Raw genomic sequence first — 144,179 nt, 5'->3', positions numbered from 1 at the left:
TTGTTAAAGGCCTTTTCAGCCAATGGCATGGAAATAGACAATTTTTCTGTCTCTTGCTGCTTGCTTTCCTCTATTGTTCTGTCACAATGGAGAACTGTGAATGTCAATTGAGTCTGCTTTGGAGCCTAGCTACTGTCCTCCTCCTCCTCCTCCTCCTCCTTCTGAGGAGAGATCAGGGACAGTAAATCACAGACCAGTGCCAGACAGAAAATTCTCCATCCCCCACCCGCAACACACACACACAAATTCTCATACAATTGATAGAACTTTGCAGTCCTTGGTGCTCTCTGAGCTTGTTTGCTTGCTTGCAGACATTTCATTACCCAACTAGGTAACATCATCAGCGCTCTGATGACATTACCTAGTCAGGTAGGCACCAATGATGTTACTTAGGTAATGAAACATCTGTAAGCAAACAACCAAGCTGAGACAGCACCAAGGACTCCACAGTTCAACCCTGAGCTACATACATTCTCTTCTATTGGAATTTGATAGAATTCTTCCAAAGGACAAGAAAATCTTGGAGAAATGCTCGTGAGTGGAATGTGGCGTTCTTATCCTTGGATAATCAAGGTACATGTGTGATTGCCCTGGGAAAGCTATCAAGAGTGAACTGCATCTCTTTGGACTTTTTCATTAGAACAGCTGCTGTCACTACTAAGAAAAAGGCCAGCTTCTGATTAATTCTTCCCCTCAAGATATTCAGAATCATCATCTGTCCAATTTCACAGCTACACATTTCAAAATGCTGTTTGTGCTCATCTCTGTTACAGATATAGCTCCACCACTGGCCTGCTATATACTGAGGAATTTTATGCTCTGCCTTTCCTCAGCTGTGTTGTAGCAAACAAGGCCTTGCTCCCAAGTAGATCAGCTAATCTTAAGAGCCCAACTTCATAGCCTAGGATTTCTGACTTTGAAACCTCAAGTGTCTGTATTCTTGGGATCTCTGATCCTCCATATGAAGGTTACTTAATGCCTCCTTTTTCAGGGAAGCCGAACTATCAATCTCCCATAAGTAGGTTGCATCCTCAAAGAACAATTGGTATATGTGGCTTGTGGCTGTTTTAGATATTATTAGGCAGAGGAAACAAATATTTCAAAGAGAACATCTGTCAGCCCTTCGAAACAGACTAGACTTGAACACCAAAGTCATGAATACTAAAACTACTAGGGAGGGTCAAGTCTGAGACATTTTCTCAAACTCCATTCTTACTTTGGGCTCAGATTTCTCTTATCTGACCGTTGCCTTGGCTGCGGCCCTTCCTCTGTTTCCTCAAGCCCATTACAACATCCCACCTGCTCCTAAAATTTTGGGATGTTTCCTTCTGATATTCTGAGTCCCCTAAACTAGCCTCCTGAGTCATGTAGATGATACTATCTTATTGTCAATGTTGATGCAAGATTCAACTGCTTGTATATTTGGCTTTTATATGCAGACTGTACATGGTAATGATGAAGAATTTTAATTACATGCCAAGCACAGTCCTTCCATGAAAGTCTTGACCTCTCTTGCTGACAACATTCTCCTGCAGAGGTTGGAGGAATGTGCAGGAGGATTAGTTATGTTGACTTTGTATTAATCAATAGGGAAGAGGAAGTGGTAGTAGTTACCATGCAATCCTGGAGTTCTTAAGGGAAACCAAAAGTGAGTGTAATCAATCATTTTTGCGGGACTTCGAAAAAGTGGATTTTAATAAATTCAAAGCAAAGAATTTAGGATCCTGTGGCAGAAGAATCCAATAGGAAAAGGAACTGAAGATGGATGGGACTTGCTAAAGAAGCAGATACCAGAAGTTCAATTGACTACAATTCCAATGAGGGGGAAAAAAGGTAGAAAAAAGTGTATTTTTTGTGCCAGTGTCCTCTTTTTGTAAAAACAAAAAGGACACATATAAGAATGCAAGAGGAACAGATCACGAAGGGAGAGTATAGATTGATAACCAAAAGTTTAGAGCTATTGTCAGAAAAGCAAAATCTCAGAATGGGCTGAGGTTAGCAAAGAATGCTAAAAATTAAAAAAAAAGCAGTTTTTAGACACATTCAAAACATAAGGAATACAGTCAGCTGTTCAAAGAAAAAGGCGAAATACTAACAGATAATAACGAAAACATAGAACTATTTATTCCTTATTTTCCTTTAGTATTCTCTAACAAAAAAAGTATGCATTTCACAAGGTCATTGTAAAAATAAGATTGAAACTTGGGAATGAACTGAAACACAGTCAGGGAATACTTCTTTACTTTGAATGGGTTTAGGTCCAGATAAAATGAAAGGAAATCGCTGATGGCCTGGCTGAATACTTATACATTATCTCTGAGAAATCCTGAAGGACTGGTAAAGTACCAGGTGCCTAGAAGAAAACAAATGTCCCTATCTTCAAAAAAGAGAAAAGTTCACGCAAACAACAGAGTTGGCAGTCTGATAGTGATACCCAAGAAGACAGTAGAGAAAAAGATAAAGACGTTGATCTGTAATTTCTGTACATTCAGTTTGGTAATTAGCCAGAAGTCAGCATTGATTTCTCAGTAATAAATCTTGCTTTTAACTTCCTCAATAGATTGTGGGAGTGCTATGGGCATAATATATCTTGATTTCAGGAAAGCATTTGACGAAGTATTCCATGATATGCTGATTAGCATGCTAGTTAAGTGTACAGTGAATGACATGGCAATGCAGGGAATACACAATTTGTCTCAAAATCGTAATTGCACTCTTCTCTAAAATATTTTTATTATCTGGATGAACAAGTGGAGAAAATATATTTGAAGATGACCCAAAATTGAGTGGGACGGCTAATATTCTAGAAGACAGAAATAAAATTGACAACAATTTTGACAAGTTGTCAAAATAGGCTGAAAGTAACGTAATAAAATTTAAGAGATATGGAAACACCTTCACTTAGGAAATATAAATCATGCATAAGATGGGAGGTAACTTGCTTGGCAGTTGTACTTGTCACAAAGATCCTGAAATCATAGTTGACTGTAAACTGGATATGAGCTAGAAATGTGATGTGGCTGCTAAAAAGGCAAATACAATTTTAAGCTGAATCAAACACAATACAATTTTCAGGACATTGGGAAGGAATAATTATACTCTGCTCTGCTTTGTTCAGAAACCACAGCTAAGCACTGGGAACTACATCTTAAAGATTCAGGGAAATTAGACAATCCGGAGAAGACCAACAAAAGGTTGATTGAGGGACTAGAGACTAAGTCCTGTGAAAAGACCTTGAAGGAGCTGAATGCGTGTAGCCTTATGAAAAGATGACTGAGAGGAGAGATGACAGTACTCTTTTAATATCTGAAAGGCTGTCACATAGAATGTCAAGAACAGTCTCTCACACCCATTCCAAAGTTCAGGACACAAAATGTTAAAATTACAGAAAGGCAAATTCTGATTGAATATTTGAAAAAAAACAATAACATCCTTACAGTAAGAGCAGTTTGACTATAGAACCATTTACCCAAAGAGGTGGTTGTTCCCCTTCATCAAATGTGTTCAAGTGGAGACACACAGTCATTTGGGTGGGGAGGACTGGAATGTTTTAATTCAGTGTTTTTCAAACTTGGCAAACTTAAGGTGTGTGGACTTCAACTCCCAGAATCCCCCAGCCAGCATTAAAGCACTGCTTTAATTTGAATCCTTGCAAAGAGCAGAGACTCCAAAATGGAGATTCAGGTTCTAGTCTGCCCCAGCCATGGAAACTCAAAGAGTAATTTTGGGCCAGTCACTCTCTCTCAGCCCAAACCACATCACAGGGCTCTTGTTATAGGGAAAACTAGGAGGAAGCAGTGCCATGGATGCCACCTTGAACTGCTGAAAGACAGGATATAAATCTAATCAATTCATCCATCCAATAAGATACCTTAAACATGCCCAGCCTTTTCATCTTGGTTATCAAAAAGCCATCCCCTCCACACAGGCTCCTATTTCATGAGAATTCACCTTGCTTTTGGACCTCATATAGTGTACATGAGGAATTTACAAGCCTTTAAGCACAGGGTGGCACAAGAAAACTATTGGAAAAGAGTACAGAGACAAAGAGCAAATAAGGCAACTTTGTTACCTTAGTGACATTTCTGGAAAAAGGTGATATCCAGTCATTAATAATTCTATTCTACACAAACTTAACTGGAGATAATTCTTTAATTTTGTTGGAGTAAATGGTTAAATAAGCTATTTGGGCAGTGCAAAGCATATGTAAAAAGTCATTTTCTTCAAACAATCACAGTGGTTGAAATAGAACATGAGATGTTCCCCATACCCCCACCTCAAATTTCCTGGCTTTGGCAATAATAAATTTTCCTCCCATAATTATATCATCCATGAAAAAGTAGACTGAATGATGATTTAAATTTGCTTCTTCTTCTGTATCTACTAACTGAACTGGGGAAAGAGTGCAGACAGCAACATTTTCAAAAACACTTGAACAATGAATAGCTGCAAAAGTTGTCCCATATCTCTAGCTTAAGCTTGTCCATTCTCTTGTAGGATTGGGCTGGTTCTACAAATATTTGTAATTTAGAGAGAACAGCTATGGTTTCAAAAAAACAATGTAATATATTAAAACATGATAAAAAGGAAAACACCAATAGCTACCTTTGGAAAAAATGTGATTAAGAAAAAATCTGTTTTTCATGCCAGAGAGAGAGAGAGAGAATGAGAGAGAGAAATCGATCATATTACTTATATAGAAGCCTGTTTTCTGCTGATATGAATTGCCAGGGTATAACCACATTTCAGATCCAATTTAGGAATTAGATTTAACAGCGTATGTTTCCTTTTGAGATCTGTGAGGATTTTGTTTCTTAACACTCAGTGAATTATGTTTAGTTAACCCCCTATCAAGGCTGGTATTATTAATTTTAGCTGGGGTAAAATTTATTTTTCTATAAGAATATAGTTTTTAAAAATTCAGAAGTTATAAATTGCATCAAACTAGAGTGTTCCTAAAACACTGGTCTGTTCTTTAGAAAGATCCTCAAATCACAGGAAAAGAACAGCACGCTATTCTGTTTGGATGTTGGAATGTTATTTCTTCAATCTATCAGATTTAATAATCAAGTTTATTCATCTCATGAGGTGGTAATTTTCTTCCAAGTGCAATTATATTACACAGCAGGCTTGCTGATTATGCAGACACAGAAAAATAATTCATCAGGAAATTACAAAAGAATTAATCATCAACAACTTGTATAGTGAAAATCACTGTATGTTGCAGTTTTGTTCAACTATTTCATATCTCCATTCTTACCAAACCTTAATGGGGAACATACGCCAACAAATAAAAAACAGACAATCCATAACTAAGTTTACATTTTTAATTGTGCTTGTAAGATGAAATAGTTAAAACTTTTAAATGATGCTGTAGAATATATCGTCAGTAAACATGATTTTCAAGGGTTGCAAGATTAGAAACCTAAAAAAGAAAAGAATGCATTATTACTGGTTCATAATATTACTGTGATAGTAAATACAAAGTTAACTGCCATATAATATTTCCTGTAATATTTACTACTTATAGCCTGATGAATATGCTTCAGTGACAAGAACTATCAGGTTAGTTCTGAATAATGCAATAATTATTTTAACCTAAAAGAACAAGCAGACTAATCAACATTAAAGATATTGCTTTACCCTTTAATACCAACAGAGCAATCTTATATGCCACTATTTCAGAATAAGTCCTCATTAACAAAATGTGCTTATTCCAGATTAGTATTATAGCACTGCAATTCTACAGCTATTTAACTAGGAGTAAGCTCCATGGAACTCAGTGGAACTGACTTTTAAATAAATAGAATATAAATAAATATATAGGAAATTTCTATCTTTATTAAGGATTACATTTAGTAAATTTTATCTAGATCATTTTACCAGTATGTGTTAAATATGTATGGTAGGAATACAGATCTGAGCTGCAAAAATTCAGTTGACCAGAACATAGCAATAAATAGTTTTCCACACTCTTTGCTGCCTTCTAGTGATAACTGGGACTTTTGAAGCCAGATCTGGCAGGCCTAGTATACGAGAAAATATAAAATCAAACTTTTATATTATACCTTTATAAGAACAGACAGCAAGATGTTTCAAATAGTTCCTTCAATCATAATCATAATCATAGATATCCAATTGTTCATTTTCTGGATAGTAGCCCATCATTTGTTTCCTTGCATCTTGTTTTTCATCATTTTCTTTTGTATCTAAAAATTATATGCATGTTATTCAAATAGTAAAGCAAATTCTATTCATTTCTATGGCAAGAAACTGTTTCTCCTATGTGAACGAACAATACAATTGTGAAATGGTTCATTGTTAGTTAAAATGTATCAATGTTTTACATTTATCAATAAGAATATAAAGCAGAATATGCCACAACACAATGCCTCTCAGTAAAAATGCATCATGATTTCATGAAATAGCACTGCTAATAAACATCCAACACAATCTACTGGATGTACACAGAACTTTGAGATTTTTTTTTACGATCTTTTATGACTGACTGTAGGTGTTATTACACCCATTTCAGAAGTACTTATTTGAATATTATAGAATACTATGGGGGGGTAAGTGGAAAGAACTGTTGAGAGTATTTAATAGACAGTAATAGATTATCAATATGTTTTCAACATCTAGACTTAGGAATATTCACTATTGCAAGAAAATCAGGCCTAGAGGAAACAAAACCACCCAGAGAAAAACATGAATTAAATATATGCATCCTATACTGCACACATACTCTGTAACATTTATTTATCCAATAATCTCAGATCCTGTGCCCTTCCTCCAAGAAAGTTAATGGTTTGTATGTGAATTATCCCATATTAACCCTTAAACTTATGGTGTAGATAACTTGGATTAGGAAATATTTCCAGGTTCAAAATCATCAACAAAATTAATGTTTCAAGCAGAATGATCAGGCTTTGTAACAGTGAGCCTGCCACCAGAAATGTCAACTGCCTGCCTGATTCTCTCTTAAATGTCTAATACTGCCTACTTCCTGTTTCGGTATTATGAGATTCCTGCCCCTGCTCTGATTACTAGCTATTGTTAACAGACAGAGGGAAAAACACTTTATGGCTACCAAGGCCATTGGCTGAGCTGAAGTGTGTGTCATGGCAGAAGATAACTCAACACACACACAAACACACACAATTTTCAGTGGAAACCCACTGTATTTTTTAAGGCCTGCCTACACATAGGACTTCATGACTACACAAAAAATTAAGCCTGGACTTCTCTCTCCAATTTTCTAGATCAACTGTCAAAATAGCTTTAGATGGAACATTTTAATACAGTTCTGCATGATTTCATTATCACTGACTTACATGTAGCAGAAATCTTTCTGACTGCAGTCTCTTACTTCATTTCCTACAAACCTTCTAGCAAGATCAGCAAATGAGGCAGAATCCTACAACTGACAGCTCATCCATGATAAAACTACTTCATTCCCAGGCTCTCATTTCCATATTTTGCTGAGTATCTCAGTGCTCCCATACAGGCAAACATGTGATATCATAATTAAATACATTGTTACCACACACAGAGAAAGAACATACAACCCCTCAAAGACAGCACTAATTTCTAGTACCAATTTATGCTTACAAATTGACATTCTGATTTCTGAATAGGGTTTCCTGATAGCTAAGTCCTGCAATTTTAGAATTAAGGGCTTGTTGTGCAGTAAGTAGGCACCTTTTGGATACATTTGCACAATAACCAAGATATAATAAAGTTCTCTTTGTAAAAACTGCAGAAACCCTCATGCTATAGATTGCACAGAATAGAAAATGAAATGAAATCAATTAACAACCCTGATCCAGCATACCAAAGTCTTAAAGCTGCATAAAAGAAGGCATTTGCCTTTCAAGACAAATGGGATTTCACACATTATCACTTCCCTGGAAATGGCATGCCCATTAATTGCTGAATATTTGCAGCCTGAGGGAAACCTGAAATGTTTCTACAATATGGCAATGGAAATAAAAACAGGATATTCTAATCAGTAGTGTTAGGCAATTTTATTGAAACAGTGTTCTACTACATCTGCAATATAAATGAAATAATAATCCTCAAGACTTAGTATCTATAATTACACCTTTTCAACAAGAAAAGTAATTGAGAGTACAAAGCATTTTTCTCATTACATTTATGATACTCAGTTATCTACCTAAACCTAATCAACCAAGAAATGAAACCTTATGTGAAAGGAAGAGTGAATAGGCTGTTGTTGTTACTATATGAATTTTAACGTAAAGGCCTGAATTTCATAAAATTAACTTTAGGGTATTTTGGTATCTCTGCCTATGTGTAGAGACCTAATAAAGAAACATTTTAAAGAATGGATTAAAGAAGAAAAAGAATGTTAGAAGACTTCATATGGTAGGTAGGAAAAACATGCATATGTACATGAAACTGCTAAGTTTATTTTACTTTCATCCAACTAAATATATTAGACTGCAAATAGGAAAGTTAGATATATTTCAATAAATATGCTGTCAGATAAGTTATTACTGTTGCCAGTAACCTAGAAATAGGCAATATTAACAGTCTCATTAAGTTTGATCAAATAAACTAATGATTTTACAATTAACACAACTATAAAAGAAATTCTTCCCAAGGGCAGAGTAATATTCAAAATAGAAATAATGCAAAGTAAGCATTATAGTTCAGTGGTACTTGCTAACTTCATGAACTTGATATGCAAATCAAATCTCTTATTTCTTATTGAAGAAAATAAAACATAAAATAAACATTTAAAAATACATAATGAAAAGGGAAAGAATTGAGAAGAAGAAATGAAACTTCCGAGGTGGATATTCAACCATATGCAAAATTTCTATCCAGAACAAACACTCCTGCATTAAATTCTATGGTTAAAAGCTATGCACTTGTAAAAGCTATGTTTTCTCAACATCTACCATTTCTCAGGTCAGTCTATCAATCTTTTGCAGTCAGAAATCTGCAGCAGCATATTCATGATGCTAATTATTGAATTTAGTTTAAGCACTAAGATATTTATATCTCTTTCTTTAAAAAAAGGGAACACTATCTAGCCTCTCCAATGACAAAAAACAATTTGAATAGCCATGATAGAAACAAAGATAATAAGCCTCAAAAAAGAATGAAACAGCTGATGTAAGCTGTTTGATGCAATTATCACCATCTCTTAAAATACAACAAATTATCTCTTCTTCCCATATCCCATCTCTTATCTAGAAACAAAGACATATCATTTCAGTCCTGATTGACTAGGTTACATTATTGGAAAAGAATTCAGAAGAAATAACAAACAATACTGTCTGAAACAAGAGACTTGTTCATAAATGCATGTCCATTTGAAAAAGAAAGTTCAAAAGCTATTCTCCTTGGCTTTAGGGCAGAGTGAAGGTTGAACCCCTGCTGGATGGGGTTTTTGGTTATATGTTGCTTTGGGGGTGTAACTTTTTTCTATCTTTTTTCTACTTTTTAATTGTAAGAACTGTCTCATACTTCATTTTTTAATAGTAATTTCATTAAAAGTTACAATTAAAAAGACAAAAACTAATACAAAATAAAAGGATAAAAATTAGAAGGTACAGAAAAGAAAAAATAGAAAGAAAAAGAAAAGAAATATATAAAGAAATGACTTCCCCCTTGATCACAAGTATAAACAATTTTAACAACTTATCACCATCTCTTAATATACAACAAATTATCTCTTCTTCCCATATCCCATCTCTTATCTAGAAACAAAGACACATCATTTCAGTCCTGATCAGCAAAAATCCATTAAGGGTTATCAGAGAGAACAACAAATCTATTTTAATCTTGATCAAACAAACCAACTTTATTTAACAATCTTGATCTTTAGTCCCTTGAATCAATGTCCTAGAACTTGATTTCATTTTTTCTTTGTACCTTCTCACAAAATTCTTCAAACCATTAACAAGCCTCTTTCACAAATGCAATGGTTGACACTGATTTGAAAGTGGATTTAAAAATGACAGGCTACAAGAAGGACAAGGAAAAAGATGTTGAACTGGACATGAAAAAGAAACCAGCTGATGTCTTAATAATTTAAAGGGATATACAAACACCAAACCAAGAGAGTGACCTGGAAAATTTTCCTATATGGGATTTACAAAAGAGGCTTGTTAAAATTTTGAAGAATTTTGTTAGAAGGGAGAAAGAAAAAAATGAAAAGGTATCAAGTTCTATGACGTTATTTGGAGGGACTAAAGATCAAGATTGTTAGAAGTAAAAGGAAGGAATATAAAGTTGGTCTATTTTTCTATTTTTTCTCTTTTTTTTTCTTTGCTGCACCTTCTATTTTTTATTTTTATTCTTTATTTTTTAGTTCATATTAGTTTCTATTGTACATAAAATTATTATATAAAAAAGAAAACATTGCTAACATCAAAACTGCAGGAGTTGATGAAATACAGCAAAACTGTTTAAAATCTTATGAGATTATGCAGTTAAAGTGATACATGTGGATTTTAAGGAGGTACAGAAAACACAGCAGCAGCCAAGGGACTGGAAAGCATTTATTTACACTCCAGTACTAAAAAAAGAAGTGCTAAAGAATGTTCTAATGGCAATTGAACTGATACCACATTATAGCATGGTAATGCTCAAGATTTTACAATCCAAACTTTAACAATACGTAGAGCAAGAACTGTGACATGTATAAGCTAGATTCAGAAGAGGCAGGGCCACCCAAAATCACAATGCTAATTATCCAGTGGAAAATGGAAAATGCAAGAGCTCCAAAAAGGTGTCTATTTTTGTTTCTTGGCTTTTGACTGCATAGACCACAACTAATTATGGACAGCTCTGGGTAGGGATAATGCCTGCATGAATTAAAATAATGTTCTTACTATATATGGGTCAGATCATATATGATCTTAATTTTTTTAAAATCTATGTGATCATGATATTCATAAAACTTGATAAAGAATAAGATAGATATCAGCCACACAGGGATCCAGATTACTGTAAAGATTATGCTTCTTAATGACCACCACTGCATCATAATATTTCAATATATTGGGTTTTTTTATTTAAAAATATCACAGTGTATTTAGATATGTGCTCTCAAACACATACATACATAAGATGCGAGAGAGAGAAAGGGAAACCCTTTAAAAATTTAAACACCAAAATCAGGTTATCATGATTTAAAAAGCAAAAGGATACAGTCCTTAATGTATAATATTCAAAAGGCTACAGTCCTTTGTGTGTAATAGTCAAAATTGATTGGAAGCCCTGCTATGCTAGCAAAACCTGAAATACGTTGGTATAAGGCTATATCCATGCAACATTTCCAGATATGCTAGTGAAACAATCCGTTAATGAAAATGTATTAGAGCCATTGCCAAATGGGAAGGTGTTGTGCTTAGGATGTACAAGGATGCCCTCTCTCTACCTCCTTAAAGCCTTCTTAATTCAAACACATATATTCCTGAACCACACAATTACCATGTGAGCCCATGAAAAGGTGTGGCTCCTTTAAAGAGCTGCAGGTATAAAGGAAGTACCTGTAGCAGATCTAAAAAACCTTCATCTGCTTGAGGTTCAAATTCTGTACAGTTCTACTTAGATCTTTAACATGTACTTCCTGATACAAACTTCCAGAATGGACTTTCAACAACTGAGGGCGCCAGGGCACAGGTATGCATGGGTAAGGAGAACACTATAATATAGACGATAATTGCTGCAACTGTTTTCTGTTTCTTCTGCAGTAACAGAAAACATATTCTGTTAGAGTCTGAACCCAAACACTGCATTTTGGAAGTTCTGTCAAGCCATTTCAGGATGGCCACAATTCAGCTGAACAGTTTGGATATTTTGTCTATCAGAAACACTGGTATTCCGAATGAGCACCTTGGCCTGCAAAAATCTCAACAACCACTAGACAGCAGCAATGAGAGACAGAAATGCTAACTCTCTTCCCAACTAATGGTTGCTCAGATTTTTACAACTCAAATCTGCTAGCATTGCCCTATCCTTCCTTGAACTCTGAGCAGCATGTTCCCTTGAGGTGTAAATATTTTAACTGAAAGGAATGCGAGGCAAAAATGTGAAGTTCTGTGTTTTTGATCTCTTGCAGACAGTGGAATGGGAGGAGGTAGAGGAATCTTTCTCTCTCTTTCTAACTAAAAACACCACCTGCCCATGACATCAAATCAAAACTGAAACTAAAACAAGTAAACTAAAATAAATGGGGTTGAGGTGGTGGAGGTTGCCTCAGAGGCAGGCAAGCAAGCAACCAGGTACTTACCGCCAGTCACTACCACTTGAGCAGAAGCCCCAGTCCAGTGCTGAATCCAATGGTCCCTCGCAGCACTTTCTTCTCTGTGTAGCTTATTCTCCAATCAATCTCCAGGGTCAGTTCCAGAATGGCTCCCTCACAAATGCCTACTGCCTTGCTCCAAAACTCAACTCAGATCGCCCCCCCTCCCAGCCAGCCTATGTCAACAGTAGGAGGAACATGAACAGTCCCTCCTACTATGGCCTAGACAGGAGAAGAAGTAGGGCAACTTCCAATCACAGCAGCTAAAGCAGAAGACTTGCAACTCTTGTAGCCAGAACTGCATTTTGATCCCTGTCTGCATTTTGATCCCATGTTTCAGCACCCCAAGGACTTGCGCCATGCACAGAAGGGTTCATACGTGGAACGTTTTGCATATCCCACTCAGAAGTGACTGCTAACACATAAGTGTTCACTCCATTATTCTCTATGGTATATCTAAATTCTGGGATTACCTGCCCCTCCCAATTGCTTTCTCAAAGGCACAGGGTTTATCCCACCTCCTGTAATGGGATGGCCAGGAGGGCATCCTTTGTACGACTTTTTCCCTATGGGTCAAATGAGCATTTGTGCAAGCTACCAGAGGGGGCAGCAGACAACTCTTCTCCATTTCATACTATTCACTTTTCGGTGCATACCTAAGAAAATGTTAGATGTATCCACAAAAATATAAAGTATTAATGTAATAAATACATATGTACACATATCAAAAGATGATGTTAAGGTATGCCAATGCCCTAAGGAAGGTTTGACACATGTTCATTATTAGGAGGGAATAAGAAAAACATATTTCATAAAAATCAAAAAAGATTTTGCTCTTTCAAAGAAAGTGTCAGGTGGTACATTTGGGACAAAAAAAAGGCCACATTATTCTACCTCATCTTCCAAAATACCCCGAAGTCAGAACTGATCAAAGAATGCTGAGATGACTACAAGTATAAACCTCTTACTAATTATAACAGCCAAGGGCTAAGAAGTTAAAAGCCCTATGGATCAGGCCCAGGTAATCCAGGATTCTGTTCCACCATAGCCAAATGCTGTTGAGCAGCCTCTGAGCCGGGTAAGAAAACAGCAGCTCCCCCTGATCTTGCATCCCATGCCCTGCAAGTGGTACAAAAAATACACTGTCCCATAGTTGAGGAAAGGTGGGGGAGGGGAAAAATCAGTGACTGGCAGCCTTACTCTTTCAATCTGTCTACTTCTAGTTAAGTCCATACAGGGTTTTGGCCATCACTAAATTTTGAGGCAGCAACTTCCACAAACTAACTATGTGCTGTATCAAAAGGCACTGAATCTGTCCTGAATTTCATAATACTTAACTTTGAAATTAGCCAAGAGACTTTAACTTCTTTCCTGCTTGCAAAATTTTCCTAAGCATCTACCTCATTATCCATTGTTGTTTTTAATAATGCAGTAATAATGCTTTATCAGTTGTGTATTTTATGATGTTGTATGTTTGAAGGCATTTATGATGTTGAAACAGTAAACAGGACATACCGTTTTTCCTTGATCTACTGAAAAAGAATCCAAACATTTTTTTGAAAACACCTTTTCTCTCCTGTAACAGAAATCACCCATTAGAGAACAAGAAAGTCAAAACTGTGGAATAGCAAGACTTTCTTAAAACACACACACACGCACACACACACACACACTGTATGTATGTATGTATGTATAGTATTATAATACAATATATATAAAGAGAGCCAGTTTGGTGTAGTGGTTAAGGCCCCAGGCTAGAAACTGGGATACTGTTAAGTCCTAGTCCCGCCTTGGGCACAAAGTCAGCTGGATGACCTTGGGCCAGTCACCTTCTCTCAGCCCTAGGAAGGAGGCAATGGCAAACCACTTCTGAAAAACCTTATCAAGAAAACTGAAGGGATTTGTCCAGGTAGTCTCTGAGAATTGGACAAGATTGAACAGATTATATATATATATATATACAATATAATACAATAATAATACAATATAATTATTATACTATTATATATTAATAATATAATATATAATAATGCAATATTGTCAATAATTTTATTTATTCATTTATCAAATTTATATAGCCACCCATCTCACACAGTCATTCTGGGCAGCATACAATAAAATAAAACAATAAATATATAAAAACAATCATTATTAAAAAAATATAAAACAGTCATTCTTAAAAATACAAACCACCAGGCACAGGAGAGAGTAAAGTAATGAAAGAGCCATCTAAGAATATCCCCGGCCCCTTGGGACCCCGGGCCTGATGACTATGGAATATTGGAGATGATCCCCAGCTCTTGAGGGACTTATAGAATATTAGCAGGGATGGAGCTAACCTCACTTGGGAGGGGGGGAAGTTTCCATAAGGCAGGTGCTATGGCAGAGAAGGCCCGCCTCCTGGGACCCGCCAAATGTAAGTCCCTTGCAAGCAGGATCTGAAGATTCTTTTCTGCCAGATCTAATGGGAGACACACACACACACACACGCGTACACACTATGGTTGTATCTTGGCTTTCGTGGCCTTTTCCTCTTTTCCTTCCTGCTGAAACTTCTGCAGCCACACTAGATCTGCCCGAGAATTGGCAGACTTTCCAGAAGACTATGGTAAGGAGGGCTGGGTCAACTAATAAAAAACATACAGTTTTCCTTTGAGTTCACATAGATCTCAGCCTTTCCAATAATGTAGAAAATGTTTTGAAGTTGCACCATTTTGAACACAAACGTCTTGAGACCCCAAAACATCAGGAGACAGTTAAACTGATCTTATTAAGTTCACTTGCAATTACCAGCCCATGTTGTAAAAATACCACAGAAGAAAAATGTTAGGAAGACAGGTTTCCCTAGCATCTCACCTAAAGCTACGCAACTGGAATCTTTTAGAACCTGTTTTCAGGGTCCAGAGGTATGGAATAACCTAAGAATTGAAAACAGGAGAATGAAGAAGAATCAAGGGTGAGTCTCAAGGCCTTAGCCAAAGGAGCTGGCATGGCAGCCATCTACTCAAGTGACGGGACAGGTAGACAGCTAATGCTCCAGAAACTGCCCAACCGGCAGAATTAAGGAAGTAACAGCTACAGTCAAGCTGGCAGGTCAACAGAACTGCATGACCATGATGGCACATGGCCAAAGATATACCACACTAGATTCTGCTAACCAGATGGGCTGGCTGATCAAGATATGTGTGCCTCATACTGTGCTAAGCCTTAACATTCAAGTTCTTTTTTGGTATGATTTTTATCAGCTTGCTAAATCCTCTCTCAGTTCTCGTGGCATTCAGTGCTGTAAACACAAATGCCTGTTTGTGCTTGCTATATAGATAGCACTTTTATGGATGAGCAGAAATGCAAGGAGTCTCCTCATGGGGAAAGGAAGGACATAGGAAAGAGGCAGCAGCATCTGTGGTCGGTCCAGGGGGCTGGGAACGATGAAAGAAGCATTGAGCCATCAGAGCACAAGCTCTGTTGCTGTTGTGCAGGTGTCATGACATCACATGCATGTACAAAGAAGGCGGAGCTTATGCTGCAATGGGGTGCTGCTGCTTTCATCCTTTTGAAATGACGGTGAATGTGAATTTCCACATATGAGGAAAGGAAGCACAGGCATGATTACAGTTATAGTTTTTTATAGACTTTATTTAACTGCAATAAAAAGGCAACGGACCACCCTACAGATCAGAACAATCATGCAATTCCGATCCCTATGACATTTCAGTAGGTTTCACAGATGTCATTATAATTATTGCTGTACTAAATCTATTTTCCTAATGTGCTAAACAAGGTATACTTGTAATCCAATCAATCAAGTTTATGTATGGCCAAAAGGCCCAAAAGCAAGTTACAAATATAATCTGAATTTGGCATTAGATAAAACAGTTTAACAAATAAGATATTCAATAAATATACTTGTAGTTTAAACTTTGTTTACGGTCTATAGTACTGCTAAATTTACCAAGGCATTCTTTTGTCAAAGACAACATACACTTATTATATAAGTTTCTATTCTTCAGAACCCAAATGATTAATGCAAAGAACTGAACTATATTGAGTGGGATTGCAAGAGATTGACTCAGGATGCAAGATGTGACTGCTTGAGAACAGTAATACACATTAAATGTAGAATAAAGAATGCATGATACTCCTTAATCCCAAGAAACTAAAAACTTTTAAACATTGATTAAATTCTTAATCAGGGTCAAAAGAAAATTTGTTGAATCCCACATTTAGTTCTGCTGGATTTTTAAAAAAATCCAGCAGAACTAAATGTGGGATTCAACAAATTTTCTTTTGACCCTGTATACTAATAATCTTACTCTGAAATCTTTGGGAATATATATATCCAGACATGCTTTATATTCAACATAAATATTTCTCAAACACATTAGCCATTCATGATGCTACACTATTCTATATAAAATTGTCCACTAATTTTCTTAACACTTACACAGGCATTCAGATAGAAGTCCTAGGGTGTAATCTTGTACGCATCTGATCTGTTTGAAATCCATTATTTTTGGCAAAACAACAACAGGCTATTAAGGCTGCAATCCTGTACACACTTACTCTGGAATAAGGCCCACTGAACGGGTCTTGCTTCTGAATACAGAAGCCTATGTAGGACTGTGCCAAAAATCCCACTGTATGCAGAATTGCAGCCCTAGATTACAAACTTTAATTGGAAGTTATTTCTACACATCTCTTTTAGGTTACAGCTGATGCATAACAACTCTAGTGAATTAATATCATATAATCTTTGGAGGAGCTCTAAAATATGTAGCTGTAGGCATTAAGTTGTATCAAGAAAGTAAGCAGAGATATTCACTTAAAAGGATTTTGTGGGTAACGCATGGAAAACCAATTAGAAAATCAATATAGATTTAATTTTTTAAAGTCAAAAAATTTCAGTGGGAGACAAAATGCTTCATCAAGCAATATGCACTTTATTGACAGATTTGGCATTATTAATTAAAAAGTACTCTTTCACTGATAGTGGATTGCTGAAGTAATCAATAGTAATAAATTATTCCTATGGATCTTTGCAAGTATTTAAACCACATACCTTGCTTAATCCAATAGAAGCAAATGCTTTGTAACTGCTGCCAAAGCAAATGTTTTATAGATATATAACATTATAGATAATATAGGAAAATTTAGGCACTTAAGTAAATAGGAAGGACTATAATACATGCAAGGGCCTAATGGTTTCTCATTTGAAAACAGAATCATGACAGAAGGAAAGTAATTTTATCAGAGAATGATAAATCTTCAGTTATCTTTTTGACACAACCATTGAGTTTGGTTTTTTAAAAGTAATATTTTGTTTATTCAAAACTATGAAAAATGTTATAGTTTATTCCAAATATTCTGAAGGAATGACTGAACTTGAAGCAGTGTAAAAATTATAATTTTGAAAGAACAATGGGAAAAGTTTTCTTTTATTCGTATCATGGCACTAGCTTCAATTCAATTTTGATATATTATAAATATTAGGCAAGAAAAACAAGGATTTCACAGTAGAAGCTAAAATTGATGGACTGCTTCCTCAATATCCTGAAAATGCTTTCTCTTGTCTCATATATCAATGGTACACTGCAATTGACCAGGCAAGATTGCAAGTTGTTTCTTCTATAGATACTTTTTCCCTATAGTGAAATTAATGTGAGTGAAATCACAGTGGAATATATGGAAAAGTGAGATATGTAATATAAAAGATTCCATTCTCTCTGTTCTGTGGTGGAAACAATATGAAATAAGCTGTTTTATCGTCTGATTTAATAAACTATCCCACTTGAAGAAATGTTTACTATAAACAAACAAACAAAAATTAAGGTCTTGAGTTAAGCTAGATTCCTAGTGACATAGCCATGTAATTTTGAGGGGAATAATAAATTAATAGTTTGCCATTGCCTTCTTCTAGGATTTATCTTTTTACTTCCAATCTAGTCTATAGCCTGTGATTTTCTGGCAATCTCCCATCCAATTATTAACCAGAGGTGACCCTGCTTAGCTTCCGTGCCAGTTCGGCCACATACTGAGACTATAAAGCAAAAGGAAGTCAATAATTTCCCTATTCAAGTATTTCACATTTTGCTATTTCATAAATTTTATTGACTGAAAAAATTAGATATTTAACACTGACCTGAAGTTTCTCACCTTCTTTTTCCTACATGAAAAAAGCAGTAAGAATTAGTTTTTCAGCTTTCTATTGTTTAAGGTGTACAACATTTGCTAAATCTTATGCATAGCCATTATAGCGGAATACAGATTTTTATTTTATTCTGGCTCTACAAGGAACAAGCTAGTTTCTTCTCTACATTCTCGGTCACAGGTATTTAAAAAATATCTTGCAACAAAAATGAAGAGTTCATAGATGTATGCTAGAATAATAACAGTTTAAACGAAGTTTGTATAAGAGCTAAAGCAACCTTCTGTCTTCAGGTACTAGCGCTCACACTTTATGGCCCAAAACAGTCATATAACATCAGTCCTGTGGAAGATACATTGGTTGCTGGTTTATTATTGTGTGCCATCAAGGTGCTGGTTATAACCTTTAAAGTCTCACATGGCTTGGGGCCTAGTTATCTGTGAAACCACTTATTCCAAATACAATCCACCTGCCCAAGATGTGCCTGCAGAGGGGACTGCTGACAGTAGGGGCCTTGGAGGTGAACCTTCTCTGCACATGCTCCCTGCCTGTGGAATTCTCTCCCACCAAGTATAAGATCTTCCCCTCCCTCGGGGTATTCAGGAAACTTGTGAATATCTGGCTTTTTCAAAGTAAATTCAGGAATTGAGATCTGGGATTCCTCCACGCCCTGCCAGAAGAAGCAGAGTATCTGCTTGCAGGCTGCTTTCCACTACCTGCCTACCCGCCCCTGTCTTCCACAGTACTCGAGGAAGGTCAGAGAGACAATGGTCAAAATTGCTCTGGGTAAAATCATTTGGAGGGTAAGCACAGTGTTTTTGCTCTCCATAAGAAACTGCTTGTATCTTCAGTGGACTACCATCTGTTGGGGCTGAATTATGTAGCTGTACGCGTCCGCACAAGGAGAGATTGGTGAAAACAGTGTTGCAGTGTCACGATGCAAGTCCTACCCCTGTTCTACATGTGTGGTGATGTTGCATGAATGCCCCAAAGGGGGGAAACTTGTGTGCAACACTATTTTTTGTCATTCTGATTAAAACGGCAGGTTCTTGCATAGACCACTGACCGAGCTATTCTGTGCTTTATATATATAAAGTATCTGCAATATTTTAAAGTTGCTATTATGTTGAGTAAGGCAGAAATCAAATTGAAATGATAACATAATGCATAATATATTTTCATCAAATAAAGAAAGAAAATTAAAAGCAGAAATCATACAATTGTGTCCATTTGCAAAATGATAAATATGACTGAAGCACTGAACAGTGAATTATTGAACCCACGGATCTCAATCTGCCTGAAGCTATGCTACTCTTCAGCTGAAGTGATTGGCAAAATATTTGTGCTGTAATTTTTTTTTAACTGTTAATCAGATCAACTATCACATATCGGTAGTTTTGGTTATTTAACATTCATTTCTCTTTTTAACAAACTAGGAAGCAAGCACTCAAAATTGAGATTTCATGTTAAATATCAAAGTTTGCTTTCTGGTATTATAAAAAACAAAAGTAAAACTGACCTGGTCCTCTATATTCTCAGCATAAATTGTCTCATCCTGAACAATCTCAGCTGGAGCCTTGGTAAGATAAATTCTAGTTATATTTGCATAAAAGATGAAAATAAATCAAAGTTTTCCTATATTACCATGAATTAGAAAAAAGTAACTTGTCTGTTATTTAAAAAATACTTTACATTTTGCCCTTTGTTAGTGATCCTGAAGGCCGCTTCTTATGAACAGTAAATGCAGGTGCCAAGACCCAATGCACCTGAAATGTCCTAAATGATTTTTACTTGCTAGGATTGTTTTTCTGCTTTAAAATGGAAAAGCTTTAAGACAGAATCAGGATTTCATTTTACATTTCTAATGTCATTCCCCAATGCTTAACAAAAAAACAAAAAACAAAAAACAAACCTGGTCTTTTAAATTCCCAGGATCTGCATAAATCTCCTCATCCTGGATGACCTCAGCTGGGACCTTGGATAATATAAATTCCAATTCAGTTTAAGGACTTTCCACTTTTTATTACAGATAAGAAAAAAAAAAGCAGTCAGCTATTTCCCTTACTGAAGGATAAAATTTCTATGTAGCAAACCTAAGACTCAATTCTTTCAAGTAACAAATATAAACACAAAACCTGTTACAAATGTCACAATATTATTCTCTTTTAACAAACTAACAAGCAAGGATTTATACCTGAGATTTCATTTTAAGTAACAAATATTGCTTTCAAATGCTGGAAAAACTGTTAACAAAACTAACCTGTTCTTCTCTCATCCCAGGATGCAAATACATTTTCTCAACCTCAGGTACAGCTTTGGTTAGGATAAAGTCTAGTTAATACTTGCATGAACAGAATTCATTAAAATGAAATTTACCCTACATTATTTTATCACAAATCAGGGAAAAAAGTCAAGCAGGGATTTATTTCCCTTAAAACCACTGGAATTTAAATACCTTATATTGCTCTCCAGAGTTACAAAAACAGTAACAAAACTAACCAGTTTTATTGTAATTCCAGGATATGAATAAATGTCCTTGTCCTGGACAACCTCATCTATAGCCTTTATTAGAATAAAATCCAGTTATGATTCACATGATCAGAAAGAAATAAAATATAAGCTTTCCTACATTACTTTATCACAATCTGAAAAAATAAGCAATGCTCTGTTTACCTTTTAAAAACTGGTTTTTATACTTTGTACAAGCAAATCTCAAGTCAAGTTCTCACTATGCATAGCAAATGAAGTTGAAAAGACTGCTTGAAAGCATTTTCACTTAAAATATGTCTGGTACATAAAAATGTAACACGTTAAGAATTCTAGCCTAATTGTTCCTTCAGCTGCTTGTTCTTAGGTAAAATATCTTTTACGTCTACAGTTTCTCCTTCCACAATATTAACCTCGCTCAGAACGAGAACTAAGCCCAAGTCTCAATAACCTTGAATAATTTGTGACATTGAAATACTTTATATATACAAAGATTTTTTTTAAAAAAAGATTAGGCTCTTTTTTTGGTATGTCATAATAGAACATCTTAATGTCCGTTTAGAATTTAAGCAAAAAAAAAAGTTGCATAAAATGGTGCTATAACAACAAACTGAACTGTAAGCAGAATGCTGCATTTCCATCGTGCAAAGCACAGGTATAGTGACAAAAGATAAGTTTGACGTTATTTGAGGGAGCTTACAGTATTAGGTCAAAGGCAAGAGAAAACACTACAGCAAACTAAAAAGGAAAGGTCACAAAGTCATTAACATGTGCAGAGAATGAAAGTAGCTTTCTTCAAAAGACTCTCTTAACTTAATTTCACCAGTAATGTAATTCTGGTTTGGTTTCTGACTAAGTGTTAATCTCTAATAATCATGGGTTGGTAAAACAAATTTCTGACAAAGCAATGACCCAGACATTGGAAAGCCATTTTTTTTAAGGCAATAATTGTATTAATGTTTACAAATACAAAGATAAAAAACTAATAGAAACTAAGAAGAATATAAAAAGTAAAAAATAAAAAGTGCAGAGGGAAAAAAGGATATAGACAAATAAATAAATAAAAAGGAAAAAAAATAGGAAAAAATACTGTATATATAAAAAACGACTCCCCCCCTCTCCAGACAAGTAAAAACAACTTCAGGGACTTAACACCTTCTCTAATGTTTCAATAATAATAATAATAAAAAAATATTTTCTTCCCATATCTCATTTCTTATCAATAAATAACTTGTAAAAGCTCATCATTCACTCCTAATTAGCTCTTCCATTAAGAGCTACCAGAAATAATAACATGTATATATATTTTAACCTTAACCAAATTAATCCCTTTTTTTTTTCAACTTATCATTTTCTCTACAAAATAAAGCAAAAGAAATCTCTCCCCTTGTCATATCTGTTATCAATAAACAAGTCTTTAAAATCTCTCTGAAAAACTCCTTCACTAGTAAATCTTTAAAGCTTCATCATTCAGTCCTGGTAAAAGAAAAAAAGTTCCATTAAGAGCTGCCAGAAACCACAACATACATACATACATACATACATACTGTCATGTTCGCCGTTTCAATGTCTTTGATACATCGTAACGTTTCGCATGTCATTAATTGGATGCGTGTTTCATCTCTATGGGGAGGATGGGAACAGTTATCTTTTCGCTTTGCTTTGGAATGTATTTGTCTTATCTACTGCGCTCAAGGTTACTTTCCCAGGCTAGCAACTCTGACGATTGCTAGCACCTGTGCCGGGCGGGGCTGTTACGAGGGAGGCGGGATACGTTTGCACCAAGGGTTTAAGTTTGTATTTGCCGCGCTTTTGCTCATTCTCAGCTTTCTTTGTACTTGTCTTTAGTTCTCTAATAAATCAGATTTCATTTAGCAGCCTCTTGTGAGTCTGAGTATTTGGGCTAGGGCAATCATTACATAAAGCTGAGAATCTCAGATCCTAACCCCGCTGGCCCCTGTCCAGGAAAGACAAGTGTCGAACCCTGTGAGGGAGAGAGCCCGCGATGACCGAACCCGACATCATGATGATGGAAGAAGGGGAACCGGACTCGACCGTGAGGCAGTCCGGCCGACCGTCCCAAGGTGGGGAGCTGTCAGCCATCCGGGAAGAGGCGAGCTCCGAGTCGGAGAGTGAAGCCGGGGGGCTGAAAACGGCCCCGGAGACCACCGTGAATTCTCCGGGCGAGCTGCTCACCTGGGATGAGACCCAAGGAGATGCCACCGTAGCGGGGGGCCCATCCTGGAGGCAGAGATACCCATTATCCCCCAACGTGGTGCAGGTGCAGCCAACGGAGGGCTCACCCACTCCGGATCGGATCCGAGTACTGGAGTCCAAAATGGATTCGTTGGAGGCTATACTGAAACAGCTGAGCTTGGATGTGACCTCGTTGCGAGAGGTCCGGGAAGAATCAAGCCAGAGGCATTCAACCCCTTCTTCCCAGGGGCGGTCCCCGGAACGGCGACGGGTGGTGCGGAGGCGCGAAGGGGACCAGTCGGTCCAGATGGAAATCGCAGCATCGCCCGGGCGATCGCCCCGGGGCCCCGTGCCGCCCCGAGCCAGGGAAGCACCAGCCGCGGCAGCACCAGTGGTGGGGCGCAGCCCGGCGGGAGGCGGCATGCGAGACTTCCCTGTCAAGTTTGATGGGGACCCGACCAAACTCTCGTTCTTCCTGACGAATGCGAAAACTTACATGGAAGAATGGGGAGCGGTTTTCCAATCGGAGAAGGCAAGGATCATCACCATTGCCACCAAACTGAAGGGGAGGGCGGCAGACTGGTATGTCCAGATGTGCCAGTCGGAAGCGCCTGAACTGGAAAGTTTCGATGAGTTCCTCTGGGCGTTGAAACAACACTTCGAGGACCCCTTAGCAAAAGAGAGAGCAAAGCGAGCCCTGAAGGAACTCAAGCAGGGGTTCAGATCGGTCGCAGATTATGCTTTGGAGTTTAAAGCGCTAGCTGGGAAGGTGGATGACTGGTCCCAAGCAACCATTATCGAGCTCTTCAAGGATGGCTTGAATACAGAGGTGCTGCGCTGGTCCCTGGGGAGGGACGACCCATATACGCTGTACGAATGGATCCTGCTGGCGGGGAGGGCTGAACATGCCCAGGAGATCTTTGCCCAGCGGAAGACCGCCAAGTCGGGGCGGGAGGTGAAACCCAGCCGCCCAGTGAGCACCGGGGGGAAACCGGGACAACGACCCTGGGACGAGGAGCGGGAGAAGCGGTACGCAAAAGGCTTGTGTTTGAGATGTGGTAAGGAGGGGCATCGAGTAGCAGCATGCCCGAAGGCAAAGGGGGAGGAACGGCCCGGCAAACCGTCGGCGAAGTCCCCTGCATTGCCAAGGAAGCAGAAAGCCGCGGTGGCTGAAGCCGAGGGAGACGATGTGATGTTCTACGACATGGAAGGGGAGACCGAAATCCTGCCGCCGGCGGGAAACGCCAGCCACCTGCTCTAAAGGGCGCCGCTGGGCAGGTGGTAGAGGAAGGGCGCGAGCCTCCATCGGTGAGTGGCAGTTACCGCATTCTCACGGTGAAATTGAAATTGGGCTCCCAATCCAAGACTGTAGAAGTATGGGCCATGATTGATTCGGGGTGTTCCCGGTGTCTTATGCACCCCGACGTGGTAGCGGCTTTGGAGCTACCCATTTTCCCTTTACAACGACCCATCGCTTTTACTCAACTGGATGGGTCCATGGCAGGGGGCAAACCGGTCACCCATTTTACAGGGCGCGTAGCCTTGCAACTGGGCAGCCACCAAGAAGGGTTGTCTTTTGTCGTGGCTCCGGTGGGGGGGCCCTTGGTGGTGTTGGGGGTACCCTGGTTGATGCAGCAAAACCCCCACATAAACTGGGTTTACCGAACTATCACGTTCAGGGATGGGTTCTATCAAGCGGCCGAGGGGAAGGGTGCCCCAGAGGAGATGGTGGGGGTTGCGGCAGCTGCGACTCCGCCTTACCCGGTTCCTCCTCTGGAAGGCTTGCCGGCCGAGTACAGGATGTTTGCTGACGTATTCGGTGAAAAGGAAGCCGACCAGTTGCCCCCCCATCGAAAGACGGACTGTGCCATAGAACTGCTGCCCAACACCCAATTGCCCAAGCCAAAGATTTATTCCATGACACAAAAGGAACTGACTCTGTTGAGAGACTTTGTGGACAAAAATCTGGCGCGCGGATTCATTGAGCCGGCAAATTCACCGGTGGGGGCGCCGGTGCTTTTTCGCCCAAAAAAGGATGGGACATTGAGACTTTGTACCGATTTCCGCGGATTAAATGCCGTCTCAATTTCCAACAAATATCCCTTGCCATTGATCAAGGACATGTTGTCACATCTGGCCAAGGGAAAGATCTTCTCTAAGCTTGATTTAAGAGAAGCCTACTATCGTGTACGAATCAAGGAGGGGGATGAGTGGAAAACTGCATTCAATTGCCCGTTGGGAGCTTTCCAGTATAAGGTGTTACCATTCGGTTTGGCTGGGGCCCCTGGGGTATTTATGCAATTAATCAATGAGGTACTGCATGAACATCTGTTTAAAGGGGTACTGGTGTATTTGGATGATGTATTTATACTGAATTTATACTGAAACCATGGAAGAGCATGTGGCTCTGGTAAGGAAAGTATTGTGTAAACTCAGATCAGCTGAATTGTATGCCAAACTGTCTAAATGTGCCTTTCATCAGACCCGAATTGACTACTTGGGGTATAGAATTTCAGATAAAGGCATAGAGATGGACCCTGCCAAGGTGCAGGCTATCATGGACTGGGAGAGTCCCCGCACCCGCAGGCAACTGCAAAGTTTCCTGGGGTTCAGCAACTACTACAGATTATTCATAAGGGGGTTCGCCGAGATTGCCTTGCCACTAACTGAACTGCTTCGAACAAAAGGGGTGGGAGATACTCGGAGAGTCAAGAATCCCGGGGCGCTGTTGCGCTGGACGCCTGCTTGTCAAACGGCGTTTGAGCGGCTGAAAGCAGCTTTTGTCAAGGAGCCCATTTTACAGCATCCTGATCCCTCAAAGCCTTTTGTAGTACAGGCAGATGCCTCCGATTATTCCATTGGGGCATTGTTGATGCAACAAGACGGGACTGGATGCCTCAAGCCCTGTGCCTACTTATCCCGCAAATTCTCCGAAACTGAAAGACGTTGGCATGTCTGGGAAAAGGAGGCATTTGCAGTAAAAGCCGCGTTGGAAGCTTGGCGGCATCTGTTAGAGGGGGCAAATCATCCTTTTGAAGTATGGACTGATCATAAAAACTTGGAGGCGCTTACTGCCCCTCGGAAACTGAGCCCCAAACAGGTCCGTTGGGCTCAATTTTTCAATCGCTTCAATTTTCAATTGAAATTTATTCCGGGGAAAAAGAACTTCTTGGCTGATGCGTTGTCAAGGCAACCTCAGGACGCTGGGGCAGCGCCAGAAGTGGTTAGCACCCTATGGACGGCGCCCCAATTGGGCATGCAGGCTGTGACGCGAAGCCAAACGCGCGCGCAGCAGCCGCCCACCACGGGCGCTGCCCAGCCAAGCACTTTGTCAATTCCCTCCCAGTTGCAACAAAAGTTTCTGAAAGAACTGAAAACGGATACTTGGTTGCTAGCGAATAAAGACAGTGTTACTTTTGACAGAGGCTTCGCTTGGGAATCTAACCGCCTCTATGTTCCTGAAAGCCTCAGAAAAGATGTGTTACTACGTTCACACGATGACAAGCTCGCCGGCCACTTTGGGTTTGTAAAAACCTTGCACCTGGTTCGGAGGCAGTTTTGGTGGCCCACATTGCGTAAAGATGTCAAGGACTACATTGCCTCCTGCACTGTGTGTGCAATGTCTAAACGCAAGGTGGGCAAGCCCCAGGGCCTCCTACAGCCGGTGGCTGCCCCTTCTTCCCCTTGGGAGGAAATCTCCATGGACTTCATTGTAGAACTGCCACCCAGCCAGCGCAAAACAGTCATTTGGGTGGTCAAAGATTATTTCTCTAAACAAGCTCACTTCATCCCTTGCGTGTCCATTCCGTCAGCACGTCAATTGGCCCGCCTGTTTCTGGTACACGTGTACAGGCTACACGGATGCCCCTCCCGCTTAATTTCGGACAGGGGCACACAATTTACCTCCCAATTTTGGCGGGTGTTCCTCAAGCTGTTAGGCACGAAGCAAGCCCTCTCCACGGCTTGGCATCCTCAAACGGACAGGGCCACTGAGGCTCTAAATTCTACTCTGGAGCAGTACCTTCGAGCTTTTGTAAATTATCAGCAAGACAATTGGGTAGACCTCCTACCGTTTGCTGAAGTGGCTTACAACAATGCAGTGCACCAAAGCACTGGCCAAACCCCATTTCGGGTAGCCCAGGGTAAAGACTTTGTGCCTATCCCTGATCTACCACAACCTCCTGCAGGATCAACTACTCCAGATGATTGGACAACACAACTGGCTGACTCCTGGCCAATGATTCAACAGGCATTAGCTGATGCACAAGCGGATTATAAACTGTATGCTGATCGAAAGCGGGGCCCCCACCCTCCATTCCAAGTCGGGGACTCGGTTTACCTTTCCACTAAGTTTCTCAAGTCCTCACAACCTTCAAAGAAACTTGCGCCTAAATTTGTGGGTCCTTTCCCGATTATCGCTCAGATTAACCCTGTGACTTTTAAACTTGACTTGCCTCATAACCTCAAACGCTTACACCCTGTTTTTCATTGCAGTTTGCTCAAACCGACTATTCCTTCTGACCGCTGGCATCGCCAACCTCCACCTCCAACCCCCATCATGATTGATGGTCAGCAACACTTTGAAGTTAAAGAAATTTTGGATTCTAGACGCCTTCGCAATACTTTACAATATTTAGTTCGTTGGAAACATTTCCCTCATCCAGAGTGGGTGGCTGCACCAGATGTGGCTTCCCCTGTCCTCGTAGCCCGTTTTCACTCTGCTTATCCCACTAAGCCAGGTCCTTAGGTGTATTTTTAGGGGGGCGGTATGTCATGTTCGCCGTTTCAATGTCTTTGATACATCGTAACGTTTCGCATGTCATTAATTGGATGCGTGTTTCATCTCTATGGGGAGGATGGGAACAGTTATCTTTTCGCTTTGCTTTGGAATGTATTTGTCTTATCTACTGCGCTCAAGGTTACTTTCCCAGGCTAGCAACTCTGACGATTGCTAGCACCTGTGCCGGGCGGGGCTGTTACGAGGGAGGCGGGATACGTTTGCACCAAGGGTTTAAGTTTGTATTTGCCGCGCTTTTGCTCATTCTCAGCTTTCTTTGTACTTGTCTTTAGTTCTCTAATAAATCAGATTTCATTTAGCAGCCTCTTGTGAGTCTGAGTATTTGGGCTAGGGCAATCATTACACATACATATTTAACCCTGATTGAATAAATCCACTTTATATTCCTTCAGTTTACTTTTAATAAGCTTGATCTTTAATTCCTTCAAATAATGTCCCAGAAGTTGATTTCTTATCATTTTCTCTTTGAATCCTCTCAGAAATTCCTTCATTAGTTTAAAAAGTCTCTTTTGTAAATCCAAATTAAAAAAGTCATCCAAGTCACTCTGATTTATTATCTGCCTGTCCCCTTTTTATTAAATCATCAGCCGATTTCATTTGTAAATCCAAAGTCGTATTTTTTTCCATATCACTCTTGTAATCTGACATTTTAAAATGCATTTTCAGACCCACATTCAGATCAATCTCAGTCTCTATTTTGTCCAATAAAATCTGTTCCTCTTCTGTAGCTTCTGTTAAGTCCATTTTTATAGTGGCAGAAAATCTTAAGAGCAATTTCTGGGCACACTGTTCCCAAATAACCTTGATTTCTTCTATAGTCAAATAATATTGCTCCATTGTATTAATGGGTCTCTTTTCCTTTAATTGTAATCTTTAGTTCTCTCTGATTCCCTCTAGTCAACCTTCAAAGTCCCTTCTTATCATATATTTATCTTCCAACCAACAAAGCTTTCCCACGGGAGTTAAATTCAAAATCTTCATATATATTTTTATAAAATTTTAAGCAACCTGCAGAAAATATTCTTTCAAATCCATCTGGCCCCTTAGCTTTCCAGAATCAACATTTTAGTCCCACTTTTGCTGTTTTTCAAAAGTAAAACTTTTTCTTTTTAATCCTTAAACTTACATGCAACTTCTTTCATCAAGGATAGATGGAAACTCTCCCAGTGTTAAATTAAATTGTTAAGCCATTTTTGAACAGAGAAAGCTATTATTTTCTAGCAATATGGATTTCTGCCCTAGCTTCCAATAATAAAAACATACATAATTTTAATATAAAAATGGTTGCATGACTCTGGAACAATTGCCAATAATCCAAACAGTACAGCCAGAGATGTACTGTATATACTCACAGATAAACCAAGAATTTTAGGTGCCAAAGTATACCCAAAAAATCGGGTTCAGCTTATCCGTAGATGGGCTTATCTGCAAGTATATACGGTAATAGCGTTTTTAAATATGTTTATACTGTACTTCCTGTATATAGTCACATATAAGCCCATCCATAGATAAGCAGATCCTCAAATTTTTAACCAAACTGCGATGAAAAATGTCGCTCAGCAAGGGCAAAACATTGCCAAAAATCCTGCCAGGAAAACTGTCCAGGAAGTCACCAGGAGTCACGGTTGACTCACATACATACAAAACCCCTCAGCAAACACTTGTGATCAAAACAATTGCATGAGAAATACAAAATATGCAAATATGTCTCATTTTCTCTGCTGAGAAAAAGATAGCAATTAATTTATATTAAAAAGTAAGGCTGGTTATGCTTGATCAGAAAAAGTTTTTCTGTTCTCCCTTTCATAATGGTAAATCAAAAGCCCAGGGAAATAGACAATCAGTAGAAATCCAAGAAAATGAACAGAGAATATACTGTATGCTGTGGCTCCTTTGAAAGAGATTACTCTGTTTTTCTATTCTACTTTCCCCTAATTGGAATACTTATACTTAGCCTCTCCCTTTCAGTTTGTTCCCTACAGATAGAATATTGCCCCTTCCTTCCTTCCTTCCTTCCTTCCACACGAGGACAGAAAACCCAAGAGAAGCACACATTCTATCAAAGAATGAAACTTCCCTAATAAACTTTATTAATTCCATTGGTCCTTAAGCATATATCTCTGGGGCCTCTTAACTGTCTTAGTTCTGTTCACACACATATACAAATGAACTGGAGAATTGTAACCAGAGTTATTGCTACTACCTCCCTATACTTTCCTATTGTGAAATATTGTAACCCCTCTTCCTATTTGCTTTAAGGTTCCCCAAATCCTATTTTTTAATAGTTTCACAGAATAAATAGCACTCTGGATTCTGAGCCCTGTCAAAGAGGTCACACAACAGCACTTCCTTTCCCACTCCTACGGAGAAGACTTTGGGGATGCATACCGTTGAAGTTTGGTTCATTTCGAATGCACAGCCTGTTGGTAAGTGTATACCATTAAATTTCATCCTCTGTCTTCTCCACCATTCTACTTTAAAGGCTTTTATTTATTTTAAGACTTCTACTTCTGATTAAAATCTTGATTTAGTAAAATCTAAAATTAACTTAATGAAAACATTGTAGGGTTTACTGTTAAAAATCTACAGGCTAACTCTGTTAATTTGGCCTGAGTCTAAAACAAGAATTCGTATTAGTCAAATAAGAATCACATCCAATAAAGATGTGCAAAGGATTCAAAAGAGGTACTTCAAACCACACAGAACTGCAAAACTCTGAAATGTTTTGCCCAATCTTAATAACCGTTATGGTTAATTGTACCTTTTAAATAACACTAAAACATACGATCTTTTTAAAGCAAGCAACAATTATGAGCGCTTCCATTTGAGATGTTTGTGCAACTGTCCTGCCTCATTTACGGAATGTTATAAAGTCGAAACAATGACATCCTTTATTTGTAATTTACTTATATTTTTCCATTGTTGACTTCTGGCTTTTTTTCTTACCTGAGAAAATTTGTTAAAGAGGGAAGAAGTCCCCCATTGGGGGAGAGGGGTGGTAATATAAATCAAATAAATAAATAAGTAAGTAAGTAAGTAAGTAAGTAAGAAAAATAAAGAAGGAATAGCTGCATAGCACCTATAGACTAGTAGCATAAGTAATCTATCTGGAAATCATCTTAATTAATCAAGGAATGACTTTTCTGAGTATTTTCTGATTATGTAAGTCAGTGCTCAAGTGTCTTGAACTAGAACAAGGCCAACTTTCCAATAGGTATGTAAAAATGCCAAGGTCACAGATTAATCTTTACAAAGTCAGAGATTTCTAAAGATTTTCACATCAGTAGTATTTTATTTCTGAAGATACAGACTTTTTTTTCAGTATACATATTAATATCGGTGACTCTATCTTATTACCATTTATGTTCACTTAAAAAGAACACCCACCCACCCACCCCCACAAAAAAAGTTAAGCTGTCTGCAACTTAAGATCTGAAATGGAGACCCAGCTGGCAAGACTTAACATAAAATTGGTCCATTACAAGAATGTTTTAATTTTTTTAGTAGTCCTGAAAGGAAAGCAAACATAGGAAGCTGGGAATCAGAGTTCCAATAATTTCATTCAGGAAAAATGTACTTTAAACTTACCTGATCAATGGGTATTTCCACTTGAACATCTTTGTCTTCTTGAATCTCATGAGCCCCTTCGATTTCTCTTGGGGACTTACGAGCGATATAGACACTATGCTCTGAAAATGAATCAGTTAAAAAAGCAGTCTATCTTACCCTACAGAACCACTAACATAAACATTCTACAAATACTTTTCTATAGATGAAAAATTTAGTTTTTACTAAGCTTTAGTTGTATCAAACAGAAATTTTAACCTTATTTTTAAGCAACAGTTGCGTAACAATAATTTTGAAAATAGTATTTTTTGCATTAAGAGTCATCCTTATTAGTAAATGAGTAAGCAAAAGGAGATATTATTCAGCTTTGCAAGTATTAATTGATAAATAATAGAAATATTTAGATTACTAAATGTTCAGCCTTCTGGTATAAGGTGTTCAGCTATATTTTATATATGTGTGGATTCAATTTGTATTTCAAGGCAAATTGATCCAATCTGTGCTGCATAAACCAATATGCATAAAAAAGGAACTAATCCTTTAATTTTTGTAATTGTTTTCTAAAAACAAAGAACAAAAATGAGTATAAAAAAAGCACACAAAAACACACAGATTGATGAAAATAAGGTGCATACATTCATCACAATGGGAAGGTTGCTATTAGAAAAATATATACTTTAAACAAAGTTATTAATTTTTCAATATTGTGATTATAGTATAATATTAGTATAATATTACAATATTTTAGGTGGCACCATCTTATACTTTTAAGGAAAAAAATAGAAGATGACATTATTTAATGTAAAGGATCAGTAATACTTCAGCATTGCCCACTTTGTTGTCCCACTACAACTACATTTCTGAGATAATTATCTAAGTTTTGGTACTCTTGTGTTGATTTATTTACTGATAGGGATAACATTCTCTTAACAACTTATGTTCCCAACCAGCAAATAGAATGTTGTTAAAGGCTTTACTTTTTTTGCCTAGCACGCTATTTTAAAGTTACAGAAAAAAATAGCAATCAAAGCTGTTTCAGTCCACAACTTCCAGCTTTAATTCAACTTCTTTCCTTGGAATACAATTCTCTACCTATCCAAATCAATAAAATTTTCAATTCTTCCACAACTTCATCTATTTGAGATGAGTTTGGGCTTTCTTTCATGCTTAAACTTTTATAACTGGAAAATGAACTACTTCTCTTCTGTTCTTTTTGCATATTATCTCTAAAAATCTCTACACTATACATAATTCAATCAACAATACAGTATACAGCCTATTATGAATCAGCTGTATACACATCTGTGAAAAACAATTAATCCCAATCCAGATTTTCTGTTTTTCATTTTGCCATTAAACATTATCCAGGCTTCATGTGGGACTTTCTCTCTCTCCGGTGCCTTCAAGTCAGTGTTGACTCTGGTGACTGCCTGGATTAGACCCTGCAGTTTTCTTGGCAAGATTTTGGAACTGGTTTACCCTTGCCTGATTCCTAGGACTGTGAGTGACTGGCCCAAGGTCACCCACCTGGCTTTGTGCCTAAGGTGGGACTAGAACTCTCAGTCTCCCAGTTTCTAGCCCAGGGCCTTAACCACTACACCAAACTGGCTCTCTTAATATGGATCTACTGAGGCATAAAAAGGGAATGAATGAACAAAGCTTGGTGCTTGTTTCATTTATTTCATAAACAAAGTCATCAAACATGCAATGTACCAGTGAAAGAGACATTGTCCCCTTAGATTCAGTTACTGGTTGCACCACTCTTAGATCCAATAACTGCAACCAAATGTCTGCTGTAATTGGTGAGCAGTCCCTCACATCACTAAATAGGAATTTTGGCCCATTCACCACGGCCCATTTCAGTAGCATTTGAAGGTTTTCTAGCATGAACCACTCACTTCAGGGCTTGCCATAACATCTGCATGGGGTTTATGACTTTGATATTGTTATTCCAAAACAATTTGTTTTTCTTTATCCATGTTCTTGTAGACTTACTTGTAAGTTTGGGATCACTACCTTGTTCCATGAACCACCTGAGTTTCAGCTGGTAGACAGATGACCTGATATTCTTCTGTAGAATTTTCTGAAACAAACAGAATTCAGCCTTCTTTAAATAATGGCACATCATCCAGATCCTGAAGCAGCAAAGTATCCCTAAACTATGACCCTACCACATCTATGCTTGACAGGTGGTATGAGATTCTTATTGTGGAATGCCAGGTTTGGTTTCTAATAGCCATAACCTCATGTAGCCTGAAAATTTGCACTTTTGATTCATCTGTCCACAGGACATTCCTTCACAAGTCTGGAGAGTCATCCAGATATTTTTCTGGCAAACTTGAGATAAGCATTCATGTTCTTCTTGTGAGCCATGACTTCTGTCTTGCTACTCTCCCATGAATCCCATTTTTGCTCATTTTTTTTCTTTTCTTGATGTTGGAGTCATATACACTAACTTTAACCAAGGAGAGAGAAGCCTGCAGATCTCTGGATATTTTTCTGGGGTTCTTTGTGACTTCCTGGACACTCTTATGCTGTGCTCTTGGAGAGATTTTGACAGGATGGCTATTCCCTATTGTTCCAAATCTTTTCCATTTCACAACTATGTCTCTGACTATAGACTGGTGGACTCCAAAGCTTCATATATAATGTCTTCCAGACAGACAGGTATCAATGTTATTTCTATGGAGATCTTCAGAAATTTCTTTTGAGTGGGGCATGATGTGCCAATAGGAAAAATCAAAGTTTGTGTGATATATAGAGAGTGAGGCTGGATCAAATCAGCTCTGACGGTTTATTGAAGTACTTGTTGGTCCTAATTAACCCTTTAACTAAATCTACCAAACTGGAAGGAGGAGGATTCACTTTTTCACTCTGACAAATTACATGTCAGATGACTCTGTTAATGAAAAATGAAACAACTTTGAACCCTTGGGGTTATTTGTTCACTCAAATTCCCTTTTCACATGTAATTTTGATAACAATCAGCAGCAAAGATATGCAAAAATTCAGAAAATCCAGAAAGGAGTGAATACTTTTTCACATAATTGTACATTAAACACAAATACATAATCATATAGTCCTCAGATGGGGTGTTTCCAAAGAAGAAATGAGAGCATTTTAAAATATAAACAATTCCAAAACAGATATGAAATTTTAATTTAATGCATCTTTAAATCTTAAAATGGATATTTTTCATTTGTCAATTTCCTTTTAGCTCTAATACTTTGAAGTAACCGAACACTGGATCCAAGCAGTGAACAACTGAAATTTGGCAATGGGTTTTACTGCCAAATTTCAATGGCAAATGACAAGGGTCTGAAGGAACTGTCTACCCATGTTGTGCAAATTACAGTAAGAAATTTTTGCTACACAATTCTTAAAGAATTATTATGTTACATATTTTGGGGAATGAAGTATAATTAAATCAACATAGTCTGTAGCTCTAAGCAGCTGCTTAGGCTCATGGAAGAGATGCCTATGCTAAGTGTAAATTTTGAGGCTTTTTCTTTGAACAACTGATGTTAAGGCAAAATAGTTTAGAGGGGTATAGAAAAAGGATTAATATTCCTAAAGAGCAAGTTCTTCTATTGAGCTAGTAGAGCTAATTTTGAAGTTTTTAAAATGAAACTTGCATTTGGATACCACTGTTTTGCAATTACTGTCAGATACAGTTTAAGTAAAATAGTTTGGTATAACCACCGATTATGTTCATTTCAGAAGCACAAGAATATACAGGTATAAATACAAAGGGCCTTTCCTCACTGCTGTGTTGAAATGCTGTCCACCCCTCCCGAACTGGCAGAAATAATATTGTCATGAAATTTGCAGTCCCTATCCTGCATCTATTGTCTCTGTTCCCAATCATTGCCGGCATTGACTTCCCTCCAAGGAAATGGCTACAAAACTTAATAGAGTTTATATATCTTCATATATCTTCAGGCTGGAATAAGGGGAAAACATCACTTTAATACTAGTATAGCTAAAGATGACTTAACTGCATCTTATTTGTGGGCTTGGGACACGATTAACAAAACATCATGGGGACACAGCAAAAAAATGACATTACCAGATCAAATCTCTGCCCCAATTGGGTGCAAGTGGGGAAAGACCCAATGTCATTTTGAAATCTTAGGCACCAGCTACATTATGTCACATTACCATCATTGGGAGATAGTGGTCTAGGAGCATTTCCATGACTTGCTTTCTCAGGTTTTGCATAATAAACAGAAATCCTATCTCCTGCTCCTTCTCTTGATACTTGTATGGGAGTCAGAATGCGATCTTCTTGTTTAGGTGCTTCTACAGGAGGCTGAAACAATTACAAAAAAACCCAAAATGATAGATCTATTCTTTTGGGTTCAGATCTCTCTCTCTCTCTCCCTGCCAGTGTGGTATCTCTAGTCCTCTCTTAGGCACAGAGGTTGGCTGGGTGGCTGTAGGCCAATCGCTCTCTCTCAGTCCTAGACTGAGAAGTCAAAAAACATCCCTTTACCAAACCTACCAACCCGCACTAGACCAGCTTGGAAGATTATGGTCCATAACCTTCAGTGAAGAGACCTTTATCCTGCAGCAGATTGATTCTGGTTGAAATATTATATACACATGACAGATATTTTTGTTAGTGATTAAGAAAGTAGTTCTTTGTGTGCCTTGGGCACAAAGCCAGCTGGATGACCTTGGGCCAGTCACTCTCAGCCCTAGGAAACAGGCAAGGACAAACCACTTCCGAAATCTTGCCCAGAAAACTGCAAGAACTAGTCAACACTGACTTGAAGTCAATAAAAAATAAAATAAAACAAAAGTGCTTTTGTTTCTCCATGATGCCTTTATCTTGTACATCATCTCACAGTCCAGTGGAGATTATTTAACAATGGGAAGTGGACTGGAGAATCACAAGATGTAGCCCAGCAGTTTCTTTTGTCAGAAATTTATGATTTAGAAAATAAGTGAGTACAGGCAGTCCTTGCTTAATGACCATTTGTTCAGCGACTGTTTGAAGTTTACAACAGTGCTGAATGAATAGTATTTACGCCTGGTACTCGAAATTACAGCTGTAACTTGATCAAACTTCAGGCACCTGGCAGCCCACCTGCCTGCATCTATGACCACAGGGTGCACTTCAACAACCCCCACCCGCCTTTCTCCCCCCATCTCTGCCCTTTTGGTCCCCTGCATTCTGCAGCCCCTGCTGTCCTGTGCCCCACCACCCCAGCACTGAGGCGCAAAGCCTACTCCAACCTGGATCAACCTGACCTATGAAACTGTTTACAGAGAAACTCCTTGTAGACCCACACATCCAGGAGTTGAGGGGGGCCAAACTAGTAAGCCCTCCTTCTGAGTAGCAGAGCACCAGTGCTTTGGAATGGTCTGCTGGTGGGGATCAGACTGGCACTCTCCTCAAGGGCTTTCAGGAAGATGTTAAAGACCAAACTGTCTCAGAGAACATTCCAGTTATGTTTACGTACTGAGCCATCTGTGATACCTTTTAATTTTTTTTATTGTTGTGTATCTTATTGCTATTATATTGTGTCTTGGTTTGCGACTTTATGATTCAATTATTGAACTGCTATTAAATGCAATAAACAAAGAAATAAATAAGTGGTGGTGGTGGTGGTGGTGAAGCTTTTATCTCTTATTACAGCAGGCTCCCCATTTTCCTCTTGCCCCAAAGTCTTAGGCTTTTATAAGAAAATGAAAAAGAAAACCCTTTCTAGGTTAAAGGATAAGGACAAGGATAGGGTTTCTTTGGCATGAGTGTCCACAGCAACTGGAGGCTTCATCAAAATGACAAAAAGTGTGTAATACCTAATGATATACATTATGTCAAATATTGTCTTCAGTTCATGTCCAGTGATTACATTTAGAAAAAGATATAGATGCATCACATATATGCATCATATATGATGCCTATATGCATCATAAATTTGAGTATTTATAAAAATTTTAATTTAAAATATTTTATTCCTTTTGTACTAAACAGTAAGTTAAGTTACATGCACATGTTCACCAGCACATTTTTTCACTAAATTAATTCTCATATACATCTATATCTGTATACAGAGAGACATATAATATACTACTATACACAAATGACATATAAATAATTCTCTATTTCTGCTTCATAAAGCCTTTTTTATTTCTGTCTTATGGTTTTTACTTTACCACAAATGTGAAAAAAACTAGGTAAATAAAGTTTTAGTGTATAAAACCAAGATGTTTCTATATTTATTCTATATTTTTGCTACTCTTCGTTTTTCTGCCTGTTGATTTAATGTTTCTTGCTGTTGTTATATTTTTTTACTTTTGCACAGAGTCCACTGGAATTGGGTGGCCAATAATTTTTTACAAGATAAGATGATAAGATCAGATCAGAGTCAGATCAGATCCCCAGCCAGAGAGGTCACTGTTAAAAATTCTAGAAGCTGAAGTCCACATAATAGCAAAGGTTGTTATCAAAGACTATTACAAGAAGTGTGATGCTTTCCATGACTCAGGAAAGACTATACAAGTTTACTTTGAATTCATATAAAACAAAAGTTACACAATCCTTTTATATTATAAAAATTTCATAGGTTACTATGGCATGAGGTAGTACTTAGTACATCATATTTTATCATTAGTAAGACTGGATAAGTTTCATTGAATTGCTTATAAGCCTCTACGGCAGTGTTTCTCAACCTCAGCAACTTTAAAATGTGTGGACTTCAACTCCCAGAATTCCCCAGCTAGCATAGTGGCTGGGGAATTCTGGGAGTTGAAGTCCACACATCTTAAAGTTGCTAAGGTTGAGAAACACTGCTGTATGGGTTCCACAATATTCATTGTTCTTATCAAATTCTATCAGTAGCTAGCATTATCCTAAAAACAATGGTAGTTAAATTGCAGAATATGAATTGAGCTCATTTTATTTAACTTCTCTAGCTCATTGATAGAAATGCTGTGTTTCTGTACTGGATTATAGGTTACTCTTTTGATACCTCAAGATGTTCTTAACAGCTTATACAATCAAAGAAACAGAATGATGCTTCAAGAAAACCTTGAGAATGTGATTGTGCAAGCAAGGGAACTTCTATGAATTTGAAGTCGTTATTTTTGTAAACCACTCTCCCATTAGCTCTTCTGTGACTGGGAAAAATAACAGATTGGCATCTCTGGAGCCAACCTATAACACTTCAAATGTATTATTCTTTACCGTATTGATTCTCTGTAATGATCTGTGCTTAGGCAATAAAGACTGAGTGGACAAAGAAGCTAAACATTTTTAACAGATATAAATTTGGGGTTCCTAAATCTTTTTCAGCAATGTATTTGTCAGAACAAATGAACTGAAGTTGGGAATTAGTCAATGCAGAAATTGAGTATTTTAAACTTGCAAAACAGGATAGATTAGGCTTGCCTTTGTTTCCAAAATTGAATTACTCAAGTTATTAATTAGAATGCTCATTCTTCTTACATCTGTACAACAGCAACAGTTATAAAATTTATAATGTTTATCATTATAAACAGATATTAATTTTAATGTGTTTTGAGAGAAAAATACACAAATTATTTCATAATGAATTGTTATGCCAGTGTATTTATTTGCATACACACACAAATATACACACACCAATGTGTATGTCTATGTGTATCAAAGCTTTGGTTAAAAATACAAAATTTTAAAAAACTTTTGGATGTGACTTTTTAAATATGATAATACCATTTACAGGACAACTAAAATGCAGTTTTAAAACAACTGGGAGGGAAATGAAATAATTCATATTAAATTCAATGGGGCTTACCCTTAGGTACAATCTGAAATTATTTATGCACAGTGAGGATATTTTCCAAATTATGAAGATTTCATGAATTGGAGGTTGAGAAAAGATGAAGAATGGGATGATGAGTATACATGACTGCTGAGTTACCTTCATCACAAAGCCAGGCCTTGCTCAGCTACTTTATTCCAACTCATTTAAAAGAAGGTAAGAAAGGCATGGTGAACGTGGGTTCCAGAACTGTTTCTGATCTCTTTACCAGCAACGGCCATAGAAGGTGCCTATATTTTCTTCTAGGTAATGAAGGAACATGATGCATGTGTGTGTGTGTTTATGTGCAGTGGAGCATGGGAGAGGTTGCTTCTGTTCTGTGCTGGGTCATATGCCTGGGAGGGACAAGGGCGGGCTTACAGCAAAAGAGCTGCCAACAATACAGGGACCTGCCCAACTGCCCCCTCATAGGGATCTACTGGGGGAATTTTTCCATAACCTTTTTTCACTTTGGTTTCCAACCTCATCTGGTCTATTCTCAAATTTGCCAGTTTCTCCACTACCCCAAATTTGGTCTTGCTCTTTTCAGCTTTCAGACAACTACCTTGCTGACAAATAAATATAGTCCATTTTCTACTTCTTGCCAATAAGTTGAAAAGAATAAACACAAGCTCTTAAAAACAAGAAGAGATGAAAAAGATGTTTATATATGCCTCTCTATAAAATAAAGCTACACTCTGCCATTTAAAATTAATTTTATGTTACTATTAATAATTTAATTTATTTAGACACAACTCAGGCGCTGGCAATGCAAAACTCAATCCCACCACATCACCAGCAACAGACCAAATGGCATCTGAGGGACTCCAAAAATATTTTTTCTTTTAAAAAACGGTTTATATTCCCAAGTTTGATGAATGGCAGATTTCAGCATTCTTCTCTGAAAATTTACAAGATTAAAACTTAAAAGATTTTTAGCAAGAATTCAAAAATGTCATGACATTTCAGAGAATACCAGAATCTTTTGAGCTTCTATGGCAATAACACAGAGACACACACAGAGAGACATACAAGGTTTTTGTTGCTATTGTTTTTAATTATTGTTTTTGGTGCCCCACCTTGACAGAGAATCTTGCAATTCTGCCTGGTGCCTGAAAAAAATGCCAACTTCTGACAGACCCATTGTCATGTTCATCGTTCCAATGGTTTGCATACATCGTAACGTTTCGCATGTCATGTTTCTGATGCGTGTCTATCACCTGCGGGGTGGGGAATTCCAGCCCTACCAGGCTGTTATCTCTGTGCTGCCCTGAAGGAATGTGTGTTTGGGTTATGACATGTATTCAAGGTTACTTTCCCAGGCAGATGTGTGACGCTTGCCAACGCTGGGAGGGGGTGGTTGCGATGCTGGGGTGTGGGGCGGGATCGGCTTGGAGGCGAGGGTTCTTAGTTTGTATTTGGCGCGCTTTTGCTCATTCCCAGCTTTCTTCGCATTTGCATACTATCCTTTCAATGAATCAGTTTTATTCACTAATCCCTGGTGAGACTGACTTCGTTGGGATAAGGCAATCATTACACCCATACAAACTGCTGCTGCGGCTGCAGCTGCTGCTACTTCTACTATTGTTGCTGTTGCTACTTTCAATGTTTTTTTTCCATTCTAGCACTGCAGGTAATACCTCTAAGGGTTTTGACTCTTAAAAAAGCCATAACCGTATGTAACACCCATGTTACATGGATTAAAACAAATGTTTCAGCATGAAAAGTTCCTCTTCTTCCTCCTCTTCCTTTTTTGCTTTTTATCTAACTCTCAAAAGAGGACTACAGCTTCAGTAAAGAAAGTAATATTACCTAAAATGGCTTCTGGACTATACACTTGGTAACATATATATGTATGAGTATGTATATGTGTATATCTGTGCATTTATGTATGCAAGTAAATAAATAAATAATTTATTGTTGTGACCACAGACCATAGCATAAGAATGCTGCATTTACGTATACACACACACACATTCCACTGTTTTGCAATTCAAATGGCTATCAGTCTAGATGTGTTAAATCTCAACGTATCATAGAAACAACCAGGATATCATGTTTAAAACATCTTCGTGTAAATCCATCTTAAACTGCTGTTCAGTTTGACACAATTCTCATATATTGCATCAATTTGCATTTTGCAGTACATGATATGCAGAAATGGTTGAGCAGTAACAGAAAATCATTTCGGCTGAGAAGTCCCTCATATAAATTCAGCTCAACTACAAGATCTAACTGAGCTCAAATGTTATATTCATAATGTATATTTCTTACTATTTTAAAACAAATTCTTACCTTTGTCAGAGGGGGCTTTTCTGGAGGTTCTGGTGAATTTGAAAAATTCCTAAAATGCAAAGGACAATTTACCTAAAGTAATTATTTATAAATGTAGCCATGAATAGTACTATTGTAATCATCTTTATTTAATATAGAGTCAGAACTACCATTCAAATTCGTACGATAACTTCCAGATTAATTGGCCACAGACTATTATAATCTCAGTACTAAGCATGAGCAAAATTTTAAAAAAAGTAAAAAGGGGAGAGAATAGAAAACCTTTACATGGACATCCTAGGATTTAGGGCACTAGTGTGCAATCTTTTATGAGCCAAGTATAAGAACAAAGAAATCAGTAAAACTAGAATAAAAACTAAATTTGTTCAAATTTAATTTAATTTAATTAGTATAGGATAATTATTCAGCATGTATTTAATAATTTACCAGTAGGTCACATTAAAGTGTTCAATATGCTGGCATCTTTTGGAGGTGCTCTGGAAGCCATACCCAAGGCATTTCAGTACTGGACATTGTTCCCTAATTTAAGGGCATGATCTAACATTAGGACCTAAAAGTTCTTCCTAGACCTTACCTTACAAGAATTTATTTACTCTTAGATACTGTCCTAAAAGCACTTCACTTCTGTTTATCTTTTCTGATGTGAAGCGATTCAGACTGCTTGTAACTTTGTTACTGCTAGGGATGTGCAAAACATAGGTAAAAGCACAGAACATTTCAGATAAATGGAGTTCTGAATGAAACAGGACTGTTTCAGAGCTAGACCACTCACAGGTCACTTCAAACCAGTTCTAGACTGCAGTTTGGCAATTACTTCCAAAAACTGTCAAATTGGCCACAAAACATCATGGTCTGCAGGAACTTTGGTAAGGTCTGGAAGGGAATTGAACATTCTGGAGCTTTCTGAAGCAGTTCTTTGCTGAATTAGTGAGTTTAACACAACCCTAGTTACTATTATTACAGACCATCCATAACTTTATTTCTGCAATGTTTTCTCCATATGGCCTATAGGCACCATTTTTCCCCAGCCATAACCTTTGTTATCCTTCATGGTCCTTGCCTCACCTGATTTTTTAAAAAGTTTCTTTTAATAAATAAATAAACTGGCATGCTATGAAGCAAAACATCACTTATTAGTCTCATGTTATTTATAGATATGTCTTTCAGCCCTGTAAAAGTTTCACTTAGATGGAAGAAATTATCTTGGGGGATTAGTTCATCTTATTTATATTTTATGATTGTGCATGCCTAGGAGCCCTGGTCTATACCTGAAAACTTATTGAGGCAAACACATAAAAAATATTTTAGGCTGGAGATACCTGTAATTTACTCCTCCTAACAGCTTTCTAAGTATTTCATTAAGGAACTATTGCCTCATCTCCAGCCCTCTTGATTTCAATCAATCAGTGTTTACAAATTTCTACAGTTCATAAACTAGCACTTGAACTTTGTATTTGTATGGCTACTTTTACCAACTTCATTCTTAGATGATGATGCCTAGGAGCATGAAAATATTTGTATGACTACTGGGTTTATAAAGAAATACCAACTCCCCACCATCCTTCCTCAAGTTACAAATGTCACTTGATATTCAAATATTCACTGGTTATATAAACTACTAATTTCTTAAACAATTTCCACTATTTCATACTGTTATCTGATGTTAAGGAAGCTCCCCATCTAGAAGAAAACATGCTTGCATACTTTTTATGCAATATTTTTTTAATGGGCAAATACACTGCATCTGAAGAAAAAACATGTTATGGTAACATCAGGTAATATCTGAAGAACAAAGAATCTTGTAGCACCATAAAAACAATACATTTTTATCTCATAAGCTTTTATGGATCACAGTTCCACCTCATCAGATCCAACTCAACATTTTGTGGTGGCTTCCTATGTCAGGTACTGCACGTTTACCAACTACAGCAGAGTTGCAGCTAATAAATCTGTGAAAATTTTTTCCAAAAAAAATGCATCAGACAACTTTGCTTCATTTTTAAAAAACAAGAATGTTTCGGTATATAATCTGTTCTGCTTTCTTATCACTTGCAGTTTCAAAAAGAAACTAAAGCTTAATAGATGGGGCCCTCTTTCCATTTGAATATGAATACGGTACGTAGGTATAGTAGGTAACAATTGTGGTTATTTTAGTTTTCAACGAACATCAAAGATTACGTACTGAAGTGGAGGGGATTCGCTGGCAGTTAAGTGAGAGAGCTACAATACTTTTTGAGTCTACCACTTTTGAACTTGCTCCCCAAAAGTGGCCAAAGTTGGAGGAACAAGTGTGAAGAAAAGTTAGAAGAATGTACTGCATGATCCTCACTGAGGCAAACCACACACACACACACACGTTTTTGTTTGTCCTAAGTTTACTTTTGCAATGCTGGCACTTTGGAAAACAGGATCTCTAAGGCAATAAACTATAAAATAACTGTTAACAAAACAAAGAGCTCAAGGACAAACATGTCACCACTGAAAGGGTTCAGCAGGAATTGTACCTAATTGCATGGTACATGTAAGGCAAGGTCCCTATCACACATTTCTGTAAGCTCTGGAGGGTTCCTAATGTAGTTCTGTGCACATATGTGAACCACAAAGACCACGTTAAAGAATGGATGTTTTTGAAGCTGCATCTCCAGCAATGAACTGAACTGAACGCACTGAAAGTACAGTAGTTACCTGTGAACCTCTGTATAACTTTCAGTGGATTATTAAGTGTTTTTTCCCCACTAGATCTGAACACATCTGCCTTATTACAGCTTATCAAAACAAAAACTTTAAAGAGGAAGAACCCAGCAGGGACGATTCAACCCCATGAGATAAAAAGAGAGGAAAAAAGAGAGAAAGAGATACCATAAGAAACATTAGAGAAAAAATGGTGAAAACAAGCCTAATTTAGTTTGAGTTTTCACCTTTTTAAAGGCTGCTCTAAACAGAGTAGTGTCTCTATTGTTACCCACTAGACTCAATCTGCTTTTTTCATGGAGGAGAAAGACCTCCTTCAAGGTGAGCAGAAGGACCCCTTGCTGCCCATTTAATAGATTCAGATTATTCAGAATACAACAGATTCAGAGTTGTATATCTTGAATTCTCTGTATGGATAATCTCCAAATCTATAAATTATGGAATATATGAACAACAATGTATCTATTACTTTTTAAAATAATGGTTTCTATTATATCTTGTGGCACAGCAGGGGAATTAGAATTTGCTTTATAATATTTTACAAATCTTATATATGGAACAAAGCAACAAAATCAGTAACTAACAACATTAATTAGAACCATGCCTTCAATCGTTAAAATAAAGGAACAGCAACAATGATATAGATACCATTGTTAAAAAAATCTTTCAATGTTATAATTCAATATTATTGACATGGAAACAATTAAGTTATCGTATTCTATATTAATTAGATACTTTATTATTCCAACAAACTAATATTAAACAAATTAGAAGTAACAGAGAAAAATGAGTGTGTTTAAAAAGCTTTGGGTTAAAACAGGACTCAAACAGTTAATTTGCAGATTAACTTATTTTTCATTTCAGCAAAAATAATTCCTGCAAAATGCATGCAATCCAAATAATCATAAATCTTTACCTTAACTCTAGCAAAAATAAGAGTTTTTTGGCTGAGCTAGAAAGCTGGTTTTCAGCAACCCAGCAACTTAAAATCAGTTTAGATAAGACAAAACTTACCGACGAATATTTTCTGGAACCTTAGGATGTTGCCAGTATGGCAAATGTTGAAATCTTTCTTTGCCACATGCAATATAAAATTGGTTATCTTCTAATTTATCAGGTCCATTTACAAGCTGGCCATTTAAAGTAAACAATCTGCAAAGGAAAGTAAATTAATATGGGTTTAAGTATGCCTAAATACATTATAAGCTTTACTAGCTATGAAATCTTTATTTTTATAGTTTGCATTCTATTTGTGGTCTTTAGTGAATTATGTAAAACAAAAACAGAGACAGTGCTGGTATACTTGAGGAACCTCAAGACCCAAGAAGGAACAAAATGGAATTATTATAAAAGGAGAATTAATACACAGTGGCTATAAAAAGTATACAGAAACAATGACCAAAGTGGATGGATAATTTTCTGGTTCTAATACTGAGAAAATTAGTAGTCATTGCTTTTAACTCCAAATTTTAAGTTGGGTGGAAAAAGCAATATACATTAAAATAACCTTTCAGCATAAGTCAGTATTAGATCTTTACTGCAAGTTAAAGGCAAGTGCAGAGAAACAATAGCTTGCCAGAACCCTGCAGTGCTATCCACTGGCAATGCTGCAAAGAAATGTGGTTACTTAAGTTGTTAGCCAAATCATGCAGCCCAGACTTATGTAGAAATCTCATGTTCCGTTGACTTGCAGGCAGACTGACAGGATTTTGAATGTTCAAGAGCAAAACCAACTGAAAAAACTGCTTCTTCCAATCTGTGGTTTACAAATCAGAAAGGGTCATATAGGGACCTCTTTCTTCCTTTGTCAACATTAACCACAGTTTGAAGTTTCAGCTTATCAATATAAGTCTCAAATAATATAACCATGTTTACTTTGTAAGCCCTAAATTAAAGTATGGTTTATGGTGAGAGGCGACTCCCAACAATGATTCCTTGTTACTTGGCTGTCTGGAAAACTGTAATCTGGGGGAACATTGAGAACTTAAGAAATGTGGTATTTGTGGAATGTACATATATAGCACCTTTGGTTGGATGGACAGTATTAGGATCTAAATACAATGGAATACTAGTATCACTGGAAACAATTATGTCAGTTAGAAGGCTATGGAATGGAATGTCTAATAAAAAAAGATTCAATCCTTTTTCCGATGCTAAATTGACTTTATGGGGAAACCCAATATTAAAAATCGGGAAAAAGATGGTGATATGGAAGAATTGGATGGAAGTGGGGATATTGACTTTGGATCAATTGATAGATGATGAAAATGAATTTTTAATATAGCCTGTGTTAAGAGATAAATATCATCTATCAGATGTAATTCAGTGGCAATATTTACAGCTACAACAGCACTGTTTGGACCAGCAGCATTTTCAGCTTCTCAAAGACCTGAGATACTAAAGCAACTTGTTAAATCCTTTAAAATTAAAAAACATTCTATTAGTTTTTATAGATAGTTGTTATCAATAAATCAATTTTATTGATTTATGCAGGTGCTAAGACATGAGTGGAATAAAGAATTAGAGGTTCCTATATTGCCTAGACAATGGGAGAGTGTTTTAACTTCTATAGCAAGAGTGTCAATGGACTTTAAACTATGACGTATACAACAAAAATATTTTAGAATGTATTAGACTCCAATATATTTGTATAGAAAAGGATTGTCTAAGACAACGTTCTGTTGGAGATATAATAAGGACAATTCTTCTTTAAAGCATACATTTTTACAATGCCCTATACTTACTAAGTTTGGGGAGAAAGTAGTAGACCATATAAATCAAAGGTAAAGGTAAAGGTTTCCCTTGACATTAAGTCCAGTCGTGTCCAACTCTAGGGGGCGGTGCTCATCTCCATTTCAAAGCCGAAGAGCCGGCGTTTGTCCGTAGACACTTCCGTGGTCATGTGGCCGGCATGACTAAATGGAACGCCGTTACCTGCCCGCCGAAGCGGTACCTATTAATCTACTCACATTTGCATGTTTTAGAACTGCTAGGTTGGCAGGAGCTGGGACTAGCAACGGGACCTCACCCCGTCATGTGGATTCGAACCGCCGACCTTCCAATCAGCAAGCTCAGCAGCTCAGGGTTTAACCCGCTGTGCGACAAAAGCTAAAATTTTCAGAGGACAATATTCTTTTGAATTATATACCTAGTACATGGAACTTGACAACGGGACAACATAAATGGATCCTCTGTGCCCTTACTCTGGCCAAAAGACTGATACTGCAACACTGAAAGATAAATGTATGGCCCATTTACTCAATGGATTGAGGACCTGATTGCACTTGTCACTTATGAGCAGATTACCTATAGACTCAGACTTTGTTTGGGTAAGTATGATGAAATATGGGACTCGTTTATACAAATTACATTAGGTTAAAAAAATGATAGTTATACAAATGTATTAGAAATATATACGTTCTTGAATAATATTTCTGTTAGGTAAGTATACAGTATATAGAATTGTAACTGGTTATTGCTATAGTGTCATACTATTTTTTTTTCTTTTTGTTGCACTTTTTTCACTTTTTTGTAAAGCACTTTTTATGTTTTTTTCCTCTTTATGACAATGTATGTATCTCCATCTGTATTATCATTGTGTTTTGGTTTTTTTCTGCAAAAAGCCAGGTCTCTTTAATGAATAATAGAGCGATGCTGTTCCTGCGCTGACTTAAATTTCTGCAAAATAGTATTTTGAGTCTCACAGTTGCCCTAAAGATCTAATTAAAACTGCACTTTTAGAAGGGGTAAAAATGAATATACTAAGTCCATTCTTATAAGGATATTATTATAATATTATCTTACCTATGAATACCCCCACAGCGAGGAATTACTTTTTCATTTATAAGTCCAAGGACACCATTCCAATTATTTAGTGTAAATCTAGGTATGAGGATTTTTGCAGGTGGTATCAAGATATCTCCATTTGTGAAAACACTGCCAAAAACAAACATATATAAACCTGTTTTTAACAGGACATGTTATTGAGAATAATACATAAGCAAATCACTTTGACATTATTTCATTAAGGATCCACCCAGATCCAGCGGTAAATTTTAAATCTTAATTTACTGAATAAATTCTAAACTCCTTAGGTTGTTAATGTTCATATTTGATAAAGTAAAATATGTCTAGTTGAAGAACTCAAGAAAGATACAGCCTTTGAAAATTTAATTATTTTCTCTCTATACCAACTGAAGATGTCCTCAACAATTCCCAGAGGAAATAAAGTACAATCCTTTTAAAAAGCTAATAGAATCAATTGATTTTTCCACTGAAGCTCGTATTAGAAAATGATTCTTCCTCAACCTGCAATGATACATGGAACTACTGTAGGACTAAAGTATACTGACCCAGACATTGTTAAAATGAAATCAGTGGGACTTACACTTCCAAGTAAATATAACTAAGATTAGGATACAAAAATCTGTGTTTAAAAAAAGTAAGTTTGAATAAGAATATGAATATATATATATGTGATATTGCTATTCTTGAATTTCCATTCTTCCACTTTTTCTTTTCAAGCATACAAGTGTGTAGGGAGAGGGAATTTCTAACAAGCATTGCTATGCAAAGGATTGTTCTCAATGCTAATTCCCTTAAGCATTTTACTTAAGGATATATCTGCTCTGTTACATGAAAAGCTATACAATACAACTGACCTAGAGGGCTGAAGAATACTATTATACCAATGTACTATATAGTTCTGGAAAATTCATGTACTTTGTGGTTGCATGTCCTATTTCTATCTCTATAGCAATATATCATTAAAACTATTTGCAGCAACTGTAGATTGTTGCTTTAAGTATTATTATAACTGTTGTATATTATCTAGTAAAAACATTTCAATATCATTCTTAGTACAGTAACATACCAAAATTACAATGTATTCACTAACCATGTAAATCAACTATGTAAATCTGGTTTCGGGCCAAATATTTAAGTCTGGATGATTCTTTAAAACAGGATTCTAAAGGAATGGAAATTGTATTTATAAGATATTTGGGGCCATCTAGTGGAAATCTCATTATACATATATTAAAAAGGTTCTTTGTTGAAATGAATTTTAGTGGCACTTAATATACGTTTAAGGAAAGACCGATTATCCATTCATGCTAAGGGCACAGTCCAGCCTATTTGCCTATATTGTAAAACATTGCCCCTGCCTTTTCTTTTTTTATATACCCCAGAATTTTGAAAAAACTAAGATTGGTATTAGTGCTAACTTTATCAACATAACATCAAAATCTTCTGGGTTTGACGAATGTTGGGAAGTATGAAAATCGTTGAACAGACTGCACACGGGCATAAACAAGATCCAGAGATACTCTGTTCAGGCTATCCGGTGGCCTTTGCCCTTTCTGAATGTGGAGACATGCAGACAACACACATGTACACTTCTCCGTGCCCTGATCAATGCACATTTGAGGGCCTCATGACAGCATAACAGAATGCAATTAATGATGCCAGTTTCTGGGCATGATCTGTTTAACTTTTATATATTTTAACTTTTATATCTTATATTTTAAATTCTATGTTTTACAGTATGCCTTATTTTAACTGTGATGCTTCTGACATGAATAAATAAATCAACATATCATCCTCGTAAGTGCAATTCCAGGAAAGTGAGATAAATTACTCAAAGGACAGTACTGAACACATAAAATATGAGTTCCTCAGGATCTTCTATAGAAAACCTAATTAGAATTTGTTTTCTGCTAAAGTGGTCAGGTTGGAGTCAAGATCTTGCTGTGACAAAAACCAAGAAAGACTCCTGTCTGCATCCTCCTACATAAACCAAACTGACTTCTTTAATTTGCTTACAACACTTTTCCCCAGCCTTTTGCCCATCAGATAAACAAATACACCTGGAAGATACTTGATTGGGGAAAACTGGTTTGTAACTTTTTTGTTTGATCCCACACCTGCTCCAAAGAGTCCAAGGCAGCATGCAAAGTTCTCTTCCTCCTATGCCCAGGAAAGCCTTATGAGGCAAGTAAGAAAGCAGCATAATGAAGGCCCAACTTTACTTCTTTGTTTGATTGTTGTGAGCCATCCAGAGTCATTGAGGGTTGGGCAGCATAAAAGTTTAATAAATCATGATTGTTGGCACAGTCAGCCAGATGTTTAGATTGGATTTGGCATTTTTGTCCACCTATTGAGTCCTTCTCAAGGACCAAGGTTAGGGAGATGTTGTTGTTTAATAACATTAAAGGTATCCTTGCAGGATGTAAGCTGTTCCAATAAAGCTGCCTTTTGCAATTGACTGATGGTGATTTTGTCCGTGCCGATGGTGTTCAAGTGGTGCTCCAGATGTTTTGGAATTGCACCCAAGGTGCCTATTACTATTGGTGCTATCTTTGCTTTCTTTTGCCACAGTCGTCCTACTCCTATTTCAAAGTCTTTGTATTTTGTGATTTTCTCCAGTTCTTTCTCTTCTTTTCTGCTGTCTCCAGGTATTGCAATGGCCACTATCCAGACTTTTTTGTCTTTCCTATCAACAATTGTTAAGTCCGGGGTGTTGCGTGGCAGATGCTTGTCTATCTGAATTCTGAAGTCCCAGAGCACTTTGGCTCCTTCCTTTTCTATTACTTTGTCTACTTTGTGGTCCCACCAGTTCTTGCTTGCAGGCAGGTGGCATTTCTCGCAGATATTCCAATGCACCATTGTTGCTACTTCGTCATGCCGTTGTTTGTAGTCTGTCTGTGCGATCTTCTTGCAGCAGCTAACCTAACTAGCTGGTCCGCTGTTTCTTCAGCTTCTTTGCAGAGACGGCATTTGCTGTCTGTTGCTGCCTTCTCAGCTCTGGCTTTATATGCACTTGTTCTTAAGGCTTGGTCTTGGGCAGCCAGAATTAGCCCCTCTGTCTCTTTCTTCAACTTTGCTGCTCTTAGCCATTGCCAGGTCTTGTTGTTATCTGCTTTGCCTGCTAGGTTTTTAATGTAATCCTTTGCCTTGCCATGTCTCTTTTCTATTCTTCATTCGGTCTGTCTTATAGAACAGTTTGGTCTCTTTGGTATCCAGTAAGCCTTTGTGGTACACTAGCTTCAGTGCATCTTCTTCACTGTCCTTCAGATATTCTTCCAATGCTCATTTTTCTTCTTCAACTGTCTGGTGTACTTGCAACATTCCACACCCACCTACGCTCCTTGGTAAATAGAGTCTGCCAACATCGCTGCATGGATGAAGGGCATGATTCATTGTCATTATTTTTCTGGTCTTCCTATCCAAGACTTCTAGTTCAGATTGAATCCACTATTCCAGCTATCTAATGACTGGAATTGCCCAGATGTGAATCACCTTGATGGTATTTCTGCCACTGAGTTTGGACTAAGATCTTCTACAGTTTTCTGATGTATTCACTACTAACCTTCTTGACTTCAGTGTGCTTGATGTTGTCACCTGAAGGATGCCCAGGTATTTGTAGTAATAGTACTTTATTGATTAGTCATTTGACCATATCAAATCAGAGGCATCAGCCACAGTAAGATAGAATAAAATGACATAAAATAGGCTACAGTGAGATAAAATATAGTAAGGTAAGAAAAAGTAAGGATAAAAAGTAAGATAAAATAGTATAGGATAAAATAGAGTGCAGAGATGTATGAAATGAATATTAAACTCGAAAACAGTATGTGGTTAGGTGAGTTCCTCACCTTTGCATGCAACGCAAATGTGTTCTATAAAACATGTTCTCTGTCGGACAGCCCTGAGTATAAACTTAACAGTTCTAGTGACTATATATATATTTGTGCCCTGAAGGAAATAAGATAATCTTTTTTTAGAGTCCCAATATATGGTTCTGTCAAGTAGTGTCTGCAAGTACTGACCTCTTGCTTGTATCTGTGGTGATCTTCTTCATCCAGACTCTTGATGTTATTTCCATAGGGCATCTTGATTCCTTCTATTTTCACTATTTTTCCCCTGTTGATGGTAAGGGTGGCACATTTGTCCAGTCCAAACTCATGGCTGTATATTTGGACAGTGTTGAGCAGCAATTCCATTTCAGATAGTATTTTTCCATACAGCTTCAGATCGTCCATGTAAAGGAGGTAGGATAGCCTGGCAGATGTTTTTGATGTGTTTGATAGCCATGGCCTGGCTTGTTCAGTACTGTTGACAGAGGAATCAATGCAGTGGCAAACAGTAGTGGTGACAGTGAGTCTCCTTGAAAGATTCCTCTCTTGATGATAATCTCTCCCAGTCTATCACCATTGACCAGCAACTTGTCTTCCATTATGCCATTGATCTTTGCACAAAGCTTCTGATGTTTCTACTGACTCCTGTTATTTTTAGGCACCTGATGTGGCAGGGAGTCAAATGCCTTCTTGTAATCAGTCCAAGCTACATTCAAGTTGGTCTTCCTCCTCTTACAGTTTTCCAAAATCATCTTGTCAATTAGAAGCTGATCTTTTGTCCCTCTGCTGTTTGGGCGGTTTCCTTTCTGCTCAGATGGAAAGAGCTTGTTTTCAACTAGATGCTGTTGGACTGCATCAGCTACCACCAGTTAGCAAGTTGAAAGTTGTTGGTAAGCAGGTAATTGGCCCGTAGTTGCCTGGTGCTGTCCCTTTTGCTGGATCTTTCATTATCAGGTAAGTTTTACCAGATGTTAACTAATCTTCAATTTCACCACCTTGCAGTATGTTGTTAAGCTGCTTGGAAACAAGTGGGTACAGACCAATCAGATGTTTCAACCAAAAACTATGCAGTTCATCTTCACCTGGTACTGACAAATTCTTGATCTTTCTTGCCCTTTTCTTCACCATTTCTGCTGTTATTACAAGTTCTTTCATATCAGCTTTTTCTTCTTTCTCCACCTCCTTTATCCAAGCTGCATTCTTGTTGTATTTCTTCGGGTTGTCCCATAGCTTAACCAGAACTGCACTGTTTCTTCGTCAAGTGATGGCTGGTTCATTGCAGTCTCTCTATTGATGGATTGGTAGAAATGTTTTTAATTCAACTGAAATTGGAGATTCTGCCTGTAGTGTGCAATTTGAGCTTCACATCTGCTGATTTTCTTGGCTATGGCTATTAATTGCTGCTTTATTATTTCCAGTGCTTCCTTGATCTTCCTAGCTTCTAGGTGATACTTCTTGATCAGGTATTCTTTGGTCTTCTTGTTCTTCAGCTTCTTTTCTTTCATCTGTTCTAGCTTGCTTGCATCTGATCTTAGTGGGCTGCTCTTATTTTCCAACCTGATCTTCCATTTTGGTGATGCACTGTTTGGCTTTCTTTCTTGTTTGTTCCAATATGTTTATTATTATTATTATTATTATTATTATATTATTGTTGTTGTTTGTTGGTTTGTTTGTTGTTGGTCGCACAGTCAGCCGGATGTTTTTTAGACTGGATTTGGAATTTTTATCCAACTATCAAGTGTTGTTGTTGTTATTCAATATTGAACAAGGATTTGAGTTCTAGCCCAACCCTCAAGCCATCTTCATATATGCTTTTTTTCAGCTGGACATAAACTGCAATTTAAGAACTGTTAAAAACTTACACTGTGCTAACAATTTTAAAAGTAAATACTCACTTAATATGCCTTGGTTTATTATAAATTGATTGCCATTTGGAAGGTACTTTTATATTACTATGGACTACTGGTCGAATCTGCAAGGAAAAGAGAGAATTCAGAATCTTAAAGGCTGGTTTGTATTTGCTCCAAACAACTGTACAGCTGTACAACTCTGTACAAGGTCAAACCTGAAATCCAACTACATTTCTAATTATTCAAACTCTAACTTGAATGTTCTGCAAAAAGCATTCCCTAGAATTAAAGAAATCTTATCCAGGAATTTGTTTTGATTATCCAGATTGAATTGACACTCATAGTTCTTACACATAAAGTTCCATGCCCTGTTGCTTTATAAATTGCAATTGCTTTCGATTTTTAAAACATTCTTTTCCACCAGAACCCATAGTTCCATGTTTGCTGCTATTGGCAGCAGAGAGTAAATGAGGAGAGAATTGGGGGGTTGGGGGCGCTGCTAAGAAGGAAAAAGCTGTTTCTTGTGCAGATGTTCAGTGACAAATGCTGCTATGTACTTCTGCTGCTGAGCTCCAGACACTGATTAAGCCAGACAGAATGCTGCATCTGCATTCAGAAACAATTCTGGATGCTGGTAGTTGCTGAATGCAGAAACATTTATTATGTGTACAGTATGTATAAGAAAGAACAAAAACAAGTAAGTTGGTAGAAAAGTGTATTTTTGTATCTCCTGTTTGTGAGCTGTGTGAAAATAAACCTTATTTATGTTGTTCTTTCTTAGTTTCTATGGCTGTCTGTATAGGCACGCAAATCACTCCCATGGCCATTTTTCTGTACGTATTATAGGTAACAGTAAGCATGGACTATCACCTCACCTACTTGTGTGGTCCTAGGGTGAAAAACAAGGGATCAAGCAAGGGACATGTTTTTTCCTACTGTTCGTATTTTATTTGAACTGAACTTCTGCTCTACTGGAAGACTCTGAATAACAGTTTTGTACATTTACTTTAAAATTCTTAGTACTTACCTTAGCTTCATGTAAGATGTTGATATTTGGATCTTTCCAGTTCCACAATTTTATGCCTGGTTTCATACATTACATTAAGCCACAGATTGAATATCCATGGATTACTGAATAAAATGCAATGGTTAGGTTCTTATCACAGGCTTTGCCAAACTACATTACAACTTCATGTGCACCTCTAGAGATGTCACTGCCGTGTTCCCTTTGGCCGTCACAGACAGGAGGAGGGGGGGTGTTTTCTCATTATACAGCATGGTTTTAAGCTATCAATAGGCCTGTAATTCTTGTGAAACATGAAGATATTTTCAGAATTACTCAAATCAGTTGATCATATACATTGGCTCTCTAGTTCAAGGATCAACTTGTTTTCTTCTTCCAATGACTGCAACTTACAGTATTTGCTTTTCTTCCACTTAGAGAAAGTGAGAGGAAGAGAAGGGGCAAGGCAAAAAAATAAATACATGTATTATGGTTTATCAACCAATTATATCATTTATTTTTACAGTACTGTAATCAAATCTGGCTAAATATGTGAACTCTCCGGTATATTAAGTAGTAAAATAAACTCAGGATATCTACATTTTACTAAGAAATAATGTACTGAATTAAATTAAATTGGTATGTGATAAGTTAATAAAATGGAGTCATTGTTTTCTCCAGAAAATTATTGAACATGGCACTGATGAGATACTCACCACCTCATCCTTCTTTCTTTGAGGTTTCCTTGTCCCTATATCAGAGTAACTGTAGGAAAAATGTAATATATAACAGTCTCATTAATTTGTCAGTCTTGTGAATGGGGTCCAATAGAGCAATCTGGTCTAATTGAGCAATCTTGTCTTATGTAGAAGCTCAATGTACACAGATTCTCTTCAATCAAATGCCAAAACTAAGTTATACCATTACTAGGAAAAAATGTATTACTAATGAAGATTAGAAAATGGGGAAGAACAGCATTGACAGAGAGACACACAAGTCAGACTCAGATTAAGTGAGTCTTAATATATATCATTATCTATTTCTAACCCTAAACGTATATCTAATAACTGACCCAGTACAGTATACACAGATTTAGTTATTTACCAGTCCACTAAAATCTACACATAATAATACTGGGGTTCTCACAATAGCTATTTCACAGAAAATACCTATGCAGCAAAAAAAAAAAAGTAAAATAACAATACTTTACTGCATCAATAAACAGCTTGTATAGTTTTTGTGTACTTCAAATGTCACCATTTACAAATTTTAGTTTAACAGGAACAATTTCACTGCTCATATCTTTACACATACTTGACAAATCTATAAGCCACAGAATTTCAGTATTACTTAATTACCCCCAAAATAATGGACAGTAGAAGCAGTAGAAAGGGATTTGATCTAAAAGCTAAACAGATAATAAATTCCCACTTATGTCTATTTTACTAGATCGTTTTTATTATTAATCACTCTTTATATGTGCCTCTAACAAGAGATTTACACATTTTACCACAATTTTCACAGCCATGGATAGTCTTCTAATTTTACAGATGAGATGCTGAAGTTGAAAGCAGCAATTAACAAGAGCCAAACAGTTTATTTACTTTTATCCCAAGACAAAGGAAGAAAATGAATTTTCCTTTTCCCTGCCGCTGCTGGCCTCACTCAATGCTTCTCAGGAGGAAGATGGAAATCCTAAACTGCTTGTGGTGAAGAAAGGGCAATCACCCCAAGTCTCTACATTGGTCCAGTGTGCAATTAACACAGAAACTGACACAACCAATACAGTTTTTTGAGGAGTTAAACATTTTTGCTCATTGCAGCCAGTTGTTACTTCTACCATACTAGTCCTATATGCAGGCCCTGTTTGCAAACACAACCAACCATAATTCCATTCTCTGTCAACTGTCTCCCCTTCAGGAATTGACAGCACATGATCTTGGATAACTCAATCACTCACCAGCCATGTGTTTATTCCCCAGCCACAAGAGGCTGTCAGTTTCCTCTCCACTTCCTGACATTTTTAGTTTCTGTTTTCCTACAGACCGAAAAAGATTTCTACCCTTTGGGACCCTCTGTGGGGGAGGGGGGAAGGACACAGAGGGACAAACCAAAACAACCCGAGAATTGAAGTCCCAACAGAGACTCTGAAGTTAACTCTCAGATAGTTTGTATGACTTGAGGGGCGTTAGATGACAGTGGGGAATTAGTTTATGTACAACTGGATCAATTTTGTGCTAAATCCAACCTCCTTAGGGACTCTTGTCAACAGACTCTTTTTAGTATTCTCAGGACATATGAAACTCTCATCCACTTTTCAAGTTAAGCATGTCATGGGAACTGGGCCACCGTGTATTTTTGTGGTTCTGTCTAGTGATCTACAAGAGCATAGAGCATTGTGGCTTGATCACATTTTGCTGAAACGGACACAGCTGACATGGCTAACTAAGATGGAAGAGGAACTCTGACCATTTGGTATCTGGAAATTCATCAGCAAATTCTGGAAAACCTGCAAAAGTCTGATCTTTCTATGGAAACATGACTCCGTCAAGAACAAATCAATAGCCACCCCAAGATGAACCACACTATCCATCAAAAATTAGCTATATCCACATTGATGTTCAATTTATTATAATTCAGTTCATTATGATTCTAAGAAAAAAATTAACTGTCAATCGCCATTTTGGGCTTCAAAATGAAAAGAGTAATATAATTGGGTATCATCATTAGGGATATCATACTCCAAATCCTTACCATAGCTTTTCCCAGAAGTTTACTGTAGATATTAAACAGCAGGGTTGATACAATAGAAACTGCAATGCTGCAGGGTTAATTCTATTTCTTTACTCTAAATTATATTAAGAATAGTAATGCATCTTTGGCAATTCTATTCCTTTTTGCTGGGAAAAAGGAAGAGAGGCTAAAATTATGTCCTCTATGCTCTGTAAATAGACTGACCAGGTATTACACAGTAAGCATGTCACTATATAAGAAAATAAAATACCTTACAGTGGGAATTGCAGGCAGCAGCCTATTTCATTTGCATGAATACTAGCTCTTGTAAACTGTACCAAGATTCAGAAAACTCAGTAATAGGTTACAGCTCAACAAATCTGCAATCCAATTTGCATTTAGTTGGGTGTAAGTCTCAATGATCTAAGTAAGTCTTAACTATGAAAAACTTGCATACAGATGAAAGACCTTGAGAACAAGTTTAGATTATAGATTATATCTGAAGCCATTTCCAATTTTATAACAATAAAAGCAACATATTTTAACCCTGAGTGAACAATGAAAAGTTATCATAAAAAATGAAACCATCTTCTTAGTCCTTGCAATCCAATGTAGGCAATTATAAAACTGATGTAAATATGGATTCTGGGTAAGCAAATGATTTTTCCAGCTGGCCACTGATTAACAGGCTAGGGGCAAGCCAATCACCACAACTCCACAATAATTAGCTATTATTTAAGCCAAATCAATGCTTCTGCCTCTCCACTTTCTGTAAAATTATTAAAGAAAAGAGAAAGTATGTGACCCATGTTGGAAGTCCTGGCAAATCCAGCATGCGCCATTAGCATGTAAATTGAGTTTGTCCCAGGATGCAACTCTCCCATGCTACTGAGGAAGCTGTTTGTTGCCACTCCCACTTCCTTTCTCTCTCTTCCTCTTCCTTCCACTGGGAGCAAAGCATGCAGGATGCTTTGCCTCCCATTCCATCTTGGGCCATGCAGTCAGCCTAAGAAAAGAAACTTCTGCCCCTATTCTACACACAGCTCTTAGCAGCTGTAGGGCTGAGAGATCACCAAATATAGGTAAAGAACAGAAGAAACAAGGAACATCATTTTTCCACCGAAGATGAATGTAACTGAACCAAGAATAAAAGTCAGTAAGATATTCTTTTACTTTACTTTTGAACCTATTCTGTCTAAGTGTGTGATTCTTTATGCTTGGGAAGGCTAAGTGTGTAAGATCAATAACCTATGTTTCTCTGACGTGTTCATTAAAGCTATCTAAGATAATATTCTTTTTCTGTGCACAGCTCCTCCACTGTGTTAAACTCTGCTCCATTAGGTGGTTCTAGCAGGCCACTAATGGCTTCAACCCAAAGTATAGATCCTTCTGCAATTGTCCTGTACTGTTGTAGCTCTGTTCTTAATTTCCCTGCTCCAGCAAAAGAAGCATATTAGAAAAGTGCTCTCTACTCATAGGCTATATTCACACAGCACAGAGCTTGGTTACTGAATTACCCATTTTTTCCATAAACTAACCAATAGCTTGGGATCACACAACATGCAATGGCACAAAATCTGGCCAAAGGTAAAACTAACCAGGCTTAGGTGGCCACTAAGTGTGTAATGGATCTAGTTAAGTATGCTGTGTAAATACAGCCATCTTTTCTTATCACTTTGCAACTACCCCCTATCCAAGTAAGAGAATGGCAAGGGAAAGAGGGAAGATTGAATTTCATATTGTACTTAAGCCCTTAAATCAGGCTTTCTCAACTTTTTGATCCTGGAGAAACCCTTGAAATATTTTTCAGGTCTCGGGGAACCCCTGCACATTCAGGCTCAAATATAGGCCAGAAGTTACCAAATTATTATATTCATTTCATGTGTAGGCCTGTATATATGCATTAACGGTGTTCTTAAACTAAAAATAAAGAATGAAGCATACCTCTTTAATGTGAAGTTGCCCGAATTTGAAATATTTTTTTAAATAAATCGTGATCTCCCAAGGAACCCCTAGTGACCTATCATGGGACCCGAGGGTTCCACTGAACCCTGGTTGAGAAACCCTGCCTTAAATAATTAGATAAATCCACGGCAGAGGAAGGAATAAGGAATATCAAACATAGCAAATAGGGTTGTGTTGGAGGCAGGACAGTCATATACTTCCAAAGATGGAAAAGTACAATACAGCGGAGAAAGAAAAATATAAAGAAGGAAAGATTTCTTATATAAGAATTCTAGATTATTTGGGGCATGTCTCTATTCAGTGGGATTTTAAAACCATTATTCAGTGCATTTAGTCCCTAGAAGATACATATCAGGCAAGCGATATATCCACTGACTTCTTCAGTCCTTCTTGCAATTGTGCTTACTGCAAAGGTAATGTTCACATAGAAAAAGGAGGGAGAAAAACTTTTGCAACAAGGACCTTTGAATTCTCCACTAATATTTTCCCAGTTTTACGCTAAACTGCCAAGCCTGGTCTTTTACTATCAGTATTTCTTTTTTCTTTGGGAATACTGGGTAAAGGTTTTAAATTAGCACTGTACAGATTTTCTTTGGAATGTGTACTACCTTGGATTGCTATCTAATAAAATTGAGGGGGAAGGAGAGAAAAAGAAACTTTGTACATTGTGATATACTGAGCTAGATTTATGACATCCAAGGGACTGCAATTATCCTGTCTTCATACTTACTTCAGCTTCCTAAACTTTTCCCTGCCAGCAACCACATATCTACCTCCCTGCTGCAATTCAGGTAGGTCTGTAATAACATGCCCTTGTTGGGGTGTATATAGGTTCCGCACCCCAAAGGGTGTTGGCACACCTTCGTTCAGCTGTATCATGAACGCTTCAAAGGTGGGCACGTATCGATGGTTGATGATAAACTTCCTCCCCAAATAGAATGGATCACCGTTACGGTAGACCCAAATTGTCCGGGCAGGGGTGGAATCTGTCAAGCTGTACAACGCACGAGGTCGTGTTGCTCCAACCATGCTGAATCTAGGCAGAAGGGCTGGTGAAGAAAGAAAATAGCGCGGTACATCCAAGTAATAATAACCGTGTAAGTCTCCCATCTATCCCAAATTAATGGGGTAAATAAGGAGGCTTCAGAGACCGCCTGGCCCCTTGTTTAAAAGATCCTGCTTCTCCAACCTCCTACCTCATAGTGTCACCAACACTGATTCCCCCCACGCCCCCCCCCAACGAGTCCTCAGATGGGCAGCTTTGTCTCGCCCACTTTAACCTCAATCCACCGGACTAGACGTCACGTGAAGGGGGAGGATTGTGACTCACAACATATAGCAAGTATCCTGCAAGGGAAAAACTGGAGTAGTTGCGTGGAAACGTTATTAGGCGAGAGGAAATGAAAGCGAGAAGCCGGCGTGCTGCAAATCATAGTCTGGAAGTCCCAGGAGTTCTGATGGCGGGATTCGCAAGTCTGGAAGTAAAAGGCGGGAAGCGCCGCCCGCGGTTACATTTCCCTTCGCTTCGTATCAGCTTCCCGCAGTCGATGTCTGGCTGGAGATGGCTGACTAACTCTCCCCCAACACTGAGGACTCCCAAATCTTTTTTGTTGCTCCGTGAACTAGGAATCCCCTTCAGTGGAGTTCGAGCCTGGTGACTCGAAAGACAAGCCAGCGCAGTTTTATGGGCAAAAATTTGGAAGTGGTTTGCCGGTGCCTTCCTCGCGATGTTTTTTCAACTCTCAATACAGCCCTACACTAAATGGTCCCCATGCAAGTGATAAGCGGGAGCGACCCTTCCTAGCTTTCCACAGTCAGAACGACTTTCAAATCTCCACTTTCAAATAATAATAAAAATATAAACATTGCCTCCCCGCCTCCACTTCCTGTTTCTTTACGTATTTAGGTGCTGCTGTTTACGGTCGAAAGAGCCCTCGTTTTACGTCCGTATCGCGTTTACTACCCGCTGCAGCCTGGCGCCGCATCCGCTGACTGCTCGACCTGCGATCAGTTCGCTTCCATTTTTACAAGCAAAAGCTGGTAGAGTGATCGAGTTACCAGCCTTCAGGAAAAGAGTGAAGGGTAACAATCTTTTGATTCGGGCATCAACGATGACAGAAACATGAACGGGCACATAATAACAAAATCTTCCCTATCCTTTTTGTGGGTAGAAGTAAATAGAATAAAAACAGCAAGTCTGCTATAGCGAGTTGTAATTAGAGATTTGAAAGAAAAATGGATGAAATTAAATTTAATTGAGAAACTTGTGCTCAATTTAAAAATTGCCTTTTTTTCTGGATTTTTTTCAGCTTCTTAGTCCCTTTTCCCACTTGATACCTAATCATGGCCCCCACATTTCTTGTAAATAAACATGGGGTGGCTGCATTGATTGATTCCAGTTGGATGAAGTCATGCTGCAAATGCCTCAGTGCTGAGCCCCAAAACTGCCCACCTGAAATAGCTTGGTTGGATTTTGGTCAGCACAGATTGTTTTGCATTACTTATCACATGTAGGCATATCACAGAAAGTAGTAAGTGGGAAACAGTATAAGTTCTTTTTCTGTTCCAACCCAGTGGGTTGTTGGAAAGGAAAGACATTTTATCAAAAGGCCTAGAACCCTGTCTGTTTGTCCATCAGCAGGATAAGGCTTTGGAAGCTGAAGAGAACAAGACCAAATTTGGTGTTGGAAGGAGAAAAAAAGATTGAGTTAAAAATGGGTTAGATCTATCCAAGTGCTGCTGAAGAAAAAAATCCCCCAAAGAATCCCTGTGGGAGAGTCTATTTATTTATTCAATTCATTTTAATTCAGTTCAATTTGTACTTGGGGAATGGCTCAGACTGTTGCTGACTGCTCCATTTTAAATTTCCCTCCCTCCTGGACAGTAGAGCTTTCCATTTTCTTCAATTAAAAGAATATTTTAAAAATTAGGTGAGACAGGAATCTGGCCAATGCCAAGAAAGGTAGAGGCAAACGACATATTGGTGCCTATGGGCTCTCCAGTGCCTGACTCTGAAATAAATTGAAGCACAACATATTATGTTTGCATGTATATACAATCAGAAGCATAAATGATTTATTACATTTTAATTCATAAAAAAAACATTTTCAGTGAGAAGAGAATTAAGAGTCAAAATTTCAATTCTGAGAAAAAGAATTAATAAAATAATGACTTCAGTACACAAAATCCAAACATGCTGTGTAATATTCATCACATGGTGATAATTTTACATTTGGTTTTGATAAAATTAGTATTTTCAGAAATACTTTTACGCTATACACTGTTCCTGAGAGTACTTGTTTTCAGATTTGTAAAAATTACTTCCAAAAATAGATTCACATTATAAAGCCTGCATAAATGATACCATGTACTATTATATATACTGGATTTTCTCAAACATAATATATCTTAAAAATGATACATTAGGTTTTAATATATTATCAACAATTCAAACTTATTTTCACTACATACCGACACTTTAGAAAAAAGCATTTTATTACATGGTTATAACTTCATGTCTTTCCTCTTATATTTACTTAATATAATCATTAATCATAAACATCAGAAAACCAACTGGGAAATATTTCTTTTATTTTGATAAAGATATTGTGCCATTACTGTAACAAACTGTTGAATCAGTAACTGTTGAATACTGAATAATTCAGTGAATGCATAAATATTTGTTTATGTATTCAGCTTTGTATAAGTGGTCTAAATTCTGCAAAGTTTTTAAAATATATTTTTGTTCTCATCTGGCAGAGCCCGTGCAAAACCCCAGAGACGCAGCCTACTTACACCCCCATCAGGAGCAATACTGAGTCTCACATGAGTAAACACATTCAGTGTTTGTATGGAAGTTCCAGCAAAAAAATGACGCTTATGGGGATTCAGCTGTGGAAAGAAATATATGGTAAATTTACTATGCATTTTCTATTACAAATTATAGCATTTCTCAGTTGTAGCTGTTATAATAAAGTGCTTATATTTCCACCCTACAAAAATATTAAAAGATAGATGTATTCACCTTGATTCAGATTTCCCAATCTTACCTTTGTTGCAGGCAGCAGAACATGCCATTTTAAACCCTGCTGGAAGGCCCATTTTTGTACTATACAGTCTTTTTCTTCTTGAATGGTCAGCACACAGGCTTCAAGTTTGAAAGTGTCTGGAAAGTTACCTATTAGTTAAAGATACGTAGAGCTATTTTTCTGAGTACTATTCTGAGCAGCATTTATATCTGGTAGACATAGGATTGTAGTTTAAGGCAGTAAACCTAAGACATTTAGGGTAAGCCACAATGAATACAGTTACATTTACTTGAAAGAAACATGGATTAGATAATATATGAGTTATAGAATGATCCTTGTTATTTTGAAAGCTGAACTATTGGGTAATGAATGTTACAAGGGGTAACAACGAAAGCTGAACTATTGGGTAATGTTTAACTTAACATAATAAAATCGCTAAATTTTAACAAAAGATGCCAAAATGGGTTCGTGCCTCCTTTTCAGGAAAAAAATATTTTTGGGATAGTAATGAACTTCTCCATGTAGAAGGCATTTAGAAGATCCTTGACACTGGCACATAATTTACCTTTAAAATGACTGGTATCTATTTCTACGTGAGTTATTGTGCCTGAACGACCCAGTCTAAAGATTGCCCATTCACTTCCTTGTATGAGGAGCATTCCCTTGTCATCAGCCTGGAATAAAAAGGAAGACTTTTATTTAGAGGAGGATTTCTTCCTCATTTTTTTTTAATTCAGGGAACAAGAAGCACAATTTGCTTACACCTGCAGGCATATCCTCTCCTTATGCAATCTAATGATATGGCTCAACAGATTTGTGCCTTATATATGATTTATTAATTTATATTAGTTTGCCATTTACATTCCAAGTTTCCTCCAGAAGCTCAAGATGGCAGACTTGTTCTTCCTCCCATTTTATTCTACCAACTTAAGCCAATTTCTAGATAAGTTCTATTACACTGATTAGCCAGCAAAACAGATCCCACCATGCAGATAGAAAGACCAATACCCATGGCACTTGCAGAAAATACATTTGTGCATTTTCAAAGACATGTTTTCACCTAAAATGAAGTAGTATATAAAACACTTCCTGTTTCTAATACTCTGGTCTATGTATACATCATAATTCATTCATTACTGTATATAATTGAAGCAGAGATACTTGAAAAATATTAGGAAAAATGTACTGACAAAGAGGTAAAGAATGCTAGATGTTGCATATTCTTTTGCTTTTGAGATCAGTATCCTGTCATTTGAAAACTGTATTTAGAAATAAGGTTTGATTTGTAACTGACAAATTCTTACTTTTAAAATTGGTGGTCTTTCCAAATTTCTTCCTGTTTCCCATCCATCTTTCATGGACTTTGCTTTTCCTATTCCTATACCAATACAAAAGAATTCAACAGTGTAAACTAGGGGTCAGCAACACAGTAGTTGCAGTTGTCAAGGTTCACCATCTACCTGAATAGCACCCACAATTTGATAACATTAAATTAAATGTTTTTAAGAATTAAAAAATTGATGAAATCTTGCCAGTTTTTGACATTCTTAAATATTGTATACAATTCTGAGATAAAATTGCCACGGTTGTCCAGGATTTGGCAATCTCATAAGATTTGAGCCAGACTATTTTACAGAAATGCCATTTTGGGCCTGAAAGTTTGCTCACCATCTGCAATTATTTTAATTTGTTTGGTAGGGAGATACTTTTTCTTCATTTAACAGAGGCATCAATCTTAACTGGTTACTTATATAGGTTGTGATCAATTGATTACCATTTAGTCTAATTAAACTTGCATCTAAATAAATGTGGCAGAAACTTTTACAGAAGAATTCTGCTTTCCTGTTTCTAGATACTGAAGAGCATGCCATTAGCTCTGCATATCCGAGGAGGCTATGGATTTCTCTGCATTAAATTGCCCATATGATGGATCTTTTGAAACTGCATGAATTTGAAAGGTATTTTTTGAGATATGGCAGAAATTGCTTACAAAAATAATCAAACATTTTATCCAGTGTGTCAAATGTTTACCTAGGCTAGTTGAAGTCGTGCCTTTGGTTTTAGATCATAATAAGCATGAATCATAAAACAACATCTTAAAACAAACTTTTCTATTTCTATGTAAATGTTGGATAATTAATCAGAAGCAGGTTTTTGTTAATCAAAATATAAATATAGTCTTAGAAATTGGTTTAATGTCAAATTATACTTGATTGATATATATATTAAGGATGTGTATTAGCACCTTATTTAGCTGCATTTCTCTAACACAGTCTTTCATTTAGATATGATTTTCGCTCTATTTTATGCTTTCTACACTTTCATTTTGCATGACAATGTATTTTAGTGTGTTTTAAAGTTGGTGATAAAAAGCTATATTGAAAAGCATGAGGATCCCACAATTGTCATATTTTTGGTAACTCCTTTTCTGTAAATGGCTTGTACAGCCTCTCCAATCTGGTGCTCCCCGAATATGTTAGACTTTGATTCCTACAAAGACCTGCTGACTTAGGAAAGTTGAGCTTAGTATGGTATGGATCTTCCACATTTTCCCCATGGTCAACTTCTGTATTTGCAATTGCAACTTGTAAATATTTGTTTAAAAACACCACCACAAATCGTTCTCAGATGGAACCTGAATGTCTTCAAAGAAATTGAAGAGCATGAAAAAATGTATCTAAACATTTATATCCAACATGTTCAGTCTTGCTTTTTTAGTACATTTATAAACTGGAGAAGTCATTTTTAAACAATCAGAGAAGTCATGCTTAGCAAAGTAATTGTCTTTTTCAGAAAAAACAGAATGAATTAACCAAATATTACCTCTGCCCAGAACCTATTCATTTCAACTGTGTTTACTGGGAGCCAAACACAAACTGAATTAACATAAATAAATGTTTTATTTAATGTACTAGGTGTGTGAACAACGACACCAGTGCTTTGAGGAATGGTTTTCATGATTTGATTTTATGGTAATACCATGCTGTAATAGTTGCATAAAATGAAATCTAAATAATAGCCTTCAACAATGTCCATTCTTGCTCTTGCCTATGATATTTTGGGGGTGACCCAGCTGAGCATCACTATATCCAATACAAATTCCTCCATTCATTGTTGCTACCAAGTCATTCAAGTGATTCAGGCCACAAAATGACCAGTCTTTCAATATTGTACCATATACTTTTAAACGTGCAATTCCACCATCTGCAAGAAAAGAAAAATATTCAGTTCATGTCTGAGTTTTCCCTTTATAAAATTCTCAAGACAGCTAACAATATACTGTAAAAAATACAAAAAAAAAAAGATAAAACTACATTAAGCTTCAGCTGAACCCTGGTAAGATGGAGTGGCTGTGGGTTAACAGCTCCTAGGAATTTGCCATCTTTGGTTCTGGATGGGGTTGCACTGCCCCAGACAGAGCCAGTGCATAACTTGGGGGTCCTCTTGGACTCACGACTCCTTTTCGAAGAGCAGGTGGCAGTCATGGCCAGAAGGGCCTTTGCGCAACTTTGTGTTGTGCACCAGTTACGCCCCTTCCTGGAGTGAGAGGCCCTTCGAACGGTCACTCATGCCCTGGTCATCTCCCATATAGATTACTGTAATGCGCTCTACATGGGGCTACCCTTGAAGAGTATCCAGAAGCTGCAGCTGGTCCAGAATGCAGCCACACGGGCGATTTTAGGTGCTTCAAGATCAGCACATATTACTCCCTTGCTCCGCGAGCTGCATTGGGTTCCAGTTTGCTTCTGGGTCCAATTCAAGGTGTTGGTTATCACCTTTAAAGCCCTACATGGCATGGGGCCAGGTTACCTAATGGACTGTCTCATCCCCGTTACATCTACCCAGCCCACCCAGTCATGCAGAGAGGGCATGCTGCGGACCTGTCACTAAGAGAATTCCTTGTGGCGGGATCCAGAAGGTGGGCCTGCTCTGCAGTAGCTCCCGCCCTCTGGAACATCCTTCCCCTGAAAGTGAGGTTAGCCTCCTCCCTTCTGGACTTCAGGAAACCATTGAAGACCTGGTTTTGTTACCATGCTTGGAGTGGGGAGAGGAAGAGCCACTCTTGGGGTTGGTTAGTTCCTTAGTCCTGCCGGGATCGGTCTTGCCCCCTTTGGGTGGAATTAGATCTGCCGTTACTTGGATTTCATTATATTTTATATTTATATTTATTGATTACTGATATTATTCTGATTTTATTGGATTTTAAATTGTTTTATTGTGAACTGCCCAGGATCCCCCAAGTGGGGGAGATGGGCGGTAATAAAAATATGATAAATAAATAAAATTAAATACACAAATACTTGAGATAAATACTACAATAGAATTCAACTGCATTCATTAATCAGTGTACTGATTAGATGAAATCTAAGTTTACATTAGAGTAAATCAAAGCATCCATGATACCATTCTGGAAAATGAAATGGCATCATTAAGTTCAGTCTTGCACATGTCATCAAGCCAAGGATCCCACTGCAGAATGCAACTACAGAACACCCATATGAACCATCCTAATAGTTCCACTAATGCAAAGAGTTGATAACATTTGTGCATAACAGCCCTTTATAGGAAACCATAGTCTGAAAGAAAGTACTAGAAAATACACTGGCTATGCAGGAGATCAATTTACTTGACATCTCTTGCAACTAATACAAACATTTGTATACATTATATTACCTTTTAGGATTTATGTAAATTTCCATTTAAATATGTTTAATCTTCATGATGCTTAATTGAATAGTTTTATAATCAATAATAATTACAGGTAATAAATTTACATGGATTTGACATTAAAATTAAAATTCTATTACTGGTTTATTACTGAAAATATAATATACAGACAGAACCAATTATTTCATAATTACAGAAAAGAGATCCACCTATTCATAATTTTGTTAAGAACACAGACATACGCTCTGTTCCATTTTATTCAAAATTCCATTAAACATCTCATAGTAAGGTAGGAATTATCATCCCAGCAGTTTTGTCTAAGAGCAAGACATATTTATATGTCTATGTACAAGATCACACACATAAGTGTAAAATAAAGGAAACTTTAATCTAAAACTTCAACCTAAAGGAAGATTTTTATTTCTTTTTAGTGCTCATAATTATGTTTTTCATGAACACTGTGCATGAATAGGACTGAATGAAACAGAGCCAAATGCCTTTTGATTCACACATTACATAGGTCTTACCTGGATATAAGTTAAGTCTTAGATGAGTCCATCTTTGCTTTGAATTCACAAAAAAATAGTTATGGCCAGTATCAAGATTTCCCGATTTTATTTCTGATATAGGAACCAAAGCAGTCCATTCATCTGACTTTATCTGAAAATAAGCGTTACTTATTTGTCTTCAGGTCAATGACTTTATTTAGGATTATTTTAATATAATTGAACTAATAAGTCAATCCTATATATTTTAGCTTTTTGTTTTGCCATTATTGTTTCAAATATATATATATATATTTAAGTGATTCAAATGGCAGTGCATCTGTGTTTATTGATCAGTTTTAAAGATTTCAAAATGGTTTTGAGAATATCATAAATATAGGAACAGTACTACCTAAACTTTTTATTATCTCTGAAGATTGAGGCACAGAAGTTCTAATATTATTATCATTCTTTTTTTAAAAGAACAATAACTAATAGGAGCAAGGTAGTATTACGATATATTAGAAAATTATTTTATTACATTATTGGAGCCTGGCTTGAAGCTGTAGTAATTAAAGAATGATGAATTTTACTATACAGTCCTGCATACATTTAACTTGTCAAAAAGTTTCACTGATCAACAAGCTAAACCAAGAAAGCTATAAAATACAAAAAGCCTTTTTACAAAAGGATTTACTGAGAATGCTTAAACTCAGTGCGAAATTGATCGCTCCTCCAACATTAACCTGAAACTTGTTGGAAATATGGCCTTCCTAGTGTAAGATGGGATGACTGGTAATGCTATCATTTTTTAAAAGGAATATATAGAAGAATCAGAACTTTGCAGGGCTTTGGGATCGTCCCAAATAAATTGGCAGAAAGCAATATTGAAACTAGAATTATGAAAAATACAGGCAACCAAACCTTCTTAAAGAAAAGAATCACTATAGCTTCTACAAAAAACAAAGTTTTAATCTTCTTGAATGTTTTGAGCTTGTACTGTACTGTAGATAATGTTCTGGTGAAACAGTCATTCCTTAGACAAAAATTTTAGCACAGTTCTTTTTATGTGTTTGAAAATGAGGCTGTGCCCGTTGTCAAATTTCTTTGACAAATCTCAAATTTTCTGTTAACCCCATTGCTGAGATCAGAAAGTCCAGTGCACAGTCTGTAAAGGGACATCTACAAGTTTACATGTGTACGTGTGGACTCTTATGCATTCATCCACTCAGAGGCAATTTCAGGGCATGAGCTTGCTTCAGCATCATCCCCCTTCTGTGCAGAGAATGAACTCACGGAAGGGAAGACATGACGAGAGCGATTAAGTCTGCGTCACACTTCTTTCCAGCGGAATGAGAGACACTTGAATTTGGTGTCTATTTTTCCAGCTTTATGTTGTACTATCCCCTGTGTGAATTGCTAGGAGAGTGAAACATGCCCATTATTGTCCTTAAACTCGGCAAAGGGTGCTCAGAACTCCACAGAGATTACAATTGAGGAAAGGGGGGATGAGAAAAATTGGAGCCATAGCCAAGCAAAAAAGAAGGAAGTGCTGTACAGTACTTTATCTAGTGTTTCTTCTGGTCAGGAGTCACAGTACCTCTTTAGCAGCCTCCAACTCTTCCTCTGAAGCTGTAGTTCCTATTCGGTACCCTCTTGCGGGCAGTGGTGGTACCTCTTCTGGAAAGAAAACACACCCAAAGAGAAATATAAAAGACCACTCTGTCAAAATCCAGGTCCTTCTGCCCACAGCATAACATACTGAAAATGGCTCCCTGCCATATTTTCTTATATTATGCTGCCAAGAATGGGTTTGTTGTAGAAAGACTGAGTATCAAATTACATGTGATGCTGAAGATGCCCAAAGGAATCTCCACTTTAATAACTGCTGCAGGGGATCCTGATTTAGACTGGGGCCATTCCATGCAGGAAAGGAAGTTGATATTTTCTTTCAGAAACCCAACTGCTTCCCCCATTAATACCAATAACCACAGATGGAAAAAGTAAAAAAAGACAAATGTGTCCAGTCTTTGGATTAGTAGCAGATTTAGGGAGAAGATTTAGGGTTCTTCTGCACAGATTGCTAACAGATTGCAGCAGGAAGATATATTGCTAAGTCTTTCCAGAAGATATAAACCAATGACTTTGGTTTCCACTTACCTGACCCATCTTGCACTCATATTTTCCTTCAATTCCTGTGGTGGTATCTTCCATCTTCTGCCAAAATAAACCTTGTAGTTTGGACTGTCTGTGGCACCTCAGACTGAGGCGAGGTTAGGAGTGGGGACCTGCCTCGCTTCTGTTGGCCAGCTGATGCTGCTGGGGGCACGCACACACCCTTTGATCCCTAGCCACTGTTTTCCAGGACCATTTTCCTTTTGGTATCAGGAGAAGCAAGGCTCTCCTGTAGTAGGAAAGAGCCATCTCTCCCATTTCTCCCTGCCAATCTTGCCAGACCTGAAAACAAATATCCAGGCTGCCAAGTAGCAAGAGAAGGGGAAGGGGGCAAGAAACATCTCTTTATTCACCAGTGTGCCTATCCTATGGTGGTCTGTGGGATTGAAGAACTGTCAAAGGAGGGAAAAGTGGGGTGGCTGTCCACCCATCCCCTGCAGAACAGGGAGTTTGGTGCTTAATCTGAAGATGGCTAGGGCCACTTAACCTCAGGGCATGGCACTTAAGTAGATGCCTCCAACCGCTTTCCCTTCCTTCTGGGTGAAGGGTAGTGGGATGAAGTGACTCTTCAGCTGCTGTACACTGTGGTAGAGTGTATGTGTGTGAGTGGGGGGGAAGAAGTCTTTTTGGTGTGGGTTTTCCAATCCCACAGAGTGATCCACAGAATGGGAGAACTGCTGCCAAAAATATCTACTTTCCTCCTCCTTCCCCTGCACTCTTGCCGTGGGTTGCAGATGAAGGGGGGGGGGGGTAGAAGAGGGGAAATAGCTACCTTGCCCCAGTTCTCCAATCCCCTGAAGTGATCATTCTGCAGGAACAAAGAACTAAGAGCAGAAGACCCCCTGTTCTCCCTTACTGCTATCTGATAGGATTGGATCTTAAGGACCATTTTACAATGGTTCCTGTCTATCCTGTCAGGTTCTGCCAAAAAGGTGTTGCTGGTGGACTATCCTTCAATGTCTAAATCACTGATGGATGGTTTCCCACAGGATTCCATCTTTTTCCCTATATTTTTCAACATCTACAAAAGAACTACTGGGGGAGATCAGCTGGGGTTTTGGAGTGGGATATCAGTATGATGATGATACCCAGGTCTTTACTGTTTACCATCCAATTCCAAAAAAGCAGCTGTTATCTTGGATGTTGTCTAAGTTTAATAATGAGCTGGATGAGACAGAAATAGTTAAAACTGAAACCAGACAGATGGAGGTGCTATTGGTAAATAGGAAAATGGACTCAAAAATTGAGATTCAGCCAGTTTGGGATAGGGTTGTCTTCCCCTCCTCCTCAAGAACAGGTTTGCAACCTGGGAATCCTCCTTGATGTTCATCTGCCAGTGGATTCACAGGCAGCAGCCATAGTAAGGAGCACCTTTGCACAAGCCTTCTGTTATCTGTGGAATAACCTAATTACCTGATTTCAGACAAGCAGCTTGAATTGATATCCGTGGAGCACAGTTGCCAGCTAAATAAGATGTGTCTGCGTCAAACCCACAAATCATGCCTGGCATTCCCAACTGAATGATGCACCAATCATGACCTAAAATTCAAAGACATACTTTAAGAAAGAAAAAGTAGGGCTCCACCAAATATTGTTAATAAAGATTCAAGAAACTTATAAGTATGAATTTAGTAGAACCAAGAAAGGTGACACAGACAAAAGTCAAACTATAATGCATGGCAGCGCTTAAGACTGGAGTTTTTGAATGCTATACACATCTATCTGTTTTTCTTTTTTAAGTAATAGCAGAATCATGTGTCTGTGGAAAATGTTCAATTGTTGAAGCATTTCCCAAGTGCCAAAATCTAGTTGTGTGTAATGTTTCTAATTACTCCCAAATATAAAACAGATAATAAAGTCTGGACATCCTCAAGGGAGAAAAAGGTGAAGGTGAACAAAACAATCCATTTAGTGTATGGTGATGGTTTACTAATATGCATTAGAAGTTGGTAGAACCTTCTCAAAGATTGCTCACAAACATCTTGGTCCATTTAAGAATATCATTTTGAGAGTACTTAAATGGAACAGCATGTGGTTGTTTCTACCCATGACTAAACATAAATATATGATGGATAAGAAATACTTTGGGTTTTAGTTCTTTTAAATTCAAGGTGATCTAATCTATTGTTTGCAAATTGTTCTCCTCCCACACAATTATTCTATTAATGTGTTTTCCTGGAATAATTTCTTTATCAGTGTGAATGTGCACAATAATTGCTGTCAAGGAACATGTGGATTGCTGCATAACGTCAACTAGCAATGGATAAAAACAGAGACTAAGGACAGTTTAAGGGCCCTGAAAGCACACCTTCAGGTATTACCTTGGGGGTGGTGGGGAGAGGAAATAGAGATAATATATTCTTAATAGCTATGAAATTTTCTAACGAAGATTCTGAGCAGCAGTTCTTCTCCCCTGTGTTACCTGGAATACGCTTTCTCCTGGTCTCCCATCCATCTCTCCATTTCCCATAATCAGTGAACAGATCAGCATGAAATTCTGGACTTTGTTTCTAGAGAAACATAATCAATGAAGATGGCTAAAATTGGTTTTGTTTTATTTATTTTTTTTATCAAATTTGTCACTATGTCATGCGCTGCCTACCTCTGAATAACGTTCAGACACTGGTTTGCAAATCAGGTTCTGGTTTATTTCAGGGCAGGTACAACGTTGGTAGAAAAAAGCTGAGAGTGACAGGAGCGCGCCGGTGCGGGGTTTAAATACCCCGCGCCGGTCAGCGCCCCCTCGCTCACGGTCACGTCACCCCCCTTTGTCCCATGCGTTGCCCTGCCGTTGGTTGAGGGTTTCCAGGATCGCCCATCCTCAGGTTTCCATTCTTCTGCTGATTGCTTTCAGCTGGGCGATCCCTGTTGTATTGCCGCTGATGGCTTGGGTGGCTCCGTGATCCGTTTAGCTATTGTTTGTTAGCCGTTAGTCGTTGTGGGTTGATGGCTACTTAACTTGTGCCCCTTCACTTATTTCCTTGTCATTGTCATGTGTGCCATTGCGCTGATGACTTTAGCTCAACGGCACTCATGACATACTGCCCCCTTTTCGAATAGTGTTCTCCCCCGGTTTTCTTGGTTTTCCCCGTGGAGCTGTCAAAACGCCACATTTTTTTTTCAAAGTTCCCGCCGGAGTAGTTGTCGCCCCTCCCTTTGCTCCTCCCTCTACCACGTGCCTTCCCAGGGTGTGTCCATGGTGCGCATGCTCGGGTTCTGACCTGGCGTGCGCATGCTCCAACCACACCCTGTTTGTTTGGCTCAGTTCGGCGAGGCGAGAGGCGTGGCTGGTCGGGTGCTTCTCAGCTCCAGGTAGGGCCCTTCTTTTCTTATTTAGAGTGCGTCGCCTTTGTTGTGTCTCCTGGGCGTTGCCCCCAGGTTGCCCTGTTGACTTGCTTGCCGGCCGGGGGGCGGGGGGAGGGTGCTGGCGATCGTTTGTCACCACCCCGCGGGCTTGGGGGGGGCCCTTTCCCTTGGGGCACGGGAGGCGGGGGGGGCCTGCGGGGGGGGGGTTGGTTTTGCTGACCTTGGTTGCGGTTTGTCGGGGTATGCCCGGTGAAATGCTCTGGTCAGGTCAGGCGCGTTAACGTTGTGCGCCGCCACCCATTCCGGGTGGGGGAAGTGTTTCCACCTGACCAGATAGTGTAGAGTTCCTCGTTGCTTGCGGGAGTCGAGGATGTCCCTTATCTCGAAGTGGTGTTGCCCGTCGATCATTAGCGGTGCGGGCTGTGGCGTGCTTGGGTGCCATCGGGAGGTGGTTGCCGGTTTTAGGAGGCTGGTATGGAACACCGGGTGGAGTCTCCGGAGGTTGTGTGGCAGGTCCAGGCGTATTGCTACCGGGTTCACTATTTGCGTGACTCGGAACGGCCCGATGTACTTAGGCCCCAGTTTTTTCGAGGGTTGGGTTGACTTTAGGAACTTGGTGGAGAGATAGGCCATATCCCCCGCCTGGAACGTCGGTTGTTGGCGCCGGTGCTTGTCGGCCTGCTCTTTGTAAGCAGCCTGTGCCTCCTTCAGCGCCGCCGTGATTACTGGCCATGCTTCCGCGATCTTCCGTCCCCAGTCGCTGGCGTCCACCTGGGGTTCCGGGGGTTGAGGTAGCTCCGGTATGGGGACGAAGTCGCGCCCCGAGACTACTTCGAACGGGGTTTTCCCCGTGCTCGTGTGGACGGCGTTGTTGTATGCGACTTCGGCGAACGGGAGCAGTTCAGCCCAGTCGTCTTGGTGGTAGTTCGTATATGATCGTATAAATTGCTCTAAGGTGCCATTAAGAACCTCAGTGGCTCCGTCCGTCTGCGGATGCCAAGCCGTAGATAGGGCCTGTTGGGTCCCCGTCAGCTTCAGGAAGGCCCGCCAGAATTTGGAGGTGAACTGTGTGCCCCTGTCGGTCACCACACGTGCGGGACATCCGTGTAGCCTGTACACGTGGATGAGGAAGAGTTTGGCTAGTTGTTGTGAGGATGGGACCGACGTGCAGGGGATGAAGTGGGCCTGCTTTGAGAAGTAGTCCTTCACCACCCAAATGGCCGTTTTCTTCTGGCTGGGTGGGAGGTCCACTATAAAATCCATAGAGATTTCCTCCCATGGGCGGGAGGGTTCTGCCACCCGTTGCAATAGCCTCGCGGGTTTGCCTGGTGCCCGTTTGGCCCTAGCGCACGTTGGGCAGGACGCCACGTAGGTTTTTACGTCTCGCCTGAGCGCGGGCCACCAGAATTGGCGCCGTGTTAGGTGTAGGGTCTTGAGGAACCCAAAGTGTCCCGCTTGCTTGGCGTCGTGTGACCTATGCAAGATCGCCTGGCGTTGCGAGTCCGGGACGTAGATTCTGCCTTCCCCCCATGCCAGGTCTTGCGCCATCGTTACCTTGTCGGGGTTTGCCAGGAACCAGGGGTCGGTTTTGAGGGCGGCGGCGAGGTCCGTGCGCATTCCCCCTGGTAGTTGCGGTTGGCTTCTTTCCGTCGCCGGTTGTCCCGCCGTCGGCTGCGCCGTAGCGTCGAGCTGCCTCCGTGCGCCGCTTCGGGTGGTCACGGCCATCCCCAGTTGCGAGGCGGATAGGACCGTCCCAATGGTGTCTGGGGCGGGCTCTTCGTCTTGGGGCAGCCGGGAGAGGGCGTCGGCCAGGAAGTTCTTCTTGCCCGGCATGAACTTCAGCTGGAAATCAAAGCGGCTGAAGAATTGGGCCCATCGGACCTGTTTTGGGCTAAGGCGTCTAGGCGTTCGTAGGGCCTCGAGGTTCCGGTGGTCCGTCCAGACCTCGAATGGTTGGGTGGCTCCCTCGAGTAGGTGTCGCCATGTCTCTAGTGCCGATTTCACCGCGAAGGCTTCTTTCTCCCAGACGTGCCATCGCCTCTCTGTCTCGGAGAACTTCCTTGACAGGTAGGCGCATGGTTTCAGGAGCCCCGTGGAGTCTTTTTGTAGCAGGATGGCTCCCAGGGAGAAGTCTGAGGCGTCGGCTTGGACCACGAACGGCCGTTCTGGGTCCGGGTGCGCGAGGATTGGCTCCGTCGTGAACAGCGCTTTCAGCTTGTCGAATGCGGTCTGGCACGCGGGAGTCCAATTCAGCACTGTGCCTGGGTTCTTGGCGCGTCGGGTGTCCCCCACCCCTTTGGTTTTGAGGAGGTCCGTTAAGGGGAGGGCTATCTCAGCGAACCCCCGGGCGAAGGACCTGTAGAAATTCGCGAATCCCAGGAAGCTCTGTAGTTGCCGTCTGTTGCGGGGCCGCTCCCAGTTTAGCACCGCTTCGACTTTTGCGGGGTCCATTTCGATGCCGTCCCCGGAGATTCGATACCCCAAATAGTCTAGGCGCTCTTTGTGAAACTCGCACTTTGTAGGCTTTGCATAGAGCTGCGCCCTTCTGAGCTTGTCGAGGACTTGCCTGACTAAGGTTACGTGTTCCTCGTGTGTTTTTGTGTAAATGAGGACGTCGTCGATGTAGACCAGGACCCCTTTAAACAGATGTTCATGCAGTACCTCATTGATGAGCTGCATGAACACCCCAGGGGCCCCCGCGAGTCCGAAGGGCAGTACCTTGTACTGGAAAGCGCCTAGGGGGCAGTTAAACGCCGTCTTCCATTCATCCCCCTCCCTGATTCGGATGCGATAGTACGCCTCGCGAAGGTCCAATTTGGAAAAGACTTTGCCCGTGGACAGGTGGGCGAGCATGTCCTTCACCAGGGGTAAGGGGTATTTGTTGGACAGGGAAGCCGCGTTTAGGCCCCGGTAGTCGGTGCAGAGCCGTAGGGTCCCGTCTTTCTTCTCCCGGAATAAGACGGGGGCTCCGACCGGTGAGCATGCTGGCTCTATGAATCCCCTGTCTAGGTTTTTATCGATGAACTCCCGGAGGGTTGCCATCTCCTTCGGGGTCATCGAATAGATCTTTGGTCTAGGTAGGGGGACGTCGGGCAGTAGGTCGATCCGGCAATCCGTCTTGCGGTGGGGGGGTAGTTGGTCTGCCTCTGCCTCTCCGAAGACCTCGGAGAAGTCGGCGTATTGTTCTGGTAGGTCTGCTGTGGTAGCGGCGTTGTCTTGTGTGGTCGCCTCCGCTCGTCCTACCGTGGGGTTGCTTTTGCCAGCTGGTACTGGTGCTCGATACTCGCCGTCGCCGAATGTGAAGGTGCGGGTCGCCCAGTTGATCCGCGGGTTGTTTTTCGCGAGCCATGGCATCCCCAGGACTGCAATGGGCCGTCCGATGGGCGTGACTACGAACGATGTGCGCTCGGTGTGAGTGCCCATTTGCAGGGTGACCGGCTTGGTTTGTAGCGTGGCTGGTTTCCCTCCCGCTGTAGAGCCGTCCAGCTGGTGGAATGCCAGCGGCGTGGGGAGGGGGAAGCAGCGGAGGTCGAGTTTGGCGACTAGGTCGGGGTGGATGAGGTTTTTTGAGCACCCCGAGTCCACTAGTGCCGCGGCCGTGGTGGCTCCGTTGCCGGCAGAGAGTTGAATTGCTGCCAATATTACGGAGCTTTTGTCGTTTCGTTGAGGTGGTCCGCGTTGCTGTCCCACCGCCTGCCTCGCCACGCGTCTCAGAGCAAGCGGGGAGCATTTCCCGCCGGCTGGTCGGGGTCGGTATTGTCCTCTTCCCCCCAGTAAGCGTCCCAGCCCTCTTCCGGTGTCGCTGTGGCCACGGTCATTCGGCGGTGAGGGGGCGGCCCCGGGTTGGGTGGTTTGGGGCTAATTTTCGGGGCGGGCTTGGGCGCGCTGGTCGGCGGTCGGTTGGCGAAGCAATCCGCCGTCTTGTGCCCTAATTTGCCACACCTCCCGCAGGGCTCCCGGTTGAACTTCTTTTTTGGGTATATGGGGCCGGCCATCCCCCCGTGTGGTGCGGGTACCTTTTTCCCGACATAGTTTGTGTCTTCCGTGGTTGTCATAAGGAAGGTGCGGTGCGCGTGTTCGGCTTTCCCCGCGAGGTGGATCCACCCGTGTAACGTTTCTGGGTCGTCGCGGTAGAGGGCCCATTGGAGAACGTCGCGGTTGAGCCCCCTTTTGAAGATTTCCAGCAGGGTGGTCTCAGACCAGTCGCAGACCTTTCCCGCGAGGGCTTTGAACTCCAGGGCGTAGTCAGGGACCGTGCGTGTGCCCTGTTTAAGTCTCTGGAGTGCGCTTTTCGCCCGTACTTTAGCTAGGGGGTCTTCGAAGTAGTTTTTCATCTCTTTGATGAAAGCAGGGAAGGTGGCGAGGGCGGGGGAGCTGGACTCGTACAGTTGGACGTACCAGTCCGCCGCCCTGTCTTGGAGTTTGATCGCCACGGCGGCGATCTTGTCGGCCTCGGAGTCATAGGAGTGTCCGTGCCTCCCCATGAACTCCCTAGCGTTGGTCACGAAAAACGAGAGTTTTGAGGGGGTCCCATCGAAGAAGATGGGGAAGTCCTTTGGGGCCCGGGCGTTTTGTGCGGCCCCGCCTCTCGCTTCCCGGGGTGTGGTGTCGGCCGCCTGTGCCGTCTGCTGGCTCTCCGCTGGCCCGTGTGGGTTCGGTGCTTCGCTCGGGGTGTGGGCTTGTGCGGGGACGTCGTTGGGTGGCGCGGGGGGCATAAGCGCCTGGAGCATGGTCCGGAGTTCCGTCAGCTGAGCCCGCATGGCCGCGAGTTCAGCTCGTGCCTCCTCGTCCACAGCCCACGCCGCCGCTGGGGCCGGTTCCGTTGGCGCGTCCTCGGGGGTGGGTTGCCGGTGGGGTTCATCGTCCCTCCGCCGCGGGTCCGCTTCCTCCTCCGTCTGATGGGTGTCTCCGTCGTCCTCCTCCGTGTTGAGCACCGTGGGGCTGTCGCTCCACGCCCGTTGCTGGGGTGCGATGTGGGGCGCGGGGTCCTCCGCTGGTTTCGGAAGTCGTGCTGCTCCCTCCCGCGGTCGGGTTGCCTCCGTCGCCATCTCCCCTTGGGGTTGGAGCTGAGGCTCGGGTCGGGTGGGGTGGACGTCCATGGCTCCGGGAGTCCGCGGTGCCTCTGGCCTCGGTCGGTCCTCCTCTGTCTCTTGCCGCGCGGCTCGCCCTCCTTGCCCGCGCCGTTCCGGCCTCATCTTGCTGGTCTTCTCGCCGTCTACTCCTCCCGCGGCTCGTTGTCGTCCGGTGGGGCTCGGCGAGGCTGAGTTTATGACTCTCAGCTTTATGTCATGCGCTGCCTACCTCTGAATAACGTTCAGACACTGGTTTGCAAATCAGGTTCTGGTTTATTTCAGGGCAGGTACAACGTTGGTAGAAAAAAGCTGAGAGTGACAGGAGCGCGCCGGTGCGGGGTTTAAATACCCCGCGCCGGTCAGCGCCCCCTCGCTCACGGTCACGTCACCCCCCTTTGTCCCATGCGTTGCCCTGCCGTTGGTTGAGGGTTTCCAGGATCGCCCATCCTCAGGTTTCCATTCTTCTGCTGATTGCTTTCAGCTGGGCGATCCCCGTTGTATTGCCGCTGATGGCTTGGGTGGCTCCGTGATCCGTTTAGCTATTGTTTGTTAGCCGTTAGTCGTTGTGGGTTGATGGCTACTTAACTTGTGCCCCTTCACTTATTTCCTTGTCATTGTCATGTGTGCCATTGCGCTGATGACTTTAGCTCAACGGCACTCATGACAACTATCATACTATACTGGACAATTTTTGTCCAGTCTCCCTCCTCCCCTTTTTGGGGAAAGTGGTTGAGAAGGTGGTAGTATTGCAGCTCCAGAGGGTTCTGGATGAAATGGATTATCTAGACCTCTTTCAGTCAGGTTTCAGGCCCAGATATGGGACGGAAACAGCATTGATTGCACTTGTGGATGATCTCTGGCGGGAGTGGGATTGTGGCAGTGCATCCATCCTTGCTCTTCTTGACTCTCGGCGGCTTTCGATACCATTGGCCATGGTATCCTTTTGGGGTGGCTCAGGGAGTTGGGGGTGGGTGGCGTGGTTCTATGCTGGTTCACCTCCTTCCTCCAGGGCCGGTCCCAATCGGTCGGGATAGGGAGCGAGAGGTCTGACCCTCAGCCCCTCCTTTGTGGGGTGCCGCAGGGTTCGGTTCTCTCTTTGCTCCTTTTTAATATCTACATGAAACCACTGGTTGAGATCATCCATCACCATGGGATGAGGTATCATCAATATGCTGATGATACTCAATTGTATATCTCCATCCTGGGTGAGGTAAGTGATGCTGTGACCACCCTCTCTCAGTATCTGGGGGCAGTAGGGGTATGGATGGGGAACAACAGGCTTCAGCTGAACCCTGGTAAGACGGAGTGGCTGTGGGTTAATGGCTTTTCCATATCCGGGACTTTGTCACCACCCATCTCCTCCCACCAGAGGGACTCTGGGCGGTTTACAACAATAATCAATAAAACAAGAAATATACAATAAAATTACAATATTTAAAAATACAATATTTAAAAAACAGTTACAAGTAAACAATAATTATAGATAAAAATAGAATCCAAATGGCAGATAATAACTCAGTCTTTGTATGTGATGAGCACTCTAGGGCACTGGCCATCCCCAAACATGATGACTCCCCTCCCTGCCCCAAGCCAGGTGGCAGAGCTAGGTCTTCAAATTCTTCCAGAAGGCCAGGAGCAAAGGGGCTAACCTCACCTCCTGGGGCAAGATGTTCCAGACCGTGGGACCTACTGCAGAGAAGGCCCGCCTCCTGGACCACAGCAGACGAAATTCTCTTACTGACAGGGTCCACAACATGCCCTCTCTGCATGATCAGGTGGGACGGGTTAATGTAATGGGGAAGAGGCAGTCCAGAGGCCCATGCCATGTAGGGCTTTAAAGGTGATAACCAACACCTTGAGTTGGACCCAGAAGCAAACTGGAACCCAGTGCAGCTCGCGCAGCAAAGGTGTTACATGTGCCCTTCTAGGGGCACCAAAGATAGCCCACGCGGCCGCGTTCTGGACCAGCTGTAGTTTCCGGATACTCTTCAAGGGTAGCCCCATGTAAAGCGCATTGCAATAGTCTACATGGGAGATAACAAGGGCATGAGTGACCATTCAAAGGGCTTCCCAATCCAGGAAGGGGCGTAACTGAAGCACAACATGAAATTGCACAAAGGCCCTCCTGGCCACAGCTGCCACCTGCTCTTTGAGCAGGAGCCGTGAGTCTAGGAGGACCCCCAGATTACACACCGGGTGCAGTGCAACCCCATCCAGGACCAAAGATGACAAAGTAACATCTTACAGTATTCTGAGCAAGTTCACAGACTCTGAAAGTTATAGAAATCTTATTTCCCTAAGAGTAAAACCCCTCACTGCCTAACAGTTAATAAACATTGAAATGAGACTTTTCAGTGCTTCCATATATATTCTAGCTTTTGGGCATCGATCTAAAGAAAACCAATGCATATACAAAGGCTTTTCTTCCATGAGACAATTGATTACAGTTTCTCTTTGCATGGAAGTACAATCCTGTACACATAGGCCCCTTTCAGACTCAACAATTGTGCCTCACATGAAGGAGTACTACATGCTCATTATAGAAATATATTGAACTACCATAATTCTCCAATACCATTTCATCCCAAAGAAGCTAATCCCTACATTGCTTTCCTTTGGATTGCCCAAGAAAGAAGCTAGTCCTCATACCAGCTGCTTGAGGAATGAAGAATGTATAACCGCCTGAAATATGATTTCTGATTTTTATTAACTTTCTCTAATAACCTTTACCACAGCCCATTCATACTCCAGAAAAGAGCATACCTTCAAGAGATTTTCTGCAGGAGCAAAGAAATCATCTGTTGCAAATAAAATCTTTATAAAAATAAAACAAAATATGAATTATAACAGCAGTTGCAAAAATGATTACTAATTTTATTTTACATATAGCATTGGAGTTAACTAGAATAGTAGCTAATCTGGTCCCTTGGCACATCCTTTCCTCTTTTTTGCTTCTGCAAAGTATGAAGGGCCAAATGTAGTCTATAAACAAAGAGCAATATTTATTATTACTTGTATGTTTTCAATATCATCTTTCTATGGTGAATGTGTGCACATTCTGATTTTTTTTTTTAAATCATGAGTCTATATGTGCATGTTATAGGATTTGTTTGGTAGATTATAAACTTTCAGGCATGAGCTGTGTCCTGTTTTATATAGCACTATTTGAAAATGCTTTCTGGAACCAACAATTCATTGTTATTGTTACTTATATTGAATACTTTCAAATGAACAGGCTCCAATATCAAAATAGCTATTTCATCTCTTTAAGGCAGGGTAGGCAACTGAGTGTCCATGAGATGTTTTAGTCCAACATTCCTTTACTGTTGCTCTTTGCCATGCGTCCTCCAGCACATGGGAGCTGAAATCCAAAACATCTGGATGCTACTGAGTTGCCTATTACTGCTTTAATGTGTGGAAAATTATGAGTGAGGGTATGACATTCCTATTTTTCTAAATCACACTTGTTTTAATGAATTGCACTAAGCATACCTTTCCTCCAGTGGAGTCGCATCCTAAATCATTCAAATATAGAAAGTCAGGTAAAATATTAGATATTTTTTCCTTGAGATGAACAGCCATTTTTTTCTTCAAAAGATAAAATTGAAATATATAAGGACTTTAGAAAATAACAGAAGTAAACAATTATCTCCCTGCTACATGTTCATTTTTTTACTTCTTTAAACCCTAAGAAATAAATTAAAGAAATCTGAATTGTGTTATTTTAGTTGATTACTTAGTGTGAAAACAATACACTATTTACAATGGTTTAGATCTTAAGATAATTCTAGGTAGAACAACTTCACTAATAGAAATGGATTTATTTAAGTAATTCCTTCCTTTCCTCCCAGAATATGGTTCATTCATCATCATCATCACACCACCACCACATATTGGGGCAAGAATGCTGAAACAGAAGTGAAAATCCTGTCACGGCTCTTTGCAGTCTACCTATTCACTAAGGAAAACTTAAATATAGTTTGCAAATAATACCCTACCCACAATCTTCACTGTTCTCAGTCTGAGTCATTTATGAAGACTGAAAAATCTAGTCTAGAGCTTTATTTCTAGAAAGAAACAGTGTTTTTTTCTCCATTAAACAACCATTATATCCTCATTGTCCAATTCCTGTTTAATCAGTTAATGAAGTATGAGGAGACAGATTCTGTTACACGCCTGCTGGGTTGAGGATTTTTATTTTTATTTTAATAAGATTAATTTTGTAATAATTTCTTATTACCTGGTTATATACCCAAACAAGATCTCCCCAAAGTTGCAAGTGAGAAATAACGAATCACATTACTGCAGGAATTAGTACAACCCATATAAGGAATTGTTCAGATGTGGAAGCTAGTACAATCAAATTCAACCAAGAAACAAATGGGTGATCTGGGTAATCATTCAGTACTATTAAATAGGGCCTCTTCATAATCTATTGACCAGGTAAGGAACTAATATTCTTGTACATATAGAGACACACACATTCTTAACTGTCAAACTTTTGCCACAGTATTTCAAGAAAAAATTGTGAAAATAAACCAGTCTTACTTTTTGGACGGTTTTGCTGCTCAGCAGACCTAAAGAATCTGTGGTGTTTTAAAAGGGTTATTGCTACACAATCTAAAATAAGCTAGTTACACAATCAGTAGGCAAACATTAAATTTTATTGATTCTGTAAGAAATCCCTCCTGTGTCCAAACGTACACCCCATTTTTACTCCAACAAATATGTGCAATCCTTTTATACATCATAAACATTTACAGATTCAAACTCCTTAATATTTGTATTTAACTGGAAGAGTTTAAATTAACATAACAAAGCCAAAGCAGTACAACATTACAACACACATACATCCCTGTCACAATCCTTGCATGCACATTTGCTGTTGCCTGAAAAGTTATCATTCCCTTGTAGCATGACCAAATCTTGGCAGAAAACCTACTCTTTTCAAGGAAACAGGTGAAAGGAGTTATTTTATTCCAGTGTTGTCTGCTACCAGAAAATTACTAGGAACAACTGAATAGAAAAGTTCTTTTCAGGGGCCCAAGGTGACAGTAAAAGGCCACTGTCCCAACCAAATTTCTATTCTGTTCTGTCCTGTTCTGCCCATCCCATCCCATCTTACTGTCCACTGGTGCTTGCACGGGGAAAGCAAGGAGCAAAACCTGGATCAATTTTACCATGTCCACTGTACCTGTGCAAGGCTCATTGGCTGTTTTTGAAAAAAAATTGAGCCTCTTCACATACCCTTGCCAGCTGCTAACGCCGCCTTGAAATTTCCCAACTCACACTTTGAGAACTGCTCTAAATGACACTGCTATTGTTAAAACAAAGATGGTTTGGAATTTTGTGGACATATCTACAAAAATCTTTTTTCCATATTTTTGGAAAGGGAGACATGCTCATATTTTTGTTTCTTTTTTATCTGCATTTGCCTGTAAAATGAAATGACATGTTAGAAATCTCAAACAAAAAATTAAAATGAAAAGATTGTAAAAAATAAATTCTTTTTATCAGAATATCAGAAACTTTTGCAGGTAAAAGTAATAATCATCCAATTGATGACATACGAAATATCAAGTCAATTATATCCTGCACTGCCCATTTTTAATGAAAAATTGCTGAATAAACAGCTTATTATACTGAATTCCTTTTTAATTCTTGCTTTGAAAGCAATATCCATGCATAATTTTTTTAACATTACTTGTTTCTCATAATAAGACATGCACAGCTAATTTTTACTGTGCTTAAACAAGTCCTCTGAACTTAAATAACAGTACAAATTATTGGTGATGAAACTTCCTGCTTCCTACAGGATGATGAGGACTATAGTCCTTTCTTCTTTTTCTTTTCCTGCACTGGGAGGAAAGAAAGCTGAAAGATGCAGGCTTTTATGACAGCAGGTCGCTTCTTAATCAACTTTATTTTTTCAAAGATGAAGTGGACCTTTTGCACCTGCCTGTAGAAACTCTGAATGAACTTGATTGCGCTAGGACATACATGCTGTGCTAAATGTGGACCCCCTGAATGAACGGAAGAAATCCAACCAGGGTCCCTCAGAAAGTTCTCTGTGTAAACATGTGCCAGTCCTTATGTAGCAAAAATAGCCATGCAGAAAAGATAACAGTAGGCTGAAGGAAATGCCGGAGTACAAGGCTTTAAGTAAGAAATCCTTCTAAGCACAAGGAAAATACATTGTAATGTAAGGACATCTGTAGGGGCATCAAAAAAAGTTATGAGGGTGGTGTGATGGAAGCTCAGCCTCTTTTTAACATGTACTGCATCTTTTGATTCCCCACCTCCCCCGTTGTGAATGGCCTGCTGTCATGAGGACTAAGCATGGTCAGAAGATGTGGTATATTAACAGATTCCCATTACTCCCCAAAAATCATGGGAGTACAGAAGAAAAAAAAATTACTTCTGAGCATGGATGATATGAATTATCCTACCCATTCCTGGGTTTCTTATGCCTTCTTATGCATTCACCAGGCCAACTTGGGCACAGTACACTTCCATTCATTTTGTTTTGCATCATCTTAAACAGAAACCGGGTAAAATCATTTTATCCACTTAAGTAGTGTACATTATTTTATTCTTTTTATTGCATTAAATTATTAACATTTATTTAGGTGCAAAGATATTTCACTTTTAGTAGACACAATTTACAATATTTTATTTTTTAAAAAGCTGTGTGGGAGAAATTGTATAAATAATTCATTGAGAGCTGCATGCTTGGTTATTGTTTCCACCTGCAGTTTCTGAATAGCAGCTTAACTTCCTTCCCCTCAAATAACCATAAAAGCTCAGTCTTTCTGTGGCTGTCAGTGCAAGTAGAAATAGGCAGGATACCCAGTTCTCTGTTTGAGGAACATGAAATATATTAGCACTGGGATCTTTAGGAATTTTTCATTTCATTTAGGAATGGCAAAGCTTTGCAGAAACATTTTCATACATTTGTTTCTTTGTGTTCTTGCCCCTTGGATTTGCCCCATCTTAACAGTGTGGCAGCCCAGGATGAGAATGTGGGCTTTCCTGTTCTGGGGCCAGGGTAAAAGTCTGACGTCTTGAGTGTGATGAAAAGATGTTGCCTCCGAGTGATCAAGGGAATTAGAAGGTTTTAGCTTGTCTACAAATTCTGTCCTTGTAATTAGTTGTATTGAAACAGTGAAGGGCAGAGAGAAATATGATGCTGAGTCAGTGCTGAAAAAATAAATTGCTGCTTAGAAGTCCCACTAACCAGACCACCTCACAAACATCAAAATTCAGATTGCTCTGTCAGCCTGCCTTCCATTTTGGTGGTGGTTGGTTCAAAAGCAAAAAATCACACATGATTTAATTGTGGTTGAGTGGCGAAACATCTCGAGATTGAGTTTTCTGTATGTGAGCTGGATGGGCTCAGTCTGATTCAATTCTGTTTTCCTGGATACTTAGTACCATTCCAAAGCAGATTGCAGTGCATGGGATGGGGATGGAGTGTCTGTAGTCCACAGAGCTTCCAGTGTTCTTACCAGGAGGCACTTCTGCTTTGGGGCAAGACTCCAGAGTCTGTATCTGGTGTTGAATCACAAAGGCAGAATGGGGATGTTGTTGGTGTACCAGCCATTCCAATGTCAGGATAGTCATTACCCAACTGGGGTTCATGAGAATTTCATAGGGATGCTTTGTCTGTGCTATCCTGGGATTTCATGGTCTCCCTGAAAATCATGGGGCTGCTGAAAACTAGTTCTACTTGATCTCTCAGGGCTTTCAATACCCTTGACTACGGTATCCTTCTGGACCATCTGCAGGGATAATCCTAAAAATGGGTAAGGGGCATGGTGCTTCAGAGGCTCTCCTTTCTTTGTGGGCAGGTCCACCGAGTCCTGCCAGTCCAGGATGGGGGGGGGGGAATCAAGCCAGAAAGCCCTCTTATGTGGGATGCCTCAGGTCTCAATATTCACCCCTCCTGTTCAACAGTCAAGGCATGTGGATTCCCTATCCCCACTTGCTCTCAACCTGGATGGTCCAGAGAGGTGTGGCTACAATATATGGGACACACAGACCAGGTCAACAGCAGGGAAGAAATTAGGAACATTCGCAAATCACTTTCAAGTGAAAGCTGAGGCAGTCAACATACTAATAGAGTACACAGATTTTACATGCTTGGTACATTTTTAGGTTATGGACACAATTGTCAGTTTCAGGCTAGTTTCACATTTGCTCACCTCTCCTGCTTTGGTCTTGAATGGGACTGCACTTCCCTTTTCAGGACTGATGCACAACTTGGGGGTCATCTTGGACTTGCAGCTCTTGCTCGAGCAGCAGGTGGCAGCTGTAGCCAAGAAGGCATTTGTACAAACTCATCTAGTATACTAGTTGTGTCCATACGTAGACCAGGAGGCCCTTAAGAGTGTCACTCATGCTTCAGTCACCTCACGATTGGATTATTGCAATGAGCTCTAACTAGGGCTGCCCTTGAATACCACACAGAAACTAGAGCTGGTCCAGAATGCCTCAGCACAGACGGTTATGGGCTGGCCATGGGATGCCCATATGACATTCCTGTTCTGCAGGCTACATTGGCTACCAGTAGGTTTCCATTTGCAATTCAGGGTGCCAGTTATCACCTATAAAGCCCTTCATTGCATATCTGAGGGATCACCTATCCTCCATTGTTTCTTCTTGCCCCATACAGTCTGACACAGTCGGCATGATCCAGGTCCCATTGATTAAGTGATGCCATTTGGTGGAACTCAGGAAACAGCCCCTCTCTTTCATGATGCCTGCCCTCTGGAACACCTCTCCCCCTGAGATTCAGATAGCTCTCACCCTGTCCCCATTTAAATGAGCCCTTAAGATCTGCTTCTATCCCCAGTGTCCTATTCCGACTAAGATTCAACACAGGAAGCAGGGTTGAACTATCTTTAATAATAGCAAGCGACACAATAAGTCAGAAGGCAAGTGGCCCATAAGCACACAGTTCAGTCATGGTGTGGGTTTTTCACAATGCCAGGCATGGCATGGAGAGGCAGTTCCACATGATGGCAAGGCAGGCCCCGAGGTGCAGTCCGGTATGACAGCAAGGCAAGGCTTAAAGTCAAGGTCTGGCGCGGCAGCAAGGTGAGACTTGGAATCAGGGTCTGGTGTGGTGGCATGGCAAGGCAAGGCTCAGTTGCGAGTTCTGGCTTGGCAGCAAGGCAGGGCTTGGTTGTAAAGTCTGGTGAGGCAGCAGGTTGAAGTTTCAGTGTGTGTCTGGTGCGGCAGCAGGTCAAGGCTCTGGTGCAAGGTCTGGGGCAGCAACAAGACGAGGCTTGGGTACAAGGTCTGGTATGGGAACAAGACGAGGCTTGAGTGCAAGATCTGGTGCGGCAACAGGACGAGGCTTGGGTGCGAGGTCTGGCACGGGAACAACACGAGGCCCAGGTGCAAGATCTGGTGCAGCAACAAGATGAGGCTTGGGTACAAGGTCTGGCGCGGGAACAAGATGAGGCTCGGGTGCAAGGTCTGGTGCAGCAACAAGGTGAGGCTCCGGGGCAAGGTCTGGCACAGTTGCAATTCATGGCAGCAAGAGGTATCATGGTCAGGTTGCATGAATGGTTGTCTCCGGCAACCTGTTCCCACTTCTGGTGCCCTTTATGTACTTGATTTTCCTGCCATTTTCAAGCAGGAGCCAATTGTGCCTCTATATGCTCAGCGCACCTCTCCAACCTTCTGTCGCACATGCTGATAGATGGCGGTGAGCCTGCCCCCTGACTGTCTCCAATCGGCAGCTCATCCTCTGATTTGAATTTTGCACCCTCCACAGGTTTTCCCACCTTTTCTATCAACGGCTCACCCTCTTCCACCTTAAACTAGACCTCCATCCTGACACTATCCCCCCCCCCCACCCGCAGTACCAGCTTTCCTCCAAGTCTGAGGTCTAGGCTTACACGGATACTGTTGGTAGAATTGTCGGACTCGTAGTGGGGCATGCACATCTGAAGAATCCTCCCATGAGTATTCATCTGGTCTGTATCCTGCCCAGTCAATTAAATACTGGAGGCGGCCATGGCATATGCGTGAGTCCAGAATGCGAGCTTCTTCATATTCGGTTTTACCTTGAATGACGACCAGAGGAGGAGGAGGCTCTCTGGATCTTAGAGGGCTGGCAGTCGATGCAGGGATTAACAGGGATCTGTGAAAGACAGGTTGTACACAAATGTGAGGCAGGAGAGTCAATCAGAAGGCAACAGGGTTGATGATGGACTCCACTGGAAAAGGCCCCAAGAAACAGTGGTCCAATTTTCGGGAAGGGCATGAGGAGGAGAGGTGTTTCATGGACAACCACACCTGATCACCAACTGCCAGTGAGGGTCCCACTTTGTGGTGGCAATTGGCGAATCGCTTGTAATCCTTCTTAGCCTTCTCCAACTGTTCGCGAAGGACCTGATGGCTGGCCTGTAGTTCTTGGAAGAACCAGTCGGTGGCAGGTACCGAAGAATCCAGAGCAACGAGGGGGAAGAGTCGAGGATGGAACCCATATTTGCCCATGAACAGGGACATCTTGGTGGATGTATGCAGCGCATTGTTGTAGGCGAACTTTGCTATTGCTAACAAATCCACCCAATTGTCCTGCTGAAAATTTACACAACAGTGCAGGTACTGTTCCAAGATGGCATTCACCTAATCTGTTCCCCCATCTGATTCTAGGTGATAAGCTGACAATAGGTGATTTGTATGTTCCAAGTTCTTAAGGAGTGCTCTCCAGAACCGGGCAGTGAACTTGAACCTCGATTGGATATCACACTCCTGGTTAACGCATGTAGCCTGAAGACATGCTTGATGTATGACTGTGCAGTCTCTTGCACAGTGGGCAAGCCTGCACAAGTGATGAAGTGCGCCATTTTGGTCATCGTATCCACCACTTCCAGAATAGCCATGGCACCTTGAGACGTTGGAAGATCTGTGATGAACTCCATGGATATGGCCTCCCAGGGTTGCCCTGGGGTGGGCAGTGGCATAAGGAGGCCAGAGGGTTTTCCCATCTGATTCTTGGCTCTGCGACATTCAGGGCAAGAGGCTATGTACTGTTTTACATTGTCCTGTATCTGCAGCCACCAAAACTCCCAGGAAATTAAATTTAGTGTCTTGAAAAACCCGAAGTGGCCCGCAGTGGGGTTAGCATGGCATAACTGGAGGGCCAATTCTCAAAGTTTCCCTGATGGCACATAATAGCGCCCCTGAAAGCAGAACGCATCATGGGCCCAAGTCCAAGGGGTTGCTTGATCCGTGGAAAGCTGCAAAAGTTCTTGTTTCTGTTTCTTTACAAAAGGATCCTTCTGTTCCTGGTCTTGGATCTGCTGGAGAAGGTCACATGGCACGCTGGCTGCAGTGAACCACTCGAGGGGGATGACAGGCTGTGGTGGTGATGGAGACTCCATATGGTCGTATTCCGGTTTCTGGGAGAGAGCGTCAGCCCACTGGCTCTGACCCTGAGGAATGTAGGTTACCTGGAAGTTGAACTGCGAGAAAAACAGGGACCAACAGATCTGTCACTGGTTCAGATTCCTCACAGTTTTCAGGTGCTCCAAGTTCTGGTGGTCCATCCTCACCTCAATCTGATGGCGGGCCCCTTCTAAGTGGTGTCTTCATACCTCAAATGCCACCTTGATGGCCAAAAGCTCCTTGTCCCAGATGGTGTAGGCTCTCTTGGTGGGTGCAAGTTTCCAGGAGTGATAAGTGCAAGGGCATAGGGTGCCGGTGCGAGGATCAGCTTGAAGCAAAATGAGCCCAATAGTTACATCAGACACTTCTGTCTTCACCACTTCACCTCAGGGCCAGATGGGTCTGGGTGTTTAAGGATGGGCTCTGAGGTAAAGTTGACCTTTAATTTTTCGAAGGCCCATTGCTCGGTGTCCCCTCAGCTGAACTTGGTCCTTTTCCGAAGTAGGTTGGATAGACGGGTGGTGAGCTACACAAAGCGTGGAATGAAATTTCAGTAATAATTGGCAAACCCAAGCAGCTGCTGCATGTCCTTGGCCTGATGTGGGGGTTGCCAAGACTGTAATGCTTGCACCTTGCCAGGCTCCATTGTGATGCTGGTGGCGGAGATCCGGTGTCCCAGGAAGTCAATGGTGCTCTGGGTGAATTGGCACTTCTCGAGCTTGGTGTACAGGCGGTTCTCACGTAGCCACTGCAACACCATGCAAACGTGCTGGACATGCTCACTTGGAGAGGAGGAGAAGATCAAGATGTCATCTAAGTAAATAATCAGGTACCAGTCCAGGAGGTCTCTAAACATGTCATGCATAAAATGCATGAAGACTCCCAGGGCATTGGACAGCCCGAAAGGCATGACTGTGTACTCGAAATGGCCATAACAGGTGCGGAACACGGTCTTCTGTTCGTCCCCCTTTCAGATCCTTACTAGATTGTAGGCCCCACTCAGGTCCAGCTTTGTGAACACTTGCGAGCTGCAAAGTCATTCCAAGAGCTCTGAAATCAGTGGTAGGGGTAGCGTTTTTTAATTGTGATGTCGTACAGCCTCCTGTAGTCGCAGCACAGTTGTAGCTCCCCCGACTTCTTTTTTACAAACAGTGCAGGGGTGGCCACCAGAGAGGTGGAGGGTCTGATGAAACCCCTCTTCAGGTTAGTATCTAGGAAGTCCCTGAGAGCCACTCGTTCCAGTTCTGACAGCAAGTAGATGCGTTGCACTGGAAGCCTTGCACCAGGGACCAGGTCAATGGGGCAATCATAGGGCCGGTGTGGCAGAAGTTGGTCAGCCTCCCTCTAATCTCAGAGCTGTGGAGGGAGCTGTTGGTCTGAAGTGACAAGTTGGCGGCGAGGGTGCTTGGCACGTGCTGGGCGCATTGCAAGCTAGGGAATCCGATTCTCCCAGACGACTACTCAATATGGGGCTTATGTGTCTGGAGCCATTCCAACCCCAATACTGGGAGAAAATGGGGCGTAGTGACTACGTAAAACTCCAGCTGCTGTACATGTTCTATTTTCATGAGTAGGCGTTGTGTGGTGGAAGACATGGGACCGGAGCAAAGTGGTCATCCATTGATGGTCTCAACAATGAGAGGAATGTCCGCCTCATGTTGGGGAACGCCCCACTCCTTGGCAAACCCTTCATCCATAAAATTGGCAGTAGCCCCAGAATCAACCGTGGCTTGGACCACCAACGAAAAAGTCTTTGGCACCTGTAGGGTGACTATTACCACCAGATGCTTGAGGGGAGTGAGGTGGGGCAGTTGAGTTTGGCTAGCAGCCAACTTGGCCCAACCTAATTGCCCTGTTAGGCTGGGCTGAGTCTGTATTCCAAAGAGGGTGTAACTCTTGCCTTGGCGGGGCAAATAGCCACATGGCCTGATCCCATGCAGTATAGACAAAGCCCCTCCCATCACCATCGGTCCTTCTCCGCCTGGGTGAGGTGAGGCCTCATGCCCCTTAGTTGCATGGGTTCCTCCATGGAAGGGGGCCAGGCCGTCGAGGTGTGCGGGATGAAGGATGGAGACACGGCGCATTGTCTTGCCCTCCATTGCTGAAGATGCCCGTCGATCTGGAGATGCATTAATTCCTGGAGAGTCTGAGGGCAGTCTGTGTGGGCCAATTTATCCAGGATCTCTAAGGCCAGACCTTCCTGAAATTGGTCCAGAAGAGCCTCCTCATTTCACCTCAGATCCTGCATGAGCAGCTGGAAATCGCTGATGTACTCGGCCACCAGTCGGCGCCCTTCTTTCAATTCTCTCAGGCGTCTGCTGGCAAACTGTCTTGACTGGATCCTCATACGTGGTCTGCAACTGTTGGCAAAAACCATCGAAGTCATCCAACAGGGGGCTTTGCTGGATGCAGCAGGCCCCAACAGCAGCCTTATCAGAAAGCCCACCTTGTGGCGATCCAACAGGAAATCCTCCAAACGGAGGCTCAGGTACAGTCTACTTTGAGCGAAGACCGGGAACTGGGCAGGGTTCCCACTGAATTTCTCCGGTGCTAAAATGGGGCATTTGTGATGCGGGGATGTGGCTATAGCTGCTGCAGGCTGCTGAGACTAGAGCTGAGCCAGTTGAGCATTCAAAATGGTGAGCTGCTGCAAGAGCTGTGTGTTCTCTAAGGCGAGCCGCTCCTCCATGCTTCCTTATCGCAGGGTACATACTGACTTCCTTTTCCCCCAACTGGGTCTTGGCCAGACACAATCTCTCCTGTTCCGACTAAGACTCGACACAAGGAGTGGTGTTAAACTATCTTTAATAATAGCAAGGTACACAATAATCAGTAGCCCATAAGCACATGGTTGAGTCACGGTGTGGATTTTCCCCGCACAAGGCCAGGCATGGCGCGGAGAGGCAGTTCTACATGGTGGCAAGGCAGGCCCCAAGGTGAAGTCTGGTGCAACGGCAAGGCAAGGCTTGAAATCAGGGTCCGGCGCAGCAGCAAGGCAAGGCTTGAAACCAAGATGCAGCATGGCAGCAAGGTAAAGCTTGGAATTAGGGTCCAGTGTGGTGGCAAGGCAAGGCTGGGGTATGAGGCCTGGCGTAGCAGCAAAGCAGAGCTTGATTGCAAAGTCCGGAGCAGCACCAGGTCAAAGCTCAGGTGCGTGGTCTGGCATGGAAGCAAGGCGAGGCTCAGGTGCAAGGTCTGGCATGGCAACAAGGCAAGGCTCGGGTGCGACGTCTGGCATAGTAACAAGGCAAGGCTTGGGTGCAAGGTCTGGTATGGCAACAAGGCAAGGTACCAATCGAAGCTAATATTTGTAGCTCAAGGTTGAACTGTGGAGTCCTTGGTGCTCTCTGAGCCTTGTTGTTTTTCTGCAGATGTTTCATTGCCAGACTAGATAGACTGAAGTTTGCACTGAAGATGTTGCCTAGTCTGGCAATGAAGTGTCTGCAAGAAAACAACAAGGCTCAGAGAGCACCAAGGATTCCAACAAGGTGAGGCTCGGGTGCAAGATCTGGCATGGCAACAAGGCAAGGCTCCAGGGCGAGGTCCAGTGCAGAGTCGCAATTCATGGTAGCAAGAGGCGTCAGGGTCAGGTTGCGTGAACAGTTGTCTCCGGCAGCCTGTTCCTGCTTCTGGTGCCCTATAAGTACTCGATTTTCCTGCTGTTTTCGAGCAGGAGCCAATCGCACCTCTCTCTGCTCGGCCCGCCTCTCCAACCATCTTTCTTGTGCGCTGATAGGTGGTGGTGAGCCTGACCCCTGACTGTCTCCAATTAGCAGCTCATCCTCCGATTTGAATTCCACGCCCTCCACAGGTTTTCCCGCCTTTTCTATCAATGGCTCACCCTCCTCTACCTCCATCCTGACACCCAGGGCCTGGGTTAGTATGTGTGAGCAACCCCTATAAGGTGTTCTGGGTTTTTAAACTAGACTTTTGATTATTTCTGTATTTTATGTTGTATTTTGTAAGCTGCTCAGAGACATAACAGATTGGCATGGCCAATCACTTAATCAATTTTATAGATTTTTTAAATCAAAGCATGAGAGCCAAACGGAAATCCTGAGGGAATGGATTCCATAGAGAGCAATAAGGAGAAAGCTGTCTCCTCTGTGCCAGATAACCATCATCAAAAGTTGTTCCTTCTCAATGCCCAAGGAAGTTCACTCTCTGTCAGAAAATGCATTGCCTCAGATAGTTGGGTCCTAAGCATTTAAAGCTTCAAATTACTCATGGTAAGCAAGGGGCAACCAATAGAGACCTTTCAGTATAGGTACCATATGATCCTTAATCTTGTATAATTTAAGTTTAGCTGCCATACTTTGCACCAATTGTAACATCTGGAATCTTTTCAAGGGTGGCTCTGGATACGGCACATTGTGATACTAATCTACTTGCTCTCTCAACTCCTGTCTTCATGTCTGATTTAATCAAGCTTGAGGAGATTGACTAGAATTTGGTAAATACATCTTTGTGGCAGGTTAGTTATCAGAAGCCTTAAGTGAGTCAGTAGTGTTCCTCCTCCTCAAGAATACATGTCGATTCCCTTTCCTTTCCTGGGAGCTTTTGATCCAACTATGGCATTCTCCTGGACTGGCTCTGTGGATTGGGAGCTGAAGGCATTGTACTGAAGTGGCTCCAGTCCTACCTGTGAAGCTGTATGTGGAGGACAGAACTGGGTGACCATCCCTTGGCTGTATGGCAATTCAGTGGTGGGGAAGCCCAGAGTTCTATAACTATGGATCTTCAGCATCTATATGAAGTTACTGGGGGTAGTCATCAGGAGATTTAGAATAAAGTTTCATCAATATTCTGATGATGCCCAGCAATATTTGTCTGTGTCATGTTCACTGTTTCAGTGTGCACTGTACATCGTAACGTTTCACATGCCATGGCGCTGACGTGCGTTTCTGTTTGGGAGGGAGCTGCTGTGAAACCTCTGTATCTATGTTCATTACAATGGAATGTGTTTGGGTTATGTGCTCTGTTCAAGGACTTTTCCCGCAGACCATCAGAAGCCGTTAGGGGCACCTGGGATTGTGAACTCGGGAAGATTCTACGGGGGGAGGGATCTCATTTGCACCGAGGGTTTTTAGTTTGCATTTGGTGCGCTTTTATCATTCTCGGCTTTCTTTGTGATCCTGCATACTATGCTTTAATAAATCAGATATCTTTGAATTCCTGCTCATGAGTCTGAGAGTGTTTTAGAATAGGCATTCATTACATAAAGCTGAGAATCACCAAAGTTGTACCATTAGTTCCTACCAAGATCAGTTTCTTGTGAGGGAAAATAGTTAACGATGGCCGAGTCCAAGCTCATGACCGGGGGACTTGAGGAGCCGGCTAGCTTGATGCCCGAGTCGATGGTCAAGAGCGGAGAACTGAGCCTCACCCCAGAATCTTCAGATTTCCAGCAGGATTCGAGTTCCAGCCCTGAGGTGGAGGAATCTGACGATGGGGGAGAACCAGAGCAACCGGCACCCAGCGAATTGCCCACAGAGTTGATCACCTGGGATGAAATGGGAGAACCCCAGCCAGGGACATCCCAGGCGTCCTGGAAGTATCGGTTCCCGCTGACCCCAGACGTAGAATCTACCACGGTATCAACGGAGGGACAGCCTAACACGCGAGGGAGGGAGGAATCTCAAACCCCTGAAAGTCTGAGAGTGTTTTAGAATAGGCATTCATTACAGTCTGTATTATTTGAGTCAGAAAAATCTGGGCAAAATGGGGATCCTGCAGAGAGATGGTTCCTTGGGACAGAAATTTGGGAGGGTGGGCTGCACTCCTCATGAAGGAGCATGTTCATAACCTAGGGGTGTACCTGACCTCCTGGCTTCCTTTTTTCAAAACTGGCTATATCTGGGTAGAGATCCTTAATCTTTCTCTTAATCTTCTCAGTCCTTAATAATATAATAAGCTTATTGCTCTTTATGAGAAAGGTACTGATTTGCTATGGTTGTGAATGGATGACATGCACATATACTTTTGAACAAAATACCCAAAACCGGCATAAATGTCAGGTTATAGAGCAAAGAACCACACTGAGACAGGAATTGAACTCTAGTATTTATTGTTCTACTCTAATAGACAGAATCCTACTAAACTGAAACAGAACTAGCAAACTCATGGAAAAACTCTGGAACACTAAGGCGGTTCCTTTCTGATCTTCTTGGATGGGAGCTCAAGGTTTTCTACACTGGACGTGCACTTTTCCCCCTAGAAAAGCCCCCCTCCTTCTTTGCCAGCAACCTCCATGTTTATTAATCCAACGTCAGAAATTCCAGTCTCGATTACTGTGAGTTGGCAACAGGGATGGGCCAATATTCAATCCAAACTAGGTACTGTAGGTCCACAACCAAACCTGACTGGTTGTCCACTGCTTCTTGCCCTTCACATTCATGCAAGGAAGGCAAGCTTTATTGGCTGGCTCCCATGTGGACTGGTCTACTAGTTCCTGCCTTTTCCTTTTAGGGATTGTTCCCTTCTTACTAGTCCTCATGAAGCTTTCCCAGATGTTTGCACACATGGATGCCTTCAGCCCACTTCACACATTATCTTCTTTGACACTAATAGAGACCTTTAACTTTCTTCTCCTTATGGTCCCATCATTGCTGTGATGCTACAATCATTAAGGCAATAGGAAACAGGTTGTTCTTTGCTCCTACGTTCCTCCGTAGGTCCACAGAAACTTGGTAATAAGGAAGAAATGATAATTCAGCTTCACAGAAACAAAATTGTAAAATAACAATTGGCAGTGCAGCCAATCAGAGCTGGGGCTGCTACTTAAATGGAATGAAGTCCTGGAGACCATCTGCTTTGAAGGGCTTAAGACAGCTGGGGTTGGAAAACAGCAGTTTTGAATCAAAGCTGGAAAATATGGGTGCGAGATGCATTTGCAATGAGCTGGGAGTGAAAAGAGGACAACTTCATCTATTCCTGCACTCAGGAATTGGTTATGCTGCAAAATTCAGCTGCCAGCTTTACTTCTATTTCTGGACCCCATGTCAAAACTAAAAAAAGAATTGGTGGCTGCAGCAGAAAAGCAGCCAGCCAGACAGCCAGCCAGCCCAACTTATCTTGAAGGATTAGAGCAAATTGGTGAGGGGTGCTTCTCCATGTCTGCCTTCTGGCAAACAAGTATTTTGTAACAAGTCACAACCTACCAGGAGCCATTTTGCAAGCAAGGAAGTATTCAGATGGTAGCATTCTAGGTATGTTTCATAAGTTCTAAATGTGACTGTCAGCTAAAAAGCCTGCCTTACTTATCCCAATGCTAGTAATGGGGTTGAATGGAGCTTATTTGCTTTCTGTCAGAGGAGTTGGGGGAAAATACTGCCTAAATACTTGTTGGACAAGCAGTCCCTTAAGAGGTTAAGTTTCTGCCATCTTCTCTCTGTACTTTAAAAAGCAGTAAGTGAGGCCCCTGTATTTATTCTGCAGTTGTTAAAGGCACAGAACTGCGCCAAAGAGAAATGGCAAAGCTTATCTTATAGTTTTCAGTTCAGTTTTTTCAAATAAGGTAAATAACATTCTAAAAAAATGCCTTATTTTTTTCAAATAAGATAAATAATACTCTAATGCTTGATATGCATAAATATTCCTCTCTTACATACCTATAGACTGAGCAGAGAGATAGTCAGCAGTTATCCAATCAGCACTCACAGGAAACGGCAAAAAGTTCCTTGTCACATTTCAAAGCACTTAACACACTAGAGGGCAGTGTGGCAACAGAAATGATTACACTACACATTGCACAAGTTGGATGGCATGCACTGATTTCCACCCTCAGAGCTGCTTCACCCTGGGTACGTGTTAGTGGTGGATCCACTGGATAGCTCACTGGGAAAAATAGTGCGGCACAAAGGGAGGAGAATGGCACACAAGGGCACCTAATGCTGATGCACCAAAGAACTATGCTTAGTGCCAATACCTGACAGCTGTGCTAGAGAACCTTTTGCAGGAGGAAAGAAATGCTGATTGACTACATGCAAGTAACAGTATAACTAAGAATCAATATCATGTATTAAAACCATCTCTCCTTTATTGCGTGTTTACCCACAGGTGTTTTCCCCATTTAGGGTCTTTCTAACCACAGGACAAACATGCCCATCCACTTCTTTTTTCTGCCATGTCCTCCCAATATTGCCTCTAACTCATCCTCACATAAACCTGAGGGAACTTTAAGTTGTCTTAAGTTCAGGTATTAATGTAGGGTTTTCCCCCTTAAGTGTGCAGCAACCTGTAATCATTTTCTGATGCCCTTTGCAAGATGTTATGCAAAGAGGTGGTAGAAGCAACTCAGCACCTATTGAACAGGCTGTTAGGTTATGCCCCTTCTCCTCCAGTCCCAGAATCATTCTGATCTGGGCAGTGGAAAAGTCCATTTCTTTCAAGCCAAGCTCTCTCATCTTACCCATTACCTCACCATTCCTGGGGATCACATGAAACTGGTGATTAAAGAGACAGCTTTTCCATTTTCTTTACCACCATTCCCAGGCCAGACATCTGATTCCCAGGTTTGGAGAAGTGTCAGTGAAAGGAGAGAACTCAGTCTTCACTTGTGAGGAGATGTAATGGTATGTAAGAAAGACCTTGAGAAATGGGGCCAAGAGATGCTACCTAGGACATGGTCAGATAAGAGAGGGCATAGACCGCAGCTGCATAATAGGTGGAGAAAGAGGCTCAGAAGGAACCCTCCCTAACTTCTCAGGCTGTAAAGGAGATAGCTGGAGATTTGTACTTTCAGACTTGCAAGATTCTGTCTTAAGGTAGCCTTACAATAGCTCATCTGGTCGTGTTTCCTGTCTGGTCTACCTGGGAAGGCTGACAGGATCCCCCAGACATCTGATCCCTAGGACTGGAGACCTGGCACCTTTGAAAGCAATGTCTCTCCCTCTCTGAAACAGGATATCAGCTGTCTGGGCTTGTTGGTGTGGCTGGTCAAGCAGAAGGGACCAGTTCTCAGAACCTGGCACTTCCTTGCAACTTCCCAAATGGCTATTTCAGGCAGCTGCCAGGCTTTTCAGCATGGCTTTAGCATTTTTCAACTACAACACATCTCACCACCACAATCCAGATGTTTCATTGTGCAAAGTTTTGAAAGAGGGCTAAGCCCCTCTCAAAACATCCCTGAGAACAGCTTTTGGAGAGACATGGGGCCAGCATTCCTACTGCTGCTACCACACAACTCCCCTAGGCCATGGGGAACTTGCAGATGAAGTAGAAGAGGCTGGCTCCCTAGGTATAACTGCCAATAAACTTGCCAACTCAAGGATGAATGGATAGCACTTTAATTTGGTTGTGGGGAAAGCCAGCCTGGGTCTAGTCTTAATATGTTCCAAACAGATCCATTGAAGTCACTGTGCTTCAGTTAGTACTTGCTACCATTTTAACGGGTCTGTGGCTCCAACCAGTCAGTATTTGTATGTATTGAAGAAATACAAACCCAACAGTTTTGCAACAGTCCAACATGTCTCCTCTCCTAAACACAATATTGTCTTGCATTTTTGCATTTTCTCCCAAGCTCTGCATAATCTGTGTCCTGATAAATTATTTTTTCAAACATATATGGTTCATTTGGAAGGTTTTAACAGGATTCAGACTATGGATTTTTGAGAGAATAAACCTGCAAACTAGTTTAATCAATACTTCAAGTTAACTGAGTTCAAGATTGCCCAGAAGCCAGTACATTGCGCATATGTGAGACCTCCACCATTCTCTACATCAGGACACCTGATTTTAACTGACATCACAAATGTGACTTTGTAGGGGACAGGGCTGCTCAGCTCAAATGAAAAGTTTGCTACTTCTAATACTTCCTGAATGGGGACTGTACAGAACATTAAAAATTCCATAAAACAACAGGAAAATGCAAAACTTCACATTGGGGTCGGGGTGGAGGAGGTAATCCTGTCTCTCTCCCCTTCTTTTCAGCTTTACTTGTTTGCTACAAGTACCATTAATGTATGGGCTAAAGCTGGCAAGAACGGAATCAATAGTTCTCAGGACAGAGAAAACCATTATGTAATCATGGAACAGATGTCTCCAGTTCTCAGGTCGGCAAAACAACAGCCAGCAATCCTTTGACTCAAAAGGATGGAAGGAGAAATACTATATTTTGAAACCCTGGGGTACACTCACTCTCTCCCACCCATCCACACAAGACTTGGTTCCTGTGTTCTGCTGTACGCAATTCTGCATATGTATGACTTCCTTCATATCTGCAATAAAACAGTTCCTCTGTCTGTGTGAGTTGTGACCTTTCTGTAGAACATATACCTGCAGTTTTGGACAGTCAATATGTATTACCATATCTGATATAAAATCTGCGAGTAACTTCCACACATTGTCAAATTGATATGAAAAATATCTGAACAGTGATCTACATATAAGATTTTTTATTACTCAATATTCTCTTAAGAAATACAGTAATATCATTCTAAAACGTATAGTGTGATGATTGCACTAAATAGAGCTGCTATTCCTTGTGTTGGGAGTTGTTTCTTACTAACGCTTGGTAATTTCTTTTAAGTCATTTGAAATTTTTAACTTGGAACTAAGAACAGATATGTATGATGCAGCATGGTCTTCTTTCAGATAATTTGTTTTTCTTCTTTCAAATCATTCGGAATGAGCAGTTAGGAGACATTGTTGTGTTTGGCAGCATTGTTGTCAAAGCTAAGAATGGCTTGAAATCCAGACAGTAATTTCTTAAGTGAGCTTCAGTTCCAGCCAGTTTCAACATGAGACACAAGCTCTTGAGGCTACTGTGTGGAAGAGCCCTTGCAACATGTTCACACAGTCTCTGTACTGGCCCAGAATCAATTCTGGAGCTAAGTATTCCCATCTAGTCAGTGGTTAAGTGGTTAATTAAAGACAACAGCTATCAACATACTGTCTCAGAGTTATATATCATTAAAGCAAGCCAAAAATAGAAAATATTTAGGAAGCCAGTTGTGCAAATTGTCTCCCAAACAAGCAAAATAGTTTTGTTCTCCCTCTCCCAATATCACACATGAGTCAATGTCCTCATTATTCCATCTATCAATCGGATATGTGCCACTAATTGCTTCTCTTCCATAGCAAAATTTTCAAGCACTGCAGTGCTGCCTAAAAGCTCTTTCCTTTTCATAACCTTAAAGATAGGCCTGCTCTTCATCATAAAATGACAGGATTGAGATCCCATCCATTTCAGTATTGTAATTGTTGAATTCTGTTTCTTAAGAAGATCACTCCCATGTGATCTACTTCAGGACTAAATTGCTTAGATCACTCCCATGTGGATGAACTTCAGGACTAAATTGCTTAACCAAATGGCTTGCTCACCCAGCACAACTTCAACTAATGATTAGAAGAGATTATTTCAAGCCTGCTGGACATACTTTTGTTACAGGTAGTATAAATTCATCAGACCCACTTCAGAGTTTTTAATGAAATGTTAGTTCTATCTAGAAGCTGTCTATTTTACCCTGCATAGTGACTATGGCATTTGTCACAGTAGTTTTCCTGATGTGTTCAGTGTCTAAACCTATCGTTATTGCTTTTAAGATAGGATCAGATATATAAAAATGAGCCTATGTCAAATGTAAATGTTGTCTTCAGACCAATACTCCTGTTTGGTCAGTGGCCACAGCACAAATCTTGAGACGCCTATCTTTGCCTTCCTATGATGGGGGCCAATTATGCCCAAGAATAATTGATAACTTATATACACACTAAAACTCTCCTATCTGTTTGTACTTTGTAACCTTTAACTGGGCGAAACGGTGCATCATAGGGCAACAGTTTTTGAACCAAGGTACCTCAAATGGGCTAACTTACAGAATGCATCCAAAATCCGGAACACATGACTCCTGTGGCATAGAAATTTGGCAAATTTTATAAAACATTTTATGACATAAAAATTATCATAAAACATTTTTTAAGACACAATACAAATGTCATAAAACACTTCCTGTGGTCAACTCCTGGTGTTTGACTGGGCTAAACAGTCCAACATTGGCTATTTTCAAGGCAGATACATCTCTCCCTGAATTTTTAAGAACTTTTCCAGTACATTAGAAGCTCTGCCATTGTTGAAGTCATTGAGGAATCTGATAAGGAAATACCTCTGAAACGATAACCCAGTGGGTCACAGGTTGTCTAGTTTTCCCTAAATTGGAAAAAAATTGGAAAGGGAACAGCAGGCCAAACTCAGTCCTATGGGCCATAGCAAGATTTACATCTGAAAGGAAATGGTGTCTTGTCTCCATAAAAAAGTCTCTGTGCTAAGCATGTAGTAAAGCCTACTAAATTTCCTTCTAGATAAAGAACAAATAAGGGATGCGGTGGCGCTGCAGGTTAAACCACTGAGCTGCTGAGCTTGCCGATCGGAAGGTCGGCGGTTCGAATCCGCGTGACGGGGTGAGCTCCCGTTGCTTGTCCCAGCTCCTGCCAACCTAGCAGTTCTAAAACATGCAAATGTGAGTAGATTAATAGGTACCGGTTCGGCGGGCAGGTAACGGCGTTCTGTTTAGTCATGCCGGCCACATGATCACAGAAGTGTCCACTATTACATGCTTAAAAGTGGTGCAGTGCTTTATTGTCAAAGTCTAGGGCCACCAGACTTTTTCCTGCAACTGTGTTGGAATTCTAGGCATTCATGGGCTTTGGGGTCTCCACAGACTCATTCTGAATCCATGTGGAGGCCATGTGGTCCCAAAAGAATAATTGGAAAGTGAGAACAAAGGCTCACAAGTTCTGGTCCCAGAGTTGCATATAAAGCATTGCATGTGGTCCTCCTTGATAGGGCTCAAGATCTGCTGCCAAAACATAATGTTTAACATGGCAAAAAGGGAATAGTTGGCTACATGGACAGTATAATTTACTTGTGGAAAGAGAACCATCTGTAATAGGGATAAGAAGTCAAACTTTGTAAAGGTAGATAAATTACCAGGTAACTTCTCTTAAAAATTTATTAGTGGTACACTATCGGATTTCAGCTTTTGCAGCAAGGTATTTGGGAGCAGGAGAAAAACTCACAACAAAATAAGATGAAACTTTTTATTTTCTTATGCATATGATGTTAACAATAATTATTTTGAAAACAAACATACAAGAAACAAAATTATTGAGTCATTAATTATTATTTTGCATTCATGTGCTTGTTGCTAACAAGAAGTTTTTCAGAAACACATGTTCTATCTTAGAATCATAGATTGGAAGGATTGGAAAGGTTCTTAATTATCATCTAGTGGAACCTCTTGGCAGTTTGTGTATATTATGCTAAATATGCAAATATTATATCTTAGCCGTTTAAATTTTGAATTATTTGAGATCAGTATTCCATTGGTTTTTTAAAATTTATTTTGGTTGTTTATATCTTTCCTGTATGAGCTCAAGATGCGTTCATAGGTAGGCCATGAAGTACTTCCAATTCAGTTCCGAAAAAGTAGCTTGGAGCACGTGGAAGTGCCAGTGAAGCATCTTGTCTGCAATTCTTTAAAGCAGCTTCATTTTTTCTTGGGACCTTGTGGTCGCCTTCTGGAGCTGTCACATGATCCCAGGGAAAAAATGTAACTCCTTTAATTATGTTCACATCCCCACAAGCACCTTTTGGGGACTGAATCTGAAGCACTGAATAGCACTACTACATAGAACTTCATTTCTCACAACCATCTTGGGAGGTAAGTTGAGTTGGGAGCTAAAGATCCACCCACTCACCAAGTCTGCTTCTGTGGGTCCCCAGGTCCTTATCTAACATCTTTATTCCTAAACCACAAACAACACTCTGAAACAGTTTGTGGGGGCTCACTGGTATAGTGGTGGAGGAAAGCAAGAACAAGTCATGTTAACTGAAAATGTTTTGTTCATCTAATGTACCCTGCAGCTCGCTAGGGCTGGTTCTGCGGTGGCTTATTTAGAAAGCCCATTACAATCAATGTAGATAAGTTTAATATTGCATAGTAAAGTGAGCCTAAAACATAGCTATAATCAATCACAGCAAATATTCAGGTTGCCCATCTTTATGAATTCTATTATATTTATTAAATAAGCATATGCAGTTGGTTATCCAATGACAAGTTTGAAAAAACATTAGTTAACTGGCTCGTTCCCTTGAGCGGCTGTGAAGCTATAAGCCACTGATGCTCATTGTGGGAGAGACAAAGGTAAGGGTTGCTCCAAAAGTCAAGCAGAGTCAGTTAATCAGTTTGAAGTTTTGTCTGCATGCTGGAGTCAATTTTGTAGCTCACTTATATTAATAAATGTATCCCAGTTTACTTCCAGCACTAGCAACCTTGAGAAGCCAATTAAATTAATACTCAGTTCTTACAGCTGGGATTTATCTCGGACTTCACATGGATTTATTTGTACTGATGAAATAAGAAAGAAAATGCTAAATTTAATTTTAATTTCAGTCATTTCATGTGCACCTCCTCGGTTGTAATCCAGGTAGAAGCACATTACATTCAATCGAATGTACTTCTGTCATGGGATTAAGAACTCAGTCATCCTAATTACAGATACAGAACTTCACAAAGAGCTAATAACCAATCTTAGTCTCCGGTGGAGTAAAAGGTTAACATTAAGTTAATTAAGTCAAGTTGCTGCCACTTAATACCAGGATGGGTGATTCTCAGCTTCTCTTTGCCTACAATGGCAAGCATAAAGCAAAGCCATTTTAAAAATTGCTATGTTATCAGATCTAGGATGCAAAGATTACAACTACTATACTAGATGATAACCTAGAGATTTAGAAAACATTAAGCTCTTGCTGCCATCTGCTGGTCATCCAGACTTTTGCAGCCAGGCTTGGTCATCATAAAATTGGATGGACAACGGATCTGCTTGCATTTTTTCTCTAGCCCCCACCATACATAGACACAAGCATGGCAGCTACCCTAAGCCTAAGAAATAAAGTTTTATATGTTCTATAATCTTGCTTCTTTTAATTTTCTATTGTCAAGTTATAAAGTATTAAATGCTACCTAGACTGTTAAGTTAAATTAATTTAGTCCAGGAAAACTGCAGCTGCAAATATTTTTAATGTTAAACATTAAACGTAATAGAGGATATGAGGAACTGGTGTGCTACTTTTCAGAAACTGCTTCTCTCCTGAAGACATTTCATATTTATGAAGCAACATACGACTTCTTGTTTAAAGAACAAGACATTTTGTTTAAAAAAGGAAATCATAGACATATTATTTGAAACACCCTAAAATAGTTGAACATCTTTTATTCATCTCAAAATGTGACAAAAATTGAGGTTTTTTGCCCAGCGGTCTATAGGTTTCTGGACAGAATTAAGTTTAAGGCCAAGTGATTTCAAACAGGTTGGATATGCCTAAGCACTGCCTGGATATGGGCCATATTTATCATAGGAATGCAAATTGTGTCAACTCTGCTCTTCCCTTCTAAAGGGTAAACATTGATATTTGAAATACCTAGATTATATTTACAGCTGTACAATACTAATATCATATACTTCTAAGCATATTATAATCCATCACCTTTTGGAGAAATTAGGGTTAGGGTCAGTTTACAAGCCAACATCTTTTGTTGCTTTTCCTAGTGTTTATATTTTACCTGCCAACGTTCAACAACTTCTCAGTGCCACTATTAAAAGTATTTCATGTGCCAGCTTCTATCAAGGTCATGGCCTATTCATGGCAGCCACAATCAGCTGGGAAGCTCTTTTGCAAAGCCTTATTAAAATAAATGAGTCTTCGTTTCAAAAACTAGTGGATTTGCTGAGTTGCTTTACTGTGGAAAATAGTTTACTGTATTGTTACACCCCTTTGTGTATTGTACAGGAATGGGCCTACATCGTCTCCATCAGCCATATATCTTCACCTATCTAAGAGATGTTTCACACTTTGACCAATTGCATGGACACCCAAACAATGCAGTTCCCCCTAGGAGCATGCGCACACACAGACACACAAAATTTTTTGAGGCAGAAGTACTGAACACATTGTGGGCTCATATCACTTGCAGATAAATTACAGAAGAAGAGATACTTCTCATTCATCATGAAAAAATGAGTTTTTCTGAGATCAAAACACCAAAAATGGTCTTTTATTAATAACAAAAACAAACTCTCATGCCAAATGTGAGTGAAGTAAACACACATAAAAAATATTACCTTCCCTCCCCATAGTGGGTAACTATAGATAGGCATATCTAATATTTAAGGTTTATTTCCTACATTCTTTTTCTCTTACCTGTCCCCCATATACTCACAAGTATGGAGGGAAAGGACCATACTCAAAACCTGCACGAAAGAAAGAGAAATGTTACAAAGCTTTTTCATTGTGCATGTGTTTGTGTGTTGATGGTGGGGTTGCCTGAAAAAATTGGGAATAAAAGTAAAGATGAGGACATCCTGGGACAGTTTTATACACTGATATGAAGAAGATTGCTGGAACATTTAGATCTCATAAACAAGAGATCAACTTCCAATAAAACCAATCCAGAAATGGAGTCCTGATTACAATGATAGTTGGACTGCCCAAGTTATTCACCCCCACCCCCACAAAAAATTCAGATATAGAGCATGGCAGGGGGAAGCTTTATTAAACATTTTCTTTGTCAAATTCACATACAAAATTCATTGTAATGTGACAAGCCACATCATTCCAGCCCCCAGAGGTTATCATTTCTACACAGTCTTCCTCATCATAAGCATTATTTGGTTCTCCGGTGCTCCACTTGTTGAAGGTCTGCATAGGGGATCGGTCCGAGTACACAAAGCTGCCTTCCTTCTCAAGATCATTAATGCCAATGAAAACTCGGCTGAGGCCAGCTTGACTGATGTAAGAAGCAATGAGGTTGTTGGTGGCTTCATCCTTGGGCATGCTCAGGGTCCCTCCTCTTCCTTGGCAGTAGAGCTGGGCATCCACATACCGCTTCTGCTCTTTCACCAGCAGGTACGTCTTATTATCTGTCTCACGCACACCAGCAACAGCTGCGGGGGAGGGCAGTGCTGAAAAGTGAGCACTTGCATTTCTATAAACCCACTTAATGCATTCCATATAAGACAGACACAGCTGACCAACTAAAAAGCAAGCCAGGTTCTTCTGAATGCAATTCCTTATATTTAGGAGGGGGGTATGTTTCCATAAATATCCCTACCTTTTTTAATGAACTTCAGCTCTGTTGTCAGCAAGGTCACTTGATTATCCATTTTACCAATGGCTGTTCGTAGCTGCCCACATTCACAAGGAATACCTAAAGAAGCATAAGAGCAGCATAAGGTAAAGGTAAAGGTTTCCCTCGACGTAAAGTCCAGTCGTGTCCGACTCTAGGGGGCGGTGCTCATCTCCGTTTCTAAGCCTTAGAACCGGCGTTGTCATAGACACTTCCGGGTCCTGTGGCCAGCATGACGACTCGGAACGCCGTTACCTTCCTGCCGAAGCGGTACCTATTGATCTACTCACATTTGCATGTTTTCGAACTGCTAGGTGAGCAGGAGCTGGGACGAGCAACGGGAGCTCACCCCGCCGCGCGGTTTCGAACCGCCGACCTTCCGATTGGCAGCTCAGCGGTTTAACCCGCAGCGCCACCGTGTCCCTATTAAGAGCAGCATAAGGGATTACTTAATGTTACACTCTTTTCCCATCAAGCCCAACCAGATTCTGACAAAAAGCCCATAAGCCGGATATAAGTGCGTTTCTGCAGTACTCTTTCCCCTGTGTTCACCAACAACCAGTCCTGAGTGTTCTATAAACTCATATTTAGATTACACTACTCTGGCTCCAAATGCTCATCTTCTCCACACAGGCTTCCCCATGTAGAAGACCACAGGGATAACTTTTTCTGAACAGGGAACTCAGATACTGTATTCAAGCAGTCCTTTTCTGCTCTGACGCTAAGGTGACCACATTAAACCACTACTATAGCTAGGTTATTCTCACTAAGATTCCTTCCTGTAATCTCCTGCATGATAGGAACCTGTATGGAGACAATAAGAGGCTGCTTCAAATGTGTTACTTGAACATGGGAGGAGGACTTGCACATGCATAGTACTTAGACATAATATGCCTCGTCTTTTCACATAATTTCAGAGTTATTAAATTGCAAAATGGGCCTTGAGAGAGAGTACAGCCAGTTCTGATATAATTTACCTGGATCTCCATTAGGACCAGGTGGGCCTATATCTCCATTATCTCCTTTTTGTCCTAAGAAAGGAAAAACAAAGACAAGCTCCTCAGCAAATGGGATAGCTTTTGTCTGATATCAATACATTATCAAGCTTGGATATTATCTTAATCATACATAACTGGGAAAGTAATGCCTAATGAAACCAAATGTAACTTACACATAAATGTGCTTTAAAATCAAAATATACAAAATTTAATTTTATCAAATGAAATCTGCCCATTTCTTGAAGAAAATACATTCCTGCTAACAGGGATAAAATTTTAAGATGCTTCAGGATTTTTTATTGTGTCACTAGCACTGATAACATTAATGGTTAATAATACTGTTTATTACTGTTTAATAATATTGTTAAATAATACTGTTTATTTACTGTTTAAAGATGCTATCTGTGTTCTCTTTGCAAGTATCCTATCAAAATGCCATTGACAGTGGTATATGTGATGCTGGCATACTAGAAGTACTGGATAATACATTTTATTTTTATATGTAAACTTAATAATTATTAGAGGAGTATGAATGGGTACATAATATGGCAACCTGGGACTCTCCAGATGCAGTGAGAATTCAAATCCAAATATCAATGGCAACTTAGCAAGTCTGTTTGCAGATGTTCCAGAACTTTTCTATAAGATGATCTCCCTGGGTTCCTCCATCCTACCCAACTACACAGTTCATGAGGGTTTTCCTCTCCAAACATTTTTCTCCATACTGGAGGAGAAGGGAAATGGGGCCTCTTCATCTCTTCCTAGATGAAGGCGTGAATGAGATCTGGGGGAGGGCACTGAGAAAGCCAGTCTCCCTCCAGCTTATTTTGGCATGTGTCATAATACCTGCCAATGCTTAAGTGTCCTGGTGATGGTGTTCCGAAAAGCACTAGCCTCATCTCCTTCTCACACTTGCTCACAAGGAAGGAGAGATGGGCTAAATGACAGCCTGGGCTGCTCTAGGTATTAGATTACCATGTGTGAGAATACAAGGGAAGGTATGGGGCACCTCACCCTTGCATTATCTCATATACTTAACCAGCTGTACCAGGACTGTAATAATGAGCTGGGAGTCAAGTCCTTCTTGGCCCTGTCCCACTACACAGCCAAAATGCTGGGTAAACCCCAAGTGGACAGAAGCTGAGAGGACTCCAGTAATTCATTATCTGCACTGGGCATGGCCATGCTTTGTGGGCTTAACTAAAATGCTGAAGTATGATAGTAGATGAACCTGGAACCACACATTAGACGATCTATCACAAAAATAAGTCCTGAAGGACATGACAATAAGCCTTAATCAATGTACTAAACTTTTCTTGATACTAACTTAAAATATACTGGTTAATATAGTTTATAAATAAGTTAATTTGGAATAGATAATATTTCTAATTTTCTCTGACCTGCATCCAAGAAACTCAAATTCATACATATATCATTTTATTGAGGCTTGCATGTGACTTTTAAGTTATTTTTTAAAGTTTATTCTGTAAAAATATTTAAATATATGTCATTAGAAAAATTAAACTTAATATATTGTTCAAAGCTTAGCACAGAATGAAGAAAAATATACCTTTGGAGCCTATGGGACCAATTTTTCCATGTCGTCCCATGCTACCTTTCTGCCCTTTGTCTCCCATTTCTCCTATGATAGATAGATATATAAAATTAAAGGCAAATTAAAAGCATAAGTCTGTTTTTATGGACCTCTAACACCATATCCGTCCTTACATAACATGTCCTAATTAAATACTAGTTAAAGCTAAAAGGAACAGAATTTGCAAGAAAAAGGAGAGGATGAAAAGAAAAAAAATGTATGTTGAAAGAATTACTTCCAGTTATCATGGTCTACAGGGAGAGTGCATCATATTTGCTTGGCCTTTACATGCTAAAGAAAAAAAATAAGCACAGAAATGGTAACTCAAGGAAGAATAGCCTTGAATTGGCCTATGTTCATTTATCAGAGCTTAAAGCTTGAGAGACAATTTAGATTTACAAACGATACTGTATTGGAAAATTTTACTTGAGGGACCATCTCTCCCCAGTTGTTTCTACCTGTCCAATCTGGTCAGGCAGGATGGGCATGCTTTGGATCCTGTTGGCTAAGGAATGACGATTGGTGGGGCCCACAAGACATGCCTTTTCTGCCGTAGCACTTACCCTATGGAACATTTTTCCTCAGGAGATCAGGATGGCCCTGAATCTGTTGGCCTCTCATAAGACTTATGCTCAGGCCTGGGGCCCAGAGTGTGTGCAGGGACCTGTTTCTTGGTTATATTAGTAATGTGGGTTATGATGTTTCTTGACTGCCATGTATTTTAATTTTTATAAAGTTTGTAATTGTTTTTACTTTATTTTAAATTCTGTTCACCACCCAGAGTCACTTGTTGAGATGGTGGCCATATAAATAAAATAAAATAAAATAAATAATTGTAGGCCCTTTCTAGACCCAGGGGTTGCTATGCATATGGGTCAGGGAGCTAAGCTCTGTTCAAGACGAAACACAAGATATTTCTACAGCGTTTCCTCCAGATTGGTAGGGCAGTTTTCTATTAGCAGGATGCCAACATCTCACTTCATAGCTCTGGTGCTTTAATGTTTTGCCCCCATTACCCCTCCCCCATTCTTCACAACCCATGACTGTCAGTTTGTCTTCACTATTCCCCTCTGTCCCACTCTGGAGGAAAGAAAGAGCCACCAGCTCCGCCCACCTCCGCCATCTGGAAGGCCCTCCCCTCCTCCCCCATTTTCAGTCACTTGACTCGAGCAGCATTTAGAGTACTCTCAAACTGGTGTGAAACTGCAAAGGAAGGTAAGGGGGCCAAGGCTGCTGGAAGGAGCCCAAACTCAATACCAAAGAGGAGCATCCTGCAAACCCTAATCCAGTGGGAATGCACAGGCTGCACCTTTGCAAAGCAAGTCTGAGATTCCAGCATCCTCTCCCAATGTGGTGCTGTTCTGGGTAGCTGGCCTACAACTCCTTTCACCTGACCCAGGGTGAACACATTTGGAGGACACTAGGCTGGGAAAGGCTAGATTTCAGCTTAGGTGTAAAATCAATACTGTTTGCAACCAAAAACAAAAGGGACCTTTCCTCTTCCACTACATCCACTTAAAATGTGAGGAGTCTATAATAACCTCAGAAACCCACTCCAGAAAATTCCACAAAGTATGACTGGCATATAGCAATAAGAAGCAGGACAACTTTTCAGTTTTAACAGCAATGTTGTATACTTTATGTGGCAAAACATGGCTGCCTCAGCAATTTTAATGAATAAGAGGCAAACATACACATTACCATGCAAAACCCATTACAAATATTGTCCACAGCTTTTTAGCATTTGACTTTTCCAGCTGATATATATGTACAGTATCAGAATCTACAGAAGGGAGTTAGATCCATTCTCTGAATGCAACTGAAAGAAATATTCTGAAGGAGAAAAATAAACAATTGCTTTACATGTAGATTCATCATGATAAAAGCATTCACTGTTATGCAGGTAGACAGATGTTTGCTTAGTCCCATAAAGCATGTTGGACTCACTCCAAAATGGTCCTTCAGAGCCCAACTGTAGCACTTTTCTGCAACTCTTTAAAACAGCTATTCCTTTTACCAAGATTATGTGGGTTCCTTCTACAGCTGGCACTTGAAAAAATGCAGCTGTTTTAAAGAATTGCAGAAAAGTACTACATTCACCTCCCTCTGCACTTCGAATTGAATCCAAATTTTTGCACTGACTAGGCCCAATTTACACAGAAAGCTAAGAGCCCTTCTATCAGATTTCTAGCTGGTGCCCCTCGATGTCTTAAGACTACAAGATTACTGTGTTGCTTAGGATCACTGAGCACCACAGCCCTAATACATTTGGAGGGTGTTAAACAGAGGAAGGATCTTCCACATCAAATGGCCAGAAGCCTCCAGCAGACTATAGTGCCTGTTTTCTGATAGATGATACAATCATTTAATGAGACACATTCTAGGAACCCATATTCTAGTTTAAGATATTTCATGCTAAAATCCTATACATGTCAACTCAGCAATAAATCCAAATAAATTTAGTGTGAGCCACCCCAAACTGAGCGAACATATTGGATTATAACCTCAGGGCCAGGTTCAATCTGGGCAGACACATGAAAAAATACATGAACTAGTACAGTACTACTTACGATAATCTCAATACCAGATTGTATATGCTTAGCCAACCAATTTTTAAATGTTACCTTTTGTGACAACTCTATTTATTTATTTTTATTTAATTTCTATGCCCATCTCAACAAGTGACTCTGGGTGGCTTACAATCATAAAAAACATAAAACAGTTAAAATAATTGAAATAATTAAAAACAATTAAACAGTACAAAATAAATATATATGGTTGCCAAATAAACAGTGCATAGATGTTAGTATAGCCAAGAAACGGGGCCCTTAACACACGCAGGACCCCAGGCCTGGGCACATAACCAGGTCTTCATGGCCTTATGGAAGGCCAACAGGGTCAGGGACATCCTGATCTCTGAAGGGAGAATATTCCAGAGGGCAGGCGCTATGGCAGAGAAGGCACACCTAGTCCCTGCCAACCAACATTCCCTGGCTGATGGGACCCGCAGCATGCCCAACCTACCAGACCAAATTGGATGGGTAGAAACAACTGCGAGAAGACAGTCCCTTAGGTAACCTGGTCCCAAGCCATGGAGGGCTTTAAAGGTGACAATCAGCACCTTAAATTGCACCCAGAAGCACACCGGCAACCAATGCAGCTCACGTAATGGTGTTACCTGTGTTGAATATCTGACACCATTTACTACCCAGGCAGCCGCATTCTGTACCAGTTGAAGCTTCTGAGTGCTCTTCAAGGGTAGCCCCATGTAGAGCACACTGCAGTAATCCAGATGGGAGATCAGAAGGGCATGAGTGACTGAGCAAAGCCTATTACAAACTGTTGTAAAGAGCTGCCTTTACTGCAAGATTCTAATATTCCTTTTGTGGGTTATTATGGAGGCTGCCAACCATTTTTTATTAATACAAGGATTACACATGAGGGCCTTTTGTGGCTATATAGCAGAAGCATCTAATCAGTGGACACTTTGGAACCTAGCTTGCAGCTCATGACCATTCCAAAAAAAAAAGACACATCATATATGGTATTATCAATTAGCAGATAAGACAGTTATGCATATAGTGAAACAATCTTCCTCATGCTCACTGGGAAGTCTGGGAATTTATTGTCCCAACACTGGTACTGGGGGCACCATCCTTCCCCTCCCCAAACTACAATCCTGAGGGAGAGAAAATAGTTTCTGTGATATAATATCCAGAGCTGCAAAGGAAAGCAGAAACACCCATTTCTATAAATTCTATCTGGAGTTCCCAAATTTGCTGGCCAACTATTCTAGTATTTGAACAGAAGGGAAGAATAATACAGAAGCAGCATGTCTAGGATATCCACCAGATTGGTAATGGCCTTTGTCTTGTGCCCAAGACTGCCAACTCATGATGCCAATCAAGCCTCCAGTGATGGAACTGAGGATGTTCCATCCCACTGTTTTCATTCTTCTGTTCCTCCCAAGGCCAACAATTGTCTTCCATGGGGCTGGACTTGAAATGCAAGGAATGAACCTATCGGGGGGGAACCACACTTGGCAATAAGCTCAAGAGCAGAAAAGAATTAAGCATTGAGAAGGAAGAAGAAAAGTTCATCTGAACTCTTCAGCCCTCCAACTCTCTTTATGGTCTTCCTTACACATAGCTGCTTCTGAAATGAAACAGACACATGTCTAGTTCATAAATATAACTTTATATGTAAACACAGTTAATTTGCTCCTTGTAACAGAAAGACCTTTCTTGCAAACCTTGTACAGTATAGAACATTTATCAACAGTAGCCAGCAAAAGAAAATCTGTGACATAACCAGACGTGACAACTTCACTTATCTCAGGACGTACAAATAGTAATTTGCTGCATTCGTTATCTCATACATTGGTTATCCCACAAGGGAGAAAAAAGATTATAGCAAAGCAAAAAGACAAACTTCATAAGCCTTTTCTTCTCCTCTCTGTCTCAGAGTGCTAGCTGGTGACAGATGATTTCACAAATTACAATTCCTGCACTAAGACTATTTCTAATAATTACACTCGCAATCTGCACAGGAAAGGACAGACAATTTTACATATAAGTCTCTTGCTACAAAGACATAATCTGGAAGATCATAACCGACTGTATCATTCCAGAAGAAGAGCCATTTCTGTGTGTGACTATGGCAAGTGAGTCTTCAGAAACCTCTTAAAATCTATCATGTGATCCTATTTCTAGGCACATTTTAACATTTGTTATTATAGAAGGGTATAATTAAGTGGTCCCTTTAAAAAAAACTATTTTTTTTAAGAAGAAAGAATATTTCAGTCTGGTTTGGAGTATTATTATTTTCTAATAAAGATTCTTGCTTGTTAATACAAAAGTATATCTATATCTTTTCCTTCTTTGAAAACTATTGTGCTATATTCAGTGTTCAGTTATAGCTTCTTTATTTTTGTAAGTGGCTCCTTCTGGATAGGACATCTGGTATTTGAAGTCTAGCAACAGAGTCAATGTAAAGGATCAAATAAAAAGGCTTTGAGTATAAATGGTTTTCTCACATATCTTTCCTTGGTTTACAAAAAATATCTTCCCTTAAAGGCAACCAAAATATTACAGGGCTGGCACAAAAGAGTTACATAAATGTTTGAAATCCAAAAGCATCACAAGAAAATACAATTTTACAAGAGCAGCAATGGATATTTTTTTATCATCCCCATTTTCTCGTGATACTCAAGGAAACATCATTTGTTCCAAACATTTGCATCCCAAAACCCAATTAAACTGCTTCCTGAATGTGGAAAGCATCATTTAATTCTGTGCTCAAAAATAATTAATCCTTATTGAGATTAATTGGATTCCCTCCCAAGGATTTAAGCCTACACGGGACAGATAATTCCTTTCCACACTGTTTATTCCCAAAAAATTCTATTCAGACTGTTAAGAATTCTGAATGTGGAGATCCCACTTAAATTGTCATAATTATTTTTTAAAAATATAAATTGAAACAAAGATTCTCTCCACCAGAAGCTGGCATCATTTTCTTTTTTAGTTTCTGAGGACATAGTTCCTTCTATCCAGCATTACTGTCATTTACAGTCATGCAAAAAGGGCAAGAATTAATGAACCTTTTTGAGCAATATTTTATGGTGGAAAGGCAGAGATATAAATTAAATAAATAAGAATATATGACCATGGTTGCATCAGAGAATTATGGTGATGCCAGAAAAAACTGAAATGGTAGAATTGTTATATTCCTGGCTCTTCACTTCTTCAGTTCCTGTGGTTATTAATCATTTTTTCTTTTGGCAAGAAAGCAACCCCCATATCAATGTATTGTTATACAGTATTCAGCCTTATTACATCTGGAGATAAAGCTTGCATTCCAGAAAGGGAATTGGTGGAAAGTAGAAATATGCATATATTAGACATAATTCATAGTCAGAAACCATCTGTAAACCTTTCTTCTCATTATTCTTTAGCAACTATATGATACAGTGACATAAAACTGTACCACCTAAAAATGTGACAACCTATGTTAAAATGCATGCAGATCAGTAGACTAACTTGCAGGCTGATGTCCTTTACTTGACAGATGAATGGAAAGATCTATGCTTAATGTACTACGGAACACGACACATGATCATCGTCTAAATTAGTAACTACAACAACATCTTGGGTCAATGTATTCCAAAAATTATCCCTTATTTTGCTCAGATGGAACAGGAAAGATTGTATAAAGACGAAGTATGGAATTGCAGTTTACCAGACACAAAAAGACGAAGAGCTTTTCCAGATTATGACATTAAAATACTATCCACCTGTCCTTTGTTGCCAGCCCATTATTATGGTATAAACTGTGCTGTGCCCATTGTCAAGCCCCAGTTTCCCAACAGCAGCAAGACTAGCAAAAGGTGGACTTATCACCTATTGTGAACCATGTTAAGGAAAGCGATTGATGGATTCCTTCAGCTTTTTTCCCCCTCTTCTCACTTGCTGGTGGGAAAAGCAGCCACCAGTCACTCTCCTAACATGGGGTGGGGCAGGACTGGACAAGTGTAGGAGGTGCTTAGAATGGTAGGTTTAGCTACCAGTCAGTTGCCCCAAAACAGGTTGCAGGTAGGGTGAAGTGGGTGGAGCGCTCCCAATACTCTTGCTGGATATTCTCTCTCCTCTACAATTGTGACCTCTCAGTCAAGCTATTTTTGAACCCAAACGTAGTACTGTTCTGCAAAAGCACTAAACCCATGTTTAAAAATAGCCTGGTTGACAGGCAACAAAGGCAAAAGAGAGAGGAGGCTCGTGGGGTGAAGCAGGAAGTAACAATAAGTGATTTTTTTTTTAAACTAATGCTGCAAGGGACTAGTTGTGCTGGCAGAAAGTCATCAGGGAATTCTATTCTGATCTCATGTCCAGCAGCCCCTGAAAATAACCCATGGACAGCTGTGGAGAACATGCAACTGTATTTGGCATGCATATGTAACAGCATTCATCACCATGGTACTAGTGTCACCAAGTCTAGAATTCAGTTGGCAAAATGGTGCTACCGCCCCCAAACCCCTCAAAAGTAATAACATCAGTAAAAAGCATGGCCACAGTAAGCATCTTATCAGCAAAAGCAGCAAAAACCCATAATGCACCCAATGGTGATGGAACTAGCAATCTGCAGAGGGCAGCAGTGAGCTCTCTTCCAGTTTAAACTCAGCTTTTGTGCAACACAGAACTAGCCCTCTCTAAGATAGAGCTTTTCAAAACACATGTCTAACTCCTGCTTAAAGAAACAGGTCTCAGACTAAAGAATGCTAAATCATGTTTCAAGACCTGGTCAGGCTTTATATATTGCTATGCCTTTGTGGAAGCCCAGTGCCTGGTCTCTTCTGCCACCCATGCCACAACGACCCTGGGCTATTCCCAGCGATGGGAGGGGAGGGGACAAGCTCACAGCAACCTAAAACGGCCCAGAGATGCTGAGCAGACCTCACCCTGACTACATCAGCTACCCCATTGTTGTGAAGGATGCCAGATCGTGCAAAAGGTGAAAGGTCCCCTGTGCAAGCACTGAGTCATGTCTGACCTTTTGGGGGGACACAGCTTTCGTGACATTTTCTTGGCAGACTATATCTGGGTGGTTTGTCATTACCTTCCCCAATCATCACCTACCCCAACAAGCTGGGGAAGATCATACGCAGAATAATAATTGTGGCTGGAGAAGAGGGGAAACGCTGCTTTAAAACTGAAAGAGTTAAGAATGACTTTAAGCTGCCTCAGCAGTAGGGTAAGGATGAGATGAAAGCAACATTATGAAGACATGTGGAAAAAAGTGATCATGGGGGCTTATTGTGCTGTGGTTAGGGAAACATGAGAAAACCCTTTTTGAACAACTCTGGACTCTTAAAAGGCTTGGTGAAACCAAGTCTAGCATGCTTAAGATTTAAAATGCAGTATATCTTGTTACAATGAGACAAGCTCGTGATTCCCAATTCACATTGTGTCCCATAACTTTGGTGAAATTTTCAGGGCGCAGGTTCACAGCTTGAGGCTTCAAGGACAAATGTTTTGATGTAGCCTCCCAAAACACCTTCAGAAGTCACTGCCAAATCATAAATTTTAATGTAACAGTAGGTAAAAATTATTAAACAGACCATGAATAATGACAATAGCTGCTTTAAATCGTTATTTTTTTCTTAGCCTCCCCCAGTTTTTGGAATTGGGCCTAGAATATCACTGATAATCCAGCTACTATATGGCCCTCATCTTGCAGAGTTGTAAACCACTAAGTGATGTCCATTTGGTTTTTAATATATTTATGGATCAACGTATAAGGAATTCTTGAGGTGATGTTAAATGTATGTTAGTTGAGGCATTAATGTAGGTATCTTTTGGTAAGTAGATGGTGCTATGCTATTGGCTGACAGCCTGAATGATCCTGTTTTCCCCACAACCACAACTCTGCGAGGTGGATTGGGCCAAGAGAGAGGGACTAGCCCAAAGTCACCCAGCCGGCTTTCATGCCTAAGGCGGGACTAGAACTCACCATCTCCTGGATTCTAGCCCGGTGCCTTAACCACTAGTAGGCCAACCTGGCTCTTCCTAATTCGAGCTACCAAAAGAAGGGGAGCAGATCTAAATGCTTCAATATTTTTATACCTTCCACTACAAATCTCAATCAACACAACATAATTCTCAAATAAACCATTCCACCTGAAGGCTAGTTTTAATAAACCAAGAACTTAAGGTTGAGTTTGATTAGGTACAAACCTACATAAGCAACTATAACATTAAGATAATATACAAAAAAGTTTGATATAAGAGATTACTCTCCATTTATCATTAGGCAATATGAACATGTTTAATCCATTTTTAAAATAAGATTTACCTTTTTCCCCTGGAGGTCCAACTCGTCCAGGGCGGCCTGGAGCACCTTTTTCCCCCTTTTCTCCATTTTCTCCTATTATGTAATAAAACATGAGGTAAAACAAAACAAATTATTCAAAACTCAAGTAACTTTTGTAATGAAAATGACAGCATCATTAAGGTTAACTTCGTCATATGTGGTGTTCATTTTCTCATTGCTTCAGCATTTGAGCTCCATCATTTTTTACATTTAGGAGAGAGTTTTAAAAAAAGAGGTAAAACCCAGAAAACATAGGTGTTTTCCTACAGGACCTCAAACTTTATAAACAATGAGAACATAAGGGTTTTAAAAAGAAAGGCTAAGAGAAAGGCATATATGCAAATAACTAATAGAAGGTGAGAAGTCGTTTGGCTTTTGGCTACCGGATCTGGTCTGCAAAAACTAGACGGCAAGAAGGAATCAGAGATCTCTCTACCTCTTTCCTGACACCTTGTGATTGTCCAGATTTTTACGGCCAGAGCTAATAGCCATAATTTTGTTTCAGATAATAAGCCACTCTTTCCAATTTTGTCTTTCTGGGGCAAAGACTATACTCATCACTATACTCTACAATCACAGAATGACTTTATTTATTTATTCATTCATTCATTCATTCATTCATTCAATTTATATAACCACCCATCTCAAACCAGTGAGTCTAGGTGGCTAACAGTCATAAAAACAGTCAACAATTAAAACAGTACAAAATAAATTAAATACAAATAGCAGCCAAGGGATATTTAAATCCATCAGTGTCAGCACAACCAAACATACCACATATCCAGGCAAGGCTATTGCAAATAATAAGTTGCTGAACAGATCCTCTTCATTTACTCAATTCCCATTCTGTCAATTTTTACTTTAAAAATGTTAAGACATCAGGCTCCTTAACCTATCGTATAGAACAAGTTAATAGGTATCACATCTCACCACAAAACAGAGTAGTAAAGGTCCTTGAGATGTCCTCAGATATAATAACTAAATCTCATCTCCTTAGGAGAAAAAATAAACTGTAAGGACTGTTCTGGGTATGGAGTGCAGCAGCCAGGTCACTCTTGGCAAGTAGCCAGGGTCTAACCAAGAATATTATTGTCTGAGGTAAGGATGAATGAGTCCTTCACCCAAAAGTTCTGTTAATGTGAGTGCATCCTTCACTGTACGGAGGACAGCTGGCAGGCATAGCAAGTGTAGAGCAGGCTTCCTGTCCTCTAAGAGCAAGGAAGAGATAGTAGGATGCAGCTGCTGCCCTTTCCTATCACTACACATTTATTGCCAGGGACAGCAATATCATGCTGTCTAGGGCAACTAGCTTTTGGCAATACAACCTCAGACACAAGGCCATTCCAGATGAGGTGGCTCCTTGGTTTAATTTCTTAGTACCCTCAGAAGCTGCTGCCAACACCTCCCAGAAGAAGAAATATGATTGTTGTGCAGTACTAAGACTCAAGCTGCACAGAAGTCAAGGGCACACTGGATTTCAGCCAACAGATGAAAGACTCTATATCTCATTAGTGCACATCTAAGGCAGGCAGATACCCCTCTGACAGTTTAGATCAGGCACTGATGGCTTTTTAGAGATTTTACATTAGCTGCAGTCTTCGCAGGCCATTTTGTGCTTCACTGCATTTCTTCATCAATCTCCCTCACCATTATGACTACAGCTTCTAATTAGACAGGCTATGCAGAAGCATGAACAAATTTGGGGTTGTTTTTTCCTTCAGGCTTTCAATTTTTTAGTTTTATATCTCAGTGTTCTTGATAACAGTGCAATTATTGCTGGAACTCAAGAATTGTGTGTGCTAACAACTATAACTCTTAGCCCTGGTGTGGTATATTTTAATTTTTTTTTTTCGCAAAACGCTGCCAATTGTTGAGACAGACTGAGCGAAGCAGTGCAATTTTTCTAACTTTCAACTTTTACAAATAGGGAAACTAAGGTAGACAACTTTCAGTGATTTCCAAAGGGCAAAGAAGGGGTCAAGATGTAAAGATGAATGCATAGTTTGTGCTCTGAAATTGGGATGATTTCTTTTGATAAGAAATACCATATGCAATCTCATTATCAAGCAAACGCCTCCAATTTAATATTACTGTCCATTTTTTCTTCTAGGGAGCCATATTCTTTCTTTGACATTACCTTTGAAAAAGATCAAGATAAATAGGAAGGGCAGAAATCAGCCCTTTTCATTACAGAAGAGGCATTCCAGAAAGCCAAGGAAGCATTCTTAGGTGGTGTCCAAGGACAGACTGCTGGAGCAGGTGAGAAGCCCCTGTGCGCCTTCCTCCCCCTCCCTTCGTGGCCCTCCCCCATTGTCAGGGCAACCTAGCTGCCAATCAAACAGCAGCACTGGGAGGAGGGAAGGAGGAGGAAAGACAAGATGGCTGCCTGGGAGCTTTGCAGCCATAGGCTGAATAAACAGAGCCAAAGCCCAGGAGTCAAAGTAAAGGGGAAAACTAAAAGCTAGACAGCCCTGATGAGAAGAGGCAACAGGAAAGTAGGCAGCAGCTGAGAAAACTGGGGAGAGAGACATGTTTATTTTCTTCCCTCATACTGGCATGAGGTAAAAGCTCTTCAAGCTGTTTCCCTCAGATGGAGCAAAGATTTGGAAGAATCAAGAAGACCAGTCAGGAACAAACAAGCGGAAAAAGATGAAGAAAAAATAAAGACTTTGACAGGACAGAAATGGAAAGGAGAAACTAAAAAAAAAGACAGATCAAACTCTGTAGAAAACAAGTACTGTATAGCAATAAAGAAAGTGACAATAGAAATATACAGGGATTAAGACAACAGAAATAGAGAGGTCAGCAACAAACAAAGGATATAGAAAGATATGAGCATTTTTTAAGCTTTTCTTTTGTAGAATAAAAGTCTTTGCCCCATCCCCAGCTATGAAGGGATACAAAAACCCAGTCAACTGTCCAAATTTCCAGCATTTTGTTATCTATTGGGTCTGCATCAATCTAGTTAATGGTGGTTAAAAAAAAACCTGTGGCAGAAAGCTATGCTTTCCCATCATACATGCAACACTTCAATAGAAAGAAGTGAAGAAGAAAACAATAGCTACATTCATGTGTTGGTCTAACCCAGGGTTTGTGGAACAAGTCACACTGGGTTCAGATTATGAATAAGCACAAAGTGGCTTATTGGCTGAACTCACTTATAACACCAGCATCCAGACATTAGTGAAGATTTGTTAGCCATGGTGTGTTAAATAAGCCAGAGTCGATCTTACAGCTGAGAAAAGCAGTTATGGCTCCACTGGCCAATTTCTGTTTTATTTCCTCCATTTTTCAGTATTCCAAATGTCCTCACAATAATAAAAGCCTGCATGGGTTATGCTTTCCTTTTTTGGAAAGTGTAAATTTTCTTCGCATCTTCATAAGAACTTTGTGACATGTATGTTTACCTGTACTTTTGTGGAACTGAGTTTTCTTACGTGTTTGTGGGTGTACATTCATAGGCATTTCTCAGAGTATGAGTTTTGTTTTATGAGTATGAGTTTTGAGAGTTTCTTGCTGAAATTTGCTGGCTACTGTGTAGAGTGTATTTTGCTTATGTGAATCTTTCATTACATTCTCTTCCATGAAATGGTTATTTGGAAGTCAAGATTTCCCATCTCTGCAATTTAGTTGGACGAGTGGTTCCTTTTGAAACTGCTCTTGCCTTACACTTCTGTGCAAAAGGCTTGGAAGCAAATTTCAGACATCCTTGGATAAAAACAAGATAAAATTTGCAAATCAACTTGAATCTATGATTTTTAAGTCAATTTTGTATTAGGTTTCTTTACCAAAACTAAACCTCTGTTTATTTCTGGTGGTATATTCAGACATTCAAATGAATCCTAACCATTTTTGTTGATTTTTTATTGAATGTATTTTCTGTGTTCAGTTCAGGATTTACTGTATTCTTAATTCCAATTCTATCCTTACAATATCCCTATGAGAAAGTAAGGAAAATAAATCCTTAGTTTATTTGAAAATCATGCCAATACTTCTTTATTTTCCCACAAAACCATCACCCATATTATATTACTTCCTCTGCCTTATCACTTCATGTTCAAAGGCTTTTTTCTTCTACTGCATAATGCTTGGCCCCTGGTTCACAAGTACTGTGGGACAAACACCCAGATATTTATTTGAGCAGACCTTCTTGCTAAGAAAGGGAGTGAGAATGCACATCAGCAAAAACAGATTTTACACTAGAGATCTACAATAATTTAATAATAGAGGTGTGCATGAAATAGAAAATAAATTGTGTTTCAAACTTAGAACAAAAGAATCCCATGCAAATTGTTGCATTAGGATGTTTCAAGTTGGCTGTGTTCTAACAGATAAAAACTTGGAACAGCTTGAGCAGAACAAAGTTCAAAATATTTTGAGTATTCTGATCATTGGAAATAAAAGGACCATGGGTCTCCTGAATAAGTGGGTGTCATGATCACCGTTGCGATGCTTGTGACATCGCAATGGCTCACATAACAATACAGGGAAATGGGTACCGGGCGGATTAAGGGAAAAGGCAACTAGCTAACAAAAGAGAGCAACAGGTGCTGGCAACAAAGTATCGACTCTAGCCGGAGGTGCAGAAGAGAGAGATACAATGTTGCAAAGAAGGTAATTGACAAGACCAGACCACGAGGCGCGCCCGAGCTGTCAAAAAGATTACGAACCTGATTGCCCGGCAATGAACCATCACCGGCCGGGAAAACAGTCAAGGAAACGCCTGAGGCACAGGAGGGGCTCCACGACCCCTCACCTACCGGCAACAGAACCAACGGGGCTCGGGGCGCACCCGGAGTAAGAAGGGGTGGAGCGCTGACCGGCACGGGCTATTTAAATCCCGTTCCGGCGCGCTCCACTCACTCTCAGCTTTTCTAAGGGCATGCATCCTATACTCAAATAAAACCAGAACCTAAGCCTACGCTAGCGTCTGTGTTTTTACTGGGTAGCAGGCGGAGCCTGACAGTGCGATGGGAGACCATGGTGATTGCTACCTGATATCCAAACTGCAAAAATCTGATAAAGAGGATACTTTACTTTAAAAAAAAATAAGTATCCATAAAAGACACAGCCCTTTCCTCACTTGCTGAAAAATTTAGATCAGAAGCAAGCATCCCATCCCACTTCTTAAACACAGAGAACAGGCAGAGGTCTTTTCAGTTACTTTAAATAAACTCTGGGTCACTCAGATGTTTTTTTCATGAGTGCAAAAAATGCTGACATTTTTTAATTGCATGAATAACTGTAAAACAACAAAATACAAGAAACAGGCATGGCCATTTTGAGTTGGAATGTTTTGTATATGTATAATAATTACACTGCTTGGATTCAGTTCAAGGGTACATTTTGGAGACAGGGAGCTATTTCTAGCAAAACTAACCCAAATATGATTCCATCTTTTAGGGTGAATTCATGATGATGACATTAAAGCAGTAAGAGGCACCACAGCATTTTAGATAAAGTTTTATTGTGGCATGAGTTGCTTCTGAAATTGATTTATTTCATCCAATGCATGGAGCAGGCAGAGAACGCGATAATGCAGTACAATGGATAACAAGCTCACTAAACAGTTAACAAGAATAAAAAAATTACATCCTGACAGCACTAAAAGTAAATTAGAACACACTAAATAACCAAAAAATAATTTGCATTACTGGAATACTGTGAAATTAAAAATTAACAGTGGCTGCTAACACCAACTTGGGGCCACTGTCCTAGCAATCATTTAGCTATATTTGTATTGATAATAGATCTGATGTAAATTTTGCTAATTCAAGTGGTCCCTTTAATATTTTTAAAATTATCTCAAAATCAGAGGCAGTATATTTACACATGACAGTTTTCTGTAAGATCTTTGATACAAAGAACAAGAATAAAAAGCCAAAAAATAGCCCAAAGGGTTTCTATTTCTCCTACAATTGTACCGTCAAGTGTATGAGGGTGTTGTGTTGCCTTTTATTTTTGTTTTGTATCATAAGGTCTCCCAACTTTATTCCAATTAAACTACAGTTGTGCCTTACACTGTTGATGATTCTTATTTCCATGATAAAACACCCAACACCAGTTAATCACTACATAACAAATTATTGATCAAGGCACTGGGATAGTCCAGATAAGAAGCTAGTGATATTTTTTTCTGAGCTTGGGCAATTCTAAGCCCAGAATATGGTTAAAGTAGAGAACTCACGAGCAAATCAATAATAACTATGGGCATACCATTTCCAAAATCTCCAACCTCTCTCTAACCTTTCCCCTTTCAAATATGATAACAAATGATCAAGTAATGCAATCACAGAATGAGTTAAGACAAACCAGCCAACATATATGTAAGATATAAGGCCTCTCTGTTACTGTCCTCCAAATTCTACATTCTGTTTATCCAAATTAGACCCATTCTGTTCTAAAATATTTGTTAGCTTTTTGTTGGTGTCCAGGTATCAGTATGTTTTTTAAGAAACTGAAATTTTGTGAGTGAAGCAGAAAATGTCTCTGGGGCCAGTATCCAAGCAAATTAGAGAGATATATCTAGTATAGTACATCAAATAAGATTTGTGTGGTTGCTTATTAGGAATTCTGTGGAAGGATTGTTTATGACCATCCAAAGCCCTCTGTGGTTGTTTGCGGATCTGCAACTCAAATGATTGTTGCATTATGATGAGCCAATTTCCCCAGACTTGGAAAGCTTTAGAGAGAAGTTGGCATATTTCACTAAGAGAATGCAACCCCCCTAAGAATTGCTAGAATGCCATGAGAACAATAAAGGTGAAGAAGGAAGGTCTGACTTATTTATGGGGAGAGATACACACATTACCTTTGAGGCCTGGAACCAGAATCTGAACAGAGCAGGATTCTTCTGCAATATGCTGAGCATATCCAGATCTTGGCAGAGACAGGAAGGCAAGGCTAATTACAGAGACAAAGAAAACCAGATCACTCTTCATAATGAGCTTGTCCCTTACTCCTAAAGGGAGGAAAAATGAATAAACCATTAACAGGGATTCCAAAGACTTTGAACAGTTCTAGTGTGTTGACTGTCTTCTAGGGACACAATAATCTTTATACCATATAAAAAAATACCTTGAATACATGATAGCTTGCTAACTAGGTTGCAAAGTTGTTGCTATCATTTGGTAATATTTACAGATATTTTATTGGGAAGAGGCATTCACATTTCATTAAAGTGAGAGTCTTTGCAACACAAATATATTTTTCCCTAGATCTCCTAATTTGTATGTGAAGCAAGAGAAAGGGACTTGGCTTGGAAAAGCTTATGCTTGTTCAAAATCCCCAGGAAAAATTTAAAAAGAAAAAAAGGAAAGAATGTTCCATCATACACACTCACATAGAAGGATTGGAAAGAAAAGCCTAATTCAGTGTGCATGATGAGAGAGATCTACACACAGGTTCCCTGGGGAAAGCTGACTCATATTTCCACCCTACTGAAAAAGTTCAGTTGAAGGAAAAACAAGCATCTTCAGGAAAGATCCCAAGTCCTAATCATTTGGACATTTTGGGAAAATTTATAAAATTGACTTTTCCTTCAATTTCTTACTCAAGTAAGAGAATAACTGCTAAGATATTTCTTGTTTTCAAATGAAGCCAACACACCCATGTCTAGACTTGGGCAGGAAAGGGTGGCAATGCACTCAACTCAGTTTTTGGCCTCTACTAATCTAAATCGGTTCACATAGCATGCCACAAAGGTGGAATACTGTAGGCACTGGGGAAAAAGACAAGAACTCTCCTTTCTGTCCTCTGTTCTCAAATTGTAAGATTCACTTATAATTCTATGACACTACTGAACTATTTTCTAGGAACAGGGCATCAAGGTTTGTTTGAGATTTTCAAGCACTGCATGCCAACCTTGTGGGCAATACAATTTCTTCTCAGTAAATTTAAATGATATAATACCTAAACTCTGGCACTTCTGGAATGGGTTTCAAAGCTAAAATTTGAGGTGCTCTATTACTGATCTTCATTTCTGTTCAAATAATATTTTATGTGTGGGTTAGGGCATGGAGAACAGTATAACTAGATTTTTCCCAATAATAACTTGATTTATACAATACACTGAACCACAAACTACCTAACCACATTTTAGTCCAGTTAGTACATTAGCTGAACCTTGTCATTAATTTATGGTTGAGTGCATGTCATTAATTTATGGTTGAGTGCGTGTCATGCAAACCAAGAAAACTAAATTAACTGAATTAAGGATCAGATGGATAAGGCTGCTGTGAATCACATACTATATGGATTCAGCAAGCTCACCTTCATGGTGCAAGAACCCAACAGCCTTTGATATTAAAAATAAAATAAACCAGCATGGGGTAGCTGACAAGGACAAGAAGCAACCCTTCCTTTTTTTGTGAATTTTGCTCTTCTAAAATTAGCTGCTGCTTAATCTCTTCATCATTCTTTTCTCAGGTCAGTGACTTTTCCTAATTGTATTAGATCTTCAGAGCAGCTTGGTCTCATACTTTCCCAACACCAACCTTTCATATGCATTGAACCAGCCATCGTACTTTTTATCCAACATGTCAGGAGGGTACCATGTTCAAGACAAGACAGAGAAACAAAAACAGGGGTCTGATCACTTTCTTTGTTTCCTCAGAACCACTCCTAACCCACAAAGCTTTAGCAAGCAAGGTCTGCTGGGCAAGAAAATATCCAGAAGCTTGGAAATTATAGTCTGAAGATTCTCTTTAAATATTCCTGAAGTGAGTATTTTGTGCCTAGGAGGGTGACTGTTAAGTGACTTGAAAGCATGGATGGTTTTGCCATGAAACTACATGGGTGTGCCTGGGCTATTTAGCAATTATCCAAGCATGCAACAGATGTTTGTAGATATACAGCTCCATATAATCAGGAAATCAAAATCTACCTAAGAAGTCCCTGGTGGCTTTGGTAGTGTCTTGAAAGGTTTAAGGTAATTATTGCAATTCTGCTTTAATAAACTGTTTCTCCCCTACCCTCTTTCTCTCATCTTCCTTTATATACAAAGAATTCTGTTTTCTCTATAACTTATTCCCCTACATGCTATTTGCTCTTTTGTGGATTGAAAAGTGTTCTGGAGGTGGGGTACACATAATTCATTGTGTAGATTTGTTTCCTTTAGAGGGAAAACAACCAGACAATTCTCAGTGCCTACAAGAACAGTTACAGTATTTTAAATTTATCCTTTTCTCTGATCTTTTGTTTCCCTGATTCTTTTACTTTTCTTCATCTCCACATTTTCCTACTCTGCCAACCCATCTATTTGCCATTTTTTTTACTATTTTCAAAGCTCTTTCATCTTGTGTTTTTGTTTCTTCAATTTAGTTTTCCTTTTTGTTCCTTTTCCTGCAATAGGCTTTCTTAGAAGTAACACTTCATTTTAGCTAACTGCACCAAAACAGAGGTCCACAATGTTTTTCCAAAGCAGAGAGATGTATTCCAAAAATTGGCTAGAGGTAGTAGTATGGTACAAGAAACCTGCTTGTGAGAATGCACAGGGTATCTCACGTTCAGTCCTGAGTGACCCCAACCTGCAGTCACTGACTAGAAATCAGTGTTCAAAGTAAGAGACTATAAATTATAGCCTAGTTGGAAGTTATAACTGTATAGTTTGCCTATCTGAAGAACGCTAGTTTAGGGAAGGATGCTCCAGATCTCTAGCAGCTACTTGACAGGAAAAATTAAATTTGGAGCACTGCACTGTATTCCACACTCCTTAACCAACACCCCATACTCTGTAGACCTTAACAATGCGGAGGCAGGGGAGAGGGAAGACCCAGAATCAAACTGCTCAATTCCAGATATTGTACAGGTTGAGAAGACTATGCTTTGTACTCTGTATTTGTCTCTTAACTAGCTCCTACATTTTTTTTCCTTTTACCACTCAGTATTCCCTTTCTGCTTTCTGCTACACCCTCTGTACCAAGAAGCAACTCATTTGTAATGGCACAGTGTAAAATCAAAAAATATACTCCTATGCAGTCCTGAACCCCATATAAATCCATTTCAGATGCTGAATAGCTTTTTAAAATGTAAAGATGCGAGGCAGTCTTCTGCATTCCATGACATTAGATGATCCACATTGCAACAGCTCCAGACTGATCCCAACTCAGCCCTGATCGGAAAGTCAGCAGTCTCCTCTTTATCCAGCATCCATGAAAAAAACAAATGTTACTCAGCCTACTCTCTTTTAAGCTGGGGTTTGGGGCTGGCGCAACCGCCTTAGCATCACCTACCTTAGATTTGCTGAGTGAAGAGGCGCCGTAGCTGAGCTGCTGACTGAAAGGGGACTGCACCACAGATGGACCTCATTGCTACTATTTACAAAAGCCCGATAGGTTTTAATTTGAAGCGGGCTCAACTCCTGCTCTTCGACATTCAGCAAATCAGGCCCAACCGTTTGCAAGCGTTATCTATAAACAGCTTCCTGTTTGAAACAGCTCAGCTGTCCAGCAGGACGTTAATTAGGAGCAAAATGTGTGGGAACGTGGCAACGACCCATGATATAAACGGCTGCTTTTGGCAGGGCACATTTTTGGGAATGCAGGACGCTTCTCTTTTCGCAGCTCGCCTTCCCATGAAAAGAAGCCCCTTCGTTAACTCTTTCAAGCCTAGGCCAGATAGCAGCCATGTGAACAGGATCCTAGTGGAGCAAAGCTCTTCCTTGGTTTTGAGCTTGGATATTCAGAAAGACCATAAGGCCCCGGAGCTAAGACGTGACAAAAACGTTGACTTTACACATAAGGAGTGTGTGAATTCTGGCTGGTGCAACTTTGGTTAGAGTCAGGAATCTTTGGCTCTTTGGGAAAATAGCATCGTGGATAGAAAGATTTCACACTGTTCCTTCCTTAATGCATTTGCTCTTTATGCAGGGATTTTTAACACAGTAACATGCCTGTTCTGAACTGGCACAGTCCTGAATGCCATGACCTCCTCCTGCAGGAAATGTAGATGATTTTATGGATTATTTCAGAAAACTTCTCACCACTCCTCAGTAGCCTGCAGTGCAAAACTTCAGTAAAGTCCCCATAGTCTGGCATAGACTACATTACAAAAAAGAGCTAAATCGCATTCTTCCTTTTTCCCAACCCATACCAACATCAGCCTGTGATAGGAAGACATCATCTTGGTATTTTATGTTTCCCCAAGGTGGGCAATCTGAAGTTCCAGGTTCCTTTCTTGAGCCCCTGCCTAACATTACTGAAAAATGGTGGTGTTCCTTCCTCCAACACTGAAACAGGAAAAGCTCAACAACTGCTGCAGGTCCTAAAATAGTCTTAATCAAGTTTTAAAACAGTATCCCCAAAACCCTCTCAGAACCCCATGAAATTCTGGCCAAAACACACATTATATCAATGTTGCCTGTCCTCACTGTGGATCCTGCAAGCCCAAACTGTTCATGAGCACATCCACCAAAAGATTGTCAACCTACCTTAATATTACCTACCCCAAACTAGTGTCCTCCAAACATATTGAGACTACAAGTCACAGAATTCCTATCTAAAGTCTATAAAGATCTTTGAATTAGAAATCTAAACTAGACATTCCAATTAACCTATTGACCTATTTAGTTCATCTCTGTCCTTATCTAAAACCCACATGGCAAAACTCTGCTAACAATTCCTACAATAGTGAATAAGGAATTGCATGCCTCAGCAGACTTGTAGTACCTAGCTGACCTTGGCTGATTTTGAAAAAGCAGAGACAGACCTGGGTAAATTTGGACAGGAGACCACTAGGGAATCCCAGGGCTGTAGTTTACTCTGAGAGGTTGATAAAACGTAGAAGCATTGGCAATTGCTTTCAATCAGTATCATGCTTAGAAAACTGATAGCTGTGTCCATGTATTCACCTGGACTTGCACTCCACTCAGGGGAACCTTGGCATTTATTTATAACTTCATCCCAGTATAGACAGATTAAGAACACCAATCGATAACCAGTTTCAAGTTCACTGTTCCCAAACATGAACTTAAAAGTTCATAAGTAGCCTTGTCATTTCCATTAATGTATGTTCAATAAAGACAGCATACATGATTCTCAGCATACGTGATTCTTTTTTTTTGGGGGTAAGGGGGTATATATTTCCAGAGCAGAATGAACAGAGGCAGAGCATCCCCACATACTCAAGTCTTTCTCTGCATAAAGCAATGTCTATGAGAAGCTACTACTGGGAATGGAGGAATGGCATCCCCCTTTTTCACTGCCTCTCAGCAAATCTTTGATTCCCATTATTCCTGAATGCCTCAAGAAATATCTTATCAGGCCTCATCTTTCAGCAGCTATTTGGGCTATTATCTCTGAAGACAAAGGATAAAGCTGCAGCTAAACCAGGTAGAAGCTGCTTTTAGGCTGATGACCACGGATGATTTTGATCCTCAACATGGCTCTCCATTAGAAATGACAGGGTATGAATATTTGTATTAATCATTCGCACCTGAACTATTAAAGAATCCACTTTGTTTGGCAGTTATTCAGGTTTTCTAATAAATAGAAATTACTTCAGCCATACAGGCACTTTAAAATACAGGGCACTCCGTACAAATTAGAAAGATTCTAATGGTTAAGGAATTTATTTGATATCCAGAACATGAACAAGTTCAGCCTAGCATTTTGAGATTCCACTGCATACTCTGTAGTACTATCATCTGCAGATATATCACTGCCTACAGATGAAAAATGTAGTGAGTCAAAGTCTTCAAATTAAAGGAAAGGCTTTTGTCACTGTTATGTGCAAAAGAGCCAGTTTGGTCTAGTGGTTAAGGCAACAGGCTAGAAATCAGGCGACTGTGAGCTCTAGTCCCACCGAAGGCATGAAGGCCGGCTGGGTGACCTTGGGCCAGTCCCGCTCTCTCAGCCCAACTCACCTCACGGGGTTGCTGTTGTGGGGAAAATGGGAGGAGGAAGGAGTGTTAGGTATGTTCGCCACCTTGAGTTATTTATAAAAATAATAAAGGCGGGATAAAAAAAAACACACTAAATGATTAGAAAGGTTTATGGCTTACATTGGCCAGTGATTAAAAAAAGAGCCAGTGGCGCAGTGGTAGGCGGCAGTATTGCAACCAAAGCTCTCCCCATGACCTGAGTTCGATCCCAGCAGAAGCTGGTTTCTCAGGTTGACTCAGCCTTCCGAGGTCAGTAAATGAGTACCCAGCTTGCTGGGGGAAAGGTAATTAAGACTGGGGAAGGCAATGGCAAAAAAAAAGAGAGAAACAGTAAGTTGGGCAAATCTAAGAAAAACTACAGCATCATTTTTTGTAGGGGAGAATGCCTTTTTTTTAACGCAGAGATTATTCTATTTGTTCAGAATAATGTTGAATCCTCCATGACTTAGGTCTGCTAAGAGAAAATGAAATTGTACCACTTCTGAAAAACTTCCAACTCAACTATCTCTGTAAAGGCAATAGGTAGAAAGCAGGAAATTAGAATTGTAGAAGTATAAAAGCAACTAGGCATTGCATTCAATCCACCTCTACTATTCAAAGAAAAATCTTAATATGCAATTGAAACAAAAGATTTGAAAAAATACAAGATGGTTAAATAAAAACATACAGAAGACTTAAGTCTTGTTTACTAATTGAGCCTGCTTCAGGCCTACTTGCAGAGATGTGGAACCTCTAGTATTCCAGTCTCACCATAATCTGATTGTTGGGACTGGGAATGTTAAGAGTTGGAAACGCAGCACCGTATCTGCATCTATTAATATGCAAGCAGTATGTTGAGTCAGTAAGAGAACTGGACCTCAAGAGTATTTTTGTTTCATAGATTGAGCCAAATGAGGGCATACTAACAGAGTATAAAATTACTCAAATCTTCCATGGACCAAGAATTCCATTATTTATGTAGATTCTTGATTTCATGCCTTGAGGTTTTTATAAAAACGGCAAGGTCAAGGGAATACTGTGTAGCAGACTCTCGGGTTCTATGTTGTTCCCAGCAGAGTAATTAAAACCTTGGGCAGAAAACAGACTTCCCACAGTGCCATCAAGCATTCTGTCTGCCACGTATCAAGACTATACTAGTCAGGTAACACGGTTAATGATCCAATGAAGTGGCAAAATTTTGCCCATTTTATAACTCTGGTGCTTCAAAACAATCAACTTAATGGGGAAAAAAAAACTATTGCAAGTGATGCTTTTATAGAATACTGCTCACACATCTCTCCTGACAGTTCCCATGAAGTCTAAAAACGTATCAGCCGACTAAGTTTGCAGAGTTTCTTTTGGCAGTGGTTCTGGGAAAGAGGACAAGTTCATTTTGCAATGTATCCTTCCTTTCCCATTTCAGACCCCTGCATGCACATATACACAAATGTAGTTCTTTGATCACACAGTGAGGGCAATAGGATAAAAAACAGAGCAAAATAATCTGTAATTATGAGCAGAATTCAAACTGCAGTTTCAGGTTCTTTCACATTCTTCCAACCATGAACATTCCTATAAGAATATAACAAAACCACCATAAGCGTCAATTTTTATGCAGCTTAGTTCCACCCACAATTGTGATAGCTGCTTTGTAATTACACCAAATGTAATGCTCAAATAAAACGTTTTAGGGATCATCATTAGAGAGCATGAAATAGCAATTAGTCTTCGCAATAAAATCCTATAAACTGTCAATATTCATGAAAAAGTTGCTGGAATTTTTCAATTCAATGTGAAGACAGCATATTCTGTGAACTTTTGACAGTAAATGACAAACACACTGAAGCTTTTGTTAGAATTTACCACCTCGAACCAAGAATCTAGTATTGATGGGTATGGATTTCTCCAAAACATTGAATACAAATCCAGAAACAAACATGATGCAAGAGACATATAATTGTCTTCATGCACAGAAGGATTTGGTGGAACTACCTATTCTTCCAATGCCTCCTAGCTTTTGAACCTGAAGGGATTTCAAAAGCAATTTAATATTTGAAAACCACAAGTCTCCTATTTAAAAAAGGTAAAAACTCACTACGTATTCTCAAAAACACTCTTTGGAAATCAGGTGAATAGGTTACTGCATAGAATGGCTTCTTGCCCTTCACTGGAGGTTTTCAAATGGAGTCATCCATCAGGGATGGTATAGCGAATCTTGCAGTGTACAGGGGGTTAGACTTGGGATGGTGCCTCCAACTCTATGATTCATTTAAAAAAGCAGCAAAGCAGGGTGTTCGACTGTTTTCATTAAAATCACTCCAAGTTTATGGAGTGCATACATCTATACATTTTTATATTCCTTGTTTCCACCACATACAGAATGTATAACATAACCTGTAAGTCAACATTTAACTTATTTTCAAAAACAAAAATGATTGAGAAACTTCTGTAAACCTTAAAACGTTTACATTATAGCTATATACGTATCTATTCAGAAGTCCCCGCTTCAGCAGGTAAATGGATATAGGACTGAAGTTTTACTCTTTTTAGGAAAATCAATTCAAAAACTGTTTAATGACACCCTAACTTAACATCAATCGCTCTTTCACATCTCTAAGTGTTGGCATATGATTAATCTGTGAAAGTTTAGCTATCTTATAACCAGTTACTCAAAACGTTACTGAAGCATTAAATATATCAGGTTGTTTTAGCCCAAGTTGCTTTAGTGTTCTCCTAAAGCAGGATATTAAAAACATTTTGCATAGTCAAGTAATTTAGAAAAACATTTCAATGAACTTTATTGGTGGCCAACCAAGACATGCTGGATCTGTTAGGCTTTACACTAAACTGAACCATTCAGCTCATTTTTTTCATTATAAAACCCTTGAATATCAATTTTTAGGATTCAGCATCTGCAAGTGTTCTTCAATTTTCTGTATACTTTAACCCTCTTCCTCCAATCTTGGGATATTTAAAAGATAGGTTTTTGGTGTTTTAAGGAAGAATCATAAAAGTTCTTCGGCTCTTGTCATTCAACAGGACAAAACAAGTTCAAGATTTTTAATTATTATTCAACAGGTGCCACAATATAATGATGGCACTGTAGAACTAATTGCTGTCATGACTTTCAGTTATCTACTTTGGAGAGCTATAAAATTGTTACCTATGTCATCTTTTCAGCAACAACCAAATTTGTAGAGATTTTACTCACATAGTGTAATTTTTAAAAAAAAAGGATGACATTTAGAAATATGAAGAATTAACTCTTTTATTAATTCACATATAGCTTTTGGACTTTACAGCTGAAATTCTGGAAATTCAAACACAACATCTTTGCCTGTCAGCTTCTTGTATACACCAGAAAATGTTTCAACCTGCAAACAGAATAATCAAACATCAGTAAAAGTAGGAAGCATAGAATGTAACGATTTTTCAGTAAAATATTAGTGATACTTGAAATTGGAGAAAACTGTATTGGAAACAAAGGTATCAGTCAACTCTGGAATTACAGGAATATATACGGTATTACCAATTTTTAAAAGCTTACGACCACCCTCTACAATGCTCTAAGATTAAACTGCACATCACTGAATGTTACTGGAACACATTTGGCACTTAAGGCAAAAGTAAGCCATGGCAGGTGGCAGCACCGAATCAATCTTAACTATAGAGATCAGAGTCCAACCTGGTTAATATTTAAGATGATAAACCACCAGGAAGCCTCATGGATGTCAGCTAGACTATGAAATAAAATAGCAAATAAACAAAGCAGAAACAACAAGCTATCTCTGTAATTTGCCAAGAAAATAAAACGAATGTATCCATGTATTTACTAGGAATCAAGCTTGAGGTTGTCTTTATCTCTAAACACTAAATATTTTCAAATAAAGAAGCCAATGAGTGTTGACTATTCAAGCTGATAACTGAAAACATCTGGCTTAACATATCTCAGAGTATTAACAACAGTCTTACACACAAAATCAGGATAACTGAAGACAGGACAAAGCAAAATTTCCCTTTTTCTATCAAGTCAAGCTTCATCCTATGCATAGCTGATGTAGAGCTTTAATGACCTAATTGGGGTGTGTGTGAACTATAAACAAATGTCCACTAAAAATAGAGATTACTTACTCACCTCATTACCCAAATAGGGCAAATTATGTAGAGAATTTTTGTTATTTGTGGTAGTCGTGTCTATAAAGTTGCTACAAACACTGAATTAGTGAATGCTGAAACCTCAGAGGGAAACATGGGTGTCAAGTGATTTTCTCCCGGATCTTCATATCCATGAATGACCACAAAAGTGCCGCAAGTATTAATTTTGTGGTTAAAATTTTAGCGAGGTGAATTCACAAATATGGAATCCGCCAATGAGAATCAACTGTAATTTATATATGGTCATTACACAAGTAACATAAATTAAGTCATTTATATGTCAACATTGCACAAATTACGTTAATCTAAGTTCCATGTGAAATGTGAAAATTCTTAAAAGCGAACAGCCTAAATCAGGTTGTTACCAAAACAAGGAGTAGATACAAACTGTATCTCTGTCCAGCTCTTCATGTGGAATGGGGGAGGAGGGGCGGGGGGGACAAGAAATTTGAAAACTGATTATTATAAATAGAACTTGTACTCAACACTCAGCCATTACTGGAATTCTTTTGTAATAGCTTCTTAGCTTTTCAGTAAGTTTTTATCAGAAGTTCCTGGATTACCGCATCCATGTTTAGTTTTGGCCCAGCCTGCCAAAGTTAGTTCCAATCTGCCTGACATGAAGTCCATTACAATGAGTCCACTAAATTGAGGTTTTACTATATATCTAAAAGTCAACTTTTTTGGCAATCCAGGAACAGACAATCCTGGAAAACTCTAGAATGTTTTCTTTCCTTCCAGACTATGTTATTTTGGGGGAAGGGGACTTTCCATTTGTAAATCCTGTAAACCAAAGTGTTTCAAGGTGTTCTGGACATATCATTCTAAATTAAATAGGCCTGTTTCAGGGCTAAACTAATGGCATTGTTTGGAGAATGTTTGGCAGAAAATTAAACACTCCAGAATTCTCCAGAAGGATCTGTTCCCAGATCATCAGATTCCATACATCCCTTTCGCAAAGGCATGACATAAAGCACCCCTAATCTTTACCTATCCTAAATAGTATTTTTTATGACCAAAACCCCCCTGACACTTGCAAGCACAAGGCACCAACTTTCAGCAATTCCAAGACAGTTCAGTCACAGGATGACATTAACCCCTGTCCTTTGATCATTTACCGAGTTTTGGTTTTCAAATGTATCAGCTTCATCAAATAATCTACTGCAGCCTGCTTTATGTAATTTTCTAAAGTTTATCTGAGTAAAGGCCAACCTCTTCCTCCAACTATTTGTTACCTTGTGTTCAACATTGTTCTGTTGCGCTTTGTCTAAATGGACCTTTATAAGCCGGCTGCCATCCAGTTTTACGCGGATTCTCTTGCCCACAATTTCGCTGGGGAAAACCAAATCTTCAAGAATAGCATCATGCACAGCAGTAAGCGTACGGCTAAACAGAAGAGAATCAAATATTTACGACCTTCAATTTTATACAATTTCTACTGAAGAATCATTTGGTTCATAAATGAAAACTGGATATTTATGTGGAATGTTTTAAATTAGACATTCTGCTTCCACAGTGATGCTGCATTATCCAAACAGTAAGATTAAATTTACCAATTTAATTACATACAGGCAGTCCTCGCTTAACGACCACAATCAGGTCCAGAATTTAGGTTGCTAAGGAAATCCAGATTCGATTGTACAACCATTTTTGCAGTGGTCATTAAGCAAATCACATGGTTAAGTGAATCAAAAGGTTCCCTATTGATTTTGCTTATCAGAAGCTGGCTAGGAAGGTCAGAAATGAAGATCACGTGACCGTGGGATGCTGCAATGATCATAAGTCAGTTTCTTCAGTACCATCATAACTCCAGACAGTTGCTAGACAAACAGTCATTAAGCGAGAATTACCTATAGCCATAATATTTTAGTGAAACAATTGGCTATTCTTGTTCATTACCACTGTAACAAGGTAGAACGTGTTAAGCACAGCATGGAAGACAATGAGTTATACTTTTCTCTCAGATATCCTTGCTTGAAGTGCTGCCTTCAACACCACCATGAAATTAAAAGTGAAGTCTCCAGGATTAGGACCCAAATAACTAAATTTAAATGGCATTATAAACCATAATTCTGCAAAATATTAACTTAAAATGCATGAAGACTCTTGGATCAAATAGGTCTACTTCCATCCACAGTGGCTAAAAGAAACCTAATGCATTGTGTTGCCTAAAACTGAGCTGATGGCTCAAAACTAAATACTTAATATCTTACGAATAAATGTGGCAACAATGCAACAAGCCATTAGCCTCAGTTCACACAGAACTCTAAGTTCTTACTTTCTAAACAGTTTGGTTGCTTCAGCCTGCAGGAGGATCACCACTGCTTTGTAGAACCAGGTGGAGAGCTTATGTTTGCACTGCTGCTAAACAGAAGGTCCTAAAAGCAAAATAGTAATGCAGCCCCATTTGGGTAGACATGAAGTTCAAGTCAGCTCTGCCTTTCCAATACATTTGGAAAGTTTGCAGCCTTGTATAGTATCCATGCTGTGTTAACAACATAAAAAGGCAACGATGCTACATATGAGCCAAAAGAAGAATTTCTCAGAACAGCCAATGAACTGAACTATTTTAACCTTGCAGCTTCCAGGTTTGCTTGATAACTACTCTTATTGTCCCCAATCAGATGGCAATTAGTCTGAGGACTGATTCTGGAAGCTCCTCTAGAGCTTGCCAGGATGGGGAGTGAGGCATAAAATCCCCACAGACTCACTTTCAGCACTGCCCCACCTTATGTAAAGAGGGCACAGAGCAGTGTTTCTCAACCGTGGCAACTTTAAGCTGTGTGGACCAACTCCCAGAATTCTGTAGCCAGCAATGCTGGCTGGGGAATCCTGGGAGTTGAAGACCACCCAGCTTAAAGTTGCCACGGTTGAGAAACACTAGCATAGGGTATAAGAAAGGAATACTGTACCTAATAGTTTTAAGTAAGAGTTGGCAAACAGCACTCCAAGTAACTATAAAAAAGCTTTTGCTTTTTTAAATGGTCAAACCCTGTCAAAGTACTAAATTTGGCAAGATTTTAGTGTTTCTTGACTGAGACCTTGCAAGCTTTCAGATAGTTTCAGTCATTGTTTAAAAAGTTATTTTGGGAGATGGCCAAATGATGCTTGCCAACCCGTTTAAGGGGATAAAAGGCATAACATAAACCTCTAAGCACACAAAATAACATCTTTGTTCACTTCTCCAAACACCATACAGGTAATCCTCAATTTACAACCATTTGTTTAGTGACCGTTTGAAGTTACGACAGTGCTGAAAAGTGACTTACGACCAGTCCTCGCACTTACAACTGTCACAGTGACCCCCACGGTCACATGATTAAAATTCAGGTGCTTGGCAACTGGCTTGCACTTACACCAGTTGCAGCATTCCAGGGTCACATGATTGCAATTTGCAACTTTTCCAGCCAGCTTCCAACAAAGTCAATGGGGGAAGCCAGATTAGCTTAATGACCACGGTGATTCACTTATTGACCATGGCAAAAAGGTCACAGAATGGGGTGTGACTCATTTAACAACCGCCTCACTTAGCAATGGTAGCTCCAGTCCCAATTGTGATCATACGCTGAGGACTACCTGTACCAGTCTGCTCTAGAGAGCCATTCAACCACACGGAGCAGAGAGCAGTTTCCATGCCATCAGTGGACATGTAAAAATTGATACAACTTCTAAAATAATTTTATGCTAAGGTAGGTATGTTCATCTAATCCCGTACTATTTGCTCCAGATGGCTACAGCAGATTTCTAATAGTTTATGCAGATGCCTTTACCCTTATCTAGGATTCTTGTACAACTGAAATTATTATAGATTAAGCCTAGCACTTCCCTGCATGCAAACCATGTGTTATAATCACTTAGATATAGATCATTCACACAGAGACCCAATAAAAAGCCAAATAAAATCATACTGTTGCAATTAAACTGCCTCAAACTTGCAGGCATTAAATCACATGAACTTGCAAATGGCATGGAAGGATTTGAACACAGTTGTACCAAAATATTGTTTCATTGCAAAACCACAACGTTACCTCCTGGGACGCTTCTGCTTGTTTTTTGTGCGACTTTTTCTTGTTGGCTTGGGTAAAATTCTTCTCTGTTAAAATAAGACAGCATTACATCTATAAGCATACTTCTTAAACAGTACAGACAGACACTTTTAAGCAAATTAGAGTTGCTTCCTTAGAGAGGCTTTCAGCACAATATGAGGCATACATATGACAAACACCTACCTGAGCAATGAAGACCACATGTTTTCCACTGAATTTTTTCTCCAGTTCACGAACTAGCCGCACTTGAATCTTCTGAAAAGATTTCAGCTGAGGAACTGGTACGAAAATGATGATTGCTTTTCTACCACCACCCACTTCAATCTCCTAAGCAAAAACAGAACTGGGGGTGAACATGATTTACATTTTAAAATGTAACCTAGCATTTTATTTCCATAACCACAAAAGACACAAAGCTATTCTAATTCTTGGAATTTCTGCAGGCAAAATTGTAATCCAGCCATCATATATTCTTGTGCACCAGGTTCTGAATATTAGTAAATTCAGCTCCTGTAGAAATTCCTATAGAAAGTTCTAGACAGAACTTTTGAATGCATCATTGATCAAATCCAGCACAATGAAAATAATAATTTTACATCTGGTTTTACAGACAAGGGAATTACGTTCATCAATACATTTTATATTAATATGTAAAACTAGGTTCTTTAAGTTTTTGAAAGCATTTAAGTTGATACAAGCACCTGATATGTGCAAGTCTTCAAGCAGTTGGTGCAAAAAGTACACATACTAAGAAAATAGGCTAAATGAGTAATGTTTCTGATTTCCACACAAGATTTTTTCAAAAATGTAGATATGTAACCAATTATACTGACTACAAGTCAAAGGCATTATAAGTACCCTCTATAATTTTGTGTTTGCAGTAACTGTACCCAAGGAGTTTTAGGAACATACAGAAGACTCCCCTAAGCTTTTTATTTTGAACACAGAACTTTCTGTCTCAACTAAACTCCATTTTATCTGGGCAGATTCATGTGAGAATCACTTTACAGAATGCCTTTACTGAGCCACAGAATCATAGAGTTGGAAGGGACCTTGGAGGTCTTCTAGTCCAACCCTCTGCCTAAGCCTATTCAAGGCTATAGCAATTTCCAAGTCTCAGTGATAATAGAAATAAATCAATGGTATGGAAGGGAAGACTATAAAATTAAACACTAGGAGTTATATCTGGTTATACTAGATTACTGTTCTCCTGCATCCTGCTCAAACTTCTGGGATCTTTTGGGTCCAAAGGACAAGAGGAAGTTCTTAAAGTTATCATGTTATATGAATTACATTACATAAAATACTGCATACGCACAAAGTATATGATCCCAACCAAAGCTTACATCATATTACCTTTGCTGCTGTGATATTCAGTTCTCTCAGCTGAGCCTTTAAGTCAGAATTCATCTCCAACTCCAAGAGAGCCTTAAGAGAGGATTATTATTATTATTTAGATTTAAAGCTTGCCTTTCTGCTTTGGATGTTTTACTTTTGGCAAATAATTATATTTGCCACTGACCTACGGCATTTTGATTAAAATACTTAGATGAGCTACACATTCAGCTAAAAGGTCTGGAAACTATCCTAGAAGCAATTAGCCCAAGTTCCTCTTAAGTATAGTGCACCTCAAATACATAAGGCAACTTCCATTTAAAATCAACTTTCAACCACAAAATCCTTACTAAACTTTCCAATTGCACAATGTTTATTTGGGCTACAAATGTCTGTTTATCACAAAATAATTATTACAAATTTCTAACACTAACCAGCACAGTAGTAACATTTTAAAACTGCTCTTATTTCCTTCAGCCTAAAAATTTCAACTAATATTACCAAATGAAAAGAGCACATACCTGGGAGATGCCAGACTCAAATTCATCTGGCTTTTCACCATTGGGCTTCACAATCTTTGCGCTCGAACTGAACATGGCCTTTCTACATTAAAAAACACCTCAGCTCAGAATAAAAAAATGTCCTTCACAATAGTTAAGGAAAAGTAAATGTTGGTTCTGTGATAATTTTTTAGCTAGTCCCACAGACTTTAATCTACAACATAAATTAATGCATTTTAATACTATACATAGCAGTAAAGTGATTAAGGACATGATAGGAGCTAGTAAAAGAAAATCTAAGTTCAAGCAACCGCTTGACAATAACTTCTGAATTGCAGTTTCCATATCCATAACAGCTTACAAGAGTAGCCTACTTCATAAGGCTATTGTATATGGCCAGTACAAGTTGCAAAGCACTTGACACCCTTAATTATGCACAGCCCTTTACACACATACAAATCACAATGCTGGATTGATAGAATCTTCTTACTCAGAGCAGTTACTGTAAAATATCCCAAGGACAAGATAGTCAAATACAACATTCTTTCCAAATATACTCTAAAAAAAGATTGTGTCAATGCTATGCTGGTCAATGACCAAAATGAAGATTTTGATTTGACTCCAGATAATACATACAAATACTACAGCTTTCTAAAGAATCCCAAATGGTGGGATAGAACATGCTATATAGAATTTTAACTTCAAACAGTCCTCCCGTTATTATTTATTTGGAAAATGCAAGATAGGAAAGATGCAAATTAACCTCGTGCTAAACTCAGAGGCCTGTAGCAAAGTTGGCTGATTTGCATCAGCATCTCACCAGAGTATGTATGCAGAAGCTGGCAAGTTTATCCACCATGTGCCATCATGAGGGCAAGAAGAGCCATTTACTACTGAATATACGTCGCTGGGGAAGAATGGGTGGGGGAAAAACAGTTTTTTTTTTCCTGCAGAAAACTAAGCCACAGAAGACAATCTTGCCTCCTGGGTAATGCTGCTGGAATCCCAATGGGTGGCTGAATCAACTTACGAGTGCAAGAAGCGCATGGACCCGGAAGCCGTGGCACATTTGAGATCTACTGAGCCCAAAGTACCATTAAAATGCAAAATCAGGCTTTTTATGGTTCTTCTTCCTCTTCCTGAGTTTTTTCCATAGCGCCCCCCACCCCAGCAAGACCAAGCTCCTTTCCGACCCCTGGCAGCCATCGGGCAGTAAGAAAGCGAGAATCGGACGCATCCCGAGACGCCCGGCCCAGAAAAGCAGATTTCCACCAACTCGACATAATATCGCCAGACCCTCTGAGGAAAAATACACCGTCACCCCCCACCAGGCCCAAGTCGCTCATACCCACCACTTTCAGCGCCGGCCTAGAAAAAGGAAGAGTTCTCGCGAGAACACCGCTCATCCCCGGCGTGGAAAACCTTGACTCCGCCCTCTTACTCTCCGAAAGGCACAATAGGAAGCCTGGAATGCGGAAGACTTCCGCCCTCGCGAAGTTTTCTTGAACTCCGGGCAGAAGGTAACCTGGTCGCTGAGTAGCTGCTGCAAGTCTCTTGGGGAAAAGTCTGGCCGCGACCGCTTTAAAAAAAAGGAGGGAAGTGAGGATCGGTTTTAAGCTGGTTGTCATATACACAAATACATACGCATTACCTTTTTAAATCTTTAATCTATATTACAGCCATACATTTATTAGCCCCTTTAAAGTCACAATATAGCATCCAAATTTCAGTTATTCATCTAATATTCTTTATTAGGCAGGACAAAAAACGAAAGGGGGGGAAATCGGAGTACTTGTTTGAAACTGGAACCCTCAAATGGAGTTTGAGAAGAGCCTTCCTTCCTTTCCCTTCAAGCCTGGTGACTGTCTGGACTAGTGCCTGAAGTTTTTTTGGCAAGATTTTCAGAAGTGGTTTCCCTTTGTCTTCTTCCTAGGATTGAGAGAGTATGATTGGGCCAAAGTTATCCACCTGGTTTCATTCTTCAGGCAGGACTAGAACTCTCAGTCTCCCAGTTTCTAGCCTGGTGCCTTAACCAGTACAGCTACATTCAAATCCTAGTCCATCTAGCGTGAAGATGGCTTGGTTTTATATTACGTTGTAACACTACTGAGGAAAAAATAG

The 144,179-nt window shown here is 40.0% G+C and overlaps 4 protein-coding genes across 7 annotated transcripts; all 4 read right to left on the bottom strand.

The window, feature by feature from the left end:
• Nucleotides 1-5,307: 5,307 nt before the first annotated feature.
• Nucleotides 5,308-60,610, bottom strand: DCDC2C (doublecortin domain containing 2C). Its single transcript, XM_063314164.1, has 14 exons — nt 60,171-60,610; nt 55,459-55,507; nt 53,785-53,861; nt 48,057-48,188; nt 45,267-45,404; nt 41,562-41,610; nt 35,638-35,788; nt 31,498-31,598; nt 20,341-20,403; nt 19,948-20,004; nt 18,423-18,446; nt 13,799-13,859; nt 6,069-6,209; nt 5,308-5,425 (listed from the first exon to the last, which is right to left on the bottom strand). Exons 1-13 carry the CDS (start codon nt 60,548-60,550, stop codon nt 6,109-6,111), a joined length of 1,383 nt encoding a protein of 460 aa, XP_063170234.1. The 5' UTR covers nt 60,551-60,610; the 3' UTR covers nt 5,308-5,425; nt 6,069-6,108.
• Nucleotides 60,611-62,315: 1,705 nt separating this feature from the next.
• On the bottom strand, nt 62,316-83,751 carry ALLC (allantoicase). 2 transcript variants are annotated; one of them, XM_063314152.1, is made up of 12 exons: nt 82,667-82,906; nt 81,938-81,988; nt 73,219-73,306; nt 72,210-72,335; nt 70,222-70,301; nt 68,664-68,796; nt 66,517-66,672; nt 64,773-64,846; nt 64,034-64,142; nt 63,490-63,617; nt 63,236-63,331; nt 62,316-62,451 (listed from the first exon to the last, which is right to left on the bottom strand). In XM_063314152.1, the coding sequence occupies exons 1-12, from the start codon at nt 82,754-82,756 to the stop codon at nt 62,428-62,430; spliced, it is 1,155 nt and encodes a 384-aa protein (XP_063170222.1). In that variant the 5' UTR covers nt 82,757-82,906; the 3' UTR covers nt 62,316-62,427. The 2 variants fall into 2 exon arrangements, with proteins under 2 accessions (XP_063170222.1, XP_063170213.1); XM_063314143.1 differs by lacking the exon at nt 62,316-62,451 and adding an exon at nt 83,723-83,751 and having other exon boundaries at nt 62,490-63,331; nt 82,667-82,762.
• A 19,850-nt stretch (nt 83,752-103,601) lies between these two features.
• On the bottom strand, nt 103,602-129,976 carry COLEC11 (collectin subfamily member 11). 3 transcript variants are annotated; one of them, XM_063314131.1, is made up of 7 exons: nt 129,396-129,976; nt 125,975-126,124; nt 119,146-119,217; nt 110,272-110,343; nt 108,681-108,734; nt 107,689-107,784; nt 103,602-107,539 (listed from the first exon to the last, which is right to left on the bottom strand). In XM_063314131.1, the coding sequence occupies exons 2-7, from the start codon at nt 126,102-126,104 to the stop codon at nt 107,130-107,132; spliced, it is 834 nt and encodes a 277-aa protein (XP_063170201.1). In that variant the 5' UTR covers nt 126,105-126,124; nt 129,396-129,976; the 3' UTR covers nt 103,602-107,129. The 3 variants fall into 3 exon arrangements, with proteins under 3 accessions (XP_063170201.1, XP_063170179.1, XP_063170190.1); XM_063314109.1 differs by lacking the exon at nt 129,396-129,976 and having other exon boundaries at nt 125,975-128,403; XM_063314120.1 differs by lacking the exon at nt 129,396-129,976 and having other exon boundaries at nt 103,602-107,521; nt 125,975-127,876.
• Nucleotides 129,977-135,272: 5,296 nt separating this feature from the next.
• RPS7 (ribosomal protein S7) lies at nt 135,273-143,494 on the bottom strand. Its single transcript, XM_063314096.1, has 7 exons — nt 143,411-143,494; nt 142,080-142,161; nt 141,580-141,651; nt 140,407-140,550; nt 140,206-140,270; nt 137,413-137,563; nt 135,273-135,396 (listed from the first exon to the last, which is right to left on the bottom strand). The coding sequence occupies exons 2-7, from the start codon at nt 142,152-142,154 to the stop codon at nt 135,319-135,321; spliced, it is 585 nt and encodes a 194-aa protein (XP_063170166.1). The 5' UTR covers nt 142,155-142,161; nt 143,411-143,494; the 3' UTR covers nt 135,273-135,318.
• Nucleotides 143,495-144,179: the final 685 nt, after the last annotated feature.

This window comes from Candoia aspera, chromosome 1, assembly GCF_035149785.1.
Source record: "Candoia aspera isolate rCanAsp1 chromosome 1, rCanAsp1.hap2, whole genome shotgun sequence".
Classification (NCBI taxonomy): Eukaryota; Metazoa; Chordata; class Lepidosauria; order Squamata; family Boidae; genus Candoia; species Candoia aspera.
This window is presented reverse-complemented; position numbering and strand designations above follow the sequence as displayed.

Coding starts and splice junctions, on each gene's coding strand:
- COLEC11 (XM_063314109.1), bottom strand. CDS start 126,152: ATGGTTTATTCATTTTTCCTCCCTTTAGGAGTAAGGGACAAGCTCATT. Junction 110,344..119,145: donor TGGACCTCCAGGGGAAAAAG/GTAAATCTTATT, acceptor TATCTATCATAG/GAGAAATGGGAGACAAAGGG. Junction 107,540..107,688: donor GCTGAAGTTCATTAAAAAAG/GTAGGGATATTT, acceptor CTCACTTTTCAG/CACTGCCCTCCCCCGCAGCT.
- ALLC (XM_063314143.1), bottom strand. CDS start 82,756: ATGGCTGTTCATCTCAAGGAAAAAATATCTAATATTTTACCTGACTTT. Junction 70,302..72,209: donor AGCTGCTTGTCTGAAATCAG/GTAATTAGGTTA, acceptor TTTTCTTTCCAG/AAGAGGTACCACCACTGCCC. Junction 63,332..63,489: donor TTCTGCTGCCTGCAACAAAG/GTAAGATTGGGA, acceptor TTCTTTCCACAG/CTGAATCCCCATAAGCGTCA.
- DCDC2C (XM_063314164.1), bottom strand. CDS start 60,550: ATGGGAGACTTACACGGTTATTATTACTTGGATGTACCGCGCTATTTT. Junction 35,789..41,561: donor AAAAGCCCCCTCTGACAAAG/GTAAGAATTTGT, acceptor TAATTGTTTCAG/CCTCCTGTAGAAGCACCTAA. Junction 13,860..18,422: donor AAGAAGGTGAGAAACTTCAG/GTCAGTGTTAAA, acceptor TTTCTGTTACAG/GAGAGAAAAGGTGTTTTCAA.
- RPS7 (XM_063314096.1), bottom strand. CDS start 142,154: ATGTTCAGTTCGAGCGCAAAGATTGTGAAGCCCAATGGTGAAAAGCCA. Junction 140,551..141,579: donor TGAATATCACAGCAGCAAAG/GTAATATGATGT, acceptor GTTTTTGCTTAG/GAGATTGAAGTGGGTGGTGG. Junction 137,564..140,205: donor AAGCAGAAGCGTCCCAGGAG/GTAACGTTGTGG, acceptor TCTTCTGTTTAG/CCGTACGCTTACTGCTGTGC.